This window comes from Cydia strobilella, chromosome 15, assembly GCF_947568885.1.
Source record: "Cydia strobilella chromosome 15, ilCydStro3.1, whole genome shotgun sequence".
Classification (NCBI taxonomy): Eukaryota; Metazoa; Arthropoda; class Insecta; order Lepidoptera; family Tortricidae; genus Cydia; species Cydia strobilella.
Window position 1 is genome coordinate 16,900,561 of NC_086055.1, and position 144,179 is coordinate 17,044,739.

Sequence of the window (144,179 nt, forward strand, 5' to 3'; positions counted from 1 at the left end):
GGGGGGGCAGGGGGGTGCTCCGGCAAGTGAAAAAAAACTTTTAAGATTAGATACTTAGTACGAAAAGATTTATAAACTACTAGAAATAGAAATACCTAAGTAGGTATACGGTTAATTAATTTGTGGTTCCTACCTACCAATCTACAAATCTGACGCTGGACACCTTGTAGATCTTAATTCGTTTCGCGAACTATACCCTACATTTTATATTCTTACCTAAAACGATGGCTAAGGTCTTTGTAGCTTTTCTCTCCTTCTTAGCTGAAGACTTCTCCCTCTTCTTCTTGCTGGCCTTGTTGGCCTTGTAGATGGTGAACCTCGCCGTGGCGGCGCTGGCTTTACGCTCCTTCTTGCAGTCGCCGAACTGGCTCACTGTGTCCGGTTCGTCTTCGGAGCGTATTGCTAGTGATGCGTTTCTGGGAGATCAAGACATAGTAATTAATTCGTTTGACGACTACTTACAAAAATACTCTTTTCTTTCCTCCGGTCGGAAAGCGTCAACTTGCGGCCCGTGTGCTAAACGAAAGTTGCCGCTTTCCGGCTTCGTCGAACAGAAAAATAGTAAACACACCTCGGTCAGTATATAAGAAATCCTGAAATCACAATATTTTGGTATAGTTGTCGGCCGAGGCGAAGCCGAAGACATTTCTTACTTTACTGTAATATACTATTGGCTGATGACCAGTGTTGTGAGAGCAAATTAAACAAATAGAAAAAAGCCTAATACATTTCTCAATTAATTCGATAGACGGAATTGAAATAATGCCTCGCAAAACTAGATCCTAGCGAAATGACGAGTAGGTAACCATGATTTTAAGAGATTTCCTTTGCTTGTGTTATGATTTGTTACATCGTTTGATCTTTGTCTCTTAATTCTCTACATACATTTGTAAAAATATAGTTATTTATTGTTCACCTAGACTCCTCGATGTATAGATTCTTGCTGGTGACAGGAGCAGGAGAGTTGGGTGGGGATGAAACAGGCTTGACGCTGTGTGTTGGTGTGTGTGCACTGTGCGTGTGTGAGTGTTACCTAGACTCCTCGATGCCGCCGTTCTTGCTGGTGACAGGAGCAGGAGAGTTGGGTGGGGATGAGACAGGTTCGACGCTGGAGGGCGCGTAACCGCTGTCGTTGTTGCCGTTCGGGTCGGATTTCAGCTTCGACTTCAGCAGAACCCTAAATCGAAAATCTTTTGTTAATACTCAAAGTAAAAAAAAATATGGAAGCCAAGGTAGGTACATACCTAGATGAAGTAAAAGTAAAGGTCATGTCCTGACAAGGTGGTGTCGTGACAAGCCGTGAAGAAAGGGGAGGACAGACATAAATTAAAATTATTGGACAATGCTGTCACTCATCAGTAAACAGAGAAGAGGAGGCCTGTTCAAAAATAGTAATTTCTTATTAACAAACTGTTATGTATATGATCTGGTTGAAGAAAAATAATATCCATCCAGTTTCATAACAAGAAATAACTTATCGGATAAGCCTCCGGAACTAAAATATGGCCAATTTAAATAACATTCTAATTTTCTCGATTGAATTCAGCATCTAAAAATTCAAATCTAAAAAAAATTAAGCAACTGGAGGATATTGGATCCAATGATTGGTTTAAAAATTTAAGTTACGGTATTGTTTCTTTCGTTTTGTGTGTTTTTTAAGTGAAATGGCGGGAATGGATCATTATCATTATGGGGAGGGCGGGTGAATGGGGGTTTATTATAATTATATTAAACATTCCACACCTGGCACCATAATTGCCTTAGCTCTATTTGCGGTATTAGTTTGAACGGAGTTATAATTTTATTAGTTGAACGAAATTATTATTAATCACAGTTTTGAATGTTTCACGGTTAGTTTCACTAGACTTATATCGACCGGGATAATGAACCCTTCAAAGTTAGGTTTTCCTTTATGCTTTGTGTCATCAGATGGTTTTCTAGCCGACAAGTAACATGATCTCAACATTTAAAAAGATATTATAATAAAATCAAATCTTAATATAGTTGCATTAATTTCTAACGCATAGATAATAGATTGAGAATATAATAATATCCTCAAATGCACATATTCTGAATAATGAAACGTACAACGTCGTTGAAATCGCGCACCATGTGACAAAACAATATGTGGCATATTAATAATGGTTCATTCACGTTGTCAATGTACCTAGTTCACCCAAAATTGTGCTATTGTGCAGTTTATTAGAGAATCGGGTAATATGAAACAAATTGACACTAACGACTACAGTCTACAGGGAAATTCCAAAATCGGTTGTGCACTTTCCAACAGTATATTTTATTCCCAGTGATGATGAACGCTACACTGAGCACTTGGCGCCGCACGCTGCCTGCTTAAGCGCTCCGCTGCACGCACTCCGCTCAGGCCGTACACTTATGAATCTTAGCAGCTCAACGCGACGCCGCGCCACCGGTCCGCGAAACGCGCTTATCCCACGCCGTTGTTTGTCCAACTCAAGCAGATTTACTGCACGGAATAATACGAGTATTATCCTTTTACTTTGCAATTCTTTGCAAGAAATATGGAATTTTAGATCGCTTATTTTTAATGAGATTTTAAAATTGTACTTCTGTCAAACGTTTTCTTCACACAAAAACATACACAAAGGCTTTGAAATAATACTAAACAAATTAATTAGCTATAGGTAGCTATAGGTAGTGATTACACGACCGGTAATTGATATTTAAGCAATTTAGTATAATCTTTTTTATCACACAGCCATATACCTACATAGATTAGTTTATTATTTATTATATTGCTGTATGATACCGATGATACGGAGCTGCGATAGTTATAATGGCAAGTAAACCCCTTCAGTTTTAAGAATTTAGCATACCAATTTGTTGAAACATTAAACTGGTTTTTATACGACCTTGAAGACCGCTCACGCTAATTGATGCATGCGAAATGATGTGAAGGTCGTGCGTGAGATACGCGCCATGGCGCCAATCACCAAGACGATAGTCAACGTCGAATAAAAACACGTTCACACTCATTATAAATTGTTAAATCGGGCTTATGAGTCCTCCGATCTTGCTTCGCTACGCTTAATTCCCGAGCATTAAAATAATTCTTAACTCACTTGGGAGGATCCTCTTGTACAGCCAGCATGTACTCGGTGGACTTGTCGTTGGGGATGACATGGCAATCCTTCACGTCTTGCACTCCACGGAACGCTTGTCGAAGAAGCGTGTCTCTGGGCAACGCTCAAAGGCGCTTAATGATTGTCTGAACTTACTTGGGCGGATCATCTCGAGCTGCAAGCATGAATTCCGTAGACTTGCTGTTAGGAATGACACGCCAGTCCTCCACGAAACGCTTGTCGAAGCGTATCTCTGGGCCATGCTGTAAGGCGCTTAAGTTTGTTTGAACTTACTTGGGCGGATCTTCTCGAGCTGCGAGAATGAATTCCGTAGACTTGTCGTTAGGAATGACACGCCAGTCCTCCACGAAACGCTTGTCGAAGCGTATCTCTGGGCCATGCTGTAAGGCGCTTAAGTTTGTTTGAACTTACTTGGGCGGATCTTCTCGAGCTGCGAGAATGAATTCCGTAGACTTGTCGTTAGGAATGACATGCCACAGTCCTCCACGGAACTCTCAAAGCGTATCTTTGGGCCACCCTGTAAGGTGCTTATGATTATCTGAACTTACTTGGGCGGATCCCGTGGAATTCCAAGGACTTGTCGTTAGGGATGTTATGGCAGTCCTACAAGGAAATCGTATCTCTAGGCCATCCTGTAAGGTGTTTAAGATTGTCTGAACTTACTTAGGTAGATCTTCTCGTGCAGCCAACATGAATTCCGTGGACTTGTCGTTTGGGATGACATGGCAGTCCTCCGCGTCTTCCAACTCCACGGAACGCTTGTCGAAGCTGTAACAAACACATTTATCAAGGACTTCATCCATTTTTTGTACCGACAGCAGGGTAACCAACTGCAAGATTGACCAAAAAATTTCCTCAGGGAATTAAGCTACAATATTGTACACAAATCACGTTCTGTCCACCCTATGTATGTAGGTATTATCTAGTTTTATTTGCAATGAGTTAATTTCAGTTGTCGAAATTAACCTTTAGATATCGCTGTATAGTGCGTAAAAAATCCTAGTTCGCGGTGTTAAGATTTTTTTGAGGCACGTGACGTCTGACCGGTGCTTAGTATTGTCAAGCTTTCATACCTACCATTGAATATATTGTATTATTCATTACTATTTACAACGACGGGACTTAATCGCGTAAAATAAGTTTTAAATTCTCGAAACGTCGGAGGTAAATTTAAAACTTATTTTACGCGATTAAGTCCCGTCGTTGTAAATAATAATGAGTAAAAATCGTGAAAGTTTAAATCAGTATATTGTATTATTGTACAGCTAATATGAGTGCTTTTTATTTGGGCATTTTTATACATACACTCACTCGTTGATTCACCTTTGCAATAGTACTCAAAGTAAAGTATAATTATGTCATGTCGCTGTGTGAATCATTTATAGGTAGATACAAAAGTTCATTGGCGTTTAGAACTTCGATATATTTTAGGAAGGGCCTCTGAACGCATTTGCCAGAATGACCTCCAACCGCGGAAAATGGCGAGAAATCGTGCGGCAAGCAACATCTATTCTGTGCCTGATGTCAACACTGTCAGCAGTTGATCACGACACTCTGCAAAGAGTACAACGACAAAGAAGAAGAAGAGATATTTTAGGATAGGTTGATATCCTAATGAATCCTCAGAATCACGAACTAATTATTTTACAAAGAAAAGAGTTTCCTAACTAAGAATCACTACGTGCCTATAGGAATGTATAGTCAACATTACATGCCGGGGTGCTAAGCCAATAGCTTTTCTGACTGCACAATAAAGTGGAAATTCGAAAACAGTAGGAATAAATTTAGAACGCCAATCTAGCTGCTCAGAAATTCAATTTGCGAAAAAGCTTATATACATTTCTGTTTTAATTTAATTCGTAGGTACTAGACAAATAAACAGTCGCCGTTTTTTAGTTTCTCTCAGCCGTACACAATTAGAACTGATGAAGAAACTATTTCATTTAAAACACAATTGTCTAATTCAGCCCAGATGTAAGTCATTGACAAAAGAGGCATAATAATAAGTTTCATCATAGCAATTATCTATTTAAGGTGCTTAAAATAAGCAAAGTATGATAAGCTTCTTTACTGAACAAAGGTTTTAATCATCAGATTTCGTAAATTTTCAGACCACATAGTTACGACATATTAAAAACCCCAGACACAAGGGCAATCGTATAATAACTTTGTGGGTCAAAATATAAAACCTTTTATACTCACGGTAGCGTGGATTATTTAGCATTAACTTATTATGTAGCTACTTTACATAATGCAGAGGTTACTTAGATATAAGAGAGCGTGTGGGACATAAACGTAACACACACTCAAGGTGACTTACTTTATTATGTGCTGTCACTGCTGTCCCACGAGTATAAATAAATCCGAATACTGATGCACTAACACAGCGGAAACTCCTTAACACAAACTAAGCAGGGAAGTAACTAAAAGTGATAAAACTAATAACTACAACAGACGAGCTTAACTTTAACGGCTATTTCATATTTTCTCATTGTTCGCGACTACAAGAAATTAACTCCGTAATAACTGGGGCAATATAGCACCGAGACATTTGCAATACGCATCGGTATGAACAATAACAATGTCTTGCAAAATTCAACCAACAACACAAAGCAATAAGGTTGTAAATTGAGTGAGTTGAGAGTCTCGAAATGAACAGATGATTAGGTCACTCTTGGGAAATTATGATGGAAGATACGAAATTAACGTGATTTTCTTTGGGCGTGTAATAGATTTTCATTAATTACTGAGGCTTAAGCGGACAGATATTGCTCGGAAATGTTTTATTAGCATTCATGAAAGATGAGCTGTTGAAAAACGTCAGTATTAGGGGAAATTTACGTGTTTTTTCTCCACAAAAAGGCGTGATATTTTTGTGTTAATATTCCCTAACTTTACCAGAGATTTAACAATATTGAATTGCCAATACCTTACAAAAACCGGCCAAGTGCGAGTCGGACTCGCGCACGAAGGGTTCCGTAGCATTACGCAAAAAACGGCAAAAATAATTGTTTGTTTGTTATATAGGAGCCCCACTTAAATGTTTATTTTATTTTGATTTTAGTATGTGTTGTTATAGCGGCAACAGAAATATATCATCTGTGAAAATTTCAACGGTCTAGCTATCACGGTTCATGAGATACAACCTGGTGACAGACAGACGGACAAACAGACAGACAGACAGACAGACACAGACAGACAGACAGACAGACAGACAGACGGACAGTGGAGTCTTAATAGGGTCCCGTTTTTACATACCAATGTTTGGGTACGGAACCCTAAAAACCGGTGTTAGGGGTCGGATCAAAAACTAAGTAATTAAGTCCGACTAACGCTTGACTGCACATTTCGAATAGGTTTTTCTGTCATCTATAGGTAAAGAACTATTTTGTGTATTTTTTTTTATTTTTTTGACTAAGTAGTTTCGTTTTGGTACCTGTCATGGTCATCCTCGTTGCTACCGGAGCCAGTGTTGGTGGCTGCGTCCAAGGCAGTTTCTGCTAGTCTTCTTGTCTGCGCCACGTTTTCAATAACGACGGCTTGGCTGCCCTCCGGTACAGGAGGTTTCTTCGCCGCTCGCTGCTTCCGAGCTCTTATCCTTAAAGCCTGGACCAAAGATTTCATAACATTAGGAACGGTAGGTATACTCCATGCTGAATACTGATATTAGTGCGAGCGAGATGTATAGAAAGTAAATTACGCAGATGTTAGCGAATATGTCAGTGTCAAACTAGTAGTAGCCGTACAGGTAAAGATGACTAAATAATCTCTGCGTACATACATACAACTTATTTTATACATATTATATCAATTACGGACTTTCCTGCAAAACAAATTGATTTACCTATTCCTTTGTAAATCAGTCAGTTAAATTTCATTTTGCTGGGGGTGTAAGATATTAAAAGGCAACCAAGCGCTGCGCTTTAAAAAGATTGTAAAAGTGCAACTACGGCGAACGTGGAAACTTAAATATCGACGTCAAAGTTCATTCATGGGATGTTGGTAGTTTTATGATATTAATCAGAAGACTAACTTTATTCGAAGTTGCAATAAAGTTTCAGTCTTTTTACTTCACTCGTATCCACTGACATTTGTAACATTTATTGAATGAAATGAACTGTTTTTAAGGCGCAGGAGGACTATTCAGTAAGTAATTACTTGTTATCAATTTGTTACGGATATGGTTCCTCAGCCATAAATGTCAATCATCATGGTGCAGGGGATGTAGAAACAGACGTTGGTGGATCAGATAATAAACATGACTGACCATGGGGCGATAGACAGAAACAGTATACAGAACCTAAACATGATAATTACGAAAACGATTACTAAGATTTGGCTTTAGAAAAAATATGTTTTGTAAAATAAGGTAATGGATAGACTGTGTAGAGATGTAAACAAACACAAAATGAAAATTAGTGAAAGAACAAAAAAAAGAGGCGGGTGAAATAAATAACACCGTAATAACCGACATAAATGATTCGAAGGAGGAACATTCGAATGAAACTCACCTTAAAAATACTATAGTACAAGAACATCATCATGATGCAGGGGATGTAGAAGGAGCCGAGCGAGGAGTAGATGACGTAGTTCTGGCTGTTGAAGAGGCACTCGTCATAGTTCCTGTCCGGCGTGTCGTTGAGCCCCAGCACCACGGGCGTGCCAATGGCGGCCGAGATTAACCACACGAGAACGATGGTGAACCAGACGCGACGGTTGTTCTTGTGTTTTGCGTATTTTATTGGTTGCGTTACTGCTATGTACCTGTGAACAAGGCATTGGAATATGTATAATCCGTTTGATAATACAATCCTCAATTATTCACCTCATTCATGGTCTCGTCGTCTTTTAGGTATTATCTACATGTTTTTTATTTTAATTGACCGAAGCGTAGCGACGGTCTACGTTTTGACTCGGGCATTTTGCTTTCATATGTCCGGATGTTCTCCCCTACAAGGTCACAATTCTCAACCGATTCTCGTGATTTTTTTTGACTAGATTCTATGATTGAATAGAATTTTTGTGTCGAATCCGCTTTTTGGTAATTTTTCAAAATGGCGAAGTCGTGATAGCTCGCGCCTTAACAAATAGTCGTATCGATAACATACTCGATAACATTACCGGGTCTAACGCGATTAAATTTCATTATTTTACCTTGTTTCCGACGTTTCAGCTAGGTTGCACTAGCTATATAGCTGCACAGCTAGTGCAACCTAGCTGAAACGTCGGAAACGTCATTTCAAAACAATTTTTCGAGATTTGGCGTTATTAGGTTAAAAATTATATTTGGAGACTACACCTGTTAACGTATCCATTGAGTTTGAAAAATACTATAATATGTGAAAGGAAGTTTACATTTTAAGTACCTAACAAGTTACAAGAGAGTGTCACATTGAAATGTAAAAGAAGTATTCCATAGGCCTCTTTACGATACTTTGCTCAGATATTTAGGTATTTGTGCACGACCTGAATCTGTTTTGTTTCTAATATTTATTCGTATCAATATTCAATTAAATATAATGAGATCACATTTATGATTTTAATGAATTCAAAACTGTTATCACAATACATAGATAACCGCGAGCAATTAATTATAATAAACGTAAATGTAATATGTCCCAAAAACAACTGTTTCAACAATTTGGTTAATATTCTTTGCAAATTAATTCATGTTTCATTTGGAAATTATTAACTAATTAATGCTAAACCAGATGAAATCTGATTTTCGTTAGCAAATAGGAATTAAAATGGAAATTAATTTGCATTAGTTACTCGTGTTGTTTTCCAATTATTATTATTCAGCGCCCACTGTGTCCCGATGCTGGGCAATGGCCTCCCCCCTTTTTCCACTCGTCTCTGTTTAGTGCTATATCTGGCCAGCCTCTCAAAACGGAGTCCAAGTTATCCTGCCATCGCCGACGAGGTCTGCCGGATCCCCGGCTAGACTCGTGGGGCTCCCACTCCGTGGTTACCTTGTCCCACAAGTCGTCCGGCATTCGGCAGACATGCCCAGCCCAGTTGTTTTCAATGCTTTACATGAGCCACTTTGATACTCGTATTTAGATGCATAATTTAAGTATTTGAAAATAACTAGACGCCGAGTTTCTTGCGCTGGTATCTTCTCGGGGCTGTGGTGTAGGATGAGAACCGATGGTACCAACATGTTTTCCTAGCTAAAACAAGGACCAAGTGGACACAATAATAAACTAGAGCTAAAAGTTTATTTGACAATCTATGCATTTCTACGTGAATTCTGTCTTCTTAAATATTTCTAAGCATAGTCTTGGTTCAAATCGAATAAACCATGAAGGTATAGACTTAAATACCTATAACGGATCTCCCTTTAGGCTTTACACGTGTTCTGAAGTCGTATTAACAGTCTCCAATGTTTCGAAGGTCGAGGTTCTCAAATTTATCGGGATTGTTGTTTTTACTTGTGTAATGTTCCTCGATTTTTCGAAGATGCAGAACTGAACAGATTCAGGAATTTCCTTTTTTGTTTGAAAGGATAATACCTACCCGGTATTTGGTGAAGTAGAACTGCTGGTGAAAATTAAATGATGACACGTATACGTTTTTAGACGACTATTTTTCTTCCGAGAGCGAAAATCACCGTTTCAGCGTGGGCAAAAATGCCGATCTGTCTACCCGGCTATATTTTCCTCTACAGGTTACATTTCTCATCCGATCCTCGTGAAATTCGGCGAGCAGGTCGATAATTATATAGCACTTCTTGGTCGATTCATTTTATCCGCATCGTTTGGGTCCGCAAGGGTCTACAGCTCACAGACCCCCACTATTAAAATATAAGCCAATAGACTTACCATCATCATCAGTCGCAGGCGTCGGAGCAGACTTACCTATCGATAGAAATGGCGACTAGGTTGAATATGCTGGACGTCGAGGATGTGACGTCCATGGCGATGTAGATGTCACACACGAACGCGGGGAGGCCCCACGACCCGTTTACCTGCAGCAAAGAAATGACCGTGTTAGTATTGGCATGGAACTTATTTTGCTATGACAGTTAATGGTGAAAAGTAAACATAATATAATAAGGATGTAGCCAGATTTACCATAAGGGAGGAGGAGGAGTTTGCATTAGATTATTATTAATTAATTCATTTATTCATATAATACAGTTACACAGTTACACATATACTATAAATGCGCCAAACTGGAGTAACCAGTTTGTTAGCGCGCCGCGCTCAACTCTTACTTAATTAAATGTTTACATTTGTCAAATAAATAATAATAATAAGAATAAGTATTCTATTGTTAGTAGAAGAGAAGGAAAAGATAGCATGCTTTTTTTGTTAGAATAATTTTACATTTTATTTTTCAATTCAATTTTATGTAAGTATGTTGTTAATATATTTTAATACGCACATGAGATTGCGCATGTTATGCACCATTTGCATGAGTTACGCTAATAACGCACATTAAAGCTGCTTTCTAGGGTTCCGTACCCAAAGGGTAAAAACGGAACCCTATTACTAAGAGTCCGCTGTCCGTCTGTCCGTCTGTCTGTCACCAGGCTGTATCTCATGAACCGTGATAGCTAGACAGTTGAAATTTTCACAGATTATGTATTTTTGTTGCCGCTATAACAACAAATACTAAAAAGTACGGAACCCTCGGTGCGCGAGTCCGACTCGTACTTGGCCGGTTTTTAGTAGAGCTAAAGCTAAGCTCAGCTATAGTCCAAAAGTAGCCTAATGTTAGTTCTAGTCAAAGAAAAACTCTTGCTTTAAAACTAACAGTGAAACAGTTAAATTTTACTTTGGGAACAAATCGTAAAAATAAATGAAAAATACTAACAACTAGATCGCGTTAGCATTCTAAAGGTCGGTTGCATGAAACTGTTTGTCATCGTTAAAGAGTTGGCTAAATTTTATTGTATGGAAAGTTTCATAGTAAACCGCCGCGGCGCGCCGGGTGACGTTGATCAGTCTGTCAAGTGCGGACGGTGCAACTGGTCTTATTGTAAAAAGGTTCTTAGGAAAGGAAAGTAAACAATATTGTTTTCAACATTTTATTTATTTCTGTAATCCATATTGTAACGCGCACTTTCCTGAATACATCAATACGCTATGTTCAGTTCACATGGAACCTACTAGATGGCGCTAGAAGTCCTCGATATCAGTATAAACAATGGCGATATTTTATCTTTCCTGTAACTTTAAAATTCCAAAACCTTGTGTAACTTGTGTTGTGTTGACTAGATATTTATGTAAACATAACGAATGTGCAAATCAAGATTAACTTCAATTAGTTACCCTTCAGTTCCTAGGCAACCTATAGTTCATTGCGCCTTCACAAGATGGCGTTAATAGTAACCAATGTTTTGATCTTAATTTCAGTGTTCCTGGAGCCTTAAAATTATGACTTCACGCATTGTTTGTACAACTTAACAGTTTACCAAACATCTCGCTAGATGTCACTGTACAGCGCGCAAGGTAATCCTACATGGCGGTGTTAAGATTTTTCCAGGCATAAAGACCTGATGAGGCGATTATTGTAAAACTTGAGAAATACCTAGGACTTATATTGACCGGGATATAGACCGTGATTACCTTTTGTATTATTTGTGAGCTCCCGATATTTCGACGCAGTTACATGCATCATGTTCACGGGTGACTGAAGATAGCGGGTGGGTGTCAAAGTTGTGTAGACAGCGCTCTGTCTACCCTCATTCTTGCGCGTCACGTCAAATAATACAAAAGGTAATCACGGTCTATATCCCGGTCAATATAAGTCTAGTGAAACTAACCGTGAATCATTCAAAACTCTAAATACCTAGGAGTCAATTTTGCGTACACTTTGTGTCGTTATATACCATTCGGGACCTTAAGTGGGCCATCTTGACAAATCAATACCTCGTCACCTCCCCTTTGCGCTCGACTGTTGTCCTGGAACGCTGCTCGGCTTTAGGTTATTAGTTTAGTTAGGTATTTAGTTAGTTACTTAAGGTAGCATAGCTCCTGTACCGAGTATTAGTGCCGTCATATTTCTATGGTAAATTTTCTATTTAGGTAAACAAATAGCTTTCAATAAATCCAGACACATAGACGAAATAAACAGAAGAATAAATTTAACATGGAACAAATTCTGGAGCTATAAAGAAATACTAAAGTCAGACCTCCCAGTCAAGCTCAAGAAAAAGGTGCTTGATTCCTGTATACTAACATGCCTCTCATACGGCAGCCAAACATGGATTTACAGTAACTACACAACAAATCGAATACAGACATGTCAAAGAGCCATGGAACGAAGTATATTGAAAATAAACAGGAAGGACAGGCAATGTAATACAGACATAAGAAGGAGAACAAACGTAATATACGCCTTACAACAATGTAGAAAACTAAAATGGAAGTGGGCAGGCCATGTGGCACGAATGAGCAAGGACAAATGGGCAAATAAAGTAACTACGTGGCCAGGACCACTCGGTAACCGAATTCGTGGAAAACCGAAAGAGAGGAGGGCAGACGAGATAGTTAGAGCTGCTGGAAAGGACTGGATTACAAAGGCAACGGAAAGAGATACTTGGAAGGATATGGAGGAGGCCTTTACTCGTAGAGCTGAGGTCCTTAAATAAACATAAAAAAAAAACAAATAATGTGCAATTTATTAATTTATATATTTTTTTCTGTGTAAAGAAAAATGTACTAAATGTGAAAAAGTAAAATTAAAAAAAATATATATATATATATATTAAACTAAACTATGAAATGGAAATGTAAATTCGGAATGTTAATTATGTAATATATAGATTGCATGAAATGAAATTTTAATTTTAATTATTAGGAAATGAAACTGTAAATTATGTTTGTTTATTAAGGAATAAAGAGGCTATATTATTATTATTATTATTATATTTCTATGGTGCCGACTGAAATAGACTTCTATCATCGTAAACACGTCTTTGCTTTCGCCTTCACCCCTTCGCCCCACTACTCCCGAAGTAACCAACTTCACAATATGAAATTTATACGTGGCAAGTTGAATCACAATGCACAAAAGAATGTGGCATTCCTGCGATTTAACTTGCCACGGTATAAATTTTGAGTGCGAAGTCATTTAAGTAAAGGAGAACCTTGTCTGCAATTAAAATTCCAAATTTTAATGATCTTCCATTCTGCAGATTCCAGTGAGTTCCTTAAGAACAAAACGGAGGTAAAGGAGGTAAATCTGAAACAGACAATTTACAGTGAACAACCGAAGCAGCAATTAAATTAAAATGTCGACCGGTTAAGGATGGAATTCGGAACCCATACAGTAATATTTTTGGTATTAATTAATATGGATTTCCGCAAAGTAACGCTTGATTCTATTCATTATTTAATCACATTAGCCAGAGGCTGCCGAACTGAATTCCGTTCCGCGAACGCCCTTCATACCTAAGGTATTTAATTTACCTAAGGCTTCCACAAATATGGATGTCCAACATTTTGCATGTTTTAATTAGCCTCATGCATGAAGTTTATATTTGAACGAAATATGTTTTATTCGGATGTTTGTTACTGTTATATCATGTTACAAATGCATTTCCGTTTTTAAATTACCATTTAATTACTTAAAATTATAAATAAAAAGTACAAAAATTTGCCCGCGAAAAGCTAGTGAGCGAAACGCTCGAAACGCCACGTGACGTCACGCGTTCGACTGATTAGTGTCATTAGTAGCAAACGTCAGTTGGGTCGCCCAACGTGTGACGTCATCACGCTCTGTCGAATTCGCGCCAAAAATTATGAGCGTTTCAACCGCTCAAAAATTTTCAACATTTTAAATATTTTTTAATAAAATAATGTTAAGGTTTACAAAAGTATTTTTAACATTTCCGGTGTTCCAACGATATAAATTATGAATAAAAAATAAAAATAAATTCATGCATGAAGCTAATATTTTTTTGTGTGTATATTAAATTATATTATAGGTATATGTTTATGAAAATAATTACATCCTTATGAGAATTAATTTAAATCCTCTTCCATAATTGTTCGTATTCCTACTGTTACAGTAACATTACACTGACTCTTGTACGTTCAGTAATTACTATTTAATTATCTATTCAACAGCCACGTTTGAAACTAGAAACTCTAAAATCTCCCGCAGTAAATAATCCAGATCAAATACCGTAATCTAACCGAATTTCGCCGTATTTGCTAAAACACTGAAATATAAGCAGGATATTCGGGAGCCGATCGTTGTGCGGCAGGATAAATATTGGCTCGCTATCAGATCACCCGGGTATACCCGGGCAGAAAAGCGTTGTTAGATGTTTTTTGTTTAAACAATTTGCTAAAACAATGAAATATAAGCAGGATATTCAGCCAATTGCTGAGCGGTAAAATATTGGCTCGCTATCGGCTCACCCGGGTATACCCGGGCAGAGGGGAGATTGTTAGGTGTTTTTTTAAGTAATTTCTTTGATTTAAAAATCATTGGTTACTAATCAACCGAACAATAGATACTACTCATCTAAATTGACGGATTATTGAACAATATAAAATTATCGAACGAAAAAATAAGAATTTAATTTTCGTCGTCCGTCATAAAGACTCAAGAGAAAAGCTCTTGACACACTTAAGAGGAAAGTGGAGTACGAAACGTTTTGAAAATATTGAGTGAAGTGTTAAGTAAAAATAAATAGCGGGGCATAGATAAAAAAACCGGACAAGTGCGAGTTGGACTCGCGCACCGAGGGTTCCGTACTTTTTAGTATTTGTTGTTATAGCGGCAACAGAAATACGTCATCTGTGGAAATTTCAACTGTCTAGCTATCACGGTACATGAGATACAGCCTGGTGACAGACAGACGGACGGACGGACAGACGGACAGCGGAGTCTTAGTAATAGGGTCCCGTTTTTACCCTTTGGGTACGGAACCCTAAAAAGCAAATGTTATCTAAGTTTTTCATTATCTAGTGTCATTGTCCTAGAAGGAGAAGGATACTATCCGTTTGTAAGGATAAATTACTACATTTTGGTCACTCAAATTCAAATAAGTTCTCACTAAAAAAAAACTGTCATGCAGGTAATAGGTAGGTAAATGTAAAAATACAAACAATATGAAATATTAGAGAGTTCAAAACATTTAGATCACTACGGTTTCACTGACAGGGCCGGATCTAGGGTAGAGCGCCAAAATGGCAAATGAGAAAAAAAATAAGTTTTAAAAGACGCGAGTGTGACGCGGGCCCAAAATACGGTTCGTTTTGCTTTTGGGTAAAAAGCTTCAACGAAGGGCGCCAAAACCCGATTTCGCTCTACTCTGATCAAGGACTCGGGCCGGCACTATACTCACTAGTATAATAAATAGTTATATTAATTTCGATTATTAGAAAGTTCATTATTATACATGATTGCAATCCCACATATCTTAGCCATTCATAACTAAGTACACACCTGTATGTAAAGTAATCATCTATAAAAATAGGCTACTTATTTTGTTTTCTTCTTTCTACTTACTTATTATACTCCTATATATTCTATACTTTCAATCATTTTTCCATTACATTATATCCGTCCCTGTACCCAAAATCTTAACTTTATTAGATTGGCAACCGCGGCCGCCATATTGGAAAAGATGGTAATGCTATAACTTTGGTTCCTATCATGTTATCTTTGGGTGATGGGCCGTAACTTTACTACGTACAGTATTATCTATGGGCGATGCGGCGGAAAATCAGACGATATACAAAAAACGAAGTTGGCAACGCGTGAGGTGGAAAGAAAGTTAACTAAAGAGATCTGACGCTACAAATTTATATAATTTTATGTAGTTATAGTGTTTTTTCAACTTTTAACCATATACCATTACGCGAGGTGAATATGTATGAATAAGTAACTGCACACAATAAGAAGTTGTTTCGCAATATTTACATAAATAACTTAGATGTATTCTTAATTTACGAATTTTTGGTACCGCTAGTAATCACAGTTGCCACACAAAATTACTGATAAACTATTACGGTACCGATGGTAACCAGAGTTACCACAGACTCACTACTGAACAAGCAAAATTGTAACGAGCGAGAAACCGGTAACTATTAGGAAGGTACATCTATCTCTTTATTAACCTACTTTACAAGGTCGGTCTTAATAATAAGAATAAATTGTTAGGATATCACCTCGCTTTCAATAATAACATCTGAGAGGCCGCTGCGACAACAGTCCACGATAGTTGATAATCAGTTTACGGATCCCAACGAATGAATATTGACGCAAATACCATGGCTAAGTATGGATTTACTACCAATTACTCAGTACTAAATTGAAACGAAAACCTATCCTACAAATTTACCTCTAGACAACAATAACCTATTAAAATACTAAAGGAGACTCCAAAGTGTTACAATTTTATACAACAGTCTATATAACGTTATAGAAAGAAAACGACTACAAGAAACGAGTAGGCTTGTTACTAGGGGAATGGGTCACATAATAAATTAGGTACGTTTCACAATTTCAAAGAACAAAACCGTTATTCGTCCTTATTCGGCAAAATAAATATTGAATTCGAAGAATACCATTTCAAAGGAGTAAAAGGATGAAGGAGTCAAATTCTGGCGTCTTTCTCGAAAGGATGTTTAGTTTCGAGAAAGACGCCAGAATTTAACATTATTCCCATTGTGATTAAAAACACGATATTAGGACAGTGAGTGTTGATTGGTGGTCGTTGAAATTAAAATAGATTATGTATTTGTTAATAGTGACATTAAATAACTTCACGGTTAAACCGTCTAAGACTCACTTGTTTTAGTCACTCGCGCACTTGTTTTAAATTCGATTGTTAATAGTGATTTTAAAAAGTGATCTTTCAACTATTTAGGTACATTCGATCTCCACATTATGCCATAATAAAACATTAAACTAATAACCTGATGGAATATTTAAATAAATTTTCGACTTGGGAACTTGCCTACACTCTAGAAACATTTCTTATACAGCCAAGCCTTCATTATTTTCTTAAATATATTATTTTTTCCCTTAAATTTAACATGCATATGTAACATGCATATTATGACTGTTTGTGTTTTAAATAAATAAATATAAAAAAAAACGGTAACTTATTTAAAATTGTAATACATATAATGTATGGATTTTTAAACGCCAATTCTAGTTTTGTAGCTGGTTTATACAAAGTTTTTACAAGACAACGAATTTTTTTATTTTGCCGAAATGGCAGTTGACAGTTGGCAGTTTAGGACACTTTAGGTATAGCAATTGAAGTAACATTATCTAAACAAACTCGCGGTAGTTTTAGAAAGAAAAATTGAGAATAATAATTAATTTAGCTAGTCAATCTCACGTACCAGGGCGAACAAATTGCTCAAATTAAAACAAAATGAACAATAATTTCCATCCGAAACCAATAGCGACGCTCGCCAAGGCATAATCCACCCTAACCATATGTAAATACATTCCATTTTTAAACACAGACAGAAGCGGAGGAAACATCCGGTATTGGACTTCCGGCGGCCATTACGTGCGCCCATTGTCCGCCATCTTTTTGTGCTTTTGGTTTTATTAGTTTCCTTGAAATAATGAATTGAATTTTGCTTGTACAAGCAGGTAGTTCAATTTCAGAAAACGTCAAACAACGACATAAGCAATTGAATACAGTTTAGAATCAATATAAACAAAAAACAGATCATAATATATCCGTAAAACAGATCATAATATTATCCATAAAACGGATCATAATATATCCGTAAAACAGATCATAATATTATCCATAAAACGGATCATAATATTATCCATAAAACGGATCATAATATTATCCATAAAACGGATCATAATATTATCCATAAAACGGATCATAATATTATCCATAAAACGGATCATAATATATCCGTAAAACAGATCATAATATTATCCATAAAACGGATCATAATATTATCCATAAAACGGATCATAATATTATCCATAAAACGGATCATAATATTATCCATAAAACAGATCATAATATTATCCATAAAACGGATCATAATATATCCGTAAAACAGATCATAATATTATCCATAAAACGGATCATAATATATCCGTAAAACAGATCATAATATTATCCATAAAACGGATCATAATATTATCCATAAAACGGATCATAATATTATCCATAAAACGGATCATAATATTATCCATAAAACGGATCATAATATTATCCATAAAACGGATCATAATATTATCCATAAAACAGATCATAATATTATCCATAAAACGGATCATAATATATCCGTAAAACGGATCATAATATTATCCATAAAACGGATCATAATATTATCCATAAAACGGATCATAATATTATCCATAAAACGGATCATAATATATCCGTAAAACAGATCATAATATTATCCATAAAACGGATCATAATATTATCCATAAAACGGATCATAATATTATCCATAAAACGGATCGTAATATTATCCATAAAACGGATCATAATATTATCCATAAAACGGATCATAATATTATCCATAAAACGGATCATAATATTATCCATAAAACGGATCATAATATTATCCATAAAACGGATCATAATATTATCCATAAAACGGATCATAATATTATCCATAAAACGGATCATAATATTATCCATAAAACGGATCATAATATTATCCATAAAACGGATCATAATATTATCCATAAAACAGATCATAATATTATCCATAAAACGGATCATAATATTATCCATAAAACAGATCATAATATTATCCATAAAACGGATCATAATATATCCGTAAAACAGATCATAATATTATCCATAAAACGGATCATAATATTATCCATAAAACGGATCATAATATTATCCATAAAACGGATCATAATATTATCCATAAAACGGATCATAATATTATCCATAAAACGGATCATAATATTATCCATAAAACAGATCATAATATTATCCATAAAACGGATCATAATATTATCCATACAACGGATCATAATATTATCCATAAAACGGATCATAATATTATCCATAAAACGGATCATAATATTATCCATAAAACGGATCATAATATTATCCATAAAACAGATCATAATATTATCCATAAAACAGATCATAATATTATCCATAAAACGGATCATAATATTATCCATAAAACGGATCATAATATTATCCATAAAACAGATCATAATATTATCCATAAAACGGATCATAATATATTTGTAAAACGGATATGCCATTAGGTAAATTTTGATTTCGGCTATAACAAATTACCACAGTTTCGTAAGTATGAAAAACCTGAATTTTCGTGCATAAATCACGAACATATAAAAAAGTTTATGCAAAACGGAGGAAACGGAAAGGACGACTTAGGGCACAATACATATTTTATCTCTGGATCGAAAATGGTAACAATTCAGAATAAGAATAAAAACTCTTAATAAGTGGGATGAAAACTTTTCCTTTCATCAAATTATAATTTCTTGAATAATATATTTTGCGCAGTATGAAGAAAAGCCGACTATACATTTATTGTATCATAAATAGTTAAGTTACTAGGACACACAAGACTGATTGTGGTTGGAAACACCGAAGGCAGAAGATCGTTGTTGTTGTTGGTTGTTGGTCGTTCACCAACAAGATGGACCGATAATGTTAAAGACTCGTCTTCCTGTGATTTCTACACTGTCGTCAGAGACACGCTGGACAGGAACCGGTTGAGGTATTAGATTATCGGCGCCAGATGCAACTTTGATAATAACCACGATCCTCAGACACGTGGGACCGACCCGAGAGAGATTAGCACTAAGAAAACACCAGTGTAACAAACCCACGAATCGATCCCAAATCAAGTTGTCTTTAGTTTTAGATTCGTCTGTGGTACTTACGTGAATTCGTGATAGGCCACAAGAACTTTTTCCTCAACAATACTGAATTTCTTATTAAATTGTACAACAAACAACAATAACAAATGTGAAACAGCAAACAACGTAAACATGCAAGATGTTATTCTATATAAATACTTACCCTAATAATTGAAACGAATCAAAGTTATTAAAATAATATTTTTGTATTTTCTTGTTTTCAGTAAATATGTCTAGAAAAAAAAAGTTAACCGATAAAAATATTCAAGAAATACTTGAAAATTATCTTTCCGGCCTTGAAAGTGACTTAGATGATGACAAGTTATGCAAGGGTTATCAAAAATTTTGAGTTCAAAGGTTGCCGAAAGAGCATTGTGTTGACAGCAGAGATGATTATCTAGAGGTAGACGATATGGCAATAAGCGAAACTACCCCATAAAATGCTTCAGATACTGGTGAACATGAGAAGAAAACATGTGATGGGGCCCTTGATCGGTCTTCCGAATATATTTTTGAATAAGTTGACTACTTAACGATGTGATGTATGCAAAGTGGCTTTATGCGCCACGCCGTTCATTGTGCAACTACAGACGGCATGTCCACACTTCACCAGTCTGAGGACAGTATTTCCTCATGCAGCACGAACGTGCAACGGTAAAATACTTACCACTTCCTCAAAACCATTAAGAGGTAACGGGCATATAGTTACCACCATGTTTTTCATGAAAACTGATTTCCTGGAATTTTTTTTTTACTATCATGTTGATTGTGGCTACAATAAATATCTAAATCACTTACTCAAGTTGTTTTATTTCGAAATTCATATCTCTGCCCTATTAAGGGTTAATTAGCATGTCTTTACTGAGTGGCGGTTCGCCGCCTGCAGTCTGGGTCACTGAGGTTGTTATAACTTTTTGGACCCGGGTATGTCCCTAAACTACGTCCAAAAGAGAGGTATGGGCACTGTGAATGACATCTCGCTTTGTGTGGTAGGGCACAGGACAGCGGATGTCATTCCAGATCTAGAGCAGAGCCCAACTGGGGATGTACCTCCACCTTACAGAAAACCGCAGCCAAATAACACTAGACCCTACTCATAGTGTTGTGTTCCTGCCGGTGAGTAAGGTTGCCAGAGCTCGAGGGAGAGGAGTGTTAGGGTCGGCAACGCGCATGTAACTCCTCTGGAGTTGCAGGCGTACATAGGCTACGGAGACTGCTTAACATCAGGCGGGCCGTATGCTTGTTTGCCACCGACGTAGTATAAAAAAAAACTAAACATTAGAATAAGCTCCTTATTTTTATTTTATTTATTTATTTTTTTATTTAAATATGAAACAAACGGTCATACATAAAATATTGTTACAGTTTCTTCTCTTAGTCTAGACCTATAGTTTCCATTTTTATTAAACATATCTTTATATATAGCACAAAAAAGTACCTATCTTGGCTTAAGTTCAGCAGATTAGTAAAAGGTTACACAGAATTTGCGAATAGGTATCGACAAACATGACATAATAGGTATATTAACACTTTTAGATATTGACAGATCGCGGCTAGATTTACATACTAGTCCTGAATAAAAAATTTATTGAGCCTATGGTACAATTAAATATGTCTACATTTTTTACAATGTTATTATCATTATAAAGTGCACATGGTCGCTTAATAAACATATTTTTAGAATAGTTAGTTCTACTACATGGGATGGAGAATAAGTGCTTGTATCCGAGACGACATCGGCGTTCTTTATTACCTGGGACTCTTATACATATGTCTTTTAACAAGCTAGGGGCATCAATGTGACTATTTATTATTTTATATAATAGAACAGAATCAACGCAGTCTAAGCGACTGCATTTTATGACGGTTTAAGGATTCGACATAGTCTTTGTATTCAATACCACATTTAAAATCAAGGGCTTTTAGGAACTTTTTTTGCAATCTCTCTATCCTGTCAATATGAATACTGTATCGCCTCAGTTTACTCATCCTCATATAAGTAACGTAAGTTTGGCAGCCTTTCCCTTTATTCAAATTTAAGACTTATTGATTATATACCTATCTTAATATAAATTCATGTAGATTGACGTAAAATAATTAATACTCTTGATACTTCGTTTGTTATGAAATAAACTAAAGCAAACTATAAAATTTGTAGAATTAACTACTTGTTCAGCTTGTTAACAAGTAACGAAAATTCCCATCCTACGCTATAGAGCATTGACCATTGTTTTTCCTCTTATTCACTGAAAAAGCTTTTATTATTCGCACCTACATCTCAATTTGCATTTAGCACCAAGGATCTCGAAACACGTTTCAAATTAAACAAGGCGTAAACGATCCCAACGGCTCAAAACACCAAAACAATCGGCTTGAAATACCCACAACGTCCAAATAACGAACTGAAACTGTGTTTAGAAGTTGGGCGATCTTACCGCGTATCGGCGAAGTTCGGATTGCCACAATAAAGACTATTTGAATATTGGCCGAGCCGCACTTTACAACTCCGGTGCTTTGCTGTTAATTAAATTGGTTTAGTTTGAAAGAAGATTTCTATTTAAATTAACGCTCGGATTTTGCTCAAGAATAAGCCAGGATGATGATAAATAAAAAGTTATAAAGTTGTATACAGGGCGCGTAACTGTAGGGTGCCACACGGAACTTAAACTATTAAATAGGTACCTAGGTACAGTCAGCTCCAAATACACAGTGACGGCCAACGCGGCCAAATATATCGGGACATATCCTCATTTCTATGATAACAAAGGTGTGTAGTATTTCATGGACTTAATACCAGATACCAGATTATTACTGTCACCCGCGGTATTTGCGAACCGATACGACCTTTAAATATTCAAGAAAAGTACGTACTTCCATCTTGAAGATAGCAACGCACTTGCAATTCCTTTGGTCTTACAGCATGGGCGAAAGTAAGCTTATCATTAGGCGATTCGTTTGCTCGTTTGCCACCTATATGATAAAAAAGTGAATAGTTAAAATGTTTTACGTTTGTTGCGTAAACAAAAAATCATAAATAAAATAAAATACAATTTTAAATCCCCATTCAATGTGTTTGTTTTTGCGTTTTCTCTCTGTTAGAAAAATTTGGGCGATCTTACTGCGTATCGGCGAAGTTTCTGATTGATACAATAGCATATTTGAATATTCGCCGAGCCGCACTAAATACAGCTCTCTTATTGCTGCTAAATAAAATGGTTTCGTTTTAAAGATTTCTAGTTAAATTACTTATTCTTTTTGACACTTAAAAATTGATTGAAATAACAGGTCTCAAAATAGGCAGCAGGCAACTTATCAGGCAATATTCTATATCAGTTCTAGTCCCATTTTGCACAAATTGACCATAAGACCTTCATTCACTCGGTCGCAATGCCTTCCTCACGAAGCCGCAATATTTCAAACTCCCTCGCGTTGTCACTCGTGACTCGCTTTTCAATCACTCGTTGTAGAAAAAGGTATATTTCCATCGCTACACGAGAATAGGCTAGATGACAAGTTTTTATTAATGGCATCAGTCTTCCAGGTTTGTTTTGAGGATCAAATGTCTATATGAGACCCATTGCATTAAAGCAATACAAAAGTTAGAAATTACAGTCAAAGTAAACTGTGGCCCTAGTGAAAAAGGGTACAAGTCTCGCGCAGCATAAGCTAGTCATACACGCACGGATTTGCCCGTCGCATCTGCCTGAAAGATGTGTCTGGCAGACAAATCCGTCAATGTGTGGCGCTTAATAGACACAGATTTTCTTAGTATATGACATTTATTTCAGTTTAGACACAGATTTGTCCGCCGGATGCCCGTCCGCTGCCCATCTGTGTCTATTTCTCGCCACACATTGACGGACGTGTCCGCCAGACACATCTTTCAGGCAGATCCGACGGGCAAATCCGTGCGTGTATGGCTAGCTATTAGTGTTACGTGTCCTTTTACAACTGCGCTGTCCGAAACTTGTACACCTATTTACTAGGGCCACAGGTATGTTCAGTTGTGATATTGGCAAAAAAATCTTGCACAATCGACCAAACAGATCTACGCATACATAATATGCATAATCTTTAAATCTAGAATAACATAAATATATCGAAAACCATCCCCTAAAAAGGCGACAGGTTCAGTACGGTCGGATAAAAAATGGCGCCGTTTGGCAAATCTCGCTAACGCTCTAAAGAACCGTTCGAATAATGGAGGTTAGTAAAATGTCGTGCAAATCTGTCCTAATCGGCCCGTTTTAGTCCAGTGCCTCGCTAAATGTACAGACAGATATTTAAATGTATTTTATGGACTGTTATCACTCCGTATAAAAATGGATTTCCAATCCAACTCGTATTTTTTTCATCACGTTGAAAATTGTCAAATGAATTTACATTAATCATCTTACATTAACTTACATCTTAATACTACTCGTAATGCTTGCTGACGCTTGTTGATATTGACGATGGTTGCTTATTGGCCAAGAAATCTATAGGAAATTATCGTTATCAGACAACAGTCGTCACGTTGGTGAAATTGGAGGCTGTTCATACATAGCCGCCATAAAGTCTAATAAATTTGAACAAAGGACGTAATATTACAAATTCTAAATATATACAAACTGTGCTTTACTTCAATTGTTTCAACTAAATTACGAGTGATGTGAATTTCGTCAGCTTTCCAGAAATAATGACATACGCTGTACGCGGTCCGTATGATGTATGAAACTAGCGGCGAACTGACAGGCGTAATTAAACTTGGGTGAAGTTACAGAGATCGTTGGTAAACCAGGGTAAAAGTGATCCCGTAGAAAATAAATAGTTATTTGCGTGAAACACATTCTTCTGGACTGCAAGCAGGTAGAAATACTTACATAGAAACATCCGGTCTCCAGGTACATTAAAGGAGACAGAGCAACCTAAAACCTTGCTAGGTTACTTGGAGGAGCTGCCGGCCTAGCCAAGGGGACAATCACTTGCGCTACGACAACGAAACGCTTTGTGTCTCTATCACTCTTCCATATTAGTGCAACAGTGACAGTTGCGTTTCGTTCACTACGGAGAGTAAGCGATTGGCATGTTGGCTATGCGGCCTGGGGTGGTTAGAGTAGCGCTACCTCGTTTTTCACGCAAAATAGTCACAATTGGTTATCGATTTGCGGAAAATGCTAAGTAAAACTAACTTGCGTGAAATCTCGCAACAATTTGGAAATATATGTTTTTTCCAATTAGGTATACGTATTAAAACATTAGATACATAAAAACTTTAAAGACTTTAAAAACGCTTTAAAAATATGACTAAGTTTAGCATGAAAAAATTAGATATCGTCTGTTAGCTTCCGCTCACGATTTCGTCCGCGTAAAAGTTAAAACTTTCAAACCCATTTTAACCCCCTCAGGAGGTAAATTATAAAAAAAATATCTTACTAGACATTCAAAGATTATTATTATATTTTAAATTTCAAGGTCATAATTTAATGGTTACAACTGTGCATTGTGTTTAAGGCAAGTAAATAAGTAACGGAACTATTTACGAACTATTTATGCTACTAAACACTCGCGTACACTAAAATCGGGTTCTTCGGAGCACCAGAGATACTAATTTGCCTAAAATGCGATCTGAATTACTGAGATAATATAGATGGCTATATCATATCCATCTCCTTTGCCCTCAAGATAAATAGCGAAAAAGCAGAATTGGCAAAGTTCTTGTTTTAGTTCCGCTGAGTTTGGTGTCAACTCAAGTGGCACTGGTGAAAGGGAATCGTGAAAATGGCAGCTTGTTTCGGGTAGTCGTGTTTCTTATGGAGCTGTTTGGAAATAAACAAACAAACAAAAGTATACATAATACTCGTAGTAGAGATTAAAATTATTTTAAACGGTTGCTGATGCTGACTGATCGAGCGCGCGACGTGTGTGTGATTTTGCTTAGAAATACGATGAAAATTATAACCATACAAAATAATTTGGCCCGCAATATAATACAACACACAAGTTACGGGGTACGGAGTAATTTTTAAATTAACTGTCAACGCTTGTTGGCTGTAATGTTTGCTGCACGGAAAAAAAATACGGGGTAAAAATAATGATAAGACGGATAAAGTATATCTGGTTTAATTTATTGCCCGTATTGGATTTACACACTGTATAATTTTAATGTGCTCGAGTTTCACGGGGGTTTTATAGTTAAAATTGCAAATAATGGTACCTACTTAGATATTTTGCCATGACACAATGTCTAACTAGGCCCAGTTTAGCTTATTCTTTTAATAGTTTATACTTTCAAACTTTAAACTTTGTACAGTGCATTTTAGTACTTATTGCATTTTGATAACATTTTCAAAACAATAACATTCCTATATCAATCTGTTATATAAATTTAATCGCATTTTTAGTCAAAATACATAATTCAATGGATTATCGGTACGGTGAACTTAACTGTTTTTTTATACCAAACACCATTACCACCTAAGATATGCCTAATTCCCACGACTCTTGACTGTTTCTTTGACTGTTGACTGTTCCTTATGACTGTTGTCTTCGTCCTATGACTAATAGGAATTAGCCATTAACAATTATAAAGCTGTTTAGTAGAGAACAACTGTATTAAACATATTAATAACTCCGTCACCGTCAACGCAAGCTCCTGATGACGCTCCTCGGTACGGGGTGAAACATGTCGAGCGTTTTTCGACTTAAAATACGTGAGTGACCCGTTATTAATTGCTTAATATGTCTCTGTCTCACGGAAGTTTTGTTATTAAGAAAGAATAACTGTTTTTAGAAGCCAGGTCATTTTTGTCATCGTTGGCAACGTTGTGGAAATTTACTTAAGCTTATTGATATCTTAAGTTACACCTTTACATAAGGCAGTATATTAAAGCGGGTAGCAGCTGCCGGGCCGCGGGATATGAGGGGTGAAATTGTCAGACAAATTCCGACCATCCCCTTTTATACTACGCGTAATTTCGTTTTACCGGGACTCCTTAACTATATATAGTCCTGACTCTTAGCTGAAATAAAAGGTATAAACGTCAGTATGAATATGTTCAAGTGGTAATAAGTTTAAAATCAAGGCAACGAGTATTAAATATAACCATGCCTTATTTTTGAATTCTTATATTTTAAAAATTGCACCGATAAGTACCTATAGATGTTAATGTTGCTATAGGTGTTATGTGTGTGTGTGTTGTGTGGTGTTATGTGTGTGTGTTATGTGTGTGTTGGATGTTGTGTGTTATGTTACGATTATCGTTTTAATTTTTCGAGTATTAATCCTGCACCTAACAACCATCTCTTTTTAGCTCAGTGGTTGACTGGTAGAGAATGCCTTAAGGCATTAAGTCCGCCATTTGTACTTATAATTTTATGTGCAATAAAGTTTAAATAAATAAATAAATAAATGTTACTAGTATAGTATCATTAGATGAAATATTGTTTTATTCAATATTTTATAATACAATGTCATGATTAATAAAGACTGTACACGATGAAACCCGGCCACGCATGATGTGGTAAATCTTTTAAATTAATTATTATTTCAGCCTTATAACTATAGATTTTTGTAATAAAAAAAAAAAACAAAACGAAATATGATCTTTCTTCAATATTGTTTTAGCCAGACGATTTTGACGCGCGTCACATATATTGGGCAATTGTGCATATAGTAAAGACATTTATATGACATCAATTAGAGGATATATTGCTTTACAAAAATTTGGGGAAAGTTTGGAGGGTTGAAATTTTGCATAAGTACTTGTCACTAACAGAAAGCCAAAAAAAATTACAAGCCAAAACTCGCTGGGGGCAGATTCACTTAGCTTATCCCAGGATGGCCTTATTTTATATTATTTACAATTAATTCGTGAAACATTGTTATTTTACTTTATTTATTCTTTTAAATAACTATACAGTAGTCTTTTACCAAATATTTCTTTACATTTAGCTTTACTAGTATTTCATTTTGATTCTATACAAATATATAGTTGGTCATACCGATTTGTCAGTCAGTACCAACCAGGAAAATTACACTCATCCCTTTCTTTTGGGTACTAGTGTAAGACAAAGATAGTATGATTCTGTATGTCTATGTTTGAAATGAGAGTCCTTTGACATTAATAAGTACATGAACATCGCAAAATATACTGCGAATTGTCAAACCAACATTAAACCAAGTTGAAATTATTGGTTCGACTTCCGGTTCGAACGCCATCTTGATAGTAGCCTCGTGATTAATTCCTTTGTTTTTTGCTTATTAATATTGTTTAAAGTGTAATATCGATAGCTTTATTATACAATAATCTAATGTGGTAGTGTGCAGTGAATGGAGAATTAATCTCAAAGCGTGTTTAACCACCATTTTGGAGTCAACGGCCGGTAGTCCACGTGCTTCTCGTAAAATCCAGCTATCGGTTTTACGAGACAACTACAACAACCACCGAACAGCGTCGTGCTCTAAGAGCATTTATTTTGTTCCTACCCTTTTACGTGACATTGGCTACGGGCAACACCGCCCTCAAGTCCATCAAGAAAAGAAAAGAAAGAAGAATTATTGGTTCGAATGTTCCTATAGTCAACTAAACCGTTGGGACTTGGCGTGTTCAAGCCGAACTCCATGAATGGCTTCGTTTGCCATGCAGCGTGAATATTCGACGAGCCAATACTGCCTTCAACGCGGGAAGCTTTCGTCGAAGCATACTTGCACTAACTTTGGATAAATTTAATCTCATTGGAATTCGGTGGCAAGTAAAATAGAAAATTTGATAGTGTTTAACAATAGTTAAACTTCAAATAGTAAAATTGGGTTCATTTTAATAAACGTAGCTAATACTTTTGGTAAAAGAGTTAGTGAATTATTTGCTAAAAGGCATGCTACGTATTACGTGAAACAATATTTTAACTTATGCTTAGTAATATAGACCTTTCATGACATTATAATTACATTTAATATTAGGTCCTTACCTATGAAATTGGCGTTTTTTTCACAGATTTTATTTTGTACATAATTTATTCATTTCAATTGCAACTTTCAAATCATTTTTTAATTTCAATAGTAGACTATGTAACAAAGGTTTTAAATATAAATAATAAGTTTTTATTTTTTATTTAGTGTTTCAAATTAAAGCTTAAAACCACCCTTTTCATGTGCTAACTATTTTAAGTAATTAATATATGTGTAACGTAGCTTAAAAGTTTTCAATATTCCTAACCTATATATTTCCTTTCCTAAGGTTAGCTGGAAGAAATCCCTTATAGGGATAAGCTCGCCTTTGTACCTAAATTTATATGAATTTCATGTTAACAATTTTTGTTTTGTACAATAAAGTGATTTACTACTACTTTCAATGTATGAAAATCACAATTTTCATAAAATTCTCGATACAAACGTCAATTTCATAGATAACGAATAACGACCTAATATTAATAAAAAACCTCACTCACTTCAATAAATTGTGTATTATTTAGGTATAATGCTCACTAGGTAGGTTAGGTATAACTATGTCACATTCTTCAGATTCTTAGTTTTGTAGTTATACGTCATTGAACTGTGTGTTATTAAAATAAATTGGTGTACTTACACCATTAGCACAATAAATTACCAATTCATTCACGTGATCAAAGGTGTGTACATACTGACTATAGGTCTATTGCCAAAATATTTAAAAAACCAAGTCGTCGTAGAGCCTTAACCAAACCAACACTACAAAATCGCGGCATAAGTATATCAAAAACTTATTACCACGCCAGGAAATCTTCCATACGCATTGCATTTTAAACAGGCACTAACTAATAACAATTCTAGTCCATGAAACGTGTCATAACCATCCCGAAAACGCATTTTCGTCGTTACGCCTGTATTCCCGGCACGACCGCGTACTGGCATTATTTCAAATTCAAAGGGTAAAAAGCAGGCTAGTTACTCTGTCCACAGAACGACGTATAACCTATACAAGTTTGTAGGTTGTTAGCACTTTTTGGAAGTTAATAGTGTTATTAGAAAGGATGGCGGTTTGTAATGGACGCGCACGAGGAGACGCTACTTCACTACGATTGGCGGCCGCTACGGGACACCTCTACCAACTTAAATACTGCGGTCTCAAAAACACACAAGACTTTAGAGTTCGTAGATATAAAGTTGAATATTGCTTGGAGCATACGTAGAGGAAATGTGGTAAAACAGTACGCTTTGAAACTAACCAATGCTGAATACGAAAAACGCTTAAGTGATATAGCATTTGTGGGTGACCTGGCATGGGATTTTATTTTCAGATCGTGACTGACTAAGGCTTAAGGCTCCTATATTATCTTAAAGCGGTACTTTTGATATTGTATCTTTGTATAAACTTTTGCTTATTTAAATACGGTTGTTGAGGAACTATTTGGAAGTTTTTCCTTTTTCCTTGGAGTTTAAATAAAGTACTATTGGATTTGTTTAGTTGAGCGAGAAAAAAGTTGGACTTATCGGTTCGGGTTCTTTTAAAACCTTTTATCGGGATTCTACGGTAGATATTGTTGTGTGTGTGTGAGTGTGTGTTTGTACTGAGGGTCGGGACCACATGAGGTCGTTATTTTGTTCATAAATATATTACCAGTTCCATATACATAGCAGTATATAGGCAACAGACAATCTAAACCATTGAATGTGAGACAAAATATTCTTCAAAAATTGTAGAGCTTCATAACCCATTAGCGTCCATTGTACCGCCTGGGTTACGGCGTTTTATTCGATTTTCTACTGTAACTCTGCCTAACAGCATTAGACAGATAGTGGGTTCCCAAAAGTAGGCGAGTTCTTGGAATTCCCATAAGGGAATAAAAATACCTTAAAACACTTATTGTAAATAGTTTTAAGACCTCTGTAACCCATATTGACAAATAAATGATCAATCAATCAATCAATCAATCGAACGCAGTCGCGAGCGAAGACTATATATTTAATATTACTGTTTTTAATCTACCTATTTTGTTCCACGGGACAAATAGGATCGTCCCGTGCCCGTCAGTGCGATCCGAACATCTGTCCGACCCTGAATCGGTGGAGCTTGAAATACAAAATGGCTTGAGAGGGTACCGTGAACTTTTCGATCAACTTATAAAATCCAATAGAGTGAAATGAACATTGAATTGTATGATTTAAAATACTGCTTACATAAGGTACCTCTGCCATAGAAGGCCCAGTTCTAAAGCTTGCCTAAATACTTATAAAATTTCATACTCAATTAATTTCAGGCAAACTGTGAAAACAGTTTTGCAGGAAACTGTATAAATTGTATGTATAATTTTTGAATAATAAATCTCTCTATCTATCTATCTCTCTATCTATCTATCTATCTATCTATCTATCTATCTATCTGTCTGTCTGTCTGTCTATCTATCTATCTATCTATCTATCTGTCTGTCTGTCTATCTATCTATCTATCTATCTATCTATCTATCTATCTATCTATCTATCTATCTATCTATCTATCTATCTATCTATCTATCTATCTATCTATCTATATATCTATCTATCTATAAGTGTGCAAATTTTCGTTCGCTAGTAGGTACCATACACAAAACTGCAAGTTCACATAAGAAAAATAAAAAATAAAAATAAGGATGGGCTTTCATTGGTGCAGGTACTTTCCCTACTGCAATGGAGTTATCTAGTAACAGTCAAATTACTAAATTCCCTCATTGGAGACTGCATTTATGGTTCGGCAAAAGTTTCCATCGACAAGTAATGCTAAGTAGGTATAGTATAGTAAGTAGTAAGTATTTAAGATTAAAAGTATCAATAAAAAATAGTTTTGCAAGTTAAACAGCGCCATTGTGTGGTAATTTCTGGATATTTATGGACTGGGGATATTTTAAGGAATTTCTGAACACGTTCCACAACCACAATATACAATTGCTAACCTTTAAAACCGGAGTCTACGGTAAATTCACAAGGAAAGTAGTCTAGGTAGTAATTCATGATATAACATGGTACAGAATACCTACATGTTTCGATAAACGTCTGGACACGGCGTTGCGGTTGCGGTCAGCGGCGGTGACAGGACGATTTACCCTGACACCATTATCGGGTCGGTATCATCGGAAATTTGTGACATGATGACGATGAAGCTTATACTGAATGTATTTTTAATGGGTAGTTAATAGATCTCGTGCTGAGACGTGAGATTGGATCTATGAGATTTTCTGAGTAAGTAGTGAAAGATTTAGAAAAAAAACACAGTCTTAGAAAAAAGGTATTTAAGTATAAATTTTTTGTTAACATGAAAATCTTACCATTCCGTCCTTTTTGTTTACACGCCCTAGACTTGCACGTTTCTTGTAAGCTTTGGTAGCTCAGTTGGTTAAGAGCAAAGATAGATATAACTCCGTAATAGATGGATACAGTCTAAGGAAAAAACGTGCCTCGAAAATCAAGAAAATTTGATTCTCGTTCAGAGGGCGCTACTAGCTTTGGCCTACTGTCGTATAGATGGCGTTGACGGTTTCGTTTGTTATTTGAACAATTTTAATGCATATCAGTGAAAGAACATGGGTCAAAATCATAAAAATAGTTAATGCAAATAAAAAAAATCATTTATCCATATTTAAATGCATTTTATCGTATTTTTATAAATCTTCATTTTTAGGTTTAAAGTGTGTCGACAGATGGCAGTGAATTTACTGTGGTTACAAAACTCACTATGACAGTACCGCTCTAGTATAAGTTACTCTATGGTTAAGAGCGATCGAACCGGTATTCCGGAAGGTCGCTAGTTGTGACTTATTCCATTTTTCGTTTAATATTAAAATTTGTAGTAAATACCGCTCGCAGATGTATCTGCTCAGTAAAAAATAGTTTAATCCCTTCGTGTTCATATTTTTGAGTCGGTTTATGGTTTAATATAACGACTTACTACCTAAGTAGCATAATTCTGAGTTTGACTTTTAATTATTGAATACCGACGACAATGCTTTTGCTTGGAAACATTTTTTGATATAAAAACGTTCTGTAAGTAAAGATCTCACAGATTAAATGCTACATGTAGTATCGGAACGATTTCAGCCGTCGACAGTCATTACCGTGCGAACGACATCGCCATCCGCGATCCGATCTGCTTTAGTGATGGAATCATTTTGATTTTCTAGTTCAACTGTTCTCTTTTCAGGAAATATGTAAGGTCATTACGCGTAAGTGTGGCTGGCCTTTACATTGCGGTCTGATTACACGTTTGTTTGTTTGTGTGTGTTGTTTGGCATAGTTTATTTTTATCGCGTATATATATATATCTTTACTTGAAAAATAATTATAGTGTATAACTAGCCTTATGAACCGATTTTGCATGTACAACCAGCCTTAAAGTTTGTAGTCTATGATTGTTCATTATTTTAGTATGTGGGTATTTTTGCATTTTGTAATTTTTCCTCAGTCACCCGTTGACCACGAACGCTGTAAAGAGTTCGAAACGTCGGGATGTATTATAAATTCAATATACGCGATATAATCCGTTTTCATAGTTTTATTACACGTTTGTGTTTATTGCGAGTGCTACTTGCTACCTGCTTTTAATAGTAAATAACTAAAAAATAACTAAAACTAAAACTCAAGTGTCACATCACTATTGAATCAATCTTCGGCTGATCGGCACGATGGTGACGGATGCGAGCGGCCATGATTTGTGGCGATACTATTGTTCCAATGCAAATGTATTTCAAGTCGTAACTAAAACTGAAACTCGGTTGATTCACATCACTATCGAATCAATCATGGGCTGAGCGGCACGATGGTGACGGATGCGAGCGGCCATGATTTGTGGCGATACTATCACGATGTTCCAATCCGAATGTGAAAATTTTAGACCGTGAATGCAGGAAGAAGACTAAATATGTAAATTGTTCCCACATATTATTTTAGTAAGAAAACTAATCTTATTTTAAGCAAAATGGCGGCAATTTAAAAAAAAGTTGTAAGTTCATGATTTATAGGATGTGTTTTTTTTTTAATTTTTTGAGGTTAGTAATATTTTTGGTATTTAAGTATGTAGATACTGTTACGTAAAGTAGTGAGGAAATATCAGAAACTATAAAAGATATGAGGGATTTTAGATATAAATAATTTAAGTATGTTGCAGTCATTAAAATTCCTTTCAACCGTTGTGTAGGTATGTTTTTGCAATGTAAGGTTTTGCAAACAATAATTGTACTTTTATGGACATCTGTTATTGGCTATGTTTTCTGTTCACTATGCTTTGTATTACTTTTTGTATTGCTGTTGATACCCCAAAAAAAAAGTATGTAAGCTATAATTAAGACATAGGAAAAATCCCAAGTAACTGTTAACACTAGAAATAAATAGTAATACTAAATAGTAATAGTAAATTTTGCTAATTTCATTTTTTTTTTTGCGCCACCCGTACACTTAACTATGTTCGCCGTTTCGCTATCTGAAGGTTGTCTGGAACCGCCTGTTGTAACCTACGCCGTTAAATTCCAATGTATTCTCTGTAACCTTTATTTTGTAGTGTGCAATGAAGTATTTTATTATTATTATTATTAATACTATATTGGAATACTGTGTACACACGATGACTTTTTTACAATGACATTGTCGCAACATTGTGCGTGCAATGTAATGTAACATAGCAGACTGAAATAGCAGTGAAAATAGTTACTTGTGCAACAAGAGAGGAAAGTTGGTTTTTCTTGCGAGTGTTGATTTTGAGTCCCGAGAAAGCGAAAGATTCTATAAGTTAGAATCTTAAGCGTAGCGAGGGACTCAAAAACACGAGATGTAAAATAACTTTTTTCTCGTGTGACATATAATTTTTCACCTCAGTAGTGAGAACATATTAAAGGTTAAAATGTATTTCGAATTTGTAATAGACCTTGAAATATTAAGCGGCAGTTCATGGCCTTCACTAAATTAAAAAGCTACTTTGTTTCACCCTCTGGAGTGACGAAAGTCGCACTTTCATCACTCCCTGGAGTGAGAAAAGTCATGAGTGAAAGAAAGTGCGACTTTCCTCACTCCCTGGAGTGAGGAAAGTAGGCTTGTTCGAGCTGCTGAGGTGAAAATATTATTAAAGCCTGACCAGTAATGATCATTGTCAAGTGAGCGCTGTTATTCTCATTTACCAAATGGATGCCAGAAGAGGGGCGCGGACCCGGCAGGCCCAGACGGAGATGGCGGGACGACCTAGACACCTTTCTCAACAACTGGCCGGAGGAGGCACTATATCGGGAGTCGTGGAAAGCAAGGGGAGAGGCCTTTGCCCAGCAGTGGGACACCATAATGGGCTAGTAAAAAAAAATATGGTAAAAGTTCAGTATAGCAAAGATAGATATAACTCCGTAATAGATGGATACAGTCTAAGGAAAAAACGTGCCTCGAAAATCACGAAAATTTGATTCTCGATCAGAGGGCGCCACTAATTTTGGCCTACACTCGTATAGAGGGCGTTGACGGTTTCGTTTGTTATTTATAATTTTAACGCATATCAGTAAAAGAACATGGGTCAAAATCATAAAAATAATTAATGCAAATAAAAAAAATAATTTATCCATATTTAAATACATTTTATCGTATTTTTATAAATATTTATTTTTAGTTTTAAAGTGTGTCGACAGATGGCAGTGAATTTACTGGGGTTACAAAATTTACTATGACAGTACCGCTCTAGTATAAGTTACTCTATGAGTATAGTATTAAAAATTTAGTTCCAATGAAATTCCGTAATATGGTGCGTGATCCTATATTACTGGTCAGGCTTTACGTGGGCTTTACTAAGGTACGTGCACCAAAGAAGGTTCATCGTTATTTTAATTTTGTATTGTTCTTATGTTTAATAATTGAACTAAAGTTGTGTCTATGGTACTAGCGAACATGGACAAAAAATTTGAACCCATTCATACTTATTAAAGTAGGTATGGAAATTTTAAAGTAGGCACGCCCGTCCCTCAATCAGTAAGCAATTATGTTCCACATAGAAAAAATTAAAACTTGCTCAATAAAAATAATTCACAATGGCTTTAGGTGATACATTTGTGATTTGTAAGAAAGGTTACTTTTGATCGTATCATTATTTGTCTATCTAAAAGGTTTTTATATTCAAATATAACAAAAAAAAAAACAAATAAAAAAAAAGTGAAAAATCAAATTTAAGGATTATTTCAGTAGCGTCTAGATTGTACTTTGAACTTTGCATTGTATAGTATTGCAGAGAGTTTTTGTATTTATTTCAATTGAAAGAAAGTATATTTAAAGTATAGTAGAATACATTCATCAAGGTTAAAACTTTTTGTTATCATCAAGGTTATTTATAAAATTTGAAAAGATATTGTGTGTTAATTATTACCAATTATTAACACATAATTAAAGCAGTTTTATAGTACTTATAGTTAAATCCAACCAATTTATCCCCACACACCCCATTGCATTAAAGTACTGATTAATTAAAATCGTTAATTCTCATTAGCGTACACTACAATTAGGTAGCTCCAGGCTTAGTGGAGACCAGTAAACCGTAAGGACTGTGTGCAGAATACAGTCTCTACAGTTTTATATAAGTACAAATTTACTGTTTAAAATAAACAATAAGACATAAACTAGTCTAGTATGGCACAACTTTTCACTCCTTCAGCGAAAAAAATAAATGGGAAGTAAAAAATATTAAACACATAAATTAACCTAAGGTTCCACGGGTAGCAAGATACTCGTATCACTTATATCGACGCTCGAGTAACTAAAAAAACCCTCTTGGGCTCCCCTACCATAACCCTAATGATGAATTTTCAACACATTTTTTTTAGATATGACTGATATGAGTTATATTTTCGCCAAATTGATAATTTTTTTTAAACTTTCGCGGTTTGAACACATATTAAATCACATTTACAAACGGGTCTATCGCGAATTTATTTTATTACCTTTATTTACCGACGTTTCGACACAGGTGAGTTCGACTGTGTCGAAACGTCGGTAAATAAAGGTAACAAAATAAATTCGCGATATACCCGTTTGTAAATCTGATTTAATAAATTGATAATTTTTACTATTTGCTATGTGCAAATGTAATTCAGGTTTATTCAGCAAAGGTTTCCCATTCGTATTCGAATTAACTTCGACCTGATCACGTGCTCGAGTGGTTTATTATTATCAGCTTCGTCAATTAACAGGCTTCGTTAATTACTACCGAGCTCGTTAATAATGCGTCGGCATCATTAGCGCAGTTTTTTATTTATATGATATTTAAATGTTAAAGATTACAATTTAACAAAGCTCCACAAAACTTTAATTAGTTTGACTGTAAAGTCAAGTATCAATCTCTTTTAATACTTAGTTCTGTTATTAGGTACATTAAGTAACATATAACACAATTTAAATATTAAATAATTTCACGGTTTAGACTCACTTGTTGTAGTCACTCGCGCGACATGTTTCGGAGAGCCTAGGTCTCCTTTCTCAAGCACTAATAGTGCAAGCAGCGTTCACGACGACCGTGTATTGCGTACTGCCACGCGCCGCGTCGCCCACTGCGCGCGCGCCGAGAAAGCCGGTATGTCTCACAACAGTTGAAATTCGAATATAACACAATTTATAGTTACTTAATCTAAAAGTTACATGAAAATAAAGTTTCAGTAAGTAGGTATATCCAGGATGCTCTATAGGGAAGATAATCGCTTATAGCGCATCCAAGAGATATTTTTTAAGCGATTCATAAAACTAGTTTTTTGGGTTCCAAAGTTAATGGTTTAACCTAGTTATTTTATATTGCGTGTTAGTAATAACTAATTATGGAACTAATTGGAAACGGGGGACAAATGAGAATATTTATTACATTAGATAACATATATATTAATAAGGATGTTGTAATTACTTATAAGGGTTACTACACCCGCTCTACTTACACAGTACTTAAATACAAAGAAAACACTCATGACTTAGGAACAAATATCTGTGCTCATCACACAAATAAATGCCCTTACCGGGATTTGAACCCGGGATCATCGGCTTCATAGGCAGGGTCACTCAGGTCAGGTCATAGGCCAGACAGGTGGTTAAAAATCTCTTTACTGGAGTTCGCACGGGCTACGTAGACACCACCTACTAATTGCTATATTTAATGAAACCATCTATAACAATAGTAAACTCAATAAAGCGAACTTAAGTTCCCGCTCTTTTTAAATGCTTATACTAAGACACTGATTTGCTAACATCCAATAATAATAACTTAAACAAATCCTACATACGAGTAAGGCTTCCAGAAAATATCACACTGAATACAAATTAGACCTATTTATTGGTCTACGTTCACAAAAACCAAAAGATTTCCATAGATATCCGCTTAAAATGCGGATGCCGGAGCAAATCCGCAATAAATAAAATCGCAATCGCAGGTGCGATCGCTGTCGCTAAATCCGTGTCTAGGCAGAGTAACTGATGTATTGAGATTACTTTAGAATCGTGTTAGATTGTACGAATGAAGATAAGAAATAGCTTGCTAATTTTGTATTTTTATATCAGTATATTTAAAAAAAACTCATGTAAGATATATTAAAATTTATTAATGACATAACGAGTCACTCACATTAAATACCTACGCTTAAAGTTGAATTTAACTCGATAACTCTCGATTAGGTTTACCTTTGATACAAGGAGGAACGGAAGCGCCACGCAATTCGCAGTACGTTTTGGAGTAGAGCTCCAGGGCTAATAGATGGTCACAAATTTCGAGCAATTATCTCTGTTACTCTTACGCCTTAATTGGAGTAAAAGAAAAAGATGCTAGGGCGAACTTCGATGTTCGCAACAGGCCCTCTGTTGAGGAACCAAGTATCGAATAACCACATTATTTTTATAATTTCATCAGGTCAGTTTATGTATTAAAAGATATGCTATGGGACCAAACTCACCAAACCCGAAAATCATAAACAAAAAGTTGGCGCATCGGCATCTCATCTGCCAGAATGTAAGTAACAGCCAAAATATTTTCGCTATTTCGAGGTTCTTCTGTAGTAAATAAACGTTGCAGTATTTCCTATAAAATTTGGCTTAGGGTTGAAAAAACACCCATTGTATAAAAATCCTTGACACTATTCGAAGCAAATGCAGGTACGTCGTGTAGCGCGAGATACGGATCTCTATCTGCATCCCATTACGATAAAACGGTTTCGGTTTCGGTTTCACGGATGCTCCAGATACCCAACGGATTACTATCTACTATACTCTGTATCTTTAGATATTTAAATAAAAGTAAACAAAATCTACCCTCAAACGGCTCCTTAAGCCAGTTGAGGGTAGTTGAAAACATTACATGATCAAATAATGTAGGTTAAAGTCAGGTCGTTTCGTTTATAGATCCAAGCGGTTTTGTATTTTATTTGGTTGGTTAACTAATAAATGTTATTACTACCCGAAAATTTACAAAATGTTTATTTACTTTTATTCAAATACCTAAACATACAGAGTATAGATGGAGAATTTTATGTTTATATACTGGTTCATCATAATAGCGCAAAATCTTTTTTTCACTTGTAACACCCCTTGTTGCCTTCGATAACCCGACGACTCGTATTTGTTTCGTCCGACAACGGAACTGCAGACCGTCAACACTTCCAGCACAGCATCTTCTGATGATGCTCCATAGAGAGGCGAAACACGTCGCGAGTTTCGTACTTTTGGTGATGATTTGCTATATTTATTTTCACGGTGGGAGGGTGGGAATGGGAACACTAATTTTATGTAAAAATACGCAATTAAGTACAACGGGTTAGCACTGATTGAGTAGCAAGATTATTTCGCGAATTAGCAAAGTAATGTTTTTGTTTTAATTAATATGGATTTCCGCAAAGTAAGTACTTAATTATAGGTATATTAGACATGTAAAACGTTAAGTCATGACTTACCGTAAACCTTTTATCAAAGATAATATATAGTTATTTAGTAGTATATAGTGGGTTATTGTCATAGTAAGTTTTGTAGCCACAGTAAAGAAATTTAAACAGTAAACTGCCAAAAAATTTAAATTAAATTATATACAAATGTATATATATGGAAAAAAAAATATTTTTATTATTATTTTATATAGAACGCCGTAATATATGATTTTGACCCATGTTCTTTTCACTGATATTGTATAAGAATTGTTAAATATCAAACGGTGTCGCCCACGCTATCTACCCCAGTACAGGACAAAGGTGTGGCGCCATCTATTCGAGAATAACTTTTTCTCGATTTCCGAGGTACGTTTTTTCCTTAGACTTTACTTATCTTATACAGAGTTACATATATCTTTTTTTTTATTCTGCGGAGTCTAGTAAGTAGTCTATGCAGACGGCACTCGCTTGAAAATGGGGAATAAACTTTACATTATTAAACAATCTTGTTACTTGGAAACCATTTTATTTGCCATCAAAAAGACTATAATTAGATTGAGATATATTAAATATATTAATAACGGGTCACTCGCGTGTTTAACTAAACACGTGAGTGACCCGTTATTAATATATTTAATATGTCTGTGTCTCACGGAAGTTTTGTTATTAAAATAGATTGAGATAATTTAAAATGATGAAACAAATATAACATTTCTAGCTATAATTATACGTTATGTTATTATGTTATATTAATGATACGAATATTAATTACAATCTTATGTTACAAATATTAATACATACTTACCCTACATTATTCAAAAATGGAAATTAAAATCGTAATAAACTTTTGCTTATGATTTTGATTAAAAGAGCTTACCGTTAAATGAAAATGAATACATCAGAGGTAGTTACAAAGTTGCACCCATCACAGATAAAGTCATGGAAAGTAGGCTTCGCTGGTATGGCCACGTGATGAGACGCCCCGAAGACCACGTAGTTCGGCAAGCCTTGGCATTGCCGAACAGGGAAGCAAACAGACAAGGAAGACCTAAAGCCACGTGGTGGTCTACTGTGACCCGCGACTTGGAACGAGCCCAACTTACCCCAAGGACAACTCAGGACAGACGGTCCTGGCGCATGAGAACGAGGAGAGCCGACCCCAAATAATGGGAATAGGGCAAAGAGAAAGAAGAGAAGACCGTTGAATAAAAATGCTTTTGCCAGTAACAGTAAACTTATTGGCCTTGGTCTCTCGCCAACATCATCTCTCGCTAGCAGGCAATGGCAAGCCTGAGCGAAGTTCCCATTTTTTTATTGTTTGGTATCAGAAACTGGCTAATAGCCTGAACGAACCAGCTGGCAGCCTCTATAGTCTTTTCGCCTTTACTGGTCACAAGATATGACGTCATATCTTGCTGGCAGAGCCCTGTCGAAGCGGTGGACGGCTGCATAACCTTGGCTCTTGCTATTCTTGCTAAGCAGGTTCTTTGTCAATCAGAACTTGTGACTAGCTATTAATTGAAGTTATCGCTCACTAGATTAGCATTCAACGGCAAACTTGTTGTTGGACGGTCAGATTTGCCTCTTGGGTTGTATATATCTCACTTCTTACCAAGGGCTCTTCATAAACAGATCAGAAGCTATGACTTAGCCAGCCTAGCAGTCAACGACATGCCTTATCGTAGCGGCGGACGGCCTTGCAACCTCAGTTCATATTTTTCTCTTCTGTAGCTTAGTGAGATTAACGATATTAAGAAGATCACGGCTTGTACTTCCAAAGCTTGCGACTGAGTCGATTGCGACTTTAAATCCCTTGCTAGATAAAATGTGTTCATTACTAGATCAAAAGCTATGACTAGTAACATCATGCTTAGCCAGCCTAGCAGTCAACGGCAGGCCTTGACGAAGTGGTGGACGGCCTCGTAGCCTCGGTTCATATTTTCCTCTCTTATGGCTAAGCGGGCTGGGCGAGCGGGAGCGGTCCGGCTGTTTCCTCTTGGATGAAGAGGAACTGCCTGATGAAATGGACTTGTGAGGAGTATCTGTGGAGAAAGAGAAGCTATGAAGTCTATGGAAGCAGTATGGTTTTCACTAATGATACTATTACCACACATGCAATCATGCATACACGGCAAGTAAGCATGCACAATCTATGCAATAATGTTTATTGCATCGAATAAAAACAGGTGATGTAAATTAACTAGGTTAATAAGCGCCACTTGCAGCATCGCACTAACCCGGGGTTAACCAGTTAAACCTTTTTTTTTGACGCAGGGGTGAATGCATTTACGCATCTCACCCCCGGGCTGGGGAAGCCCATTGGGGGGTGGTATATGGGACTCGCTCCTCCCGTAACTTCCTCTGCTAGCCAGTGGAAGAGGAGGAGAATACCCACTAACATCCCCTGCGGCGTTTCCGTCTATGCCGTTGAGGGGGGTGCAATGGGGTCGCGAGCATGTCGACCACGGAAAACCAGTTAAACCTGGAGTTACCATGGTTACCAGTACAATTTGCCACTGGGTTAACGGTTTCACAGGCTAACCCCGGGTTAGTGGGATGGTGCAAGCGGCCTTTATACAGGTTACACAATAGGTGATCTCATCGCTATATGCGATCTCTCTGCGAGCTAACTATAAGAGAGACAACAAAAGTATGCAGTAAGTAGGTAGTAGAGGTAGGCATGCACACACACATCAACAAAATGCTTCCCTCTATTTCTTGAGTTTCTTGAATCTATATAACCTTTTCTTGGCTATCACTTGCTTTAACTATTAGTTTTTTTGGCAAAGAAAAATATCGTGAGGAAATCTGCATACCTCTGCGAAGTAATTAAAAGAGGTATGTGTAGTACCCCACCCGCATTGTGCCAGCGTGGAGACTATAGGCCCAAGCCCTCTCGCGCATATAATGTTAAACAAAGATTCAGATTTTTTTTTTTATAGTACGTCGGTGGCAAACAAGCATACGGCCCGCCTGATCTTAAGCAGTCTCCGTAGCCTATGTACGCCTGCAACTCCAGAGGAGTATTATTTATTATTATTAGGAGTAGTATTTGTTCAACATAGCCTTTAACCTTAGCCTTTAGCCTTTATTCTTAACCTTTGTAAATTTAATTTAATTTTTGAATAAAGCCATACGATAATATATAACAATGAGTAGGCCCATGATGTTTAAAAAGCTATTCGGGTTTTAGAAGTACCATTGTCCATATTAGTAACTGACCAATTCATACATCTTATTACACAGAATAGTTGCATTTTAGGTAGGTAGGTACTTAAATTACTGAGTAACTGTTTTATCCGTATCAAGAAAGACATCAAATAATATTAGCCATTAGGGACCAAAGCGCTTTTATCGCATGAACTATAATAGAAAGCCATTGGAAAATCTTATTGTGAATTTAAAAAGCGAATCTTGGACGACCAAATGGTTTCTCGAAATGCGATTTAATATTAGATGGTATGATCGTATGTCTATAAATTCTAAAGGTCGAGTCAGCGTCTTGTAAAATCAGAAAGTGCCGTTCATAATAGCAATGAGAATAAGATAGAGCGGTACTGTCATAGTAAATTTTGTAACCACTGCAAATTCACTGCCATCTATCGACATACTTTGAAACTAAAAATGAAGATTTATAAAAATACGTAAAAAAAGGAATTAAAATATGGATAAATGATTTTTTTATTTGCATTAATTATTTTTATATGATTTTGACCCATGTTCTTTCACTGATATGCTTTAAAATTATCAATAACAAACGAAACCATCAACGCCCTCTATACGAGAGAAGGCCAAAACTAGTGGCGCAATCTGATCGAGAATAAAATTTTCGTGATTTTCGAGGCACGTTTTTTCCTTACACTGTATCCATCTATTACGGAGTTATATCTATCTTTGATAATAGTAAGTTAGGTTCTAACACACAGGGCTAATGAAATGAAAATGTTTTATTTCAGAAATAATTTTCTATTATGTACAATAAAATTAAACGAATTAAACTAAAATCTACAAAGAACTTCAAAGACGCCTAGTCTTACTAAGATGGCATATAGTCGAGAAATTCGGACGGGCACCGCCGTGGCGGGGTGGCCTAGGGGTTCATGGCGTTAGCCGCGATAGCTAAAGACGCCGGTTCGAATCCGGCCTTCACCACTGGAGGGCTTCGTCACTTTTTCTTTAATATATGACATCTATTACAGTTTTTTTAAATCTACAAGTTAAGAGGAGGCTAACGCAATGTTTTAGTTTTTTTTATCAAATTTTAAGACGTTTCAGTCAAGGGCAAATGCTATAAAAAATTACATGGAGCCTAAACTATATTTGCAAGGGCAGACTCTAACCAAAAGTTGAGTTGATAGAAAAATAAACACGAAAACATGTCTAATTTTCGCTTATATTACCATTACTCTGCATTTTATAGCAGTATAGGTTTAGTATAAAATAGCTAGTGACATTGTTGAGATATGACGAGCAAAATTTTTAACAGGATATTTTCAGAGTACCTAATTGAGATAAAATATAAAAACCGGCCAAGTGCGAGTCGGACTCGCGCACGAAGGGTTCCGTACCATTACGCAAAAACGGCAAAAAAATCACGTTTGTTGTATGGGAGTTTCTCAAATATTAGGGAGAGACTCAAATATTAATTTTATTCTGTTTTTACTATTTGTTGTTATAGCGGCAACAGAAATACACCATCTGTGAAAATTTCAACTGTCTAGCTATCACGGTTCATGAGATACAGCCTGGTGACAGGCGGTCAGACGGACAGACAGACGGACAGCGGAGTCTTAGTAATAGGGTCCCGTTTTTACCCTTTAGGTACGGAACCCTAAAAACCCGCGCGATGGTCATTTCTTCCGTAGTAGCAAGTTTCGCGCAAATCTTTTATCACTACACTAAACAAAGTCCCCTTCCGCGTCTGTCTGTGTGTATGTTTGTTCGCGATAAACACAAAAACTACTGAACGGATTTTCATGCGGTTTTGAATCTATCAATAGAATGATTCGGAGGGTTTAGGTCACCAGGTATAATTATAATTTAAACTTTCACGATTTATACACATTATATTCACAACGACGGCGCGATCAAGTCCCGTCGTTGTGAATAACAATAACTATAATTTATTAAGGTTTTGTGTAACCCGTGCGAAGCCGGGGTATGGTCGCTAGGTTCCATCTAATTTTCTGACTTTATGCCACCATAGAAATGTGTAAATTCGTTAAATGCAATTTGGAATTATTTGATCAGAAATGTAACATTGGAAAGCGCACAGTCACACATAAAGCTTTGATTGTCCCAAAAAGTAGATTAGAAGTGTATAAGAAAAATTGCTACCACATGGCTGTCCGCATTTACAATGCACTTCCTGTCATGGACAGAGTTACCAAGCAACAAATTTTTCTCTAAGTTAAAAACCTTTCTATTAACTGAATGTTTTTACAATCTCGATGATTTTTTTCTCAGAACAGAACAAAATCGATCGCTTGACATGTAAATTATAATGTATATTGACTTGAATTGTAATGTAAACTATACTAATATTGAATTGACTGACTCTGTCTTTGGAATGTCATTTATCTAGCTATTATATATATATATATTACTATTGTATTTTAGGAATAAGTCTATTGTATACCCTAAACCGGTTGATTGTGACACTTACTATTATAAGATACTATTGTAACATCTGTATACTGACATGCACAATCTGACAATAAACGATTACTTACTTACTTACTTACTTACTTTAAAACGATAGAATTTTCTTCAACTGTCGTATAATAAAATCGTGATATATTTGTACTCGCTCTGTGAAAATGCGGACGAACCGACGTATTTTGTACTTTATCGAACTCAATTTGGGTACCCTTTTTCCATTGATATGCAAAATACCAGGACGTGGTACCTCGTGAAAAGCTTACTGTTACATAATATTTGCGTGTCGCAAAGTAGGAATACATAACCGTATTTTATTTGTAAGTGTTACACCTAACAAATAAAAATTTGAAAAAAATTAGCGAGTTGTGGGAGCCTGGGAGGTTTTCTTAAGAGACCACAGTTCTTTATAAAAAGATACAGTTTTTTTTTAATATCGACAACGCGCATTTTTCATATACAGTTTTATTATCAACAAAATGCCGCAGTCAAAATCTCTGTCAGCGTATTTACATATTTTTGGACCATTCTTTTTGTATACCGTCTAACGTGTACCCATTTCGTTCAGACATTCGTACTAGTTATGTATTATATATGCTTTTGTACGTCTTTTTATATTTTACTTTTATATTCATAAGTATTACTTACAAACAATCTAACTTAAGAAGAAAAATTAATAAAGAGGTAGGTATATATAATAATATTAAATTTCTACTTTCAAATAAAGCTTCCTTTTACTTAGGTTACTGAAACTTTTCTGTGTATACGTACGTAGGCACGTAGCTTTCATTCCACATCCAGTCATGCTTAAACATGAAAGCACTCTTAAACTTAAAGCCAGCTCGGCCATCAGGGAGCATCTATTATCTGGCTCTCACCGCCGTCTTGCTAATGGAATTGCAATTTTTAGGGGAGACCGAGGTGAGTTATAAGTTGAAACAACATAAATTTTGAGACATCTATGACTAAACGATGTTTAGCCGCGCCCCACCGTCCACGATTGCCTCAATAAATTAAATAATTATGTTTCCTTGCCCCAAGACGAGTATAGATACCAAAAAAATAAAGTTGTTTCAACTTACCTCTGTTTTAACTCACCTTAGTCACCGGGGTACTCGAGTGTCCGAGATCTGTCATCATTCTGTACTATAAACCGAAGTAATTTGTTTATTATTTTATTTGTGTAGCACCTAAGTGGTTTTCCTAGTCTATATATATGCAGTGGAAAAAAATTATGGGCCCTGAAGGAAAGTGCCTTAAAACCTTAAGTTAGCTCATTTTACTTAAAGAAAACATTCTTTTATTTTTAAAACGAAATAAAACTATATTCAGATTTTTAATTTTTTTTAATCTAAAATTTAAAAAGCCCGACAGGTCATTGCAGGTATTTCAATGTTACAGGTAACGAAAGGGCTGTGCCCAGGGTCCTGCGGCAGTCCTTCGTTGGCACAAAGCCAGCCCTTGAATTACACCGCCTGGCGCGCTGCCAACGCATTATCGCCTCTATCGACGCTTGCTTTTTACGGCTGTTTATTGACAAGAGTTCACGTAAAATGGGGATTTTTACATTGAATTCGACGCTGTACATGCATGGCTGGCCAAACACAAAGTGGAAATCGTTCTTTTTTTTAACGATATTTTTGAGTCATCAATGTTGATTATTTTTATTTATGATTATTGTCCAAATTAAGAATAAATCACTTTAGGCCTCACCTAACGATTATTTTAACCCTCTCGCTGTCAAATAACTTTTCTGTAGGCACCATAAACCGCAGCAGCTTTTTCTCGATATTTATTGAAATGGTCCGTCATTTTTGTCATCACATTATCGCCTCTATCTACTATCCTATCTACGCTTGCTTTTTACGGCTGTTTATTGACAAGCGTTCATGTTAAATGGGGATTTTTAAATTGAATTCGCTGAGTATGCATGGCTGGCCAAACACAACGGGGTAATGGTCGACAGATCAGTCGAAAGTGAGGCAATATCCGTCGCTATACTTACTCAACCTCATATCTGCAACAATCATTTGATGGAAATGTCGCGTTTCATATTCGGAATACGGGTGTTTTTGTCATCAAATGAGTGTTGCAGATATGAGGTTGAGTAAATATAGCGGCGATATGCGTTTCGTGTTTATATATATGTTTTCGTAGCACGATATTTCACTTTTAATTTGGTAAAGGATGATGGTTTAATTTATTAGGTATTAATAAGAACAGTCTAAATTTAGTAAATCAGTTTCAAATTATTTGTGAAAATTTTAAGTAAATTTTAGCCAACTTTATTTGCAAGTGCTATAATATCGGAGTTATTGTGGCCAAAGAATAAATAACTGCAGAGCGCTGTTTGGTTGTGACGCGCTTTAGCGCGCGCAACACGGTATTTCGCGGTCTATTATTACGAATGTAGGTAAATATGATACCCCACGTATGTTTGAGAAAACTTAATTTGAAATAAATATAAAATGTTTTCTAACAGACATATTATATTGTCATTCAAGTTTTACGTTTTGGATAATGTTTCATTTTCCATTGATTTAACATAAGCTACTAGAGCTTACGGCGATATTAAATAAAAAGCTGCACTTGATACAGAAAGCAAGCCGCTTTGCCCAGTGATACTAGGGACCAATACGAACCTATTACGTTGTATGTATAGTACCTACCTATTAAAACATTTTGTTTTCATTTAAAAAATATTTGCTCTTGCGCTCTAAAACCCAAATAATAGATGTAGCTCGGAAAGCGGACAAGTTAAAGTGGGACTGGGCTGGTCATGTCTGCCGCATGCCGAATGACATGTGGGCCAAAATAACCACAGAGTGGGTGCCCCATGAGTCAAACCGGGGATCCGGCAGACCTCGTCGGCGATGGCGGGATAACTCCTTTTTGAGCGACTGGCCAGATGTAGCTCAAAACCGGGAGGAGTGGAAGAAGAGGGGGAGGCCTTTGCCCAGCAGTGGGACACAATAGGCTCGTAATAATTAAAAAAATATTTTAATCGATTAAGAACTGAAACTGAAACTGTAAAAATGTATCCCTTATAGGCTAAGGGTGCAGCATAAACCTTAGCTTTAGATTCCCTCAATTTTACGATGTCTACATAAAAGACGCCAACGAGTTAAGCATGCCATTAAAATGTGTATGACAATTTGGCTTTTCATCCATACTAATAATATAAATGCGAAAGTGTGTCTGTCTGTCTGTCTGTTACCTCTTCACGTTAAATCGCTGAACCGATTTAGTTGAAATTTGGTATAGAGATAGTTTGCGCCCCGGGACTTAGGGTAGTTTTGTCCCAGAAGTCATCCTTTAAGGGGGTGAAAAGGGGGAGTGGAAGTTTCTATGGGGAATCGATAAAAAGCAGATTGAATAAAACATAAGCTACAAGTTACCCAAATTAAACTCCACGCAGACGAAGTCGCGGGCAAAAGCTAGTTCTCTATAAATACTCCTATGATCCTAGGCGAGAGTTGAGCAAAAACAGTCGCTAATTCCTAACAAGTCATCAACTATTCAGCAACTAACCTCGAGTGAGCCGGCAATAAATCTCTTCTTGACAACTATTCCACTGTATAACGCGCCAACCACAAACGTCAAGCCAAGCTCGCGTATTGGACGATTCCACTGCTGCACCCCATGAGCCAATCACGGCTCCGAATCGCGACGCGCCGCGCGTGAGCGACCGTATACAGATACGTTCCCGCCGCTCCCGCGCAGTCCGCCAACCGACGCGGTACAATTGATACACCTCAATCTAATATTTTGTTAATTCATAAAAGTAATCAGTGTTTAACTCTTAAGTTATCCAATTGTGTACTCTACCAGTGCAATACTTAGCAGAATTTACTTTTAATCTGATATGTGTGTCTTTTCACTTTAAAATATAGCCTCGTCATCAAACCCCGAGCTAGCTGGCGCTACAACTGCTATTTTACTGACTTGTACTGATATTAAAGAAAATGTGAGCAATTCCAGAGAATTGTGCTTGTCTTACCGAAGCATATACACTTTTTAATGGGTGTTGTCAAAGATGTAATGTCGTCGATAAGTTTCTTAGGTTTCAAATGACTAATCGCTTTAAATTTCTTCTGCGTGCATAATGAAAGTCCGAATACACGTCTAGAACAACAACAGTCGCTAATTCCTAACAAGTGGCATCAACTATTCAGCAACTAGTCTCGAGTGAGTCGGGAATAGCGACTGGCTATTTAACAACTATTCCACTGCTATTTTAAAGACTTGGACGATTCACAATATAAATGATTTCGATTGCCGACTAGGTCAAAGAGATATTCTACGGTTTTATTTATTCGTGGATTATTTCTGGAGTCATCATTTCGTTTTATTAAGACATGTTTTTTTCATTGTTCTAAAAGAGAATCGGTGGCCTCAAGGTTAGGTACTTGCCAGAATCAGTTACGGATAGAAAGTATCGAAAATATAATAAATAACTAAAATACAAATTGAATAATAACATTAATAACTACATATAATAACTATAAATATTAATGAGCCACTTTTCTGTACGAGGAGACGTCATTACCCGGGGAATTGGTGGAACTTTTTAGATTTTGGTACGGCCACCAAACTTATGTCGTAAAGTGGGCGGGTTCGCTATCCGATGAGTATAGGTTGGCGTGCGGCGTCAGGCAGGGGGGGCTTACGTCGCCCAGACTCTTCAGCCTATACGTCAATCGACTGATCGAGGAGCTCAGCAACACTGGTTGGATGTTCAATAGATGGAACTTTCGTAAACAACATCAGTTACGCGGACGACATGGTGTTGCTGAGCCCTTCGATCGACGCCCTTAGGACGCTAGTAAGTGTTTGTGAGCGGTATGCGGAGGCCCAGGGTCTCAAGTACAATGTCTCTAAAAGTGAGCTGCTAGTCTTCAGAGGAAGAACCGTCCAATTAGACGACCTAATGTTACCTCCAGTGAGACTGAATGGCACTCCACTTAAAGTCGTAAGAGAATTTAAGTACTTGGGACACTGGGTAACCTCATCGCTAAAAGATGACGTAGATGTGGAAAGGGAGCGTAGGGCGCTGGCAGTAAGAAGTAATATGTTGATTCGTAGGTTCGCAAGATGTACTAGCAACGTTAAAATCACCCTTTTTAAGGCGTACTGTCAGTCATTTTACACTTGCAGCCTATGGATCAACTTTACTCAAAAAACTTACAGCGCCCTACGCGTCCAATATAATAATGCTTTTAGGATGCTGTTGGGGCTGCCGCGCTATTGCAGCGCTAGTGGTATGTTCGCGGAGGCGCGCACCGACGGCTTGCACGCCATCATGCGCAAGCGGGTGGCGTCGCTGGTGCGGTAGCACTAACAGCATCCTAGCCACAGTCACAGACAGGATAGATGGCGCTTTCTGGAAATACTGGAGTAGCCTACATGTTTATAATTAGTTAAAGTATACATAGATTACATACATAGATATTGTCACTAATATAGGTTAAGAGTTATTAGAATAAGTTACTAATATATTATGGATATTGAATTTCTGAAATAAATAATTATTTAATTTAATTTTCAATTAAAAAGTTGCAATATTTCGGCAAAAGTCAAAATGAGTTGAGGATTAATCAATCCAATAAATAAATGTTACATAACAAATGTGAGAAAAATTTTAAAATACGTGATTTAAAGGCTAAACTTCGACAAAAACGGTCAATCAAAGTATGGGCCTAAAGTATTATCAAGAAGTCCTTAAAAGTCGCCTGATGATCGATCCCTAACGATCCCTAAGTCCCTAACAGGGGACAAAAGTAAAAAGCAAAAATATTTTTGAATAAGGGAAACTTTTTAAGGGATTGTCCAGTAATAATTTTTAACTCAGGGTTTATGTATCTTTGGCGACTTTTGAAACAACTGTAAACATTATTTTTATAATTTTTGATTAAGTATGTTTTGAATCTAGGAGTCAAGTGATTATCTTAGTTTTAGAGATGATGCTATGGCATGCACGCCATTGAAAGCAAGATTTTTTCTTACTTCCCCTTAAGAGCCCGGTGTCGATTTTAGTCGCAAAAATGTAAAATTGATAGATTTAGTCGGTGAAATTGTACACCTTTTGGTACCTAATTGAAATAACAAGTACTGGTTTCTATTGGGACGTCTTCTTATCTTGCCTTTTATCAGATCAATTTTTTGAAAATAGACTCACTAAATTAGTAATGATTTTTTTTCTGATGGACGTTTAGGTAAACGCGCGTAAAGCACTAATTTTGTCGCTCTTATTTGTAAATTTCGTAAAGTTTGGACAATCTACAACATTTGCTGAAACTATTCTTATACATCAATTTGTATAATTTACCACCATAATTTTTGATGAATTTTTAAAAACTACCCCTTCTCTTCATATATTACCGGTGAGGCACGCTCGCGACCTCATTATTAAAAGGCAAGATGAGAAGACGTGCTAAAAGAAACCAATACTTGTTATTTAGATATTACGTAACAAAACGTGTATAATTTCAACGACTAAATGTATCATTTTCACATTTTTGCTCCAAAATCGACTACGGCCTCTTAATTTAACAGATGTAAAGCAATAAGTACAGCACGCAATAAGTAAATTCACAAAAAAAGAAGGAGGCGGGGAATATAAAGAAATATTGGACCTTATTGGAACTTCGCTTGTAACATAATATATTTTCGCATCCTTACGAAACTAAAACACCCCTGCACGTCACCCCCGCACTTCGCATTCGAGAATAAAATTATTTGAATTTGAAATCGAAAATCTGCCGTTTTACACTGTACTATTAGTATAGTACAGTGTAAAACGGCAGATTTTCGAAAGTAACATAGCTCAAGCCATTGTGTACGTATGTGACCTATATGCATGTGCAGCCGGTGCTACAGTGTAGCCCGTAGCAACGTTTTTCGTCCCTCGCCTTGAAGGCCAATTCGAACGTAAACTGACATCAGATGATGCGATGCGAAACGCACAATAACTGAATCACAACGCCATCGTTTGGATGTGTAAGTTCGAATGGCCCTGTTGGACTTCGCCGGGCAGTAGTATCTGAAGTGCTAAAACTCAAAACTTTAAATGTTTTGCACCGGCAATTTTATAGCATAATTGAATCATATTGCTTTGTACAAAGTTTTGAAAAGGCGTAAAAACAAGAAAGTTAAAAAATAAGAGTTTAATTTGAGTTAGAACTTGCAAATTCTTAGAATTTAAATGTCAGAGAAGCAAATATAAAAACCGTTTTTCTCGAATATCAGACAGAAAAATAATTAATAACTTGTTCAAGTTTACTTCAGTAAATTGTTAAGCACGTACTAATTATATCCTACACCCCATATAATTTGTATTAGTTTATAACTAGTTAAACAGGTTATCGCGATCCTTGTATCAAGGTTACTTACATTATTAAGGTTAGATTATTAATTTATTCCTGAATATACCTATAATTGGTGAGATATTTTAGACGACACCAGCCAGACAACTCTTTCGTTATGTTTATAGTAGTTTATAAACACGAAGGGTACTGTGACAGGTGTCATCTCAATACAATTTTGGATGATTTGGCGTTTTAAGTCCCCAGCAAGCTCGGTTCTCAATACAAACGTAGTTACGCTCTGATTTTATAATGACTAATAGCTATTAGATTGCTCTGAAACTTTGTACTTACAATAGGATGAAGTATATCTAGTCCTGTAATAAGTTTATCACAACAAAAACATAAATGTGAAATGGGAGCCAAGTTTATTATAAAGAATATAAATGTGTCGTTGTTGACTCGGCTATGTTGCTTCAGATACCATAAATAGTTAAAAAAATACAGCGAATTAAAGTTTACATACAAATCTTGTTTTGTAAATCATCATCATCTTCCTCACGTTGGCCCGGCATTTTGCCTGGGAGCCTGGGGTCCGCTTGGCAACTAATCCCAAGAATTGGCGTAGGCACTAGTTTTTACCAAAGCGACTACCTACCATCTCACCTTCCAACCCAGCGGGTAAACTAGGCCTTATTGGGATTAGTCCGGTTTCCTCACAATGTTTTCCTTCATCTAAAAGCGACTGGTAAATATCAAATGATATTTCGTACATAAGTTCCGAAAACCTCATTGGTACGAGCCGGGGTTTGAACCAGCGCTTCTATATTAGTTTTAGTGTAAATAAGCAAAATTATTGTTATCCTAATCAATCAAAAGTCAAAATGTATTGTCGTTGTCAATAAAGCGTGACGAACGTTTACATTATCAATACCTATTAGATTGTTTCAAGTTACTTTTTAGAATACGATATACATGCATAAATTAATTTAGAGATCGGAGCTCTGATTGATTACATTAATTATATTATAAATTATAATATACGACCGGTGTAATGATCGCACCTAATGTCTAACAAAGTAACAACACCCGATAATGACAATGGTATATATTAATGAGCCTCTATAATGAAGCCAATAATGATAGATTATTTACCGCTACTGGACGTCCTAAATTTCGTTAAATATTTTTAGTTTCCGAGTAACACGGCGGACAGATGAAGAAGAGACGAACATGACGATACTTAAAGGAGACAGGAAACTTCCTGCCTCGTACAGCTAAACTGTGGAATGAACTGTAGCCTGTGGTATTGCCGGACCGATACGCTCTCCAAACCTTCAAGAAAAGAGCGTACGCCCATCTTAAAGGCCGGCAACGCTCTAACAACACCTCTGGTGTTGCGGGTGGCGATCCGTCTACCCTTTTGCCTACTATATCATAAAAAAAGTTCCGTTTTTGCCATTTTATCTACGAAACCCTAAAAACGCAAGTGGTGATAAAGCCTCGATACGAAACGTCATAGCCGTCATAGGTATAGTTAACGCTATCTCTACTGAGCTCGTTCACTTACCTGTTCTAACAATGGCATTCTGTTAAACAAAAGCCATTATTTCTTTAGTGTCAGCGCGTGGCCTTTGTGCCTGCGCGCGTGGCCAATTGTGTGTGAGCCTCAGGCACAAAGGCCACGCGCTGACACAAAAGAAATAATGGCTTTTGTTTAACAGAATGCCATTGTTAGTACAGGTAAGTGAACGAGCTCAGTAGAGATAGCGTTAACTATATCTATCACAATCGCGTATCACGTCGATATGCTCGTTAGCAAGCCGCTCCACGTCAAGATTTAACTTGGACGAGTTTTAGGTACATATCAGAAAGAAAAATAGAAAGGTTGTTTACAAGACTGGAGAACGACCTTGTTGGTTAGGATACAACGCGGAGTACTGTTTAAGCAATATATTCGTATGTCTTAAAGAATCTTCCGCTGAGTTATAAAAACTATGGTAGGTATTTTCGTTATAAATGTTTTCTGTCCAAAATCCTGATTTTGTATTTTTGCCACACAGAATTAGGAGCTCTTTAAACCAGCCAAATTTTATCAAAATCTAACGAAAACACAAATCAACAACAAATAAAAAATCTTCCCATTAAGGTTCACGGCTTTGCTGCTAAAATCGCTAAAGGACTCTAAAGCGTAATTTTACAGTGAACTTATAATCAACATAGACGACATCTTGTCTTTTGCAACAAAACATAACTTTTACAACTTGGCTACTATTGTCCACAGAAAAAACTAATTTTATTTTTTCCACCTTGTATAACCCAGAGTCAAACAACTTGTAGGGTATATTCTGACTTGCTAATAAATTAGGCTTTATAACGCGCCAACCACAAACGTCAAGCCAAGCTCGCGTATTGGACGATTCCACTGCTGCACCCCATGAGCCAATCACGGCTCCGAATCGCGACGCGCCGCGCGTGAGCGACCGTATACAGATACGTTCCCGCCGCTCCCGCGCAGTCCGGCAACCGACGCGGTACAATTGATACACCTATCTAATATTTTGTTAATACTATAAAAGTAATTAGTGTTTAACTCTTTAAGTTACCCATTGTGTAATCTACCAGTGAAATACTTAGCAGAATACACTTTTAATCTGATATCTTTTTACTTTAAAATTTAGCCTCGTCATCGAACCCCGAGCTAGCTGGCGCTACAGCTTGTTAAAATTTTATGCAAACTGTTATAGTAATAATTAAGTCGTAACTGTATTTTATTCGAATTAATTTACTACGGTTGTCATTTATTTCATTTTATGACATTCAATAAAAAAATTCTTAATGTTTCCTTTCCGGGCTAGAAGTCGTAAAATTTTGTAACACACCACGGATGGTAATAAATAAATCCTCATATCGCATATTTTATATGTATCGCTTAACCCTTCAAGTGGCAGACATATATTATTTTTAAAAAGTCGAGGTGGCGGAACGCCGGCTTCCGGCTGTGTAAAAAACCACCTTGGACGGCTTGCTACAGACTTCCGGGCCAAAATGGTAAAGAATTATTTACTAGTTTTAATAATAATAGTTCAAAATTGAACTATCGTGAGACATATTTCAAAATATTTAGATCAATACGGTTTCACTCATATTTTTAGTCGCTTTTGGAGACATGGTTCGGATTCTTCGGGAATCCTTCCTCAGACATGAGTGTCCGCGGCGGTTGTACGTCGTGCACTGCCCGCGCCGCCCGCCTCGTCGCTCGTTAAGGAAGGATTCCCGAAGAATCCGAAACATGTCGCCAAAAGCGACTAAAAATAATAGTGAGTGAAACCGTATTGATCCAAATAATAGTTCAGCCTATTATAAGTCCCGCTGCTGGCCACAGGCCATCTGTTGTGCGCGAGAGGGCTTCGCTCCCTACGCTGGCCCAATTCGGGTTGGGGACTACACAATCTACACATATAGATTTAAATTGTTATTTCTTTGTTTAAGATTAGAATATTGATGCAGAATGCCCACAATATTGAAATTAGGCTAAAACATCGTCAAAACTGTCAGGCTTAGTTTTGGCCAATATATGTTGTTACTCCGCCTACTGCCTCCATAATCACAATTATTATATCAAACATTTATCTACCCAGCCACCAACACAAAAGTCGTATATAAACCAAATTCCCCGCCTTTCCTCCCAAAGGCGTACTTCCCTGCTTTGACAACAATAGCCCAACAGTTCTCCTCCTCTTGGTCCCTTGTTATCTCGTCCCCTACTACCTTCTTTGATGAAAATGATGACATTGATGACATAATATCTACCCAGTCACCGATATAATACAAACAGTAACAAACCAAATTCCCCCCCGCCTTCCCCCCAAAAGGCGTTCTTCACTGCTTTGGCAACAGTGGCCCAAAGATTCTCCTTCTCCTGGTCCCTCGCTGTCCCTTCTACTTCCACCGGTCGCTGCATGGTTTTCTTCTTCGTGATAGTGAATTTAAACTGAATTTCAGTTTCTTCCTCTGTATGTTTTAGGACGTTGGAGATGCAGGTTTGAAGAGATCCTAGAAAAACAGTTGTGAAGTCATTAATAATTACGTTGTTGTTGTTACCAACCGTTGTTGTGTTGAAGCCAACTTCACATCGTACTTTTCAAGAGTGATCGTTTTAGTTGTGTAGAAGATTGCTTCTCTATTATAGATTAAAAGCAAAAATGCTACCATGATAAGCTTAGCAGATTGTAGAAGTCTAGAAGATTTGGGTATTATATAAACACATTAAAAAAAAAGATAAGCAGGCTAAAATATCTACATAATCTTCACTTATTGGATCATATCATCGTCCATACTGTGACCATTCGCAAACCTTTTTTCAAAGGTGTAAGGTCCACCAATTACGATAGTTGCTGTTGGCACACAACATTTTTCTTTTACGAATCGTCATTTAAAATAGTATGGACGATAATAATGATCCAATAAGTGAAGATTATTTATTATTTCATATTTAAATAAATAAATAAATAAAAGATTATGTAGATATTTTAGCCTGCTAATCTTTGTCTAAGCTTACTCTCCAACTAGAGAACTTGTTTAATTTATAAATAAGCATTTACTTGTTTAATTTTATTTTGCAATGACAAAATAATTGTAAAAGTACCTGCAATGTTAGTAGAAAGCGCCGTAATAGCTGTATCAATCCCACCAGGCGTCGCCACACAAGACTTGAAAGACGCGTCCCTATTATCGTCCACTAAACTATTCTTCAGCTCAAGAGGACTGTCCTTAAAGTCAATAGCCCTCGGCACGTTGTCAGTTTCTTGGCGGTTGTTGATCGGTGTGCGCGCCATGGTGTCCGGGGTTCGAGTGGTGTTAGGGGTCCGATCCGTGGTGTTCGAAGTTTGGGAGGTGTGGGGGCTAAAGGCGTTCTGTTCGAAGCGATTGATGAGAGCTTGGAATCGGGGGTTGACGTTGAAGCGGGCTTTCGTTGGACCGGGGGTGAGCATGCGTTTTGGTTTGCGGAACACTGGAAAAATGTTTGACATGAAAATTATTTACTGCTTTTAGAAATTGAAAGAAATCATAAGCAATCATATGCTTTAGATGGCTGATTGGAACCGCAACACTACAAATCATTTCAATAGAATAGACCTTATATTGTTGCAATGAGGTTAACATTCGATTGATAAGCGTCGGTAGCTTAAGTAGTAATTAAGAGAATCAGGCATTACTTTGCGGAAATCCATATTGGTTAAAACAAATAATTGCTTTTCATTGCTGTGCTTTGCATGCAATTAAAATGTTCCCGATCTCCCACCAAAAGTACAAAAATCGACACGTTTTCCCCTCTTTGCGATGCATCATTTTATTTACGGTACAAATCTCTTTTGAGCCGTGGCTCGGGCTGGAAGACATTATCATCAGCAAACTTGACTCACTTGGTCCCGCTCTGCAATCTCCGCGCTGCCCACCCGCGGGCTCGATATAGAGCTGTTGAGTTTAGGCTTACTGCCAGACTGTTCCCGATGTTCTGTGTTTTCTTCAGTTGGTTCTGTTGATATTAATGTCGTTACTAACCTCTCTTAAGCCGCGGCTCAGGCTGGAACACAGTATCATCGGCAAACTTGACCCGTTTGGTCCTAGTATCCTGCTCTGCACTGTCCACGCTGCCCACGCGCCGGCTAGAGATGATGCTCTTCAGTTTAGGCTTGCTGCCAGACTGTTCCGGTGTTCTGTGTTTTCTTCAGTTGGAGTTGTTGGTCGGTTGATTGGTTGGGTTGGGTTAGTTGGGTTGGAGTTGGTGTTGGGTTGGTTGGTTGGTTGGTGGGTTGTATTGGCATTATTGGTACTAACCTCTCTTAAGCCGCGGCTCAGGCTGGAACACAGTATCATCGGCAAACTTGACCCGTTTGGTCCTAGTATCCTGCTCTGCACTGTCCACGCTGCCCACGCGCCGGCTCGAGATGATGCTCTTCAGTTTAGGCTTGCTGTCAGACTGCTCCGTATTTTCGGTGATCTCGCCGGTTGGCTCAGTTGGTTCGGGTTCTGTCTGCTCTGTAGGTTCCTCTGTCTATAACGATTAAAATTTAAGCTGTTATTAAACTAACACTGAAAGAAATGTTTGCATAACAACACCAATAGTAGATTGTGTTACAAGGGAGCAAAATGATGTCATTTTTACGGCAAAAATAGTGTCCTAGAAAGAAAAGTGTTACTTTGATCCCTCCTAGAAGGGAAGAAAAGTGCCACTTTGATCCCTCCTAGCAGGGAAGAAAAACCCCTTTTTCGATTTGGTGATGTGAAAAATATTTTTCTATCCTCCGGCCGGAAAGCGTCAATTTTCGGCCCACTGAGCTAAACTAAGTTGCTGCTATCCGGCTCTGTCGAGCAGAAAAATAGTATATGCAACTCGGTCAGTAAAAAAGAAAGTCTCAGATCACATGTAACCAAAGACATTTCTTATTTTACTGCACTAGGTATGTAATGAGGTACTACCTCTACCTACTTACACAAAAATTGGGACTTGCGAACATTACGTGTCGCCGGCGGTCTTAGGATATTAATAAAAATTTATTTCCCTAGTAGTACTTAAGTTGTTATTTTTGAATTAGGTACCGTAAAATGGGATAAGTAGGTTTCACGGGGAGAGTTGGGTTATGAATGGGGAGAGAAGGTTTGAAAGGGAGGTGAGATGGGTTTTTAGGGTTTCTGCTACAAAAATAATGTATTCTAATTTAAAATGGAGCTATAGTAATACTCATATTAAAAAAAATCGATCCAACAATCTTCCAAAATCACCTTTATATGAAAACCCACCTTACCCCAATTACGAGGGACTACGGGGTGAGGTGGTTTTTCCTGCTTATCGTCAAAGTTATGAAATGGAACTACCCAAAATAAAGTGGGTATGTCCTTAAACTATGTCCAAAAGAGAGGTATGGGCACTGCGAATGACATCTCGCTTTGTGTGGTAGGGCACAGGACAGCAGATGTCATTCCAGATCTAGAGCAGAGCCCAACTGGGGAAGTACCTCCACCTTACAGAAAACCGCAGCCAAATAACACTAGACCCTACTCATAGTGTTGTGTTCCTGCCGGTGAGTAAGGTTGCCAGAGCTCAACGAGGGAGAGGAGTGTTAGGGTCGGCAACGCGCATGTAACTCCTCTGTAGTTGCAGGCGTACATAGGCTACGGAGACTGCTTAACATCAGGCGGGCAATATGCTTGTTTGCCACCGACGTAGTATAAAAAAAAACTAAAATACAAACGTCCCGAACACTTATTATATACACCATTTAGTTTGCATATGTAAAAATAAAATGTTATCGAGGTTTGAATGTCAGTTTTGCTCCTACTCACCCCATTTTACGGTACTCAAAGAGTTCGTTGCAGGGGTCGAAAACCGGTATTTGCTCCATACAAAAATACCGGTATTATTAAGTTCTTTTTCGTTCTTTTGTTTATAATTTCATTTTTAATGGGACGTTTTAATAATGCAAAATTGTTTTCTAAATACATGATTCAGTCCTACGTAATGAGCATAAAAAATCAAAATATTGGGCTATTTCGGGGTTTTAAAAAAATACCGGTTCCGAGCCCTGGTTCGTTGGTTATATTGTTCACTATAGAAGAATTGATAGTCGATTACATACTTTTGGCAGCGACTCGAGATAATTTCCTTTAACATGTCAGAGATTGAATAGAGTCGCACCAAGCCTAATTTGCACCATTTGCAATGTCAGAGTGTGAAAGTGACATAATAAACATTTACATTAGGCAAAAAGAATAGATAGTATAGAGGGTTACTGTCATAGTAAATTTTGTAGTCACAGTAAATTTACTGCCATCTCGACACACGATTAAAACTAAAAATTAAAATGTATTAATATATAAATGTATTTTTTATTTTTATATGATTTTGACCCGTGTTCTTTCACTGATATGATAAAATTGTTAAATATCAAACGGTGTCATTAACGCCATCCAGCCGAGAATAGGTGTGGCGCCATCTATCCGAGAATGAATTTATCTTGATTTCCGAGGCCCGTTTTTTCCTTAGACTTTATTCATCTTATATGGAGTTACATATGTCTTTGACATTAGGTGACTTAACTTTTATGATGGCACTTCCACACTGTCAAATTTGGTGCAGAGTTAGCTTAGACGAACTCCTGCAGGAACTCGGACGTTAGTCCCCTCCTGCCGCCGCCCCCCATGCAAAATTATAGCTAAGGAAGTTTGAATCTAATTTGTTGATTTAATTGAGTTGCATTTATTTTGAAATTTTAAGTACTAGATAAATCACATGAGTACATCAAAATAAAATTGAGTGTACATCCTAAAGTATTTTGAGTGGCACGAGACTATAGTCGGGGTCGTACGTTCGAGGTCAAACAGAGAATTACAACGCAACTCGTAAAAGTGAATATAATGGCAATATTATGGCCAAGGTCAAAGTAGAGGTTAGTTCGTGGTCGTTTTCAGGCGATAATTCATGCTAAATGGTCGCATCGATATCTTACGTGGAATGATTAATCACACGAAAATAGGCTCATAATTATTGTCTTAAGAGCTTATCGATTTTGTCACATTTATAAAACAAGTTTCCTTTTGCCTAATGTATGTTTGATAATAGTTATTTGTTATACAAGGGTGCAAAGTTGTATTTTACCCGCGAGTGTTGACATTGAAACACGAGCAAGCGAAAGGATTCTATAGTTGAACTACGAGCGAAGCGAGTGGTTCTAAAATAGAATCCTGAGCGTAGCGAGTGTTTTAACACACGAGAAGTAAAATACATTTGCACCCGTGTGTAACACAAAACTTTTCCCCTCACTATAGCGAGGAAAGTGCAACATCCACAGGCGTTAGGTCATCTTATTGAATCATCTTCATCAACTGGAATCACTAATTTTTTTACGATATTATAACAAAAAATTGGAAATTCTGTACTTTTACGTGAGAAGTTTTTAAGTAGGTAAAATTTTGGTTGACAATGTTGACATTTCTGACGTATGAAATGTCAATGATGCGTTTTGAAATTGCATCGACTTAACTTGTGTGTTCAGAATTATATTTAACACAATTATTAAAAAAACAAACGTTTATTATGGAATTTTAAGGTTTATGACTTAAAATCATTAAATAAAGCTAAATCTGGTATTTTTTATTAGATTCTCAAACCATTTATTGAATGATAATTAATATCGAACGAACCATTATTATGAGCGTTTTACGTATTGTTATCTGTCAAGCTACTTAAACACGCTCCATCCAAGGTCAAATTACTTTCCCCACTAGTGGATAAAATGCGTTTTTCTCCGCTTGTTTTAAAGGATAAAAGATGGCTTTCCGAGCTGGTGAGGGGAAAAAACATATACAGTACCGGCCAACAATATATCACCATGCTTTTACGGTATAACTTTTTTTATATATTTGTGAGTGACTTCCACCTTACTGTTATAGGTAGTCTAGTAGTATTCCTTTGTACTGGCGATGAGAAAAATTGGTCTCATGTAATGGGTTTTTCATAAAGGTTTTTTTTTTAATGTATTGTTAACTTCATTTTCTTACTAGAGGTTTTTTAGTAATATGCTGAGTATCCTATTGTAATTCATAGTATTTCATTGCAATATTCATCATATACTTGTATATAATGACTAGTAAAATATGCAATCTACAAACTAAACTAACCTTATGTTGTTTACTCAAGCTCATACAAAAACACTCAAAGGTGATATATTATTGGCCGGTACTGTGAGTAGGAATATTATGGTTAATACCTAAACTCAAGTTAGATTACGAATGTCGTAAAAGTACAATAAATATTTATGTTCGGAGATTAAGCTGCCTACGTGTGGGTGTAATTATTTTGATGATTATTGACATACATCTGTTAAATTGTGGGCCTAAGTAAGTAAAGCATAGTGTTACGTAGGCGGAACACTTTTATTTAGTATAATATAATTATGCAAATTTATTCTGATTTCCCGCAAACGTAGCAATTTTAATTACAAGTACACTTGGGAGCAATCAAAACAGGATCACTTTTTACGGGAATTATTGTTAAAGTGAGCCGTTTTCAATGTTAGTTAGTGTAATTCTCATGTCAAATGTTAAATTAACACCTACGTCTTCAAAGTGCGAGATAATGAAAGTAAATAGGTGCTAAACGCGCATGTAACACCTCTGGAGTTGCAGGCGTCCATAAGCTACGGTGACTGCTTACCATCAGGCGGGCCATATGCTCGTTTGCCACCAATGTGGTATTAAAAAAAACTAGAAGCACTTTCTGCTGTAGCAACAGTAAGCAAGATGCAGATGGTAAGATTGCAGTAGCGAGTGTTGCTAAAGTGCTTATAGTTTCATTAGATACTAATTTGGCCATTTTCAAAATTACCCCGCAATCGAAGTTACTCCAATGCACCTTCCTATTTAATTAAGTAAACAAATCGCGTTACGATGAGCGTCATTGTCCCACAGCCATTGTCAAGCGTCCGCGCGCGAAACGCGATTCCAATCCAATCTGATTGGAAGCAACTTTTACACAATTGTCCACTTTTCTGACGGAAAGGATGAATTACAGATTTGATATTGATTCACGATTGTTCGCTAAGCTTGGATAGATTTATGGAATCGTGGAGATTGTGATATTTGTCATTGCGTTAGTGCATCGTAAGGGGCCCACTGACTATCAGTTCGCCGGACGATATCGGCCTGTTAGTTGTTCGGAACTGTCAAATTTTTGTTCTAACTGACAGGCCGATATCGTCCGGCGGACTGATAGTGAGTGGGCCCCTTTACCGAAACTAAAAAGATCAAGTATATTTATAGCAGTAGGTATCTAATATTATATTTGTCTTTGGGTGTTCCGCCGTAATTTCAAATAGAACAGATTTTGATTGAATGAGGTATCTCTAGTTTTGTTTTTATGACACGGAGAACGATTTTTAATAGGAAAAACCTACCTCGTCGGTATACCTTTTTTCAGCGACCTATTTTACTTGTATTTTTCTTTTTACAATTACAGATAAGATTTCGTTTTCTCTTAAATTATTTTAGTAAACCATTGTTTTAGTTACCAAATCTTTACCGTGCTTTCAGCTAAATACAATTATGAAAACACTTGATAAGCGAAGGCCTCTCTAATTTAACAGGTCATTGTGTTCTAATTCGCAAATTGCATGCAGTTGGGGCACGAACGCGAAGAAGCCTCGAAGCGTGACTTGTCGTATACAAGCTACAAGCGTGACTAAACTTGTCAACATTCCAATTCTTCTCATTGACATATTCCGTTTCCTGCTGCATGCAGCATCCTGCAACGCAGCACAGCAATGCTTTCTCAACCGGAATGTAACCTTTATACAGTTACCAAATGTGACTTGTCTTAATTATGTAGCAGTGAACGCGCGAGACGCTTTGTTATACAAACCAATGTGCAAATTAGGTTGTCACTGTAAATTACCTAGATTGTAAAACACTGGCATTTGCAGCGAGCCGGAGGTAAAAGCGGCGGTGCAATCTGAGATGTTATTTATCTCTGCCCTCGTACCGTTAAAATGCAAGGAGCGCGTTTCATTCATTATAAAAGAATTATGTTTATGAGACTAAGTTCTCTTTAAGACAAAGTTATGGTGTGCGACTAAAATATACAATTTGTTGCAATAAGAGGACATTTTTGAGACGCACAGTCTCCATGTCCTGCCTGTCTGTGTGGAGAACAGCGCTCATCAAGTGATGAATATCACGGATTGTGACGGAAAAGTTGGTGTCACGAACATCTTACCCTGTTATCAGGCTGTGGACTGTCAGCCTGCTCGATCTCTGATAGCGGCGAATCAGTCTGTGTGGAAAACATGTCCCATCCTCCAGGTACAGAATGAGTTGGGGTGCTCGTGGTCACGGCTAATGCAGCGGCAGCGAGGGATTGTGGACGGGAATTTGGTGTTGTCATCTCTGCTTCGACTGAAAGCAGATCAGGGTGGAAAACTCGGCTCATACAAACGCAGTTAAAGTTATTGCAATTCTGTCCCACTACAAATAACTGCCATAACTGCCATTGAAAAACTCATTCAATTGTTTACAGTATTTTTATGCAACAAATGAATTCAAACAATTTTTTAAATGGTTATTATGGCCGTTGTGTAATTGTGTAACAGGAGAACACATAAGGAATGGTTAACCATACTGAATAGGGATTGCAATCCGGATTATCCTAAGTTCGAAAATACGGATTTTTCGCCGATTTTGCGATCCGTTTCTAAATCCGGATTTTCCAACCGAAATCCGAATTTTCGGATTTTGTTGTCAAAGTATTGAAAATGCAACTGTTGCATATTTTAACAAGTTTTAATTGTTTAAGATAAATAGTGCGATTGAACGCACCTGTTTCTTACGGTTATTCATCGACATAGAAATAATTAGACTGATAACGCAACGCCCCTAACCATATTTTTCCTAGTTAAACCAGTTAAATAAATAATAATAAATAAATAAATATTATAGGACATTATTACACAAATTGATTAAGTCCTACAGTAAGTTCAATAAGGCTTGTGTTGTGGGTACAGTGGGTTCTTAGAAAACGATATATATAAATAATACACATATTTATGAATACTTAAATATCGTCAATCGTCTTATAGAAAAAAATATTTCATTCTGGATGACATGAGTTTAGATGTAGCTTTGATTGGAATTATTAGGCAAGATACTAAATTACAATTATAGTACAAAATTGTACTTTTTTCTAGGTTGTTACGTTTTTATAAGAATAGTAAAAAAGACGATTTTCATGATATTTTTTTTAATACTTCCAATATTATTTAAGTAAAGGTTACAGTACAGGGTAAAGGGTACAGGATCGGTCGGATTGGCGAGCCTTGGGGGAGGCCTATGTCCAGCAGTGGACGTCTATCGGCTGACGTGATGTGATGTGATGTGATGTGATGATGAAAGGTTACAGTTAAATTTTGAAACAATGTCAAGTAGTGCAGAAGAATTATAAACAGAGATCCAATATAATTAATCTAAAGTTATATATTGCAAATTGCACACAGCTGTATGTAATACAAACGATGTGGCTGTACTTAATAAATAAAATAAATTGTGATTAAAAAGACTGATTATCTCTAATATGGTCGTTTACTTCTTTTTTTCATAGTAGTTAAAAAAAACTACAAAATCCGGATTTTATCCGAAGTTCGGATTTCGGCCGAGCCATTATCCGAAAATCCGGATGTCCCTAAGGGGGCCGGATTTGCAATCCCTAATACTAAACATCCTCAACTGCTTTATGTTTCAAAATTTAGTGAAATTTTACTGAAACGTCAATATTACTCCTCAAAGCGAATTGGGAAATGTTTCTATTACTGATTCTAATATTTCAAAGGACAAATGTTTCGGTCTCTTTGGTAAGATTTTTACACCTGTTATTTTACAATTCCAATACTTACATGTATATAAAATAGAGTGTAATGTTTTGTCTCAGTAATGACCCATTAAGCACTCAAAAACAACGAAAACAGGTCACATTTTATGAAGTAATTTAGTAATTAGTTTTAATTTATTTTGAATGTTACACTTACTAGTCCCAGTGTCAAGGTCCGGTGACCCGCGGCCATCTTCGTCTATCGCTTGCTGCCGAGCTAACAAAAGTTTCTTCACGTGGGGAGTGGCGCTGCGTTTCAGGCGGGGCGTCTTGGACGCCACCATTCCGGTGAATGATACCTTCCAATATTCAAATATTAACTGTATTGAGACAGGTATTAACTAAAGTCTTGATTTTCGAGATGCAATTTACAATCTACAAGGTTTTCACAAAAAAACTAATATATTCCAAAGCTTAGATGATTAATTTGAAGAAAAGTCACATTTCCCGAAAGTGTAATCTAATTTAAACCTTAAATCGGAATGCTTAAGTTTAAATTCTATTGGCTCGTATGTGGTCGATAAATTGCACACAAACAAGTCTTAGTGCTTGAAGATGTTTAGTTTAGTTTAGTTTATTTATCACATGTATACAATTTTCACACAGGTAAAATATACGGACCTTACAGCTTTTACTACTTGTCGTATAATGATCGCCTTTTTTTTGTAATAATAATAATAAGAATTAGAATTGAACATCAGTATAAATGAAGTTACAATTAATATTAACAAAACAATGCAAATAGAAATAAATTAAAAACGCTAAAAGGTCACAATAGTAAAAAAAAAACAATGTCAATACAAGAACACAAGAAAACAATGTAAATGATGTCAATATTTAAAAAATAAATACTGTCTAAAATATAATAAAATAATAAAAAGGATTATTAAATAGATCTAGTACTGTATGTGTATAGTACGCATCAATGTCGGTCATCAATGATGGAGACAGGTTCTCCGATACTTCGCTCGTAGGTACTGACTGTATTCAAGTTAATTTAATTATGATAGTTGTTTGCAAAAATCGCGAAGCGTCTGGTTGACGTAACTGGTGACCGAAGAGCTGGCGGCTTCCTCGCACAACGTATCAGCATTGCGATACAGCGGGGAAATGCCGCCAGCATCCTTGGTACAATGCATCAAGGGCCTATTTTAGATTTAAGCTAGTTATTAATTTCGTTTACGTAGTACCACTGTATATATCTTGTATGTAAATAAATATATATATATTCAAAAAATAAAAAAAAATTATGATAATATTAATGATACCTTCAAGTTTCAAACAATTCTAGTTATAGTCTGATCAATGTAGAAAGGAGTGGATAATGACCACTCATCTCTGCCATATTAGTAACAGCATTATGCTAGAAAATGTCATGAGCTACTGCCACATAAGCTAGGCAAATTTATATTCCAGAAATGACTAAATAATAAAGCATTCAGTATTTACCTTTGGACTTGCGTCTCCATCTTCCGGCTCCGTATCACTGGGTTCATAATCAACTAAAAACTTCCTCCTAACTATAGGAGTAATAACAGCTGTCTTATTATTCTTCTCCACTTCTTCACTCTTATCTTCAATTATCCTCTCATAGAGCGAATCGAAGCGCTCATCTGCTACATTCAAACTCGATTTACTATAAATAAAAATGTTGTTACTGTTACAAAATCTTAAATAAATGGGATATATTATATAAGAATAACTAATTGAGTTTATCCAACTAAGGGAACAAGAAATATAGACATCCGCAAGAGAACAAAGATAACAGATGCCCTGCAGTTTAGTCTGAAACAAAAGTGGAGGTGGGCAGGTCATGTAGCAAGATATCAGGATCAAAGGTGGACAAATCTTGTAACAAAATGGCCAGGCCCAGCTGGAAAGAGAAGAGCGGGAAGGCAAAGAAAAAGATGGGCAGATGACATTGTACAGGCTGCGGGAAAAAAATGGATGGATGTTGCCACCGACAAAGAGAGGTGGAGACAGATGGAGGAGGCTTATACCCTTGGGGACCACTAATGTGGGATAAAGCTAAATAATAATAATAATAAAGGGAACAAATCAAATTATTTTATGTTTTTTTTAAGTAGTCACACTACTATATATATATATAAACTGAAATAAATATCATACAGAGACATATAGCAGACATAGGAGGTGCAAGCAAACACTGCTCGCCCTCAGAGTTGGTCAAAGGCGCCTATCCTTTCAAAAGATAGCATACACCAGAGAATTTGGGACGGGTATCGCCGCGCCGTGGCCGAGTGGTCTAGTGGTAAGGACGTTAGCCGCGTAAGCTGAAGACGCGGGTTCGATTCCTACCTCGGCCACCGATAGACTTGGTCACTTTTTCTTTAGTGTATGATATCTATTTCAGTTTATAATAGAGTTCTATATATATGTTACTTACAAGTATAAAACTTAAAAACTAAATCTAAAAATAAATAAAAGTTTTTTTAGGGTTCCGTGCCCAAAGGGTAAAAACAGGACCCTATTACTAAGACTCCGCTGTCCGTCTGTCCGTCTGTCCATCTGTCTGTCTGTCACCAGGCTGTATGAACCGTGATAGCTAGACAGTTCAAATTTTCACATTTGATGTATTTCTTTTGCCGCTATAACAACAAATACTAAAAAAGTACGGAACCCTCGGTGCGCGAGTCCGACTCGCACTTGGCCGGGTTTTTTTTAATCTGAACCCGGACCTATTTATTAAGTAGGTATATAAATTACCTGTTGTCAACCAGTTCTGAAAGGCTTGTGCATTTGTCTATATCAATCAGCTCATCCATGGTTGTGAACACTTTTTCGCACTTAGAGCAATGCAGAGGTAGATGCTCCTCTAAGTGGATGAGGAAAGCCGGACAAAGTTGGTCCGGTTGGCAGAGGAAGGGATTTTCGCGGCAGATGGGACAGTCGTAGGGGAGATCGTGGGCGGTTCGCTCGTGTCGCCGGCGGCAGTCGGCGCAGCAGAATACAAGTTGGCAGACTATACAGGTCACCTAGAACATAATAGTTTAGGGTTTTAGGAAAAAGTAACGCGAGTCACTTATTCATTAATGTTCCGTTCATTGTCATTAAGTATCATATTATACTTCAATGGTTCTCTTTAAGTAATAATATATCTTCTATATCTCCATCATCATCATTAACTTACGAGTTATTCTCTTGTCGGTGGAGTATCTTCCAGCTTTCCCTATCCCGCGCCAGCTCTTTGACTTTTTGATACGACACGACCCCTACTTTTTCTTTCACTTGATCTAAAAAGCTGCGTCTGGGTTTTCCTCTACCCCGCTTCCTTCCTATCCGCCCCTCCAGGATAGTTTTAAAGAAGTAGTCGTGTCGAATGAATCTCCAAGTTGTGTTATTTTTTATCCCTAGACATATAGACACTTAAATTTGTATTTTTGTTAAATAATACCCGAAAATTTTCTTTTGTCCTTGATCCGCAGTGGACTAAGTGGGCAGGGGGCCAAGTGGACACTGGACAGACTGGGCAGTGGGCTTAATCGCTCACGCCCAACAGGGACGTAATGGACAACGGCCTGAGCCCACTTCACATTCCATTGATACGTAGATGTAAACAGCGATTGCTCTTACGGTGGACAAACGCTGATATATACGGAATAAAAAACATAGATATGTCAGAGGAATTTATTATGAATAAGTTTGCTTTTAGTCGAATAAAAGTAATAAACATAATGATTTAAACACCATCTGGCAAATATTTTTGTACATGATAACTTCTTAAAAAAATGTTATTAATAGTTTTGATTTACAGTGATTTCAAGTCTATACCAGAACAGGTGGCGCGTGGCGCAGTAAAAGACTGTTGTGTCGTGTTGGTTAGTTTGTAAGATTATTTTTATTGGCCTTTTTTGCCTAAAAATAAATGATCTTCGATTTTTGTGATATGTTTTTAAAATTAATGCTGGTAAAACACTTAGTCATGACGATAGTTGATAAAGAAAAGACTAAAATTTTCTGCCGAATTGACGACTTACCTACATTACTCGTAGATTACTAAAATCGTGGTTGCTTTTTAACACTCAGCATCAGAATTACCTCACAACGCAGGTGAATGTCTAACAGGCCAATTCGAGTTTTAGTTATTCGATATGGCACTGATCTGTCAGTGTCATAAGTGACATTTCTTCAACCAATAACGTCACGTTTGACACTAACAGATCAGTATCATATCGTAAACAGATTGAATAACTAATTGGCCCGTATAATGAACTAAGCACACCTTCACTATTGTCAGAACAAGAGCGAGCGGAGATCATTTCAAACAGCTCGCCTGCTTAGTGACTACACAATCGCGTGAAGCGTAATTATAAACACCTCGTTTAACATCAGATCTGTCAATATCATAGTGTAAACATCATCAAGATATAATTAGCCGATATTAATAGCAAACTGCGATGAAAGATACACGGATTACTCGTATGGTTGACTTAGTAAACAAACAAATTGGATCTACTAATTTAGTAATTTAGCTCAGCTTCGTTAATATTCGTTTACCGTAACATGTCTCTGAAATTTGTAGATCAGTGAGATGAAAGAAAATCGTGCTAAAAATAGTAAATTCATATTAAGTAGCAGAAATAATATGAGAATACATTATGTGTGTAAAAATTGCCATTTTATTTAGTGGCGTACTTTCATTTATTAATTTGTATTGCATGCGATAAGACGTTTTACATACTTTCTTTCCATCACCGCTCTACAGAAAAGATATGATATGATTTATCACCTTAAATTAGTTGCAAGAGTTTCCCTGTAATATTGTACCAAACCGAAAGTTTAGGGTTTGGGATATGATTTCGTATATTTAATTTTATTTATAAGTTTTTGGCAAAAATTTAATTTTTTATACAAGCTTTTATCGCTGACTGTACTTTTCTTTCCAAAGGGAACTAATACTCGAGACAATTCTGACCCCAAACACAATTCGTTTGCGTTGTTTTATCACAGAATTCCTATGGCCATAACCTGTCTCCATCATCAGATCAGCTCCATGTCATCATAATATTGCATTGTCATCCGATTTACATATGTATGCAAGAATTCAGCTGAATCGGAAGTCGGGAAGTGGGTCAGATTTAGCATCTAAGTACTGACCCACACTAACAAAATAACATAATATATGTAGTACATACATACATGTTTCATACAAGTTTTAAATGAATTGTGATTAAACTGACATAATTATACTTACTTATTTATATTTATGACATGTAAAATTTGTAATTTTAACAATAAAGGAATATGAATATGAATGCATAATAAAATATAATCTTATAAAATATGTACATATTCGTAATAAGCTCCAAATGCGCTTAGAAATGTTAAAATAGTTTCTGTGTTTATACATAAACGCATGTTAACTGTAACATCAGTTAATAACAATAAAAAAATAAAAACAATCCACTCATAATCGCTTGTCCTTATCCGTCATTTTGACATTTGTGTTTGTAAGAAAGGGACAAAAACAGAGATTTGCTAAGTTTTATGAATAAGGGGATTAAAAATTTTACCCTATTTTTCGGCCATTGTAAAACATTCCCGCACCCACAACCCCGGGGTATGATGATGATGAATCGTATTATGATGTGGCGTTTTGACGAGTAGTGGCTACTCTGTTTTAGTCTGTTCCGGAATTCGTGATACTAATTGAGTTGTTGACCTATTTGCGAGAGGCCGTAATCGCCGGCACACGGCACGGCACGGCACGGGACGGTGACGGATCACGTGACGTGTCTACATATAGCTAGCCATCAAAGATAGATATAACTCCGTAATAGATGGATACAGTCTAAGGAAAAAACGTGCCTCGAAAATCAAGAAAATTGGATTCTTGTTCAGAGGGCGCTACTAGTTTTGGCCTACTGTCGTATAGATGGCGTTGACGGTTTCGTTTGTTATTTAACAATTTTAACGCATATCAGTGAAAGAACATGGGTCAAAATCATAAAAATAATTAATGCAAATAAAAAAAATCATTTATCTATATTTAAATACATTTTATCGTATTTTTATAAATCTTCATTTTTAGTTTTAAAGTGTGTCGACAGGTGGCAGTGAATTTACTGGGGTTACAAAATTTACTATGACAGTACCGCTCTAGTATAAGTTACTCTATGCTAGCCATACACGTACGGATTTATCCGTCAGATGTGTCCGGCGGGCACATCCGTCAATGTGTGGCGTTTACAACACAGTGTTTTGGGCAAATTTAGATCTTTATAGGTTTTTACCATGTTTATGGAAGCTCAAGGACAAGAAATTGTATCTAAACAAGGATCTCAAACAACAAGCTTACGATCAAATTGGTTGAAAAGTGTAAATTCTTCTACCAGTTGATCGTAAGCTTGTTTCCTCCTTCGAGACATATAAAACCGCCACATATCACAGCCAGTTTTTATTTTGCAAATACATAAGGTTCATCAATAGTCAGTTAAGAGTGTTGCTGTGTTAATACCGTGCGTAGGCATATTACGAATTTTATGAGGTGATTTTTTGGGCCTAAACCCCCGATCTGTTAAACAAAAGATATATATATATATATATATTTTTTTTTTTGATAAAGTAAATTACACGTCCAGAGTACATAAAATAAAATTACAAAAGTAATCATCGTTTAAACTTAAAAACAAATCATAGCATACATATATCTTAAAGCGAAAACGGAAATACAATAATATATCATGTCAGTCGTAATTATAAATTCAAATAATTCTAAATTTGGTCACGTAATTTTAAATAGTGTATAGTAATTCATATAATAATGAATAAATTAAAAATAAAGATTCACAATGAAAATAATGTCGCATGAAAACAGCGAAATTAGACTTTTACATCGTGTGTGGATCGATGACACCCTGTCGAAAAATTCGTCGATAGTGTAGCACGCTACCTCTAGTAAAGTTTTTTTAATTTTATTAGTAAATGTGACATCACTAGAGATATCTCTGATTGTTCTTTATTAGCGTTTCCACCAGAGATATTGCGCGGATGCATATCGAGGGATGTGTTTTTTAAGAACCAGAACCAATTGAATCACTTCATTTATTTACCTATCCTCGCTCAGCGCAGCTGTTATGGTTTATGGTTTAATAAATTCTCCAAAAGAATATATTACAATTCACTTACATAGAGAAATACAAACAAACATTATATACATTATTTACAGAGTGCACGAATAGCATAAAATATATTCTAAAACAGAACAAAGTAACTTATTTATTTTTATGGATTATATTATATTGGTTCATGATAAACATCCCTCGCTACGCATCCTCGCACATCACTGGTGGAATCGCAGCCTTAACGGATTATCTGTAAGACAGATTACCCGCTGACAGCAGCTAACTAGTAGTTAGCATGCAACTAACCTTGTAACCGGCTGGGTTAAGCACGCGTTGCTGCTATAACTCAGCCACGTCATTTCATTACCGGCACAGAATGTGTTGAGCAGTAAGTCAACTCCATATCATTAGGCTTTTTATACCTAGCTATTTTGAGCACTTATACGTAGACACATTGACTTTCGAAATATTGTCATTAGGAATTTTGTACAAAGGAATATCGATTTTCGAAAATGAGATCGTTCCATTAAAAGTGTACTTATTAGGATATGCATCTTTAGATATTTCGTATATTAGACATTTTGATTTTCAATGTTCTGTCTTTAGGAATTTCGTACTTAGTATATTTAATTTAAGAAATTATGATACATAACCGTTGCAATGTATCTTCGTTCTCACATTCCATTTTCAATTGTTCACACGTCAGCAAATTCTCTTGCATTTTCTTCTGTAAGTACTCTTTTCTCCGTGCAAGATTCCGTTTGGACACGATACAAATCAGTTATGTTACTGCTTGAGTTATGCATGTACTATATACCTATTGTGTTCGGTTTACTTTAGATTAAGGTCCGATAGTCAACATTTTTAATGATTGTTAGATGGTATCTAGTTGACCTTTTACTAACGTGTGTAGACGCCATCAATCCTGACCAATTACCAAAACAACCAGTTTGGGTTTTTCTAATTAACAGTTATATTTATAACATAGTTTATTACCTACTTTACCAAGGTCTGAATGTTTAGTATTTCATTGTTTTTTTCTATTAAAATTGCCCGCGGTTTTGCGAAAGATCAGGGGCCCGTTTATCAAAAGCTTGTGGCTTGCAATACAAGTGGAAGTCCCTTTTTGACAGCTTTTGTTAGAAAGGGACTTCCACTTGTATTACAAGCTACAAGCTTTTGATAAACGGGCCCCAGGTATGTGTAATTTTTTATACTTTCCCGCAATAGTCGTAATTTACAAAATCAAGTTGAAATAATAGTAGGTATTTAGTGCAAAAGGTACATACCTAATAAGGGTTCTTAAAACTCAAGGGCCGAAATTAAAAAACGAAACGAAGTATTGTAAAAACAGGCCCGAGAATTTTAAGACCTAATATGTACCGATGACCGTTGCACACAATATTTTTTAAGACCCAATTCACCTAATATGTACCGATGACCGTTGCACAAAATATTTTTCCTAATTTTAAATTCATCGGTATATATAAATATTTTATTAAGGTAGGAAGAGCTTCTGGTCCATGAAGGCGCTATTGAAGGGCGACCTTCCCCTGTGTCTCAAGCGCAAACTCATCGACATGTGTATCCTGCCTATCCTAACCTACGGTGCTCAAACATGGTCATTAACTGAGGCGTTAAAGTCCAAACTCAAGGTTTGCCAGCGAGCGATGGAGCGCAGTATACTAGGTGTTCGCAGAACTGATAGAATCAGAAACACGGAACTGCGCTCCAGAACTCGAGTTGTAGATGTAGGTGTCCAGACCGCTAAGCTTAAGTGAGACTGGGCTGGGCATGTCTGCCGCATGCACCCTGAAAGGTGGGCCAAAATGGTTACCGAGTGGGACCCACGGAACACCATAGATAGATGGTGCTGGCCGGGGTGCAGGCAGGCCGAAAAGGAGATGGCGGGACGACTTGGACGCATTTTATCCGGATTGGCGGGACACTACAAACAACAGGGTCGAGTGGAGGAAACGAGGGGAGGCCTTTGCCCAGCAGTGGGACACTAAATTAGGCTAGTAAAAAAAAAAATTAACGTAGCTGCCATACGCGTGATGTTCCCGACAAAGAAAACATTTTTGTAGAAAACCCCTAAGAAAGTAGGATAAATATCCATCCCTAAGATATAAACTAGTTAGTTATCAACATTCCCAGTTTCACCAAAACCTAAAAATAAAACTAAAAAAAGGTATGAGACAGAATTACGAGTATTTTCACATGTATAAATACACATATCATTCTCTGGTTAAGTAGATTTCTATTTCATAACAACATAAATTCCAGGATCACGGCGGCTGTATGGCTTGCGGTAAAATATTTACTTTTTATTCATAATATTCACCACAATGGTCCGAGTCATAGATTACCTCCGATACATACGGCATTTTCACCAAAACTAGCGCTCAGCTCACCTTTAGTGTAAGTAAACAAATTTTAAACTACCAAGATACAGCCATAAAATCAAAATCAAAATCAAAAATGTTTATTTTCTTTAACAAATCTCATCATCTTAAAAATTAGTGGTTGGAACCTCCTTTTAAGCTTTAAAAGCCTGTGCCAGGAGGTACCGCCCTTCCTTATCTGGAGAATATTAACAATAGTGCGTGCTACATTTATGAGTAGGTATTTATGCAAGGTAAATATTACATTAAGATTTACTTACAGTTACAAATGTTACAATAAAAATGCTGAGAAGCTTTATACAAGACATGCAAAAGGTATGTGCATATAATTAGAAAAATAAACAGATGTAAAATCCCTCGTGTGTGGTGTGTGTGTGTGTGTGTGTGTGTGTGTGTGTGTGTGTGTGTGTGTGTGTGTGTGTGTGTGTGTGTGTGTGTGTGTGTGTGTGTGTGTGTGTGTGTGTGTGTGTGTGTGTGTGTGTGTGTGTGTGTGTGTGTGTGTGAGAGTGGGTGTGAAAATTTTTTGTACGGCTGTGTGTATTTTATGTTCAATAGGTTAGTCAAATGAGCAATTCTTCTGTTTCCTCATATGTCTGTGTTAAAAGCCATAGCAGTGTCGAACTCACATATTCGTTAACGTCTGCGTAACTTACTTTCTATACATCTCGCTCGCACTACTATGCGTGTAATGATCTCGCGAGATGCATAGAACGTAAATTACGCACACGCTCGCGTATATGTTAGTATCAAACTGGTGGTGGTGGTGTAGATACCCTTAAATGTTAGGTAATTAATGTTAACTTTCTACCTCATGAAAAAGTTTTATGATTTAAGTAGTAATCCTGCATTTCGTCATCAAAACTCACTAACAGCAAATATAGATATAACTCCGTAATAGATGGATACAGTCTAAGGAAAACACGTGCCTCGAAAATCACGAAAATTTGATTCTCGATCAGATGGCGCCACTAGTTTTGGCCTACACTCGTATAGAGGGCGTTGACTGTTTCGTTTGTTATTTATAATTTTAACGCGTACCAGTGAAAGAACATGGGTCAAAATCATATAAAAATAATTAATGCAAATAAAAAAATCATTTATCCATATTTAAATATTTTTATAAATATTTATTTTTTGTTTTAAAGTGTGTCGACAGATGGCAGTGAATTTACTGGGGTTACAAAATTTACTATGATAGTAACGCTCTAGTATACGTTACTCTATGCTAACAGCAAAAAATAATTATTTGTATACGGTTTATTATGGCTGTGAATTTGTGATAGTAATTAGTGAGTTTTGATTGGCAATTCATTGAGAATATTTATAGGGATATTTATGATGATATTGCACGAGACCCGAACAAACCTACAACGTAACTTTAAAATCAAATCATGAGCTTCAATTTGTCCTACGTATAAACAGATAGCTTATTTGATTGTGAACTTGACACCCATATTGATCTGAATTCGGCCAGAAGCATGCCGTAGCAGCCTTAGCACAGTCTATGAATAAGTGATCTGTGACCTGAATCGTGGAGCGCTCGTTTTATTTACGCAACATGTGTGAATTTTCCATTGTGTTCGGTTTATTTTATTAGTATCGAGGCCTTTTTATTGATTATACAGAAGATATTATTGTCGCCGACCTTAAGTACTGTCCGCGCGCGAATTCCGTGCACGGCTGAGGAATTTTAGGAATGTTGGGCGTCATGACAGAGTATAGTGTCATTTTGTACGTACGGGCGCGGCGCACACCCTCCCACTTCCTCGACCTCCGAATGCGCGGAATTGGCGCGCGGACAGTAAATGTTATGCATTATATCAAGGATCTTTAAACAGAAAGTGTAACATTTTGTACCTTATCACTGGGTGGGATAATCAGTGGGCCCCTTTAGTGCAAGCTTTGCTTAGTTTGGACCTAGGTCAATCTGTGTAAGCTGATCCTCCACATAAGTATACAAAAATAAAATAAGCCGGGCTTGATCTAGAATGTAGTGCATTATGTTGTATTTAGTTTAGATAAACATTTCCGCCACTGTTTCCTGCATCATAAATAAGCAAATACCGCACTATACGAGATCTGATCCATCCCACATCCATCGTTCCACAGCCTCCGGAGATTTCCATGCGCGCACTTATCTTATCTATGTATTTTCAAATTTCCCATGTGCCCATTTTTAGAAACCTACCGTATTTTCATTGACATAAGTGAAAAGACTCCGCAAATGCAAAACTAAGATGAATTATCATGAGCCCTGGAATTAAGTGTTTATTTTAATAAAATTGCGTAGCTTATTCGTTTAGCTACTTTTGCTGGGGCACTCCAATAATCCGCATGATACCTAAATATGATGATAAGTTAGCTTTAAATTCAACGGTATAAATACAGATTTATGCAATTTATACGCCTTATACGCGTTACGTACCAAGTAGACCTTTATGACCTTTCTGTTTTTTGTTGTTAATGTTGTGTTCTAAAGATCTCTCTTTACGCGCGTATTATTTCAATACTCAACTCAATACTCAATATCTTTATTGCTAATAAGGAAGAATCCATGCAGTAGTGGATACACAGTATCAAACCAATTTAAATATATATAAGTAATTGGCCCTAGTCACACCTGATGGAAAGTGTAGACAGGGCCTAAGATGGAGCTCACCGGTTCAGTAACAGCCTAGTAACATGTCAAAAATATAGATACCCAATAAATTAAAATTGATTTTAGTGATTGATTTCATACATCTACATGTAACTTTTTAATTGTGTTTCTTTTACTTTCTTATGTAATATAAATTCTAAATTGTTAGATTAATCTATATGTTTGTTTAGTTTAGGTTACTTTATTTACATAGTTATAGTTTATAGTTAGCATCTTGAATTTAGAATTACTTATGAAATAAAACTATGAAAACGGACTTTATCGCGTATATTGAATTTATAATACATCCAAGGAACACAATAATAAATATGGGTGAAGGAACACATAGCTGATCTCAAGCACCGTCGACCTAGGTCTGCAGTCTGTGAGCATGTCATGGATAAAGCCAATCACTCAAACAAGTTTGATAAGCCTTTGGTTCTTGCCAAGGAGAAGCGTTACATACCCAGAATGCTGCGCGAGGCCATTGAGATTAAGAAATATCCAACCTTTAATAGGGAAGATGGCTTTTCTCTACCACTAGCTTGGGATCCTGTAGTCCATCTGATAAAGGAGCAAGCGAGACATAGACTGTGAGACCTTAGTGTTGGATGATGTTGGACATTCTGAATATAATATGTTTTGATAAGATGTGTCCCGCCGAGTTTGTTGCCGGTCCCATATTGGGATACCCTCCTACAATTTAGGAGGGAATTAAATCTTCTCGGGTCCGTGGTGTAGGGTTGGAGCGTAGTTTTTATCGCGTATATATATATATCTTTACTTGAAAATAATTGTAGTGTTTAACTAGCCTTATGAATATGAACCGATTTTGCATGTACAACCAGCCTTAAAGTTTATAGTCTATGATTGTTCATTATTTTAGTATGTGGGTATTTTTGCACTTTGTAATTTTTCCTCAGTCACCCGTTGACCACGAACGCTGTAAAGGGTTCGAAACGTCGGGATGTATTATAAATTCAATATACGCGATATAATCCGTTTTCATAGTTTTATTTCATGAGTAACTATCGCGGTAACCGAAGACAATATTAGAATTACTTGTATTAGTCATAGTATTGTCTCTATTTTTAGGGTTCCGTACCCAAAGGGTAAAAACGGGACTCTACTACTAAGACTCCGCTGTCCGTCTGTCCGTCCGTCTGTCTGTCACCAGGCTGTATCTCATGAACCGTGATAGCTAGAGTTGAAATTTTCACAAAATAGATGATGTATTTCTGTTGCCGCTATAACAACAAATACTAAAAAGTATGTAACCCTCGGTGCGCGAGTGCGACTCGCACTTGACCGGTTTTTTAAACATAGTTAAGGAAGAGCTGTGTCTCCCGACACAGGCATTTTTATGCTTACTGGGCGGCTCCATCCCTTTAGATAATTTTTTAAAGCTAATTTATTAAATAAATAATTTTGTTTTCGTTTGTTTGTTGTTTTTGTTATGTGGAATGTCCCTGCTGCTAAAGGGGCCCACAGTCCGCCGGTCGACATCGGCCTGTCAGTTGTTCGGAACTGTAAATTTTTTGTTCTAACTGACAGGCCAATATCGTCCGGCGGACTGATAGTCAGTGGGCCCCTTTACATAACATCATTTACAAACCGTACATGCGGTATCTAGATAGATGGTTATTATAATATTTATAACATCCCGTAACAACCATTATGTAAATCCGGCCCACTTTTCACGGCGTATGTAATTCATCCAAATCTGCGCAGCCATAACGCGTTTATGGATAACGATAAATATGGATTTTTCGGAACATCAGCGGTTTTACGCGAATGTGCGAATTCGCGATAGACTTGATTTACGCCATAATATTATACAGGGTGTTTTACAACCTTCAGCTCATAGTCTGCCAGTTGAATGTAGGTAAGTCAAACTGATATCGCGAAAAAAATGTATGTTTCTTACATTCCATTCGGGGCAGTATGTCTCCATTTGATATGTATAAAGTTATACCCCTCCATTTGACTTCTTTTAGATTTTTTGATTTTGATTAGGAGTGAAAAACAAATTCCGTACAAAATTGTTTTGTAAATTTTAAATATTCCAACTCCTATAATAATTACAAAATTAAATAAACGAAGGGGCATAGCTCTGGCTGATATACACCAAAATGTTTCAAAATATTTTCAATAATGTTAATATCCAGCGCGGTCGTCCACTTTCGTCTTAAACTGGTGTGCCTCTTAATAGCCTTTGCGGGTGTCAATGCCACGCGCCGTAGCAGGCGCTCAAAGACAATGGCAGTTGGCACACAATGACCGACCGCTCACATAAAAGAAACAATGGCTTTTGTTTAAAAGACTAGGATCTTAGATGTAAAAAATCATTTGAGAAGATTTATACTATACTGGAGTGTCAATTATTTCATCCAATATACGTAGTAATCAGTAGAAAGCGGTTTCGTTCTATTCTAAAGGGGCCCACTGACTATCAGTCCGCCGGACGATATCGGCCTGTCAGTTGTTCGGAACTGTCAAATTTTTGTTCTAACTGACAAGCTGATATCGTCCGGCGGACTGATAGTCAGTGGGCCCCTTAAGCCCGTAGAAGGCCCAGAATAAGCTAGCGTTCCTAATAGCCTTTGCGGTGCGGGTACCGAAGTCCGGTAATGTCGCAGCGACACGTTTTCGCTCTCCCCTGACGTCATAATCGCGTCAGCGAGCCGTAACTCACGACCGAGGCTTTTAGTCACACTATTCAGTGACAAAGAGGGCTACCGTTTTTGCGCTCACCACTTGGCGCCAATGTAGATGTAGGTCCAGAAAACACATCTCAAAATTCTTCTATGCTTATTTTTATAAAATCAATACGTTCTAATATACACAAAACACGAAGGTATTTTAACATCTAAATGTGTATTTTTTTAAAGGGTAAAAACGGGACCCTATTACTAAGACTCCGCTGTCCGTCTGTCCGTCTGTCTGTCTGTCTGTCACCAGGCTGTATCTCATGAACCGTGGTAGCTAGACAGTTGAAATTTTCACAGAAAATGTATTTCTGTTCCCGCTATAACAACAAATACTAAAAAGTAAGGAACCCTCGGTGCGCGAGTCCGACTCGCACTTGGCCGGTTTTTTATAAAATCAATACGTTCTAATATACACAAAGGTATTTTAACGTCTAAATGTGTATTTTTTTAAAGGGTAAAAACGGGACCCTATTACTAAGACTCCGCTGTCCGTCTGTCCGTCTGTCTGTCTGTCTGTCATCAGGCTGTATCTCATGAACCGTGGTAGCTAGACAGTTGAAATTTTCACAGATGATGTATTTCTGTTCCCGCTATAACAACAAATACTAAAAAGTAAGGAACCCTCGGTGCGCGAGTCCGACTCGCACTTGGCCGGCTTTTATAAAATCAATACGTTCTAATATACACAAAGGTATTTTAACGTCTAAATGTGTATATTTTTTTCAACCTGTTTAATTTTGTATATATTTTAGCTGGCACTTTTTAACAGATTAACGTGAAATATTTGCGATTTCGTATTCTATTTAATCGAACGTAATTTAAATTAATGTATATACGAGTATTACCAGTAAAGATTATTTGTGACGTTTTCAACCAAAAGGTACCACATTGTCGCTCGTTGATAAGGTTGATTTCTAATTGAAGCTATATGGAAATAGCGCCTTACTGACAAGCGACAATAAGTACCCTTTTGGTTGAAAACGGCACATTTATGGTTAAATACCAAGTTTTGGCGAGTTCCTGATATTTCGGCACAGTTGCACATTCACGGAGTCACTGACTTTTAAATACATAGTATTTATAATGTAAATGATCATGTTAGCTTGTAATCGTATAATATTAAACAAACTTAAATATGTGCTAAATAATACTAAATAGTTAGAAGTTGATCTTACCTCAGGAGGATATTTCATTTTGAATCCGGGGCACCATCACTCACAAATATTCATTAAAACACGTAATTTTATTCAAAAAGACGTAAAAATATCTTACAAAGCCGTAAATAACTTATTTTTGTGAAAAACACGTAAAAATTATTTTTTAATCGCATCAATATGGAATACCACTGACTGTCAATATCGTTTAAGGTCTACCTTCATTTGGCACAAGTCAATCTTAGATGCGTTTCGTTTCACGCAAAGTAGGTAATACAATTTTTAACCAGTTGCAAGATGAGATGATCGGTCGGATTCGTTAATTATAGAAATCGTTGCAACGAAACGTGAAAAATGTTCCTTATTAGTTTAGCGGTACTGTCATAGTAAATTTTGTAACCACTGAAAATTCACTGCCATCTATCGACATACTTTAAAACTAAAAATGAAGATTTATAAAAATACGATAAAATGTATTTAAATATGGATAAATGATTTTTTTATTTGCATAAATTATTTTTATATGATTTTGACTTATGTTCTTTAACGGATATGCGTTAAAATTATAAATAACAAACGAAACTGTCAACGCCCTCTATACGAGAGTAGACCAAAACTAGTGGTGACATCTGATCGAGAATCAAATTTTCGTTATTTTCGAGGCACGTTTTTTTCTTAGACTGTATCCATTTATTACGGAGTTATATCTATCTTTGGTTTAGAATACGGAACCTATGAATCATAAAACATATTATGTTTGTTTATATTATTCGCTAGCAAAATTGGGGACAGGCAAACCTAACAAAACACTCGTATTTTTCCCAAACATTATTGTGCCAAGCTCAGCGGAGAGAACAACGTACGAGCGTAATCGTATAACCCGTGATACCTAAATAAATTAATACACTTCTCAAGAATGGACGGTAAGGCGACGTTGCCGGTTAAAAATTAGGTCGCGAAGTGCGTAGTTTATGGTCAAACAAATTTATAATAAAATTAAAATTATTAAAAAAAATTAATACCTATAAAATAAATAAGTAAAATTCAAAATTACATTAAATTGATAAAAATTGAAAAATGTCACAATAATGTTATTCATATAAATAATGCTTTCATGTCATAATTACAAATAAAAATAAACAAATGTCCTAAAAATCCATACTAATATTATAAATGCGAATGTCTGTCTGTCTGTCTGTCTGTGTGATCCCTCTTCACGCTTAAACCGCTGAATCGATTTAGATGAAATTTGGCATAGAGATAGGTTGAGTCCCTGAGAAGGACATAGGATAGTTTTTATCCCGAAAATCATCCCTTAAGAAAGTAAAAAGCGGGGTGGAATTGAGATAATTAATGAAGTGTCTGCCAATTTGTGTGCATAATATGCTCAAATTGAATAATTGCTATAAAATTTTGTCCAGGCGCTATTCTTACTCTAGCTGGGGTTACTAAGTCCACGCAGACGAAGTCGCGAGCAAAAGCTAGTATTAAAATATGGCGAGGTATTTTGAATTAATAATTTTGACTCAAGTATAATAATTATTGATATTCGATACCGTTGACATAAGGACATAACATTAACGTTTTCACCGCGGTGTCAGCATGGTTGCATTTTTATCACCTGTCACTGTGCCTGTCACTTTCGCACTTACATACTTGTTAGAACGTGACAGGCATGGTGACAAGCGATAAAAATGCTACCGTGCTAAGCCCGTAAATTTAAATATAAATTTTCGGACCCGCAGTCGAAACAATAGTATAATTCAATAGTTTTTAAGACCAATAATTATTGCATCAATAAATTGATCTGATAATTAGACTCAATGATATTTGTATATGACGATTTAAAAGTGCTTGTTGCCCACTTCAATAAAAATATTTTGACTTTGACTTTAACCTACATAACATAATTTTTTGCGATTAATCGTTGGAGTATATGAGACTTCCGGTTCGAGCGCCATCTTGATAGCATCGTGATTAATTACTTTGTTTTTTGCTTATTAATATTGTTTAAAGTGTAATATCGATAGCTTATTATACAGTAAACTAATGTGGTAGTGTGCAGTGAATGGAGAATTAATTTTGAAGCGCGTTTAACCACCATCTTGGAGTCAACGGCCGGTAGTCCACGTGCTTCTTGTAAAGTCTAGCTATCGATTTACAAGAGCTAACAAATCACCGTACACTGTCTTGTACAACCGTACAATTTTTGTCGTTTGTAAACCTCTCAATACCTTGATACTGGCGAAATAGTCCCACTGGGCTGAAGCCATAATTTTAAAAGAAGAAGAAGTTGGAGTATATGTACGGTAAACAAATTGAATGTCACTTGCGGCTGTTATACGTACAGGCGACATGACTCGACATAATATAACAGCATTACTTACGCGAAAGTAAATTAATTTAATACACTCGGTCGGTAATTGATGACAAATACGGCTCGGGCGTGATCGGGAACGGTTAGGCGTCGGTTTCCCATTGACGCGACACAACAGACCATAGCTCTAAAATGATGCTTAGGCTCAAAAATAATTGAGTGCGAAAGGGAAGCCATCACGTATTTATAAATATATCATTAGTGCGAAAAGGCACATTACAAATGAAAAAACCGGCCAAGTGCGAGTCGGACTCGCGCACCGAGGGTTCCGTACTTTTTAGTATTTGATGTTATAGCGGCAACAGAAATACATCAGCTGTGAAAATTTTCAACTGTCTAGCTATCACGGTTCATGAGATACAGCCTGGTGACAGACAGACGGACAGCGGAGTTTTAATAATAGGGTCCCGTTTTTACCCTTTGGGTACGGAACCCTAAAAAACGTGACCACTTTTGAGCTGCATAGCGGCCGCTAAGTTACGTAATCACAAATTATTTCTGAATTCATTCAATGAAATTCAAATTTAATATCAATCTTATTTATTTATTTTATTTTTAAACTTTCTTGCACATAAAAAAAAGTACAAAAGGCGGACTTAATGCCCCCTGGTATTTTCTACCAGTCAACAATAGGGCCAAACAGAACAATGTCAAGGTTGGTGCAGTGAGAAACGTTAAAAGCAATCATATCAAGTAACACAGAACACTATACCTTATCTGGATAAAAATAATAGTCTAGATAAAATGTCATTTTCTTCGGCTTCTTAAGTCGACAAAAGGAGACCTCCACCTAACCTATTCGGCTGTAGGTACTCGGCGACATTCGTGCCCCGACCAGAGATTTATCGGATTCCGCTCTATTTCATAGGTTACGCAAATTCGATTAATCGATGGGTGTCTGATTTACCAGTTTGTCATAGTTTTAGTCTTGTTATGATCTTGAGGTTCATCTTAAGGGCACCAAAAAGCGCGAGCGAGATATCTAATGACACGACTTCCAGTGCATTTCGCTCGATCTACAATTGTCAGGCCCTTGCCTCTTAGCGATGTAGATTCTACATCGCTAAGAGGCAAGGGCCTGACACTCTTTGATAGAGAAAGATAGTCTTATTGCGATTCCTATAAGAGGAAAGAGAAAATAGTGCTATGCTTTGTCCTTATCATCGACCGGGTTTTTTTTCATGGTCGGGTTATGGCAGGTAGGAGGTGATGGCGAAATACCGAAATTTATAAGAGTGAAAGAAAAAAATGATTATGCTGCCATACATTAACCTGTCAATACATGAATATGTCTTTCTCTTACCCCTGGTCGCTCGGTTTCATGTCTATAACTACTATACTATGTCTATGCTAAGAGGAGACTGCCACCTATGACCTAACGTATTCGACAAAACTCGGCGACATTCGTGCCCCGATCCTCAGATTTATCGAATTCCGCGCTTTCATATGTTACGCAAATTCGATTAGTCGAAGGGTTTCTATTATCTCGTGATTGCGCTGTCTGATTCTGGGGCACTGGGGTTAGTTCGATGTACGGTATATTGAGTTTGAGACAAAAAAGGCTGTAATTTTGTTAAGTAATTAATGTTTCTACATTAATATGCTGATCTGATGAATGTTATAAAAAAAAGTCCTAAAAAACCGGCCAAGTGCGAGTCGGACTCGCGTCCCAAGGGTTCCGTACATTACGCAATTTAAACAATGTGTTTTTTATGTGAAACGTGACGTGAGTGAAATGTCTTTAAAAAAACCCGTAGGGGTCGGATCAAAAACTAAATAATTAAGTGCGACACACTCTTGAATAGCTTTGAACTGTTTATCTCAAATATATATTATAATATATATTTGAGATTCTCACAATGAGCTCTTTCATTTGATATGTAACGCGATATAGTTTGAAAAACTTTATTTTTAATTTTCTCATTTACCCCCCAAAAGTGGCCCCCGTGTTTAAAATTCATTTGTTTACGTTACATGTCCGTCTTTGGGTCACAAACTTACATATGTATACCAAATTTCAACTCAATCGGTCCAGTAGTTTTGGAGAAAATAAACTGTGACAGACGGACAGACAGACAGACGCACGAGTGATCCTATAAGGGTTCTGTTTTTTACTTTTGAGGTACGGAACCCTAAAAATGTTTGACATATTTGAGAAAATTTAAATAATCGTCACCAGAATAATACAGGTTCGCTACAGGTTAAAATACGACTTTAAAAATAGAGAAAATTATTATTATTAAAACCGGTAACCGGTACCAATTTACCTAAAATGAAACGGTACCTATTGATATTCGATACCGTTGACATTACATTAACGTTTTCACCTTAGCCGAGCAGTTGAGAATATAAATTTTAAACTACCCACATAACAAATTTCATCTAAGTAAATCGGGGCTATAACCGCGAAAATAAAATTTCGCAAATTTCGAGCAAGTATATATATATCTGTGTAGTGTGTGTACTATGCCTCACCACCACATGTACGCATGTTCATCACTATTTTTTTACTCATTTAATAATCAAAGACGCCTAGTCTTACTAAGATGACATATAGTCGAGAAATTGGGATGGGTACCGCCGTGGCGGGGTGGCCTAGGGGTTCATGGCGTTAGCCGCGATAGCTAAAGACGCCGGTTCGAATCCGGCCTTTACCACTGGAGGGCTTCGTCACTTTTTCTTTCCTTTAATATATGACATCTATTACAGTTTTCATTTAATAATGTTATTTATTAATATATAAAGTACAAAAACATGTGAAAAACAATAAATAAAAACATCACTCTAATTATGTCTTAATTGGAGTAAAACAGTTTTTTTTTTATGAAATATTAGGCAAACGAGCAGACGGATCACCTGATGGTAAGCGATTACCGCCGCCCATGGACACCCGCAACACCAGAGGGGTTGTAAGTGCGTTGCCGGCCTTTAAGATGGGAATACGCTATTTCTTGAAGGTTTGAAGGTTATTATCGAAATTTGCGAACCCAACCATAGAATAACCGTATTTATAACCATATCGTTACGTTTTAATCTGCGATAATACCATCGCAGATTAAAACGAATATCTTTGACATGATTTTCGTCGAAAATGTACCTAAATGAAATGCGTCTCAAATCTCCTCGTAAGGCTACACATGTTTACCGTGAAAACGTAAATCCATTCAGTCACAAATACGTTTTCTCGCTTAAAATCTCCCTAATGGCGCCAACACTCTTATTATATAATGCAGGTTGGAGTGTTTTAGGGATCCGTTTATAAATAAGGGATTTTTATAGAAAGATTTACTTAATACGGCTTTCTTTTAGGCCCTATGGTTGACTGGTAGAGATTGACTAAGTTTCTATATTATTCTGCAACGCACTCGCTTGCACCAATAAATAAATCCACCGCAAACTTGCTAAAGGAGCCCACTGACTATCAGTCCGCCGGACGATATCGGCCTGTCAGTTAGAACAAAAATTTGACAGTTGTTCGCAACTGACAAGCCGATATCGTCCGGCGGACTGATAGTCAGTGGGCCCCTTTAAATGGGCTACAAAATTTATTATAATTTCATTATTAGTAATAACTCGATATTATAGACATATTTCTCATACATAGAAGTATCCCTTTGACACATTTAAAAACTCAAATGGCTAATTATTTCTACTAGCGCGTCCTTTTTCGATTCTTGCAAAAATTTTGTTACAACCCTATCTAGTGGAAGGAATGCAGCCTCAAACCGCGGCGTTACATGAGTGTTTGTGGCAGCCCTAACCGTACGGTAGTTAGGGCTACTACGTTAGTATATTTACGTATAAATAGTATGGTTTATTGACAAGCATTGTCCGCAATATGCTTCATACGCTTCTAAAAACGCTGTACAAGCAAGTAGTAAAGTGAAAAAAAGGGAATATATTTTCAATCTAAAGGTAGGTACCCGCCACGTTGTCGGTTACGCTTTTCAAAATATATATATTCCGACTTAATAAAACTGTACAAAATCGATGAAATTTTCTATTGTTCCAAATCAGTCTAGTAGACGTTTAAAGTAATAGCCCACTTTAAAAAAATTAATATAAATTTAACCAAAACTTATATTAACTAAGGTAAATATCACTACCAAAGATTTAACGGATACCTCATTGTCAGTCGCATAGTACGCGATCGACACTGGTCATTAAACTTTTTCTTCTAAATGCCTAAAATGAATGACAAATTGAAATTGAAATTGAAAGTCTTTATTTCAGGCCTGTATATAATACCTTGCCAGAAATTAGTTATTTTAAGTACAATACAACTCATATTAAAAGATGGCTTGAACTTCACAGAGACCAGAGGCTTCAGAGGCATTTAGTGTCCCCTCCTATATCCGCCACTGAAAATGACATCACTACTGCGGTTAGGCTGCACTGGAATGATTGCGGCACAAATGTTTCTCGCAGAATATTGCACGCGTTTTTAAAAACATTAACCCCTAGTGTAAATTTCATTCCATAGCGTGACGTGAACAGCGCCACAAGCGGGACGTTTTGGAAACTCAAAATCCCATACAAAATGAGACTTAACGCAAATGTCACTATCGATTATCGAATGACATTTACACTAGGGGTCATAGATGTAGGCATAGAGTAACTTATACTAGAGCGGTACTGTCATAGTAAATTTTGTAACCACAGTAAATTCACTGCCATCTATCGACACACTTTAAAACTAAAAATGAAGATTTATAAAAATACGATGAAATGTATTTAAATATGGATAAATGTTTTTTTTTTATTTGCAATAATTATTTTTATGATTTTGACCCATGTTCTTTCACTGATATGCGTAAAAATTGTTAAATAACAAACGAAACCGTCAACGCCATCTATACGACAGTAGGCCAAAGCTAGTAGCGCCCTCTGATCGAGAGTCAAATTTTCTTGATTTTCGAGGCACGTTTTTTCCTTAGACTGTATCCATCTATTACGGAGTTATATCTATCTTTGATGTAGGTAACTAGGGGTACTTTTTATTTGGGCTAACCAAAGTTACACCGCGTTTCCGTTATGACTAGGGAGAAAATTCCAGAAAAAATCAAATGTTTCTTTCGGGAATTTTACAAAATTTCTTTCTTTTCGGGTTTTTTCCAGTTCTATTCAGAAAAATGAAATACGTCACACACAATGCCACTGATGAGTGATGACAGTGTCAATGCCATAAACAAACACATTAGACATGCAACCTTAACCTACCTGTTTAAATTCCTAATTAAGTATATTGAAAAATACAGAAGTTTTGAAAAAAATTGTTTGTTAGTGTTCCGTGCAAAACTTTGTTTTGACAAACGGAACACTTTCAGCTTTATTCTTTGTTTCGGAAGTATTGTAACTGAAATTTGCATTGTTTTTTTCGAAAGAAACTTGAAAAAACGAGCCGTTTTGAAATTTTTCCGGTTTTTTTCAACGCTAGACTTCTGACGAGCACAGCCTACAGCATTTTTCATATGCGAATAAAACTTTTTCAATTGTTATTTCAATCCAAAGAGATTTGTTATTTGCACTAAACCGACTGTATCGTAATAATAAACTAAAATAATTATGATTCTCAATATCAGTGCAACAGTTCATAATACAAAGTTGAGTGGCTAAGTTGTAGGTAGTTTGTTGGATTAGAACTCGTAGTAGCAGTAGTGGCAGCAAACACGAGAACATTGCGAACGCCACCTGCCTCAGTATTTGCTGATAGGCCATGAAAACTACTATTTGTTGTATAAATTACACTTGTGTTGTATTTGTACAATATGTATTGCAGTTTCGACGGGTGCCAAGTCATTTACAAAAATGTCTTGGCCGCAGCCGCAACCACAAAAACCGCTATATACATATATGTTATTTGGTTATTAGGGCTTATCAGTTTTAATTTTTATTTAGTTTATCTTGAAAATTCAGGAAGTTTTTAATACTTTGCGACTTAAAAATACGTCCTATGAAGTTGATGCCTAAAAGTTATTAGTACGTCAGGTTTACCCACTTCGGGGGGGGGGGGGTGGGGGGGGGGGTGCTGTGGTCGACATGCTCGCGACCCCATTGCACCCCTCTCAACGGCATAGACGGAAACGCCGCAGGGGATGTTAGTGGGTATTCTCCTCCTCTTCCTCTGGCTAGCAGAGGAAGTTACGGGAGGAGCGAGTCCCACATACCACCCCCCAATGGGCTTCCCCAGCCCGGGGGTAAGATGCGTAAATGCATTTACCCCTGCGTCAAAAAAAAAAACGGTTTACCCACTTGCTGTATCTTACACACCGAAGCGTGCATAAATATATTTCACGCTCTTTTTGCACATAAGTATATTTTTGCAGGCATCACTGTGTAAGATATTTTTGTACTTGTCCAGTAGGCCTAGCACAGGAGTAGCTGTCCCTATCTAATTAATACAGTTTGAAAAAGACGGGTAGCCTATTGAAACAAAGAGAAATACTAGTTTTAGTAAAATGTTATTTTAAAATACTGATATGTGCGTGATATTAATCATATGAATCTCTTAAGTTTTGTTTCTAGCTATCTATTTATTAGGTTTATCAAGCACATAATACGACACATAACACATATAACACATGCATTAGTTAAATTATACCCAAAATAAAACAAAATAGAGTACAAACATCATTTTCAAGAAACAGTCAAGCACAGCATCAATAAACTGTATCATGTTTTTTACGACATCCATATTAATATTATAAATGCGAAAGTCTGTCTGTCTGTCTGTCTTTCTGTCTTTGTGTTCCCTCTTCACGCTTAAACTGCTGAATCGATTTAGATGAAATTTGGCATTAATATAGGTTGAGTCCCTGAGAAGGACATAGGATAGTTTTTATCCGGAAAATCATCCCTTAAGGAAGTAAAAAGCGGGGTGGAATTGAGATAATTAACGAAGTGCCTGCTAATTTGTGTGCATAATATGCTGGTATTGAATGATTGCTATGAGAATTTTTCCAGGCGCTATACTTACTTTAGCTGCTAGAAACTAAACTACTAAAGCTAGTAAAAATAAATCACAAAATACTCACCCTCATAGAAAGCGTATCTCCTGGCCCCACCACATAACCTAATATTAAACCAGCCCGCATACCAGATCCCACCGGAGACGACTTCGACCCACAACCAAATTGCATTCATCACAACCTTAACACACGCACACATGGTTCACTTTCGCTTAACACAACAGTAAAGGCAGTACCCAAAGCCTTATTTGAATGGAATTGGGCACATAATAACGTAGCATTGCGATGTTTGCGAAACTTTGGAGGTCACGTTTTCACTATGGAAGCTGCTGACTTACCTGGAAAGAGAGAAATATTAATATTAAAAGGTGTACATTATTAGCAATTTATTCAGTACTTAGTCACATTGAGTAGCGAGGATCCATTAGCGACAAGGCGCATACGAATTTTAAGTACCTGTAACTGTAACCTTGCTCAACATTCAAAACACAGTTATTCTTTACAAAACGGCTATCTATAGTGTCTATAATATATAGTTATTACTAATAATAAAGTCAGGGCATAGTAGCCAATTTTTAGCAAGTTTACTGTATGATCACAGAAATAAATATACGATAGAAGACGCAAATGCATCTACTTCGCGTGTCCGAACCCCGACCAAGCGTCGAGGTTGACCGTCGCTCTTTACAGTCCACGCGCGTCAGTTGTTGCAGCCGGACGTCCGTGAAAACTTAAAAAATGCTTCGTTGCATGACAATTAACTGCAACAGCCCAATGGGTTTATTTATTGGTGCAAGCGAGTTAGCGCTGCAGAATAATATGGAATCAATATCAAATCGTTTTTATAATCAGTGAAATCATAAATGGAGATTTAACAATTTGAAACAAGGTGGGAGCCATTTTGATGACGTCATTACGCTGAAGTCTCTACGCCTACGCTACTGTATCCCGTACAATTCCCGGCAGTAATAGTCCCAATACCATGCCCAACAATGGTTCCTCTGAACTAAATATGTTACCAGAAGGGAGAGAGCTATTTGATTATTCAATGCTTACTGCGACGGGTCCAATCAAACGTAAATACATACGTACAATATTAATATGTGATTCATCCTCCTGGATACAGAGATCGGTCGATTGAACGATACCCTTTTTTAAATTAACCCTTTTTCCGCGTTCAGAATATTCGGGACAGATAGGTAATTGCTTTCCTAAATTGACCCTGAAAACAATTCACAAAGCCCGTAAGCAATATAGGTTTAATAATTTTGTGCTCCAGTTGTTGGCAAAACATCGTAAATTAATTGTAATTAATATTGTGTATGGCAGATATTATTTAAATGCAAAATAATTAATTAATTATTAGGCACATATGTAAATAATAATATGTATAATTTTAGATTAAATAAGTATGTTTCCCTATGTGGAACTATGTTGCCGTGCCCTAACAGGGCGTCACATGAACAGCTTATATTTAAGAACACCTGTACCTGCTGCAGCTATATGATATGCAATAAATGATTTCAATTTCAACATGTGTCAACAACCCTATTATATAAGTACTTACTACTCAGAAAACATCCTTAACTCGGGAACAAATATTTGTGACGAACACAAATTAAAAATGGTCCCGGGTTCCAAGACATGAACTCCTGCTTCCTAGGAAAGTTACTACACAGAAAAAAAATAGTTCTCCAGCCAAGTAAATCCTCTTGTGTCAAGATATTTTGTGTTTCCTATATAAGGAAACAATAAAATTCTTGCGTCAAGATATAAAAGGTTTCAAATTTTATTATTTAAGGTAAAAAAATCAATACTTTATCCGAGCTATAAAAAGTTTTTTTTTAAAAAGCTCAATATTCCCACCAAGAGCGTTTGCGTTTTGTTTTATGTATTGTATTTTTTGAAATTGAACCTAAGTGTCTTAGTGCAATACTTAAAGAACTTGTGTCAAGAAACTTTGTTTCTTGGGGTATAGACTCATAATTTCAATCGAGAATTGCATTTCTCCACGAAAACAAGAAAACGCATTGGCTTAAGAGTATGTTACTCAATGTAATTTTTTTATTTTTTCACACGAAGAGCCGAAATTTCTTAGCGTATGAAACCGGTAACTTAAGTCAAATCATAGTATTTTCTGAATTGAATCTTAAGTGTCTCAGGGCAATACTTAAAGAACTTGTGCCAAGAAACTTTGTTTCTTGGGGTTAGATACTCATAATTGAATTGAGAATTATATTTCTCCATGAAAACAAGAAAAAGCATTGGTTCAAGAGTACGTTACTCAATGTAAAATATGATATTATTTATATCTAGAGTAGAAATTTCTTAGCGCAAAGTTTAGTATGTTTTGAATAAAGAATTAATTTTCTTAAACCAAGATGATTTTCGTGATTCGTTGAAGATGTAATGTTTGTAGTTCTAAACTTTTCCATATTTTGAAGCGAGATACTACTGTTGCTTATGACAATTCAAAAGTTACTTGAGGTTAATAATTAGAATGTTTTAAATCAAAAGTTGTCCTCTTCATCAAAGATATTAATATTATTTCATGTAAAAGCTTGAATATTTTAATTAAGATATGTTTAACTGATAAACAAAACAGCTTTGTTCGAAATAGGCCATTGTTTATGATTAGTTTTAATAAATACATCATAAGTACGCTTGTTTGTTATTTAGGCATATAATGTCGGTTTTCCTTCAAGTACGTAATCATATGGCGTATTTCGATACAATACTGTTTTGTTTATCAGTAAAACATCTTGATAAAAAAATTCAAGCTTTTACATAAAATAATTATCCTTGATTAAGACAATATGTGATTTAATTAATTATAAACATTTATTTCAAGTAACTTCTGAATTGACGTAAGCAATATTAGTATCTCGCTCTAAAACATAGAAACAGTAGACTACAAAGAGATGTATCCACTTTTGGACCTTATTACAACGCAAAAAGTGGTTACATCTCTTTGTATTCAAATAAACAACAAACATTACATCTTCAACGAATTACAATAGTCATGTTGGTTTATAAAAAATAATCCTTTACATCAAAAATCTTGTCTACGTTAACATGACTCAAGGGCACACAAGGACAAACAAAAAACCCAGATTATAATGTTAACGTACACAACCTCTACCTACTTTTTTATTATTTTATGTAGGAAAAGTGGGTAACCCTAATAAATAATATCCAAAATAATTAACATGTATTTATTTATTAAAAGTCATAATATTATTTTGCCTCTATCAAGGTTGTACCTATTGCAATTTAAAAATTCACAACATAAAATTAAACTTCTAAAGTAACCCCCTCATTCATAAGTCTCTCAGGTCTCAATTACTTAATTTATGCTTTGTGTCGTTTTAATAAAGACAACTGTCGAAGTGAGAGATAAGGACAAAACATAAATTAACTAATTGAGGCAGGAAAGAAGTTTATAAGGGGGTAAGTATATTCAAGTAGGTACCTATTTAAGGTGAACCGGAATAATTGCGCCAGTTGAGGTAAATGCGTCTTTTTACAATTACAAGAAAATGTTATTTAAGTGTAAAGGAAATTAATTATACTAAAAGCGGTCTTTCATCGATGCCTGAAATGGCCTAATTGTCGCCTTGGTAAAATTTCGTCGAAACCTATCCATCTTCTTGTAATTCTAAAAAGACTCACTTACCTCAACTGACGCATTTGTCCCAGTCGACCTTAACCATAAACAGCTGACAGAGTGACGCCATTTTAGCGAGCAAACTGCCGCGCGAGGATGGGTCGTTTGCTTCGCGCGGCAATTTCCTCGCGAGGTTGCTCCCTCTGTGCAGAAACCCCTAATTTTATAACTACAAAGTGTCATATTTAATTTAAAGTAATTTACTGTACGTATACTTAAATATGTATAGGGTGTTAGGCACCTGCCATATTAGGTCATATACTTAATCATCTAATACAACTATGTATTTATACAATGAAATGTACAATTTATTTATTTATTAAAAGTCTCATGAATATACATTTATTTTGCCTCATTAAGTTTGTACTTATTACAATTTAAAAATTCACAACATAAAATTAAACTTACAAAGTAACCATAAACGTCTCTCAGGCCTCAAATACTTAATTTAAATACTTAATCAGTAATCACCTAAAGGTTCGACCACACCGCTGCTTAAAAAACGGTGAGGGTACGGAATCGCAGTGACGCGTCGTAAGCGTAACGATTTTATCGCATGCCCTTGCCCTCTCTAAAGTAAACCAAGAGTTTTGACTAATTGGCCATTAATAATATACAAAGCACTACATACCTAATTAAAATTTGTATTTATATACGTGTATATGTGTTTGATGATAATGTCCACCAGTATATTGCGCTTCTTTGCATTGAGTATCTTAAATGACTTATAATAATTAAGCACACTATTGCCATGGGCCGATGTTTGCAACAATGTGTGCATATCAAACTCAGGCAGCGGGGGTAGACATTTATATCTTCGAAAATATTAGTGATGTCATTGAGTAATGAAAGACTTAAATTTGAGTCGTCTAATCCTAAGTTACTCTTGGGAGAATTGGCATCCTTATTCATGTCCATAGTAGTGTCTGTTGTTTCTGTTTCAGCAAAAGAATTCAGCAACTCGTGGTTGTGGGTTTACTCAGTTTACAGCTCAATTTACGGTGCATCTGCGTCACTTAAGAAGCGGCATGGTCGAACCTTGATACAACTATTTATACAATGAAATGTACAATCTTTCGCCAACTGAGCGGAGTGTCATAGGCAATTGGCTATGACAATCGGTCAGGGACACTAACTTACAGTTATAATGATCATAGTCTCGTTCGACCTGATAAGCTTTAAAATGGTTGCTATAACCATAAACTTGTATTTTTTTTGCAAGAAAATAATACCGAGTTCAAATCATTGTTTTTCACAAAAATGTTATTAACCATTAAAAAATCCGGGTTATCGTCTACGCAGTCAAAGAGCAATACACTATTTGTGTTGTAAATAATGCCGTTGATTTCATAAGTTGGAACTGAAAGATAATCATCCTCTAATGCTTTTGGAATGTTAAGACGGCTCGTTTTACCAACATTGATAGCGTCGTTAAAGCCAATTTTCGTTATATATCTTGAGCTGGTTTTCAATTCACACCGCAACGCGATTGAATAACACAAATTTTTGCGACATGTTATAGACTGGGCCACTCGTTTCAAATCTTTATGTTTAGCTTCGAATTTGAATGCAGAGTAAAAAATAGGTGGACCGCATTTTTTGATTACTGAAGGATAATGTAACAAGAAGTGATATTTCGGCTTCAAGTGAGTCTGGAATAATTGACAATACATTTCGTGATGTTCTTTGATAACTTCTTTTAAATTTTGTAAATGTTCTAAGGAAATTACTTGACTTGTTAACACATCAGTTATTTCTAAGCAACATCAAATAGTATTTCCATATCTCATCGTTATCAGCGATCAGGTCACCAATTATATACCGAAAATTTCTTACTAAACATAGCATTTCGGAAGCTGACATAATGATTGATCCATTAGTTAAATGTTTGTTATTAATTGGCGGTGGATGATTATCTTCCGAACTGCTGTAATTAAAATACTTAATTCTCGAATTTAGTTGTTCTAGTGAAAAACTTTATGAAATTTTTTCTGGAGAAAAACGAAGGAGTTCTGCTACTAAAATTGACACATTAACTGCGAGTGGAGAAGAATTAATTGAAACTGAATGTTTAGGTTTGTGATAAATTCTTATTCAATATATTCTACTTAGGTATCTCTCGGGAGACTCCAATTTATTATTTTATTACTTACATTAGTTAAGAAAAAAAAAATGCAATGACTACAATATTTTGTATTATTTGTATTGTAAGTATGACAGGTTGATTTATAAAATGTGGTGTTTGTTTTCAGATGACGATGACGTTTTATGGTTGAATAATAATAACGAGCCTTGGGAAGATGTCATTAGCAAATGGAAGAAAACATTCAGACTGAGAAGGAGGCACACCAATTCATCTACAGTCCATGATTTTCTTGAAAATTGGAGCATTTTAAAAAGTGATAGAGGACATGTCCTGGTAAGTCCTTTATGCATTTTGAACTCAAACAAAACTGTTATCAACTGACTTCAAAATTTCAAAAGGAGGAGGAAATGTTTTTTATGTTTGTTACCGATTAAAAAAAAATGGTTCCAGATTAGGCCCATTTTATTGTTGAGCGTACCTTACCTACTGTCATTGACACGCTGGGCTGGGCTGACATGTTGAAGTCGGTTTTTTTTTTCATAAAATTATTTTCTCTTCTTCCTCGGTCCCTCACTGCTGAGGATTGCGACCATGTATGCTCCATCTCCATAGTGTGTGAATTGGTTCTGAAGTTACTTAATAGTTAATAATTTTTTTTTTTAGATTAATTCCGATTTTGAAGAACTGTTCAAAGAAAAGTCGTTGAATTTCCATAAGAATTGGCATGACTTTTTTCAGAAGCTTCTTATAGCAAAGAAGGGCCAAAAAAATAATAAAAATGCACTCTCTCTAATCGAAACATTGAGTGCCATAACAGATGAAGGTATGCGGTTCCCTTTACCTTTTCGTGTAATATTATTAGGTACATTATTAATATAACATCAGGTATTATAATTCTGAAAGAGTTTAAAGTTTGTATTGTAAGATGTATGATGTAAAGCTGTATGATGTACGAATGTATTGCCACATATCAGCTCCTTTAATATTAATAGTTTTCTCCAAATTCTAATTCTATATTTTGTTAATAGATAAAAGGATTCCGGTACAAATAAGCTTATTGGCGTACTTAATCCCTCCAAAAGGCAGACTTTCCAGAACTGTCAAATACTCATCGACGGAAGCAACTGAAGGCAGTTACCTATGTGTATTATCAAAGATAGATATAACTCCGTAATAGATAGATACAGTCTAAGGAAAAAACGTGCCTCGAAAATCAAGAAAATTTGATTCTCGTCCAGAGGGCGCTACTAGTTTTGGCCTACAGTCGTATAGATGGCGTTGACGGTTTCGTTTGTTATTTAACAATTTGAATTTCTAGTAATTTATCGTCTGCATTGCTACTGACATTGTAAGTTGACTGTGTTTCTTTTATGTCAGAATTATCTTTGTCGTGTTGAGTCGACGAAGACGCGGCATCTGATTGGCTCTGCGTGCCTTGTGATCTTAAGGTCACTACTTCATTCGTTTCATTACTGTCGAGCTTACGCTCTTTAAATAATTTGTGAAAACCAAACAAATGATCTTTCAGATTATATTTTGTATCATAAGTCCGGTTACAATTTTCTATAGGACAAACAAAATAATTCGTGATGCTATGAATTAATTCCAAGTGTAAAATATACCTTTTGAAGTTTTGGATGTCTAGCTTACATTTAGGACACAACATAATGACAGGTTTGCACGATTCTCAGCAATACAATGTGCTTGCTTATATAATATATCAATTTTAAAGAAGAAATATTTTAAAGCAGACCTGCTATTTCATGTTTAAAATTTCTACAACATGTGGAGGAACCCTATCATACTTGGTTACTATTCCGTAAACTTTCCTTTGTATTGTTAAATATAAATATTCAGAAGCATTTGGGTATCGCACATGAAATACATGATACATTTTAAATAGTAGGTCAAATGCTTTGCTTGCGCAATCGAATACATACTTTATGTCATCAATGACCATGTACAAACAGGTGAAATTATGTAAGCTGCCCTGTAGTAAGACGTACGGCTGCACTGACAGTTTCCGCGCCAAGTTCTTAGATTTCTGTTCTTGTATCTTCTTGTCGATATCTCCGGCGGTCTGAAATCAAATACATTATAAGTGATATGCTAAGCAGACGACGTACAGTAGCGGCGATAGTAAGAATTATTAGTTAAACAATTCGTTTGAATAACAAGTTTGCTATAAAGTTCAAATTACCAGTAATACAACTCCCATGATATGATATAGAAGTAATTTTTTTAACTGATATTTCTATTATTGAGAGGTCTTTCTATAACATACCACATAAAAAAGTACTCAAATTAATACGCATAAATAGAAACAAACGCATTATGAGTGCCACTTGCACCATCCCACTAACCCGGGCTAACCGGTTAAACCGTTAACCCAGTGTCAAATTATACTAGAAACCATGGTAACTCCAGCCACTTCAGGTTTAACCGGCTAATCCCAAGTAAGTTGGCTTAAGAGTCTCCGGCAAGCTCGGCCGAATTTCACCTTCCCATACAAACGAAGTTCCGTTCTCATTTTAAAAATACAATACAATACTACAAATACTCTTTATTGTACACTTCATTACAGGAAACAATACAAAGAATACAGTAGAGAAGAGGTTACGTGTTGGATTGTAATGAAACTTTGCACATACAATGACATGAGGTCTGAAATTAGTTTTTCACCTCAGCAGCTCGAACAAGCCTACTTTCGTCACTCCCTGGAGTGAGGAAAGTGCGACTTTCCTCACTCCAGGGAGTGAAACAATGTAGCTTTTTAATTTAGTGAAGGCCATGAACTTCATACTACGGTACGGTACGGTACGGTTAAAAATTGTTAAATAACAAAACGAAACCGTCAACGCCATCTATACGACTGTAGGCCAAAACTAGTAGCGCCCTCTGAACGAGAATCAAATTTTCTTGATTTTCGAGGCACGTTTTTTCCTTAGACTGTATCTATCTATTACGGAGTTATATCTATCTTTGATAATACACATAGGTAACTTACGTCTGTTTGTACGATGATGCCTTCAGTTGCTTCCGTCGATGAGTATTTGACAGTTCTTGAAAGTCTGCCTTTTGGAGGGATTAAGTACGCCAATAAGCTTATTTGTACCGGAATCCTTTTATCTATTAACAAAATATAGAATTAGAATTTGGAGAAAACTATTAATATTAAAGGAGCTGATATGTGGCAATACATTCGTACATCATACAGCTTTACATCATACATCTTACAATACAAACTTTAAACTCTTTCAGAATTATAATACCTGATGTTATATTAATAATGTACCTAATAATATTACACGAAAAGGTAAAGGGAACCGCTTACCTTCATCTGTTATGGCACTCAATGTTTCGATTAGAGAGAGTGCATTTTTATTATTTATTTGGCCCTTCTTTGCTATAAGAAGCTTCTGAAAAAAGTCATGCCAATTCTTATGGAAATTCAACGACTTTTCTTTGAACAGTTCTTCAAAATCGGAATTAATCTAAAAAAAAATTTATTAACTATTAAGTAACTTCAGAACCAATTCACACACTATGGAGATGGAGCATACATGGTCGCAATCCTCAGCAGTGAGGGACCGAGGAAGAAGAGAAAATAATTTTATGAAAAAAAAAAAAACCGACTTCAACATGTCAGCCCAGCCCAGCGTGTCAATGACAGTAGGTAAGGTACGCTCAACAATAAAATGGGCCTAATCTGGAACCATTTTTTTTTAATCGGTAACAAACATAAAAAACATTTCCTCCTCCTCTTGAAATTTTGAAGTCAGTTGAAAACAGTTTTGTTTGAGTTCAAAATGCATAAAGGACTTACCAGGACATGTCCTCTATCACTTTTTAAAATGCTCCAATTTTCAAGAAAATCATGGACTGTAGATGAATTGGTGTGCCTCCTTCTCAGTCTGAATGTTTTCTTCCATTTGCTAATGACATCTTCCCAAGGCTCGTTATTATTATTCAACCATAAAACGTCATCGTCATCTGAAAACAAACACCACATTTTATAAATCAACCTGTCATACTTACAATACAAATAATACAAAATATTGTAGTCATTGCATTTTTTTTTTTCTTAACTAATGTAAGTAATAAAATAATAAATTGGAGTCTCCCGAGAGATACCTAAGTAGAATATATTGAATAAGAATTTATCACAAACCTAAACATTCAGTTTCAATTAATTCTTCTCCACTCGCAGTTAATGTGTTTGTGTGTTTTACAATACAAATACAATAAATTTAAAAGACAAGAAGAAATACAGTAAAAATAAAATAAATAACCACTTAAAACTACTAAAATAATGATGTGTTTGATGATAATATTCACCAGTTTAGGTTGAAATATAAAAATCTTTTGTTTGCTCTAAAGTAAACCAAAAGTTTTGACTACTTGGCGATTAATGATCTACAAAGCACTACATACAAACTAATTAAAATTTGTATTTACTTGTTGACAATATATGTATATATGTGTTTGATGATAATGTCCACCAGTATATTGCGCTTCTTTGCATTGAGTATCTTGAATGACTTATAATAATTAAGCACGCTATTGCCATGGGCCGATGTTTGCAACAATGTGTGCATATCAAACTCAGGCAGCGGGGGTCTATTTGTATCTTCAAAAATATTAGTGATGTCATTGAGTAATGAAAGACTTAAATTTGAGTCGTCTAATCCTAAGTTACTCTTGGGAGAATTAGCATCCTTATTCATGTCCATAGTAGTATCTGTTGTTTCTGTTTCAGCAAAAGAATCCAGCAACTCGTGGATGTGGGTCTTTAATGTTATTCTTTGTCCAATATGAGGACACAGTTCTTTGAGATATGCATCAGTCAAGTCTTTAAATTTTTCGATTGAAAGATCATTATCTAAAATACAAAATAACATTAAGTAACGGCACCAGTGGTAGCACACGGCACACAAAGGGTTCCGTACCATTATCTATGAAAACGGTCACCCATCCAAGTAGTGACCTCGCCCGACGTTGCTAACTTCGGTGATTGGACGAGAACCTCGAGATTGGGAAATATGGGTCAGACTATACCAAAGGGGGGCCGGCTTGTCCAATATTTACAAAATAGGACAACAAGACACACAAGATTAAAGAAAAATATAGGTAATCTATCTTTGCTTAGGCTTTACCACGGAAATATCCACGCCGCCCACGCCATTGATAGTTGATAGGCACAACCTAAAACTTTCGTCCAAACAGATCGGGTGACATTTAGATATAATTATTTATAATAATACTTACTTACTACTACTCGTAAATGAATTTATAATTACTTGAATAACTGACTAGGTACTTACCAAGAAAACTTTTCACCACTTCGGGTGGCATGCCCCACGAATGAAGTAACACGCTCGTTTCTTCCATTATCTCTTGTAATGCACTCGAGTCCCCTGTGGCCACGTACAGCAGCAGATCACACACAAATAATAATAAACTACTATCGTGATAATCGTGATATCCATAAACAGATAAACGGTAAGCGGCGCAAGCGTTGAATATGTTCCGGAAGAGATTGGAGAGAAAAAAATAACGATAGGAAAGGATACTATCAGTTGAGTGTTGCCAATTTACAAATTTTATTTCCCGGTTCCCGGGAAGTCTTTTTATTAAGGGGCCTATTTTTTTGTCAAAATAAGAACTTTAAAGGCTCCTCTACACAATGGTCCAGCGTAGGCCAGTCTAAGTGACGCAGCTATGCGGTGGATTGAGATAGCAATATCACTTGCTCCCTCTAACGCATAAATGCGTCCCTTAGACTGGCCGACGCTGGGCCATTGTGTACTGGGGCCTTAAGGCCAAAGACATTCTATATTAAATAACAAGACAGTGTACTGAAGATTTTTGACTAACCATATTTCAATATAAGGCCTCATTAGCACGATCGCTTTTAAAAAAAAAAGCGTTTAAATGACACAAATGGATACATGTGAAAATGTGTGTGTGTGTGTGTGTGTGTGTGTGTGTGTGTGTGTAATGTGTGTGTAATGTGTGTGGAATGTGTATTTATTCACACCACAGATTATTAACTAGTATTCACACGATGGCGGTGGCGCTTTTTATTAAGCGTTGTTGGATTTTCGACTTTAAGCGCTGGTCGTTAAATCGAATTTAACGTGCGGACGGATTAAAGCGCTTTTTAACGCGCGTTGTCAAACGCAACTTGTCACTGTCAGTATGTAAGAACAATGAAAACTATACTGATCCCCTTCTTTAGGGTGCTAGTACTAGCGTAAGACAAAGACAGTATGATTCTCTCTGTCTATATGCTTGAAATGAGACAGCCTGGCTTGACCAAACTATATATATTATAGTCTGGCAAACACAAATTAGTTGGTCAAACCAAATTGTCAGTAAATAAAAACAAAAAAATCGGCCAAATGCGAGTCGGACTCGCACACGAAGGGTTCCGTACCATTATCTATAAAAACGGTCCAAATACTGACCCCGCTCGACGTTGCTTAACTTCGGTGATTGAACGTGAACCTCGAGATTTTAGTATTTGTAGTTATAGCCGAGCAGCAACAGAAATACATCATCTGTGAAAATTTCAACTGTCTAGCTATCACGGGTCATAAGATACAGCCTGATGACAGACGGACGGACAGACGGGCAGCGAAGTCTTAGTAATAGGTCCCTTTGGGTACGGACCCCTAAAAAGCCGGCCAGTGCGAGTCGGACTCGCACACGAAGGGTTCCGTATCATTATCTATGAAAACGGTCACCCATCTAAGTACAGACCTCGCCCGACGTTGCTTAACTTCGGTGATTGGACGAGAACCTCGAGATTGGAAAGAAATATTTATTTTATTTTGTTTTTAGTATTTGTTGTTATAGCGGCAACAGAAATAGGTACATCATCTGTGAAAATTTCAGCTGTCTAGCTATCACAGATCACGAGATACAGCCTGGTGACAGACGGACGGACGGACGGACAGACGGACGGACAGCGAAGTCTTAGTAATAGGGTCCCGTTTTTACCCTTTCGGTACGGAACCCTAAAATCTATACTCATCCTTTTCTTTTCGGTGCTTGTACTGGTGTAAGACTAAGATAGTATGATTCTCTCTGTCTATGTTTGAAATGAGACAGTCCTTTAACAAACTATACAAACTAAACGGATAATCACAATTACCAATTTAAAGACATTTTTTGTGCAGTGGCAACACCACGAAAAGTGTAAGAAACTCTAATGTTTTTAATATTCCGTTTAAGATATGACTTTTTTATATGGCGTATTATTCTTTTATTTAAATATCTTGAATCTTCAATGTAGTTTCAAGAATATCAAACCAAGAATTAGTAAAATCAAGCCAAGAACGTATTAACTCTTGACGCAAAACTTTGTTATTATTCGATTTTAACTTGTTGATTCTCGAGTGGAGATTGTAGACATTAAATCAAGAATATGGGATATGAAGCCAAGAATGTAATAAATCTTGACGTAAATCCGTGTTAATTTTTGATTTAAGAGCTCTTTGAATTTTAAAAGGAGTTTATAAGCATCAAACCAAAAGTTGTTAAAATCAAGCCAAGAATGTATTAGCTCTGGACGCAAAACTTTGTTATTATTCGATTTAAACGTGTTGATTTTCGAATGGATCTTGTAGACATTAAATCAAGAATTTGGGATATGAAGCCAAGAATCTAATAAATCTTGACGTAAACCTGTGTTAAGTTTTGATTTAAGAGCTACTTGAATTTTGAATAGAGTTTTTAAGCATCAAACCAAGAATTATTAAAATCAAGCCAAGAATTAACTAAATCTTGGCGTAAAACCGTGTATTTTTTTATTTGAACTTCTTATATCTCGACTGTAGAATGTATATGTCAAACCAAGAGTTAATCGCTCTTGCCTAAAAACTTAAAAGTCTCAAAGCAAAACTTTGGTGCTTCTTCTTTGAAATAGCTTTGGCTCTTGACTATAGGTTGAAAACATCAAATCAAGAATTAATCGCTCTTGCCTAAAAACTTAAAAGTCTCAAAGGAAAATTTTGGTGCTTCTTCTTTGGAATTGGGTAATATTTTTGGTTTGATGAAGAGTTACTCAAGCTAAAACCGTTTTTTAAGAGCGTGCAATATCTCTTGCTAAGACGTTTTTTTATTGCGGCGAATAATTAATATCTTAACTCAAATCACTACCTTTAGCTTCAAAAATGTGTAAAGATAAAACTAAATAATTTTTATTCTGCTTTAAAAAATCATGATGTTTTTAACTCGAGACATATTTATTGGACCAAGCAATTTATTATTTTCTTTAAGCAACCGTGCGCAAGAGAGTTTTGCGTTTTGAGTTAAGATATCTTTTTTATCTGTGTACCTACCGACTAGGCTAGGTGTCTGCTGTAATAGTTCATTCATCATCATTTTAATTTATTAAAACCATAGTTGCCACATCAATATAAATTTATTTCAATTAAAAAAAAACAATTACAATTTCAATTTCAATGTTTCAATTTCATCTTCGGTAATGACCCTGCCTACGAAGCAGGAAGTCTTGGGTTCGAACCCTGGTATGTTGTGTTTATCACAAATATTCGTTCCTGAGTTATGGATGTTTTCTATCTATCATCATCATCATCATCATGTCAGCCGATAGACGTCCACTGCTGGACATAGGCCTCCCACAAGGCTCGCCACTCCGACCGATCCTGTGCCGCTCGCAACCACCGAATTCCCGCGACCTTCACCAGGTCGTCGCTCCATCTCGTTGGTAAGTAGGTATTTAATATTTATATATATTATTATATTAGAGCTTACTGTGGGACTAGGTTGATCTGTGTAAGATTGTCCTATAATAAAAAAACGCGCCAAGTGCGAGTCGGACTCGCGCACCGAGGGTTCCGTACATTACATAATTTTAACAATGTATTTTTTATGTGAAACGTGAGTGAAAGGTAAATTGCGATTTACGATGTATGGCGTATTAAAAAAAACTACTTACTAGATCTCGTTCAAACCAATTTTCGGTGGAAGTTTGTATGGTAATACATCATATATTTTTTTCAGTTTTATTATTCTCTTATTTTAGAAGTTACAGGTTATATTAGAAACCTCAATATCATATTTTAAGACCTATCCATAGATACCCCACACGTATAGGTTTGTTGAAAAAAAAAAATTTTGGGTTTCAGTTCCAAGTATCGGGAACCTCAAAAAGTTATTGTTTTTTTTTCTATTTTTGTGTGAAAATCTTAATGCGGTTCACAGAATACATCTACTTACCAAGTTTCAACAGTATAGTTCTTATAGTTTCAGAGAAAAGTGGCTGTGACATACGGACGGACGGACAGACAGACAGACAGGCAGACATGACGAATTTATAAGGGTTCCGTTTTTCGCCATTTGGCTACGGAACCCTAACAAAGAAAAGATATAGGAAAGGTAGTGAAAAATCAGATCTTTCACCTACTTACCAAAACCAGTTTGCAAATTTAATAAGATTTACCGAACAGTAACATAGTGAATGATGTTTACAACTTCGACTTACTTCCGGTTCCGACGTATTGAGTTATGTAGGTATGACTAGCGGAGGGTTAACCCTTCCACTCACCTGAGGGCGGGTTTACTGAGCGGTATTATTAACATATAGTATACTGACGTATAATGGGGACGGGATTTCACGTGTCATGTTTTTGATGGGATTATGCGGAAGGAAGCAAAAGGATTTATTTTCTTTTGTAACTAAACTAACTAAAAGTTTGTTGTTAAAGCTTAAATGTATAAATATAAACTTTTGTTCTTTAAAATCTGATATTATTTTTCAATCGTGTCCTTCTTTCTTCAAGAAAAGTCGACACAAACTAAGATGTCAAAATTAACCATAGTGAAAACTCGTAATATTCACCCTCTCTAATTTTCGCAGTACGTGCCTCAAATGAAAGGCTCTGACAGACCGACATTGAAACTACAGCGGTATTCACATTGGAAGCGGGTTCGCACGCGGCGCCGCTACGGTGTGTGAGCGAGACATCACTATACATGCACAGCGCCGCCGCCGCCTCGCTCATACACCGGAGCTAGGCTCGGAAACCGGTTAATTTTCCAAACCGTTATGATGTACTTAGCGCAAAACCCTTTAATTTTATCAAGTTCTTGTCAGATTAACCGGTTTAGAACAATACGAGTAAAAACCAATTTCTTCCTATGTCGGTGTTTATATGTTTACGTGGCACACCACCAGGCCGGCCGGGCGTGTCGTCACGCGTCGAATAAACCGGTTTATTAAGGTTACATAAAGTTCCTTAAACGTTCGCGTTGTTATGAATGTTCGGAGAAAAACTAAAATAAACCGGTAAATACCGGTATATTATTTAAACCGGTTCCGAGCCTTGCATCGGAGCAGTATGCGGACCCGAATCAGTGTGCTAGCTGCCTACTATTTGCTCGGGTGTCTGACACATGACAGAGATGAGGGTCCAGACCAGCCCCACTAGACCCCGCATCCGTTTGTCTACGCACCGGCCAAAAGTCTACGTTAGTCGGTTAATAGATTATGTTATAAACAGTAACTTCAATTGACTCGGGATGGGTATGAATAGGAACTAGAGTTTTTGCTGACTGACGAGTGTATTGTCGATTGATCAAAAGGAACAGACCCTTAAAACATTGTCCTATACTAGTTAATACTAGTTTAGTAACAACTGTAACAAGAATGCCCCTATTCCTGAAGTTTTAAGTTATTTTAATTCATGACCTTTTATATAAAAAAATATTTAGGATAATGTGCTAAGGTTTGTATGCAGGAATTGCAAGATGATATAAAAATGATTAGACGGTTTTTTTACGTGCTTAATTTACTACCCAGACATCCTAGTTTTGTACCAATTTTGTAATATACCAAATGGCTTAAGATTTTATAAAAGCATTACAAAACCGAAAAACGTTTAAAATGTGGAGTTAAACACGAAGTTTTTTGTTAAAATTCTCTCCATTTTAAACGCTTAGTATTCCGGGAATCGTAATGAATCAAGCTCGTTCGCTTATCAGATTTGGCTGGAAAGTCCGCAGAACCCGTATCTGTCCACTCAACTGCTCATTAACGCTCGTCCATTATACAGAGAATAAGGGTTTTAGGGACATTAGGATTGGCTAAAAGTATTGTTAAAAGTTTAAAGATTATACGCAATTTGCGGAAACGGTCTGTAGTTATTTTTTATAGCAGGGTTATCATGTTATCATATCAGCCATCATTAGCTTCTGGAAATGTAGAAAAATTCAGGGTTAAAAGTTAATTCGCTCACTCGTTTTGTTCTTGGACTTATAATGATATCGTATAGTATAAAATTAAAAAGTAATATGTGGTATTTTCTATAAAAAAGGGACCTTATTGTCGATGGGGCTTACGCTATTATTAACGATGCTCCGATATAAATACAAAGCCGCGCGGCGCTGTGCGGCGCAAGCGCCATCGACAATAAGGTCCCTTTTCATAGAAAATGCCCCATATGATGATTATTACGGTAAAGGCCAGCAACGTCGGCTATCCGCAGCAGCAGTCAAAACAAACGAGCAACAATTGTTTCACCAAGCTAACAATTGGGATGATGACACATAACAAAATCTAATGAATAGAATCGGGCGTTACTTTGAAGTCCATATTAGTAAATATCAAAATATTACTTTTCCCCTCACTAGCTCGGAAAGTTGTCTTTTAACCTTCAAAACAAGCGGGGAAAAACGCGTTTTATCCACTAGTGGGGAAAGTAATTTGACCTTGGATGGAGCGTGTTTAAGTAGCTTGACAGATAACAAAACGTAAAACGCTCATGATAATGGTTCGTTCAATATTAATTATCATTAAATAAATGGTTTGAGAATCTAATAAAAAATATCAAATTTAGCTTTATTTAATGATTTTAAGTCATAAATCTTAAAATTCCATAAGAAACGTTTGTTTTTTTATAATGATGTTAAATATAATTCTGAACGCACAAGTTGAGTCGATGCAATTTCAAAATGCATCGTTGACATTTCATACGTCAGAAATGTCAACATTGTCAAAAAATTTTTTACTTAAAAACTTTTCTCACCGACCCCGTAAAAATACACAACTTCCAGAGTTTTCTGTTATAATATCGTAAAAAATGAGTGATTCCAGTGATGAAGATGATCTAACGCCTGTGGATGTTGCACTTTCCTCGCTATAGTGAGGGGAAAAGTTTTGTGTTACACACGGGTGCAAATGTATTTTACTTCTCGTGTGTTGAAGCACTCGCGGGTAAAATACAACTTTGCACCCTTGTATAACAAATAACTATTATTATATTGTGTATTGTAAGCTTACGCAAGTAAGTATAATGGATTAGCACTGATTGACTAGTACGTTATTTTTTCGCGGATTAGCAAAGTAATATGTTGGTATTAATTAACAAAATCTAGTTATAAATAGATAGAAAAAACTAAAAAAATCGAAGTTTCAAAATTTTAGTTTTGTTAAAAATCTAAAATAAAAATAAAACATTTGATTCTTGAGTAGTAAAAACTACAAAAATAATTTGCGACAGAATATTTATAATTGCCCGAAAAATCAATATCAAACGGGAAATTAAATTAACATAATCATCTGTAATGCGTGTAACAATTATATTACATTATATCATAAATCATATATTATATATCATTAATATATAATATATATATCAATCATAAATCATTAATCATAAACGCAGCGTCTTACGTAAAGCCTGAGATTCACTTGTAAGTTTTACTTACGTAAGTAGGGACAAAGCTATTTGTTAGAATGAGATAACGATATTCATCTCTCATTTTGTAGTAAGTATAGCTGACAAGTGTACCTTGGGCCTAAGCGAACAACTTGCGAGCGCGGCGGGCCCACGGCGTTCGCGTTCGCAATGAGATCGCCCGCGTAGGACACCCTCTGTAGGTATCAAAGGATTGATTTACCCCGCGCCCCATCGCTTCGCTTCGCGTTCGCGTGTTGTTCGCCTACGTAGAACGCTGCGTTAGTCGTTCAAACGAAGATAGAAAAAATATCCGAGTTTAACAAGTCCTAGTACCTCTATTTAGATGGCTGCTGGCATAGTGCCTAACACGTCGTTCGCGGTAATATCTATTCATGAAACTACTTGTACGGTCCGACTTGAGCCATTTAGGGCTATTTAATTTGGTTGTTCAATACTTCCACTACTTTCAACTAAATTTCAAGTGCCAAATAAATCGATTTTTTATAACACCAGTAATTTTCACAAGTCTGTATCTACACTACCAGTCATAAAAAAGGGTGAATCAACTTTAGTCACTTAAAATGTATAATAATACTATTGAAGAAGTAGAATCAGCTAAATTCTCAGGCATGACTTTAGACTGTTTCTGTAATTGAAAGTCATATTGATGACGTGCGTATACGGTTTGACCGATTTGTATACGTTTTGTATCGGGTGCGAAATGTAGTCTGGGAAGAAGCAGCTCTTTCCGCGTACCGTGGTTATGTGGCATCCATAATTACGATATGGGCTCATACTTTGGGGTAGATGCAGATATTATATTTAAATTACAAAAGAAATGTATCTAAAGTTGTTTTGACAAATTATTCATTTGACTAGATATACACTAAAAATACAATACATGAAAACCGTAAAATTAATAATTAATTATTATTATTAATTCTTTATTTCAGATAATTATTTTATCCATAAAATTGTTAGTTTGGCTTATGACTACGTTAGTTACTTACTACTACTAAATGATTTAATTATTTACACACAGTTCAATCCAGAATTTCAGGAAGGTACATGTATAATCCACCCTGTCTGCTATGACCTTGAGTATTCTGTTGTGACTGCCCCGAACCCGACACAACAGAGACGCTATTCGCTTACGCCTGACGGCATAGAAGCCGTCAGTTCGTTCCGCGGCGAACATCCCTGAAGCGCTGCAGTAACGAGGCAGTCCCAACAGCACCCTGAAGGCGTCGTTATATTGGATTCGAAGGGCGTTGTATGCCTTTTGAGTATAGTTGACCCATAGACTGCTCGTGTAAAATACTTGACAGTACGCCTTGAAAAGGGTAATTTTGACTTGTTTCGAACAGCGAGCAAATCTACGGGCCAACATGTTACTCCGCACCGCCAACGCCCTCCTTTCCCTTTCGATATCCAGGTCATCTTTCAAATTTTCACACAGGATGTGCCCCAAGTATTTAAATTGTGTAACTCTTTCTAGTGATTTACCGTACAGTTGTATTTTATGATATACATTGGGATTCATCCTGTGTGACCTGAAAACCATATATTCACTTTTAGTGGTATTGTAAATAAGTCCATGTTTTTTCGCATATGACTCACACGTTTGCAGCATTTGCCTGAGCGCACATACCGAGGGGCTCAGCAACACCATGTCATCCGCGTAGCTAATATTGTTGACACTAACTCCATCTACATGACAACCCACATGCATGTTGCTGAGCTCCTCGATCAGACCGTTAACATACAAATTGAAGAGCTTAGGGGAGGTCAACCCCCCCTGCCTCACCCCACACTCCAACCTGTATGCTCCCGACAGTGAGTCATTCCATTTAACATAGTTAAACTGGTTGTTGTACCAATATTTAAGAACACCTATGAGCTCACGTGGTACACTCGTGCTGGCTAGCTTATCCCACAGGATACCATATGACACCAGATCAAAGGCCTTGGAGAGATCCAGGAAGCATGCGTACACTGGTGTACTCCTATCGGTATAGTACTTGACGGTATGCTTTAGACTCAGAATGGCCGTCTCGGTTGATACCCCCTGCCTGAACCCAAACTGCGCATCGTGCAAGTCTAGGTATTTACCGAGACGGCAGTCAAGCAGACCGTCCAGCACTTTTGCTATAATCGTGGCCAATGAAATGGGTCTATAGTTTCCTTTGTCTGAGAGATCACCGGTTTTGTTCTTAACTATTGGCACAACAATCGCTTTTAACATATCACTCGGCAAATAGGAGTGACTAATACACATCGAATAAAACATAGCTAAGACTCTCGGCATGTGAGCACCAGCCATCTGCAGATGCTCGATGCTGAGACCATCATGCCCAGGTGACTTGCCCCTAGTCATGTGAGAGATTATATTTGACACTTCTTTGACAGTAAAACTTGTCACCTTGGCCTCCGGAGGAACCTCGGAATCGAGCGTCGGCAGCGTATGCCCCAACGGCGATTGCACCATAAAGTGGTTCTTAAACATATTCGCAATAGTTTTAGCATCGCTATTTCCGTTAACAGCCGCCGGCAAGCCAGGTCGAATATTCAGATCGTTTGTACATTTCCAAAATGTTTTAAAATCATTTTTTGACCGATGCAAGGCTATTGTGTCCATCTTAATTTGGTCTTGATGGTTTTGACACCATTTCAACCTAGCTTTGAATTGCTTCCGACTTTCACACATTTCTTTATGCACATAACCTGTCATAGGTCTGCCGTGAAGTACCCATGACTGGAACTTCAACCTGGCCCACCTGTGAGCCTCGCTAACATGTTTGTTCCAACCAGTTATATAACCCCTTTTTCTATTGATCGTTTTTTTGGAAGTACTTTTTGAGGCATCAGTTAAAACATCTGTTATTTGTTTATATAACCAGTCGATTATCAAGCGATGCTCACCATTACGACAAAAAGCATCACAACAATTAGTAAATTCTACAGGAAAATCTATATCTTTTAGTTTACTATTACATATTTCACGATATTTGGCTATTTGTTCGGGCTGCCTAACACCCCACTTTACATTATTACCCTTTATTCATTAATTAAAACTTTTTGCATATTAACGTTCAAAACACATTCTAACTCTATTGGAAAATGGTCCGACCAAAAAACATCGTTATGTATTTTTACCCCTCGTATAGTATTCAGGACACTTTCTGATACTAAACAGTGGTCCAACCACCGTTTCGACCCGTGAGCATCACTCATAAACGTGTAACTGTCCGAGCCTAGCCCTAAAGTTATAATATCCGCACAGTATAGTCTCTGCTCACTACAAAAAGTCAAAAGTTCCTTACCGAATTTTTCCCCGGGATGAGCATTAAAATCACCCATCACGAAAACAGATTCCACATCGTAGTTCTCAATTATTGCACTTACTTCGCCGAGACATTGAGTAAACTCCGGTAGATTGTCACTTACGTCAACTGGCATGTAAACGCTCATAATAACTAGGTGGTGATCTTTAACGGACGCTTTAATCGCAGCTATACGTGGATTACCGCACTCAATCACTGACACTGAATCAAACAGGTTATTACGCCACAGAAGCGCCACTCCTCCGTAGGGCCGACCGCGCAAAATTCCTGCCGATGTGTCTACTGCTGAGGTACCCGAGTAACCAAAGTCCTTATGTATAGTTCCTAGGTACCCTAGGTCGTGTTTTAACAACCACGTTTCTTGGAGAGCTACGACATCGGCGAACTCGCATAATGATCGAACACACTCAACAGATCGCTTAAGCGACTTACAATTAAATGACACTAGCTTAGTAGAATTTTCTTGACTTTTACTTCCCATTTATTTATGTTGAAATTTGCCCTCAGAAACAGTCTCCCGTGAATCCGGCCTACTGTTATTTCTATAAACATACTTGCGAAACTTTATACCGTCTGGCCATAAGTTGTCACTTAAAAACACCTCTAACTTGTCTTTGTTTACATACAACTTATAGGCTTTGTACCATTTCTCTTTCCTCATTTGAATCATTTCGAGTGTAACGTCTTCTTGCGTTTTATTTTTAATATACTGAGCGATGTCAGAGGGCGACGCAGCCGGGTCCACATATGTGATAAATAGGGGAATTTTTGGACTCGCAGCTTTAAACTTTCCGGTGGGACTGATTATCGCTGTACCAGTTTTACCTATAAAGCGGTTTTTAGACTTCCGAGATCGTACGAGGGTCCAGGTCTTGTCATCAACCTTTTTATTCCAAGTGCCCTCTCGAACGACATCCGCGGCAGTTTTCATGTTTTGATGTGAGTTATTTACCGAACTAGAACCGGCGGTCATATTATTTACGTTATCTCGGGCAGGTGTCAAGAGTACACTTCGAGCGGGGGCTACTACCTTCGGCGGGGTTAAGTCGATATCGACTGAGCACTCGGTGTTATTTATCACATTAATGTCATTAATCATAATCATAATCACAAGCATAAATTTTTATTCGCAAAAACACGGTTACAATAAAAGGTCTTAAAAATACAATAGTTCAACATATTCAACCTGCATGCAGGTGTGCAAATTATACATGCACTGTGCTGCTAAGCATCACTTATTTTTACCTACTTAAAATCTAGAATTCTACCTATTTACAAATAATATGATTATTATCTCTAATTATTTTATTTCTGTCAAATACTCGTTAATACTATAAAAACATTTCTCTTGGAGCCATTGTGTCAACTTAATTTTAAATGCATTATTAGTTTCTAATTTAATTTCGTCAGGGTCAGGGTCGTAATACGATTAAATTTCATTATTTTACCTTTTTTCCGACGTTTCGGCTAGGTTGCACTAGCTCACGGAAGACTGACGTCCCAGCAAAATGTCAATTAATAATGACATTAATTATGTGTACAAAACGCGAGAGTTTTAAGTGTTATAACCGTAAAATTAGCTTGACGTCTGCTTTTTGTATGCTTCGGTTTGTTAAATGATCTGTGGATTAAAGGAAAAAAGTAATAAAATATATATTCCTCTCCTTCCTGTCACGTCTGACACGCCACATCACGTCAGAGTAACAAGCCTTCACTTACCGTCTAAAAATAAAGGTGTTTCAATTTTCTCCATTCTTGTGATCAGTGACCTTGAAACTGATTCTGGTTTAACAATTTGATATGGTTTCATTGCATTTTGATAAGGGTACAGAGAAAATGTCATCAGGAGCAGTCAACTGTATACTTACCAAGTTACCACGAGTTTGACACTGACGTTCGCCAGAAACTGCGTAAACTAAACTCACAATGCATCTCGTCGTACCGACATTGGTGCAAGCAAGATGCACTGCATTTGAGTTGACGCAGTCGCTAGCGTTCAAGGCTGTGTAAAACTCATGGTGCAGAACTTCCTGCCTCGCACAGCTAAACTGTGGAATGAACTGTCGCCTATTTTCTATCTTAAAAGCCGGCAATGCACTTGCAACCTCTACGACCGCTTAGCACTACTTGAATTCGCGTTTGATATATGGAGACGAGCGAGCGAACGTAAGTCATGCTAGGTGGTCAGGCCCCTATTTCATCACGGTGACAGGTGCGACTGTTGTCGACATGTTACTGACGTCACAGGCCTCCATAGGCTACGGTAACCTCTTACCATCGGACTTGGTGGGCTTGTTTGCCACAAACATTTTAATTAAAAAAACTCCATTATATCGCCAATAAATAAGTACTTATTTTGCGAAGCTAATGAAAATTCTCACAAGAAACACGACAATTGTCACGAAATTCCGACACAGAACTCATTTCCTGTCAAGAATTACCGAAAATTATTTTAAATCTTGTGACAATTGTCATCATCATCGTCATAAACTGACCTGTTTTTGCCGATATAAAAGTTTTCTTTTATTAATACTTACAATGATGGTGGTAAACAGGAATACGGCCCGCCGGATGATATGCGGTAACCGTACCCCATGGAGGCCTGTGGCGTCAGCAACAGGGATGTCGATAATTGTCGCACCTGTCACCGTGGTGAAATAGGGGTCTGGTGTTGCAGGTGTCCATAGTCGACGGTAATTACTTGCCATCATGTGATTCGTCTGGTCGTTTGCCTCCTACATCGTAAAATAATCAAATCATTAAAAGTGAATCGGCCTCCGTTTCTTGTGAAGTAACCTTGTAATAGTAGATTGTTAACCAAGGGATGAAAGGCACTCCTTTCTGCCGAGGTATTTTGGCGCTCGAACGCAGTGAGAGCGCCAATAGTCCGAGGCAGAAATGATGCCTTTCACCCGAGTTAAACACTCTACTTTTCATTTCGAATACGAGGAAAGTAAAATGCATGTGTTTTTTAAAAACATGAGTAGGTTTTTATAGTTTTTCTTGAGGGTACTCTCAATTATCAATTCAGGCAAAAGTATCGTTATTTATGAAATCGAGAGGCAAATATCAGAATGGAAATTGTATAACAAATCCATTTAAACTCAAATTTCAATTGCTTATCGTAAAAACATTAAAAAAATCGTACTTCGAACGTAAAATGCTCTAGTGCAGACAAGTATCATTTTCTGCACACCTTTTAGAACAACAATGACCCTCTTTCAGAGCATGAGAGATGAAAAGTATAATTGCGTACGAGACGATCGCTTGCGATCCGCCATATTGAATTAAAGATGGCGGGTTTTCGGAAGATTCACTCAATAAATAAAGTAAATATATGTCGCATGTGATGTGTCTCTGGATTTAAGTCACATGCCCTTGATTCAAATGCTGTTCAGCATATCATTTCGTGAACTTACTTTGATAATAATATTGTCTTCGGTTACCGCGATAGTTACTCATGAAATAAAACTATGAAAACGGATTATACCGCGTATGTTGAATTTATAATACATGCCGACGTTTCGAACCCTTTACAGCGTTCGTGGTCAACGGGTGACTGGGAAATAACTACAAAGTGCAAAATACCCACATACAAAAATAATGAACCCTACCTACCCTACATTACCTTTAGTTTAAGTTTACCTTGTTAGAAACAAGTGATATGTGACTGATTCGAATTATGAGAGAAATGTAATTATACTTCGCGCCTCGTCCTCGAGATTAGTAACTGAAGATATATATATACACATGTAGTTACGCCGGTAGGTGTCACCACTCTGCACTTAGTTTGGAGTTATTTTTATTTTTTTTATTTTTTTTACTAGTGGGTTCCACCCTAGATTCCACCTCCCTTCCGCCAACTGTATACCAACTGTTTGTACCCTTATTTACGTACACAAATAATTTATTATTTAAAATTTAAAATCATATACTTATACCTACGTCATACTCGTTTAATGTAAACGTTAATCATAAATTTTTAAATCAAACCTCACCCTTACTCAAATACACGTTACGATATACATTGCGTAAACCAAAGACAAGGCATAAATTGAGCGCGAATCGCAGATTACTCAAGCAGCTCGAGCGGCGAAACTGAAGCACTCTACCTGTTCACAACCAAGCGAATACTCAGCTCGACGTTGTCTGATTTAACTTGACCTATGAATGTGTTACTCAAATAGCATTACCCCAACCTATACTTCGTATACAAATCCAAGAGAACCAACATAATTTACACACGGAATCGTTCAACCACTCAGATAGGAGTTGCAATTGTACCTGCCAATGACATGGGAACGTCGTTTGAGACGGTTACGGTTTGGAGTGGCACATTTTGTTCGACAATGTATGACAATATCAACATAACACATAAAAAAAGGGATATTAAAATGGAACCAACTCAGCAAAATGCAAGCTTAGAAGCCGGCACTGGTTTACCGTTGGCCTATTTATTGCATACGACTATAATGCATCACGACTAATGTCAGAATGAGATTAATTTCCATTGGTTGGTCTGGCCAAGATAACAATCGTTGATAGAAAACTCCAATCGAAATTTAAATAATGTATGGAAATAGTCCCGGAACTTTTCGTAGGATCTGTCATCGCGATACATTTTTTCTTTTTGTCTGGCGTTGATGTACGAAAGTCATATTGGCTAGGTCCCCTGGTCTTTGTACGCTGCGAATAAAACAGATTTGTGAATGGCCTTGAACGGCGGGAGCGGCACTCAGCGCCGACCGCGCCATTAGAGCACACGTAATTGAGGGGCTGCACCATACACAATCGTAAATTTGACATTTGACTTTTGATATGCCTAAGAGATATTCTTTCCCTGTCCCTGTAAGTCCCTGTTGCAAATCATTGTGAGCAGAAGAGGGAAGATGGTTGGGCACCTGTTACGACACGGCGAATTCATAAAAAATATTGTGGAAGGAAAAGTAGAAGGAAGGCGGAAGAGAGGGAGACCAAGAAGAACATACATGGACCAACTTAAGGAAAAGATAAACGCCGTATCAGGCGGTCAAACGATAGGCTCAGGAAAAAGATACATGGAAATTGCTCCAAGAGCTAGGCTCTTAAATTAATGATGATGATGAAGAGATATTCTTTACTTACTGGGGTATTTTAGGAAGAGGCAGCGTAGAAAGGTTCCCAGTATATCAAACAATTTTCATACCATATACAAGCATTTTGACATTTCTTGATCAGTCTTCAGTGCGATAGAGTACGAGAGGGCAGAGCACAATCAATCCAAGTGGGATTTATGTAAGCATTAGATAAATAGAGGTACCTAATTTACTAATATCAAAATGAAAAATATTTTGTTCTCTTAAGGTGGAATAGGAATCATGGGAGATAAAAGCTTTACAATTTGAATAACTTACAAATTAATTTAACTAACTTAACGGATCCACTCACGTATTTTTAGTCACTCGCGCGACATGTTTCGGAGAGCCTAGGTCTGCACTTTACGTGAGTGAAACCGCTAAGTTAGTTTAGTTAATATGTCTCCCGATAGTTACATTCGATCGTTACAAATTAGTTCTAATAGTGAGTAGAATCTGAAAAATGCAATAAAAATCGAAGAGCTTGAAGAATCAACCGCAGTTGCTGTAAAGTTTTTACAAGGTAAAAAGTATGTAGGTATGAATATTTTAAGACTATCAAGCCATTATCCTATACCCATGAATCAAATATTATAAATTCAGTCTTTTCAAGTATCCAACGCTATTTATTGTTAATTGATGCTACGTCGTATTCCGTAACATCCTGCTACACGTAGCGATAAATCGTCCATATAAATAGCCAGCAGGCGAACCGGTGGTATTCGCTATTTACTGCGTAATAATTTAACCTAACCTCCAGAAAACAGCTTTAATTAATTTCCCCACCTACTTTTCCGGTTAGTGTTTTATTAACACTGCATGTTAATAAATATATTTAGGTAAATCTTACACAAATCGACCTAAAGCGGCATATTCCGACTTTAAAATCTTTTATAGTGGAAATAATCAGAAGAATGTTGTATGTTATCATATAATTTTTGAAGTTATAAATAGGCCGAGAGATCCGATAATATAAGTACAACGCTATTTATTGTTAATTAATGCTACGTCGTATTCCGTAACATACTGCTACACGTAGCGATAAATCGTCCATATAAATAGCCAGCAGGCGAACCGGGGGCATGCGCTATTTATTGCGTAGGTACTAATTTAACCTTACCTACATAAACCAAAGAACTGTTACTTAAAAACATTTCCTTATGTTTTCCCATTAATAAATTAACCAAAATAGTTTCGATGTCTAATCCGAACGAGAACTAGGTTAATTTTATAATATTGTAGTTTGATCAAACTAAAGTAAGTTTTATAATAAATTTTACTATATATGTACCTATATGTATATTCTGTGTAAATAAAAGAAATGTAAGTAATAAACGAGAACTTAAAGGTAAGTATATGATACCAATAGGTCTAAAAGTACGAGTCAGTGATAATTAAGCTACATAAAAAGAAGTCTAAGTAGGCTATGTTGTGGTATTTTTGTTAAATATTCTATGGAGAGAATTTAATGATTAGATTAGATATATTTATTTCTTAAAGAAAAGGCACAGTATTTTACAAAAAGGGATAAAACAAAGGCTGTCACAAAAATGTTATTTCTAAGGGCGGATAGCACCAAACCTAAGAGCAACACGGAAGGGAGTCGGCATTTTGTACTATTTCCCCTCTGCCGAAGCATAGTCTGTTCGGAAAGAAAACAGTCGTGGAATGTATTGGGCCCCATACATTCCACGACTCTACTGTGCCTATTATGGCGGTACGTGTTGTGACTCGTCCGTACACAAAAAGAGATCGAGGTGTGCAAGATTTGTCTTTGACGTGTGTCATTTTCTATATATTTGTGTCGTCATTTCAGATTGGAGTGTGCACGTAGTGAGTGAGAAGTTCGCCTGTGTGTACGTTTCCCCCCGCAACTAACAGAATGATTTGTACGGTAAGATATCGCTTGAACTTCTCCCTTCTCACATGTCGGAAGCTGGTGTTGCTCAAAGCACCAAACCTTTTATCAATGACATCGTAATTGGTTACCATTTCTATGTAAAATGATTAAAAAGTTCGACAGTCCTCTAAGATGGGATTACAGCTACCGCCGACATTATTAACGTTCATCAGGAGGTCGATTCTAATTTTATAACTATACGTAATCATCAATCAGCGTGAATCTTCAAGATCGAATCAAAATACACTTAATCAAAACCATAACAAATAGATAAATCAGAATCGGGTTCCACAACGAATACGATTGTCGTATTTGTCAATCCCTTCAAATGGCGTTCAACCCGTGATCCCAAACCGGATCGAAAAGCAGCAAAATAGCGGCCTACCAATCACGGGTCGATGCGAAAATAGGTATTAATTTTATTACGTGGATAAAGCCATCCATAATACACAATAATAACCATTATATTTATTGACTGCGCGTGCGCATAATTTTCTCGCGTAAATGTAATAATTGATACGCGCAGTTTACACAGTATATTATATTTTTATTTTTATTTTTATCACCGTAATGGATTACCTGACAAATAATATACAAGACGCGTTTCCCTGGTGTCTCCTGTACGCCGATGACATCGTTTTAGTAGCTGAATCACCGGAAAACTTACAACAAACCTTAAATAAATGGTGCCACGCATTGGAGAGCAACGGCCTCAAGATTAGTGGAGCGAAGTCGGAGTTCATGAAATTTACATTCGGCGCACCCTGTGTTTCCTCACTCCATATCGGGGATAGCCCCGTGACTGAAGTGACAAAATTTCAATATCTTGGTTCCATTTTGCATGAGACTGCCACATGCGATGCCGATGTGCTGCACAGAGTAAATGCCGGCTGGATGAAATGGCGATCGTTGTCAGGTGTCCTCTGCGATCGTAGAATGCCCATTAGAACCAAGGGAAAAGTATACAAAACTTGTGTCAGACCCGTACTACTCTACGGCGCAGAGTGTTGGACAACAACTTGTGCGCACGAGGCCAATATTCATGCCGCTGAGATGAAAATGCTCAGATGGGCAGGCGGCGTCACGAGGCTAGATAAAATTAGAAATGAATATGTTACAGGCAGTTTCAAAGTCACCCCAATTCCAGACAAACTCCATGAAAGCCAATTCCGATGGTACGGGCATGTAATGCGTCGAGAAAAAGATCACCCGGTAAAAATTGCTCTAGAAATTGACACAGGTAAACAACTACCAGGACGCCCAAAAGCCACCTGGTGGAGAAACCTAGAGAAGAAATCGCAAAACATACCAGCAACCTACTTTGACAGAGCCAAATGGCGAAAACATATTCAGAGGGCCGACCCCAAGTAAATGGGAACAGGCACGGAGAAAGAAGAAGAGTAGGCATTATTCGATATCCAACAATTTCACAAAAATACCGAAATTCGACATTATCTCAAACGAGCACAAAAACCAAACCCGAACTGCTTTTACGAAAACAATTTAAAACACTTTCCCAACTTAGTACATTTTACGAATTCTATCCGCGTAACTACGTCAAGGTTAAAACACCTCAGTTCCGTTTTATCGTCACAGTTCACTACGAGACGTATTCGACCTTTGAAAATCTCTACTTTATTTCATATTTATTTCGCAAAGCTTCTGCCTGCAACTTCGTTTGCGTAGTATTATGATGATGATTGATAAAAAATTATATCTTATGTCCTTCCCCAAGCTCTAAACCAGATTTCATCGGAATCGATTCTGCGGTTTCAAGTAAAGAAGTAACAGGCAGACAGCTACACAAGCTAATCTTCCTCCTTCCGTTAGTTCTAGTTCTATCTAGGGTCGAGCCTCCTACTTTCGCATTTAAAATAAGTATTAGTATTTAGAGATAGTAGGAATCACTTTTGCGTCTTCCTCGCTCAAATTACAAGACGTTTTTTCAACCCTGTATTATCTTCTTTTCAGTCTGCCTGCACCCCGGCCTACAACACCTATGGTCTTCCATGGGTCCCACCCTGTAACCATTTTGACCCATCTTTCCAGGAGTATTATTATTATTATTATGTAGCGGCCGACATGTCCAGCACAAAAACTAGCACATACACTGCGATTACCTATTATTATAAATATTTTCTAAAAAGTTTTAAATTTTAAAGCAGTCACGACTCACGACTGACTGTTAGTTGGCTGTTAGTATTTGAAAATGGAGACCTAGACTCTCAGAAACATGTCGCGCGAGTGACTAAAAATACGTGAGTGAAACCGCAAAATTAGCTTATAGTTAGTCACGATTTTAAAAGTTCGAATTCCGCTGCTGACTTTCAGAGCAGAATGCACGGCGACACCTGTCTTCGTGTCGTAACAGCTGTCGCATGTCGCCTTCTTTCCACGCTTCACCCCACACTGCACTCTAAAAACATCCTTCTACTTACACAATACAGCTTAAATTCAAACAAAAGAGATCAACGCTTCTTTACGTTGTAACATGTCAGAGGCTCCCTTTCCATGTTAGCATTATATGTAAACATAATATTGTTCTATTTTAAGTCGGTTAAATTCCATTCTTGTGTCTCACGGTAATTCAAACAGCTATATTTCTTTTCATATCTTAAGTGGACCTTGCTATTTGAAATTCTAGATACACCACTTGGAGAGTTTAGCTGATATAGTAAACCAATATATTAAGAAACTTATTTTTAAAAATAATTTGAACTTTATTTCAATGTCATAAAGCTTTTGCGTTATAAATTTTTGTGCAAAGTTAGTTTGGTTATTAATTTCAAGTGTTTGTTTAAAATACCAACTCGGATTTCACGGTAGCAATAAAAAATTAAGTTATGACTGTAAATTATTCTATTCAAAATTGAACCATATTATTAAGAATTAAAAAAGGGCGTTTCCCTACAATATGTGTCTATATAGAAAAACAAAGACGTTTAGAATAAAAATTTTAAAGACATCCCACCGACGAGAAGGAATAGTTTTGGCTACACCCATTAAGTAGGTCAATTTGGACCTTATGTTAATTAGGAAATAAAGAGTAATTTGTATAGGATAGTACGGAATCATGAAATTCAGGATTGGTTTAGGTGTTACCAATGGGGTGCAAGGAGTTTGCTAGAGCGGGGAAATCGGGATCTGGGAAGGGATTTCATAAAACCCCTTTGCGGGGAATTCTGGGGGCCATTCGCAGAGCGTTGGAAGAAGTTCTCTAGTGTAGGTTAGGTCTATTTAGGTTACCTATATTGTGTCCTGGTCTAGATTTTGCTAGTATCTTATGATGCTGGTAGAGTTCGGATTGGAGCATAATATGGTGTAATCTATTGTGGGGTTTAACTTGAATATTTTTAGAGAAGTGCATTTTAGATTGTGTTTATTTAGTGGGTTTAATTGTTTTATTGGTTTGTGGTTTAAACAAGCGCTAGTGTTTGATATAATACTAGTGAGGTCTAAATTATAAATCAATAAATTTAATAAGATTGTAAAGTTTGTTTTGTTCATAGTGTCATTTATAAACTATTTAGTGAATTGTAATTATTAGTTGTTTGTTGATTTGTGCCCAGACAAGTGCTAATGTAAGTAAATATATTGGTGAAATTTTACTTACAAATCAATATATTATTAAAGGTTATAAAGTCATGTTTGGTTCATAGTGCAATTTATTAATTTATGTTTTAATTGTGCTTAATATATATAGTGTTTTGACCTGGATTATTTTAGTGATATTTAGCTCTGGAATGATTTTGGTTGGAGTACTTTATATATTATTTTAAAGTTAGTTTTGCAATTTATCTCACAGCTTTCTTAAATAACTTATGGGGTAGAGAGAACTAATTCCGATCCAGTACAGTGCTGGGCAGATGGAGAAATAGGGCGGGTACCTTACGGTGACAACGACAGACTTAATTCTCCTACTGCGCTGGGTTGATAATATCAGGTGGGTCCCTGACAGTTCCTGGGTTTACAAGGACAGGTTCTAACCCCTGGGGTCTGGACAATTTGGGTTGTCACCTACACTTCTTAAAAAAGCCAGATTCTAGACCAACTATCCCATTACCTTTTTCCCGACCTACATCGGCTGTCCCAAACCCTATCGCTGATGCTGGTCCACGTGGAGAAATAGGGGGTCAGTTCTAAATCGAGGTGTCTCCACTCGTCTTAGTTAGCTGTAGCCTAGGAATTTCTCATTGCACATCGAGAAATTACGCGAGTAAATTAAATGTACATCCCGGGATGTTAGTTTGCAATTATATCGATAGATTAGTTGGTTAGTTTAACTGTTAGGGCTAGGGTTTATATTTGTATGGTTTAGGAAATTGTAGAATTGATCAAGGTTTATAATTTTTATATAACAAAGCCATTAGATCTTTACGGTAGTTAGCTAGGTTCGCTTCCGATATATTTAAGGCTATTTAACCTATATAGTACGAGTATAATTATGGGTTTATGGGTTAAATTTAAATAGAAGTAGCTAGGATGTAGTGTGGGTTTAGGGATTGTTAGAATTGTATTACATACACTTATTTATGACTTATTAAAAAACTTGACATATTTATGACTTTGAATATAATTTGGTCCTTTGCAACACTACTGGTAGAAAATATATTGTGGGAAAAACATAACAAATAACCACAATATAATGTAGTATTTTAGAATCAATTTGCTTATAAAAGAAATATTTGTTTTGCCTGTCCCTTGGCAGTCTGTATGACGACTTCATTCTGTTTTCTAGAGATCTGTAATTTTCACATTCGACCTTAAAAATACAAGGTCATATTATCATAAAACTTTATTATTGCAAATATATATCAATGAGTGATTTACCCAAGCTAGATCGATGCAGAGCAAGATCGTGGTTTATTTTGGTCCGAAAGGTGATTCAAAATGACTACAACTATAGTTTGGTTAATATTATTTCATTGAATACCTACTAAAATATACTACAAAATTACAGTATTCTGGGAAATTGGAGTGGATCAAATACAGCTGCTCTAACTACCAGTATTTTGTTATGTTAAATTGTCCCTTTGATGTCCTCTCATTTATGACGAAAAATGTTATAAAATAATGTTCAGGGCAAATGACGAAGTAGCCCTGTCATTATGAAAAGATGTCCCTTCAGGACCACATGATAGTTCCTTCAGAACTGGGGCGGGGGTCTGCCCTGGCAACTGGATGATGACCACGGATAGTCGCGGCGGAGCGGGCGACATCTATACCCCAAAAACAAAAATATTTGTAATGTGACATTTATTAGTGATCGTACTTTGACCATCTGACTATTACATTCGACAGACTTTACTTATTTTGACATACATTATTGAAGACTTAACTAAGACATTCTACAGACTTATAAAATTATGTTTTATTTACTATTTATTGATTGCAATTTAAATAAGACTTCATTTGATTAAGATGTACTTTACATTTGTTTTACAAACTGTATTTAAACTTACAATGATCTTTCTAAATACTCTGACTTATTTTACACTGGCATAATTCACGTTTTATTAATTATTTATCATTATTAGGATTTTTAGGCGTATTATTCATAACTCTTTCCTATTATGCGAAAAGGATTTCGGTTACTATTAACGGTTATGACGAAGGGTTCTACATAAACACAAGACGATCATTTGGCCAATCTACTGATCCAATTCAAGATATTAACTTATATATTTAGATTTGATTTAGGTTATTTACATTATTTTATAATAATTAATAAAGGTAATTACGGATTGCGGTATTTTTAAAGTTTTTTTTAGAATTTTAGATTTTCTTATTGGAATTTTTAGTATTTTAGGCAAGTCTAGGTTTAGCTGACTAGGGTTAGTTAGGGAGAGTGGTGGGAGAGTGTTACAATTGTTGCCGTGACTGAGGATATTATAGTTCTTATAATCTATAGTATATTTTAATAGTTCATTTATTTTTACTATCAGTTGTAACATACATTATATGTTACAATTGGTTCCGTGACCGTGGATAATATAAATTTATATAATATAGTTTATATTTTATAATAATTCGTTCATATTATGCCGCGACTGTTTTATCTGGAGATTATTTGTTTTGGTTTTTATTATTTTGATTAACGGTTTTAGTTTCATGTTGAGTTACATGTCTTGTTTTGGATCAAAACTGTTGTTATAGTTGATTTGTGTAAACGGTCGATTATAACAACACAATTGTTGCTGTGAAAACGGATAGCATATTAAGGAATAGAGTTGTTGCGTTAATTTGATAACGGTTTTATGATCATTCTAATAACAAAATTATGCGTATGTATTCAATGCCAAGTTAGTCATAGCTTTTACATATTTTTTACGCGATTATTAGAACTTCTAGTTGTAGTTGTTATTAATAGATTTTCAATATATTTTGTAATTTTTAAAGTTACTATTTGAAAGTAGTTAGCTAAAATTATTAAAGTTGTATATATGGGGAGGCGTACATAGTATTGCTCTAAATGGATATTGATAGTAGATAGCTAAAATTATTAAAGTTGTATACATGGGGAGGCGTACTAACGTATTAATGCTTAAAATAGTCTAAAATTGCGATTTTGTTGTTTTTATCTTTTGATCTGAAGTTATCAGTATAGTGTAGATTTTAGAAATTAGAGACACAAGTCTGATATATTTATATTTTAATTCATCTTAGCTAAATTAAACATCAGTCTCATTTAGCGTAAAATGATATCAAGTTAATTTCGCCATTAGTTTGTGTATCAAACTGTGATCAAAATATTTTTTACGTTAGTAAGTATATATTAATATGCCTTAGTTTGTATTGAATTTATATTGAAGTCAGTTGCGTAATTACAATCAATAAAATCTGGGTTCGATTCCTAGATGCAACAGTTAAAATAGGGATAGTTAGGACACATGAAACTACATATATTTTAGTATATCTACTTGGCATTGTTTATGTTTGTGTTTTGTGAATTTCGGAATATGCGTTCAATATTACGGTTTCATTAGGACAATACCGACATCTTTGTAGTTTCTGTCAGTTACTAAAAGTAAAATTAAAAATACTGGCAATTTTATTATATAGTATTGCGATTGAACGTATTTAGGTAATCTGCATTAACTGATTTTGTAGCAAATTTAAGACGGTATCATTATATAATTTTATTTGTTTTCATAATTAAAAGTTATTTTTGTTAAAATTCGGTTTTATACTACACATAATATAATTAAATTATCTATTTAAATTATACATATACCTAGGGTAGAATATTATTCAGGGATAAATTCGCCTTTGTTGTATTGTTTTACTTTGTAACTTTCTATCTCGTGTTTCTGTTTCTATGTACATGCAATAAATCATATATATACGGGTACATAACATAAATTATTTAGTATACTTTTATTAATACGTTGTTTGGGATACATGAATAAAGTGTAATATTATAAAGTCCTAAAATTATACTAGGGTTAGTCACTCAGTGGTATTTCTAATTTACCTATCAAATAGTTAATATAAATTATTAGAAGAAAAAAAAATAGGATAGTGTGTTACGAAACTGATTATACCTAAATACAGCAGGGTATATAAAATGAACATGTTGAAATTAGTTAAAATAAATTACGTTACAACTCTGAATGTTTATGGTTCATTTGTTGACGACGTCACTCGAGACATTCTTAAAAGTTATTGAGAATAGTTAGAATGGTTACAAAAACATGTTGCACCGGCCACTTGACTGAAATTTGAGTTAGTTATCGTGTTAAGTTAATTCTTCGTAGAAGTGGCAAAAAGTCGACGCGCCAGCCAAACACTTGAGTGCAATATGATATGAGTGTGCTTTTGTAAAATGTTATCGGTCAAAGAAGTTTGAATGTTTTTATTTTTTATCATGTAAGGAATAACTTTAGTGTGAAGTCAAATAGATTTTTGAGATTACTTGCTTACATATTTTTGGGTTGCTAATGTTATTATTATGCTTAGTGCTTTAGGATAACACTATTTTAATAGATTTACTAAATTTGGTTACGTAAATAGTTTATTTAATTCATCAAGGTATAGTAATTAATTTTATATTATCTTGATTGAGCATTAACATCAATTATTTACTTCACACAAAATGTAGATCATTTTTACTTAATCTTGTTAACACTGTCTTATTAAACAAACTTTTTTTATAACAAATTTCGAAAGATAGGTACATTGACTTATAGATTATTTTGTATAGACGGGCTTTACGAACATAACGAAATGGGCCAGAAAATTAGTGCACAAATGGAGTTGGTACCTACATATTTTATTGTTGCACATGTTCACTTGGCGTTATATGAATGGGTCTATTTTTACTTTTGATATTCTTTAAGTAGGTTTAGCCATGCGTAAGTTTTCCGGTCACGATTGAGCTATTGTTTTATTTGATCTAGTGTTTATTGAAGTGGCTTATAATTTTTGTTATTAATATTCTTGCGCGTAAACAAAGGTTGTTAAACGTAATACATTTTTTTGAGCTAGAAATTGAAATATTAAATAACTTAAAATATAAAATAACAATAAGTATTTTAGTTCTACATTTTTGTGGTATGTAAGAATTAGGTTAGGTACACTTGCAGGTTGAATACACAATTATACGTTTAATTACGCTGAGATTTTACCTTTTCAAATGTATCTAAAATACATTTACAACATATATAGTTACATATTAACTCATATAGGTACTGCCGGTACTTATGAGTATCCTAAATCCAGTAAAAACATTCTTCATTTTTGCATTTGTTTTAAATAGTTTCAGATACATAACTTTCAAACGATCAGGTAGTTTGTGTTTAACTTTTAGTGTTTTTGAGTGACAAGTTTGACTTAGGTAATCCGCGTTTGCATTTAGATCTAATTAAGTGGGAACTTAATAAGAAGGTTAGGTTTAAAAATAAATAATTAATTTCAATAAAATTTACAAACATTAGATTTTATTTCAGTAGTATCCAATTAAATTTACAATTTTATTTTTTATAGCTGGTAATTGTAACTTATTATCACATCAAATTGTTCTTTTATGACAAACACTTAAATTTAATTTTGTTGATTTCAAATAATTTCATGGTTTATTATTAGTTTGCTAGTCTCTCCATAGTTATTTTATTTTAATGGAAAGTAAATGCATTAGTAGTGTAGTTTTCCTTTCATAATTAAACTTTGACTGTAGTATATTGCTTTGGTAATTTTTTTTAATGGGTAATAGTCGTAAAAGAAAATAGTAATTCTTTAGAGATATATTGATTATATGTTTGCTAACGGTAGATTTTCATAAAAGTTGACGCATTATTAATAATTTTTATATTTCAATTATTTTATTAGCGGAAGTTTTGTTAGAGTTTCAGGGGCGTGTGGAAGTGAGAATGTAGATGCATAAATATGATGTTTTGTTTGTTGAAACAAAAAAAAAATGTATGCAGGGCCCTGAGAAAATAGCAAGACTAAAATCAAAATACCTTTTTGACATTCTAACTGAGACATTACACTTTACAAAAGAGAGATAAAACGGTAGTTTGGTGTTAGGTTAGGCTCGCAAAAAAAAGAGCATATTTGCAGATTTATCGACTGCCGCCGTGTTATCTCTATACTACACACAACATCAGATCTAGAAACTCACACACCCATCATTAATGTGACGTCATAGTGCTTTCTTCATATGGAAAAGCATAATGCGAAGTGAGTTTTGAAAATGTTTAAATATGACATGTATTATCAATTTAATGATTAGTTGTGCTCATTTCGAATCAATTTAATGATTATTTGTGCTTTTTTATTGGTCAGTACTATTTTGGTTTTTTATTTTATACAATACTCATACTCATTTATTGATATATATTTTTTTAATATTACAATATTCTTAAAATATTACAATAAAATGGTTATAATACATCAATTTATTTGGCGCTTCATTATAGAAGCTAAGGGTTAAGCAGAGCTTAATCTTTTATTTTAACGTCCCGTTAATGATGTACATGCTCCAGACTAGGAAAGGCGTTTTGAGGATATGTCATGAGTTTCGGTGTTGGAATTAAATCTTTTAAAGATAGTGATCCCTCGAGTGGCATAGAATGCTCCTTGGTAAAAGGTTCAATCTTGTTTTAAAGAGAGATACGTTCTATTCCTTTCTTGGTCGTTAAAATGTAGACTAAAGTCGGAAGCGTGCGTATGTATCATTCGGATCGGTAGAAGAGTAGGACAAATGTACTACAAGCACAACTTCTACTTTCTTGTGAGGCAAGATTAACTGGTTGCGTTTTTGATTGTTTATTTTTAACATGACTGAACTTGTAGACTTATACTTTCAGAAATGTTCAATCTTTTGTTTGGTTTAAACACACACTACACACAGCCGCAACAAAAAAAAAAGGCACACACAGAAGGGAAGAATGTTAAAAAAGGTTCTTATAAGTCTAAATGCATTATTTTCAATACAATTATTTTTCTTGTTTTGGTTTGTTTCGAAAATTTACTTTCGCAAATATATCATTAATATATTTAAGCTACAGCAAATTTTGGGAGGCGATTGTAACATGTCAGAGGCTCCCTTTCCATGTTAGCATTATATGTAAACATAATATTGTTCTATTTTAAGTCGGTTAAATTCCATTCTTGTGTCTCACGGTAATTCAAACAGCTATATTTCTTTTCATATCTTAAGTGGACCTTGCTATTTGAAATTCTAGATACACCACTTGGAGAGTTTAGCTGATATAGTAAACCAATATATTAAGAAACTTATTTTTAAAAATAATTTGAACTTTATTTCAATGTCATAAAGCTTTTGCGTTATAAATTTTTGTGCAAAGTTAGTTTGGTTATTAATTTCAAGTGTTTGTTTAAAATACCAACTCGGATTTCACGGTAGCAATAAAAAATTAAGTTATGACTGTAAATTATTCTATTCAAAATTGAACCATATTATTAAGAATTAAAAAAGGGCGTTTCCCTACAATATGTGTCTATATAGAAAAACAAAGACGTTTAGAATAAAAATTTTAAAGACATCCCACCGACGAGAAGGAATAGTTTTGGCTACACCCATTAAGTAGGTCAATTTGGACCTTATGTTAATTAGGAAATAAAGAGTAATTTGTATAGGATAGTACGGAATCATGAAATTCAGGATTGGTTTAGGTGTTACCAATGGGGTGCAAGGAGTTTGCTAGAGCGGGGAAATCGGGATCTGGGAAGGGATTTCATAAAACCCCTTTGCGGGGAATTCTGGGGGCCATTCGCAGAGCGTTGGAAGAAGTTCTCTAGTGTAGGTTAGGTCTATTTAGGTTACCTATATTGTGTCCTGGTCTAGATTTTGCTAGTATCTTATGATGCTGGTAGAGTTCGGATTGGAGCATAATATGGTGTAATCTATTGTGGGGTTTAACTTGAATATTTTTAGAGAAGTGCATTTTAGATTGTGTTTATTTAGTGGGTTTAATTGTTTTATTGGTTTGTGGTTTAAACAAGCGCTAGTGTTTGATATAATACTAGTGAGGTCTAAATTATAAATCAATAAATTTAATAAGATTGTAAAGTTTGTTTTGTTCATAGTGTCATTTATAAACTATTTAGTGAATTGTAATTATTAGTTGTTTGTTGATTTGTGCCCAGACAAGTGCTAATGTAAGTAAATATATTGGTGAAATTTTACTTACAAATCAATATATTATTAAAGGTTATAAAGTCATGTTTGGTTCATAGTGCAATTTATTAATTTATGTTTTAATTGTGCTTAATATATATAGTGTTTTGACCTGGATTATTTTAGTGATATTTAGCTCTGGAATGATTTTGGTTGGAGTACTTTATATATTATTTTAAAGTTAGTTTTGCAATTTATCTCACAGCTTTCTTAAATAACTTATGGGGTAGAGAGAACTAATTCCGATCCAGTACAGTGCTGGGCAGATGGAGAAATAGGGCGGGTACCTTACGGTGACAACGACAGACTTAATTCTCCTACTGCGCTGGGTTGATAATATCAGGTGGGTCCCTGACAGTTCCTGGGTTTACAAGGACAGGTTCTAACCCCTGGGGTCTGGACAATTTGGGTTGTCACCTACACTTCTTAAAAAAGCCAGATTCTAGACCAACTATCCCATTACCTTTTTCCCGACCTACATCGGCTGTCCCAAACCCTATCGCTGATGCTGGTCCACGTGGAGAAATAGGGGGTCAGTTCTAAATCGAGGTGTCTCCACTCGTCTTAGTTAGCTGTAGCCTAGGAATTTCTCATTGCACATCGAGAAATTACGCGAGTAAATTAAATGTACATCCCGGGATGTTAGTTTGCAATTATATCGATAGATTAGTTGGTTAGTTTAACTGTTAGGGCTAGGGTTTATATTTGTATGGTTTAGGAAATTGTAGAATTGATCAAGGTTTATAATTTTTATATAACAAAGCCATTAGATCTTTACGGTAGTTAGCTAGGTTCGCTTCCGATATATTTAAGGCTATTTAACCTATATAGTACGAGTATAATTATGGGTTTATGGGTTAAATTTAAATAGAAGTAGCTAGGATGTAGTGTGGGTTTAGGGATTGTTAGAATTGTATTACATACACTTATTTATGACTTATTAAAAAACTTGACATATTTATGACTTTGAATATAATTTGGTCCTTTGCAACACTACTGGTAGAAAATATATTGTGGGAAAAACATAACAAATAACCACAATATAATGTAGTATTTTAGAATCAATTTGCTTATAAAAGAAATATTTGTTTTGCCTGTCCCTTGGCAGTCTGTATGACGACTTCATTCTGTTTTCTAGAGATCTGTAATTTTCACATTCGACCTTAAAAATACAAGGTCATATTATCATAAAACTTTATTATTGCAAATATATATCAATGAGTGATTTACCCAAGCTAGATCGATGCAGAGCAAGATCGTGGTTTATTTTGGTCCGAAAGGTGATTCAAAATGACTACAACTATAGTTTGGTTAATATTATTTCATTGAATACCTACTAAAATATACTACAAAATTACAGTATTCTGGGAAATTGGAGTGGATCAAATACAGCTGCTCTAACTACCAGTATTTTGTTATGTTAAATTGTCCCTTTGATGTCCTCTCATTTATGACGAAAAATGTTATAAAATAATGTTCAGGGCAAATGACGAAGTAGCCCTGTCATTATGAAAAGATGTCCCTTCAGGACCACATGATAGTTCCTTCAGAACTGGGGCGGGGGTCTGCCCTGGCAACTGGATGATGACCACGGATAGTCGCGGCGGAGCGGGCGACATCTATACCCCAAAAACAAAAATATTTGTAATGTGACATTTATTAGTGATCGTACTTTGACCATCTGACTATTACATTCGACAGACTTTACTTATTTTGACATACATTATTGAAGACTTAACTAAGACATTCTACAGACTTATAAAATTATGTTTTATTTACTATTTATTGATTGCAATTTAAATAAGACTTCATTTGATTAAGATGTACTTTACATTTGTTTTACAAACTGTATTTAAACTTACAATGATCTTTCTAAATACTCTGACTTATTTTACACTGGCATAATTCACGTTTTATTAATTATTTATCATTATTAGGATTTTTAGGCGTATTATTCATAACTCTTTCCTATTATGCGAAAAGGATTTCGGTTACTATTAACGGTTATGACGAAGGGTTCTACATAAACACAAGACGATCATTTGGCCAATCTACTGATCCAATTCAAGATATTAACTTATATATTTAGATTTGATTTAGGTTATTTACATTATTTTATAATAATTAATAAAGGTAATTACGGATTGCGGTATTTTTAAAGTTTTTTTAGAATTTTAGATTTTCTTATTGGAATTTTTAGTATTTTAGGCAAGTCTAGGTTTAGCTGACTAGGGTTAGTTAGGGAGAGTGGTGGGAGAGTGTTACAACGTGCTTCACCCGACACAAAACCAACCCTCTGCTTACTGTGATAAAGTTTAAATTCAAACAAAAGGATGGAAAAGCCAGTCTTCACAATTTATTTTCCGAGCACTGGCGTTTCCTTCCGTGGCGTGTGGCGCCAGGCGTGGCGTTCGCTTGGCGTGCAGTGTAGTTTCAATATCGCGAGATTACGCTCAGTTTTAAGCAGATCAATTTCGCCGCGCTCCGGTGCGATGTTTTCGAGTTCGGAACATCAATTTGTAAAGTTTGTTTTATGAATAAACAAAGGTTGAACGGTAGGTATTAGGGTATAAGTAGCGCTTGTCGAACGCTTGTCGGTACAAATCGAGGGGCTTCCATGAAAATTGGGGCTTGTAACAATCCCGGGCTGTCATCATTACGAGTTAAAATTATTTTTTAGACTGAATAAATAGCGAAAGCGAAGCTATAGACGCTGCAGCCTAGTCTGTAATCGCCATAAGCTATATTTTAGCAGTCCAGCTTATGAGCTCAAACATATCTGAATATGCTTTGACAATCTGTCTTGAGACAAAGCTAATGGTCTTGATTTCAAATAGATAAAAATTTGGGGGGAAATATTTATATTTTATAGTGTCAGAAAATTGCGACTAAATACAACTGATAAAAAATCACTCATATTTTGGATTTTTTCTCACCGCATGATAGAACTTACTTACTCGTGGTTTGATCTTAAATCTTAATATTAAGAAAAGAGAATAGAATGTATAGAGGATTATTGTCATAGTAAATTTTGTAGTCACACTAAATTTACTGCCATCTTTCGACACAGGATTTAAACCAAATATGAAAATTAATAAATATATCTACAAAAAAAATATACATGATCTATGGATACATGATTTTAATTTTTTTTAAACGCCATATGACTTTGATCCATGTTCTTTTACTGATATGTATGTAGGACATATATATAAATATTTTGGAAAACATCCATAACTCCGTAACAAATATTTGTGATAATAATAAACACACAATAAAATTAAAAGCCCTGGAAACGCTGGCATCAAGCATATTTCAAGAATATAATGTTACCAATTTCATTAGGGAGGTGGGACATAGGATTAGGGAGAGGACCTCTGATGCTCGCGCGCCGGGTTCGTACCTGGTGCAAAGGTTGGCCATCGCTATCCAACGTGGTAACGCGGCAAGTGTGATGGGCACCTTTGCACCCGGTACAGCTCGTGGAGGTCTTTTTGAATAAAATATTTTAGTTAGTTTTGTAGTTTATTGTTTAATTCCATTTTTTTTTTATATACACTGTAATGTCATGTAAATGTGTTTTCAATAAATCTGCAGTATAGTTCTTTGTAAAGAAACGTTTAGGTATTTTGTATTGTTAATACATTTTTACTATGTATTCCATTACGTTGACGAAGGATGAGAAATAAAATTACATAATTGTATCGAGTTATTAAATAAATGTTAGATAATATTTCAAGGATATACTTTTAACGATTTAGGTTATACGTTGTCTGTCCGTATCTTTATGAACGTCATATTTTATGTACTCGATTGTAATACCTATGTATGGACAAGTGAAATTGAGCCATTATATTTTTATTGAATCATTCCCACCCCCTTGTGTCTATAAAATACCCCATTATATGCCAGGCAATACAAACAGCACATTTATTTCTATTTTGCCCCGCTATTATGTATCGTAATAATAACAAATGCTCTACCGTTTTATTAGGCAGGCGTCCGGTTTTTTTATCTCATAGCCTAGTACTTATAGTATAGTCCATCGCTTTCACCCAATAACCTACTTTATTTTTGTTTCCATCAAGTCTCAATAGTCCTTACACCCTGTCGGGTGCTGCCTCTGCGTGCGTCCTATGACACGGGCAAGGGCAGCATCCGCTCGGTGTACCCCTTACTTTACATTAAAGTGTCATAAGGGCCTCTACGTGTTGGCTTCGACTCCGCGCACGCCTCCGAAAGGTCCGGAACACCATTGTTCCGTGATAGGAAAGACATACAAATGCTCTTTTGAATTAATGTAATGAGTAATGACATAATTTTATGGCGTTCCATAAATTCAATTTAATTCAATTATTTATTCATAAAATTTTACATTTTATACACCCAAGCATAATTCAAGTTATTATGCTGATTGGGGAAGATATTTCAATGCTTATGAATGGCGCTGTCAACTGGAGCTATAAAGGTGCCATTGTCAACACTATCACTACATACTTATTATAAAACAAGTAACTGTTTTTTTTTTGTGACACTTTTATTGCTGACTTCTTCTCATTTACATGTCTATAGAGTACTTCTTGAAACCTTTCTAATGATCCTAAACTTGATGTGTTTGTGTTTTTCTATCGAGGAGTTCCTTTGGCTACCTACCGGCTGCATCATCAGAACACCTCCATGTTAACATATTATTGCATTGTCACCGGAATTACGATAGTACTCCAAATTTCAACTGAATCAGATAACGGGAATTGGTTCAAATCATAGAGTAACTTATACTAGAGCGGTACTGTCATAGTAAATTTTGTAACCCCAGTAAATTCACTGCCATCTGTCGACAAACTTTAAAACTAAAAATGAAGATTTATAAAAATACGATAGAATGTATTTAAATATAGATAAATGATTTTTTTTATTTGCATTAATTATTTTTATGATTTTGACCCATGTTCTTTCACTGATATGCGTTAAAATTGTTAAATAACAAACGAAACCGTCAACGCCATCTATTCGACTATAGGCCAAAACTAGTAGCGCCCTCTGAACGAGAATCAAATTTTCTTGATTTTCGAGGCACGTTTTTCCTTAGACTGTATCTATCTATTACGGAGTTATATCTATCTTTGGTTCAAATTTTAGTTACAAGATTTGAAGCACTATATATACAAAGGTATATACGCAGTGAAGCTAAATAAAAGTGTGTAATCATAAATAAAAGTGTGTAAATAACCCGCCGCGTCTGTCTGTATGTTCGCGATAAACTCAAAAACTACTGAACGGATTCTCATGCGGTTTTCACCTATCAATAGAGTGATTCTTGAGGAAGGTTTAGATGTATAATTCGTTACGGATTTGTGTAACCCGTGCAAAGCCGGGGCGGGTCGCTAGTTAAATGATAATTTGTAAACGTGATTGCAAAAAAATGCAGGAGTTTGAAGAGGTAGACCTCGGCGGACAATCTCTGATAAATTCGGGGAAATCCTGAAGAAAGGCCAGTTTAAGAGCACCCTAAACCGACGAGCATGAATGAAGAATGTTATGAAAGTGAAGGAAGCGAAAGAGGTATGTCAGGATCGTGGCAAGTGGAAATCCGTGGTCTCTGCCTACCCCTCCGAGAAAATAGGTGTGTATGTGTATGATTACAAAGACAAATTCCACTCATGTTCAGTTAAGAGTTATTTTCTTGGGTTTACCTATAGATTATATTACACTCCTATTTTATGTATAGAGATATTAGAGATACACCTACTTATTAACTCTCAAACCGCCAACGATTTTAAATCAATCAAGGTTAATAATCCGGTGAATGCTGAAATCTGTGACTGTTATAGTACATTGCACTAAGCTCTCCTCTCTCTTGTGGAAATAACCTGATTCCTATAAAAGGAACTGCTTTTCTCATAATCCGCAAGATAAATATTTTACTTATACGTACACAACACAATTATTACTAACTGTCCACAAGGGTAATTTTTATTTTTGCATAAGAAAAACCAGCCATGGGGTTCTTTGACAACAAATTAAAAGGTATTAAAATAACATTTATAATCGGGTCTATCGCGAATTTATTTTGTTACTTTTATTTCTGATTTAATATGTGTTCAAAGCGTGAAGATTTTAAATGTTATAAATGAAAAGGTGTTTATACTTAAGTTATTTATCTTGCTTACTAATGATGAAAGTAAACTAATCTGCTTCCGGTGGTTACTCTGAAATTCAGCTGAAATTACGTCGCCTAAACAAACACCCTCTATAAAGAGCACGGTGCGGAAAATACCTATTACATTACCCAACGGGGAACTAAGCAAATTTTTATTTCGAGGGCACATGTTATATATGAACAAAGGCTGTACAACATGATCTTTCAAAGCATGGTTATTTAATTTTAAATTAATAGAATAATAAAGAAAAAGTGACGAAGCCCTCCAGTGGTGAAGGCCGGATTCGAACCGGCGTCTTTAGCTATCGCGGCTAACGCCATGAACCCCTAGGCCACCCCGCCACGGCGGTGCACGTCCGAATTTCTCGACTATATGCCATCTTAGTAAGACTAGGCGTCTTTGACCAGCTCTAAGGGCAAGCAGTGCGCGCTTGCACCTCCTAAACGAACTCCTTACGGATTTACGTTGTAGCGAGAGAGACTGGTGCTGCTTAATAGTATAATACAATATTATAATATATTTTAATTTTATGTTCGGTAAAAAGTCTATATACCCAGTATACCCATCGAGATTTCTCTTATGGTTGACTGGTAGAAAATGCCATGATTGCCTTTTCTACCTTTTTTATGTACAGTAAAGATTAAAATATATAATTAAACTATACAAAGTAGGTAATTAATAGGTGGCTTGTGTGAACTTGAAGGCATCTTTATTGGTGGCAGAGTGCGGACAAGTCGAGATCTATTACCTATAGATCTACGCATAGTAATGGGACAGTCTTATATTGATCATAGAAGATGTGTAAAGTCTAAGACAAATTATTGCTTCGAATTTTACAGGTTACGTAGACGGCGCTGTACTTCTCTGTATATTTCGTGGTAACAAAAGTTGATGTTGACAATCCAATGATCACAAAAGTTGATGTTGACAATCAAATGATCACAAAAGTTGATGTTGACAATCCAATGATCACAAAAGTTGATGTTGACAATTCAATGACCACAAAACATACGGCAAAGTATAGCGTCACCTATTTCAGATTTCAAACTATCAGTCACGCGCAGAATGTTCACGTCTGCACTTCAGTCTGCGGTAGCAGTATACCACAATGCTCAGATGTACCAGTGCTAACTAAGTGCAACTGTAGGTCAAAATATTTTAGTTTTAGTCACGGTCTTAAGTGAAAAAACTGATTTTCCAGTCTAGATAATATCCCAATCTAAACTGTGCAAATTGAACACCACTTAGTCACACGTCTAGCTTACATAAGAGCCATGCGGGTCATGTGAACGGGTGCCCAATTTGATTAGCGCGACCGACACAGAGTGCCGCGCCTCACGCGAACATGTGTGCCGAACATGCGTTACTGGCGTTACTGCCTTTACTGCCCAATCTCACGACACCTATTAGTTCTATGCACCTACACGCATAACACCCGCACGCACCCGGGTCGTATTACAAAGGTAATATGTAAATTAAATACGTATAAGTACCTATATAACAACGCCGCACTATTGAGCGCCGAGGAGGTATGTACTCACGATCTTCCCTGTTATTCGAATTAAGGGTTAACAGGAAGATCTATTAAAAGCTTTTCGTACTAAAAATGGCTGAATTTGATATTCAAACTAATAACAGAGCTGACTTCTGCAGGCTAAATGACAGTTTTTCTTTTCTTCGTAGTTTTCTGCCGCAAGCCTGATACAGGCTTAGAACTAGGTATATTACCAGTTAGGATTTCAGCCAGTTTTTCTACGTACATTAATCCCTGAGGGTCGCGAAGTTGGAATCTCGTCACAATGCGAATTTCAATTCTTTTGTGGTGAGCGTTCCGACTGAACGTCTAGCGACCTTCAACAAGGAGGAGTTTTGGCCGAAGGGTGTTAAGTTTCGGCGCTTCCGCGGCCGTCTCCCTGACACAGCGGTTGCGAAAATAAACCTAAAACCTATTCCGCCGCCCTACTATATGGCTGCGATGCAGGACGGCGGAACAGGTTTTAGGCTACCTTTTCGTTATGACAGCAAATTCCAGTTTTATTGATAGATTTTTGTGGATTAGATCCTTTTCCCTATATAACCTAACTACGCTTAAGGCCGTTCCATCGGTTTGCGGCTGTCACTGTCACATTTCGCAAGAAAGAACGGGAAAGATCATGCGCGCCAAGTGTCAATTTTGATCGAATTTTGTCGATTTTTATTTATTTTAAAAACGTTACCTTACAATATCGAAATTCGAAAGCTATGAAATTACTATTTAAGTTAAGATTGTTTGTTTCTTCTTTTTTTATTTATTACTCACATAATAAATAACCGAGTAAAGTTGGATTAAAAGTCCGAGTTAGAGGTTACTTTGGGAATTAATTGTATCGAGCGAAGTGTCATAATTCGTGTATCGGAAGCTACGTTATTAAAGATAATATAGTCAAGAACTACATATATTTTTTCCACGTCTAAGAATATCAACGCCTCTTAGAAAAACATGATCATATAAGGAGATTTTTCGCCTTCTGGCTCAGGGAACGGCCTTAAAGGTTTTTGGCCCAAATATGCTAAGAATGGTAAGCTCTGCGGATATAGGAGGCATGAATAATTTGTCTAAGAAACTGGGGCCTTGCAAACACTGGGAGTGTTATTAATTGGTTCAATTAATCGCCGACATGAAGGGTCGTGACCACACGCCAGCGGGCTGGGGGGATGCGAGGCTGAGTACGTCTTCATCTGTCGTGTTCACGAAACGTTTCTATCCGTGTCTATAGCTATCACTAAATGATTTGACCTCTTGCTGAATCAAGAAAGCTGGGTGAAATGGTGACAATCTTATTCTATTGTATTGTTTAGTTATTAAACCAAAAGTTACACATTAAAATAAAATATAAAAGATCCCTGCAAAACTGCTAAACAATTTGACGGCAGGTACCACAACAAATAACTTAAATTTTATATTAATATTAGATATATTCCAATGCGAACTGATTGAAGACCCTAAGTATTTATTATATAAGCTGTTTTTTTAATTTATCAGACCTGTTTTCATCATGCTGTTTGCATGTTTTTTTTTAATAGTTTTCTGTCGCCTGTAATTCCATAAGTCACATCTTTTCATATAATCTCTCACACAGTCCATCCTTTCCTTTGGTTTGCCTTTCCTCATCCATCTTTCCACATTCATTCCTAATACCTTTCTCGCCTCACGACTCAACTCCGTATCACACGTCGTTAACGCCAAAGCGTAGATAAACGATAAACTTATCGGAATGACAGATGCGGACGAAAAATCGATCATTTATATACATTACTTATCTTCTTATAAATATACCGATAGAGTGAACATATAAAACCGGTAGTCACACAAATCTCTGTTTTTACATTTTGCTGGGCCGTCAGTTAGCCGCGACCACGACCAGTGAAACCTGTGTCACAACGTCGGTAAATAAAGGTAACAAAATAAATTCGCGATAGACTCGATTGTAAATGTGATTTAATATGATGTATATCTGTTGCCGCTATAACAACAAATACTAAACATTAAATATGTATGGAACCCTCGGTGAGCGAGTCCGACTGTTTCAAACAGGAAACAGTTTCAAACAAATCCTAAAGACCTTATTTTTAGCCGTAATCCCTTCTTAATGAAGATCGATTAGTACAAGTTGTAAATAATTAGGGCCTCGCCGAGGCTGTCTTCGGCACGTCGTCAAACTACTAACAAATCCACTGGAGCTTACAGATTTCGCTAACTAGCCCTCTTCAACCCTTGTTCATTTCGTCAAAGTTACGCTCAAAGCCAAAAGTATGGAAACAACCTACCATAAGCATAAGGACCCTTTTTTGATGAAAAGCCACATATGACAATATTAAAAACTGTGATTTTGAAGAATGAATTTTCATACTTGGTAACCAAACAGATTAGGCAACCCTAAAAGAGTAAAATACACCCCAAGTAGGTATTAAATATCCTAATATTTGTATTATAAAAACCATATTTTTATACTATTTAGTTTTGTACTAAAATTGTCAATGAGTTTATAGTATTTTTCAAAGTAGATGGGTAGGGTGACAGGTGTCATCATCATATAATTTATTACCTTAAAACACCAAATCTCGCAAAATTACTATTACTCATTGACAATTTTAGTACAAAACGAAAAAGTATAAAAATATGTTTTTTACAATATAAATATTAGGATATTTAATATCTACTTAGGGTGTATTTTTACTCTTTTAGGGAATTTACATGAATAACAATAGAAAGATATTTAAGAAAAACGTTTTTTATTACCTTCATCTAATGATTCGTGGCATCTGGTATACCTAATATAAAATGTGATTGTGCTTAATGTTATATCCACATGTTGTTTCCCTTTCTCTAATTTAGCATTATCTTACCATATTAAGTAGGAAAAAATACTTTTAAAGGGGTCATATACTTACATACTTTCCTAAAACTTAGACCCCGCACCGCCGCGCTGGCACGCACGCGACACGCATACTAGATGCCGAACTTACCCCATCAGCGCGTGGGTTAAGTTCGTTAAGTTTTGAAGACAATGTCCCAAACTGGAGACAATTGACAAACAAAACTAGTTTAGGATAAGCCTACATGGGCGAAGTTGCAGGAAATATAAAATAAACTTTTTATTTTTCGTTTGTTAAATGGTTTGTGTTGTGTAGTATATAATGGGAATAGTTATTCCAAATTCATTAAATACATTAGAAAAAATAAAACTTGAAAGATATTTACGTATGATTCACGTAACAGGGTCAGAAATATGTGTACATTTTTTCACCTGAAATCAACGGATTAAGAGGCCGTAGTCGATTTTGAAGCAAAAATGTAAAATTGATTGATTTAGTCGTTGAAATTATACACGTTTTGTTACGTAATATCTAAATAACAAGTATAGGTTTCTATTAGCACGTCTTCTCATCTTGCCTTTTAATAATAAGGTCGCCAGCGTGCGTTACCGGTAATATATGAAGAGAAGGGGCAGTTTTTAAAAAATCATCAAAAAATTATGGTGGTAAATTATACAAATTGATGTATAAGAATAGTTTCAGCAAATGCTGTAGATTGTTTAAGTATCAAAATTACGTTGAAATTAAGTCGATTTTCAGAGAAATTGTCACTTGTTTTGAAGTAATATCTGGAGAAAATTGAATTCGGTTAACTTTCATTTCTTCGAACTCTAAGTCATATAACAAAAATTTAATCTGATAAAGGTCAAGTACAGAATATGTGTAATACAAATTTACCATTTTTAGCAGTCCAAACTTTACGAAATTTACAAATAAGAGCGACAAAATCAGTGTTTTACGCGCGTTTACCTAAACGTCCATCAGAAAAAAAACATTACTAATTTAGCGAGTCTGTTTTCAAAAAATTAATCTGATAAAAGGCAATATAAGAAGACGTGCTAATAGAAACCAGTACTTGTTATTTCAATTAGGTAACAAAAGGTGTTCAATTTCACCGACTAAATCTATAAATTTTACAATTTTGCGACTAAAATCGACACCGGCCTCTTAAGTCGAAGTAATGTTTACATTTTTGTGACCTTGACTGGTATAACAGCATTGTTAGCGTAGTGTACGCAACCTGCTACTGTATGAGCAAGGCCTCCGCTGCAACTATTTAATTAGTGTTAGGTTGTATAAATTTAATGTAATGGGTTGATATAAATACATTTTTTTATTTTTTATAATATACAATAGGTATTTCCTGTTAATCATCTCAGGAACTTAAATGTATATATATATATATATATATAATAGTGCCTTCCCTATACCTATATCTCTTCATTAAAACACAGACAAAATCCAAATTGAATCTCCCCAGTCAAGTAGTTCTTAAAAGTTCAATTAGATGTGTCATTCTTATATTTTAAATCTACCAACACACCACAACTTTTTATCCTCGCCCCTTTAAAACTATTACCACAAAAGGAGTAACTAAAAAAGCATAAAATCCCATAAACTAGTCTCTTAAACTGCTTTACGGCTCTTTGTCATCGGCCGCATTAAGCTTGCATAAGGGGCGCGCGCGTAGCCCAGTAAAGATAC

The 144,179-nt window shown here is 36.2% G+C and overlaps 3 protein-coding genes across 3 annotated transcripts in view; all 3 read right to left on the reverse strand.

Moving 5' to 3' along the window:
• LOC134747673 (dopamine D2-like receptor) overlaps nt 1–10,134 on the reverse strand; it is an 11,090-nt gene extending 956 nt beyond the window's left edge. The window contains exons 1-6 of the mRNA XM_063682282.1: nt 9,983–10,134; nt 7,634–7,886; nt 6,559–6,728; nt 3,786–3,890; nt 1,034–1,177; nt 217–416 (exon numbers count right to left, since the gene is read on the reverse strand). Of these exons, the coding sequence (XP_063538352.1) occupies nt 217–416; nt 1,034–1,177; nt 3,786–3,890; nt 6,559–6,728; nt 7,634–7,886; nt 9,983–10,041 (931 nt within the window). The 5' untranslated portion in view covers nt 10,042–10,134. The remainder of the gene's footprint in view (nt 1–216; nt 417–1,033; nt 1,178–3,785; nt 3,891–6,558; nt 6,729–7,633; nt 7,887–9,982) is intronic.
• Nucleotides 10,135–40,406: 30,272 nt separating this feature from the next.
• Nucleotides 40,407–82,360, reverse strand: LOC134747966 (uncharacterized). Its single transcript, XM_063682644.1, has 10 exons — nt 82,170–82,360; nt 68,883–69,151; nt 67,605–67,791; nt 66,313–66,454; nt 64,512–64,690; nt 58,580–58,796; nt 58,304–58,459; nt 57,387–57,752; nt 56,585–56,794; nt 40,407–41,818 (listed from the first exon to the last, which is right to left on the reverse strand). The coding sequence occupies exons 1-10, from the start codon at nt 82,185–82,187 to the stop codon at nt 41,619–41,621; spliced, it is 1,944 nt and encodes a 647-aa protein (XP_063538714.1). The 5' UTR covers nt 82,188–82,360; the 3' UTR covers nt 40,407–41,618.
• Nucleotides 82,361–101,566: 19,206 nt separating this feature from the next.
• Nucleotides 101,567–103,067, reverse strand: LOC134747829 (uncharacterized). The gene is made up of 2 exons (XM_063682469.1): nt 102,571–103,067; nt 101,567–102,128 (listed from the first exon to the last, which is right to left on the reverse strand). Exons 1-2 carry the CDS (start codon nt 102,635–102,637, stop codon nt 101,701–101,703), a joined length of 495 nt encoding a protein of 164 aa, XP_063538539.1. The 5' UTR covers nt 102,638–103,067; the 3' UTR covers nt 101,567–101,700.
• Nucleotides 103,068–144,179: the final 41,112 nt, after the last annotated feature.

Bases quoted from the DNA above. Each gene is read 5' to 3' on its own strand.
- LOC134747966 (XM_063682644.1), bottom strand. The intron at 64,691-66,312 runs GTAAGTGTAACA...ATCTGCTTTCAG, and splicing joins GGACCTTGACACTGGGACTA to TCGAAGCAGAGATGACAACA. The intron at 41,819-56,584 runs GTTTGTTACTGT...CTTTCTCCACAG, and splicing joins GGAAGGCGGGGGGGAATTTG to ATACTCCTCACAAGTCCATT.
- LOC134747829 (XM_063682469.1), bottom strand. From the start codon at position 102,637: ATGGAAGAAACGAGCGTGTTACTTCATTCGTGGGGCATGCCACCCGAA. The intron at 102,129-102,570 runs GTAAGTACCTAG...TTTGTATTTTAG, and splicing joins AGTGGTGAAAAGTTTTCTTG to ATAATGATCTTTCAATCGAA.